The following is a 143,686-nucleotide window of genomic DNA, read 5'->3' as shown; positions in this document are numbered from 1 at the left end:
GGGTCTTTCAAAGAACAGAAGTTTTAAATCCTGGTAAGGTCATTTATTTTTATTTTGTGGTGTATGCATTCTTTTATTCTAAGGAATTTATTCTAGCTGAAGGTCACAAAGATTTTCTAGTGTGCTTGCTTCCAGAAGTTATATCATTTTAGCTCTTATATTTAGTTGTATCTTAAATTGGGTTAAGAAACTTAAATATACGCTTACCATGTATCTTGGCAATTCCACTATTCCATTATCAACTAAAGAAAAAAGAAATCACATGTCCACAAAAAGACTTACACTTGAATGTTCATATCGGCATTATTCCTAAGAGGCAAAAACTGGAAACAACCCAAATATCCATCAACAGGTGAAAGAAAAAACTGTAGTACTCCCATATAATGGAATGCTATTCATTGATGAAAAGAAACAAACCATTGATCCATGCAACAACATGGGTGCTGAGCTCAAAAACATGACGCTGAGCAAAAGAAGCCAGATGTAAAGGAGTTCATAGTGGATGACTCCGTTTGTATAAAATTCTAGAAATGATCCAGCTCATCTACAGTGACAGAAAGCAGATCCACAGTGGCGGGGGCCAGGGTGCATGGTGGGGCCAGTGGGGATGGGGGCAGGAAGTATGCAGGTGGTGAAGAAGGGGCAGGAGGAGATTTTAGGGGCTGAAGAATAATGTTCTATGTCCAGTGGCCATGGTGGTTGCACTATGCATGCAGTTATCAAAATGTATTGAACTGTACACTTGAAATGGGTGCGTTTTATTTTGTGGCAATCATACCCCAATACAGTGGATTTAAAAAAAAAAAAAGCAAAGTAGATACTGGTGAGGAATGGGTGCAGGTGGGGACAGAGAGGAGAGTTAGGGCCCCAGAATCATCCAGTGGGGGGATGATGGTGGCTCCTGCCAGGGAGGAGGGAGCAGGGGATAGAGGGATGATCATTGCTTTTGTCGTTTGCTGTCCATACTTTATATTGTCCTCCACTTAAGCCAGTGACAGGCTTTCATTTGTGGACGGATTGATCATCCACAGGATGCAGCCTCCTGCAGCTGAGTCACCCCTCAAGGTTATGGTGGGGAACCAAGGCTTTGACTTACACAGGATATCTCGGGAAGCTGAAGCACATGCTCAGGAAATCACCTCACTGGCCCTGGTGACTCAGAGAAACCACACCTGGGCTCCCAAACCATCTGCACTCCTCCTCTTACCCAAGCCTCCTTCCCAAACCTTCTCTTAGAACGTTTGGTCCTGTGCTGTGACAATGGCTGATAATCTCTGAGGGTGAGACACCTTTTTGTGGGACTATATTAGCTTTTTGAGTCACTGTAACAAAGTATCACGAATTGGGTAGCTTCTGGTGGCGCCTGTGGCTCAGTCGGTAAGGTGCTGGCCCCATATGCCGAGGGTGGTGGGTTCAAACCCGGCCCCAGCCAAACTGCAGCCAAAAAAATAGCCGGGCGTTATGATGGGCACCTGTAGTCCCAGCTACTCGGGAGGCTGAGGCAAGAGAATTGCTTAAGCCCAGGAGTTGGAGGTTGCTGTGAGCTGTGTGAGGCCACGGCACTCTACCGAGGGCCATAAAGTGAGACTCTGTCTCTACAAAAAAAAAACAAAAAAAAACAAATTGGGTAGCTTCAAACAACAGAAGTGTGTTTATTCTCTTTAAGTTCTGGAGTTTGGAAGTCAGAAATCAGAGTGTTGGCTGGGTTAGTTTCTTTTTTGAGGTGCTGAGGGAGTATCTGTTCCTTGCCCCTCTCCCGGGGTCGGGTGGTTGAGGGGTCCGGTGGTCACACATTCATAGGCATCTAGGTTAGGACTTGAACATATTTTTTTGAGGGACATAATTCAACTCAATACAGGAATGCTATTTTCCTCTGACATCCAAAAATTTAGTCCAAAAGGAAGCTCCAAGGGGCTGAACTGGGTGGAAAGGAGATAGGGAGAACGCTGGCCGGGAATTATGGAGATGCTGAGTTCAAAGCTTGCTTCTGCCACTAACTTGCTGTGGGATGCTGGTCAATCCATTACCTCTCTCTCTGGGGCTCAGTTTTATTAGTTAAATGAATTGTTTATTCTCTGGGTGGAATAACTAGACCCTTAGGCAATAATGGATATAATTAGCATTTATAGAGCACCTACAGTATACCAGGCTAAGCAATGTATACATATCATCTCATTTAAACTTCACAATGACATTAAGGGCATTTGTGTGAAAGACTTAACACAATTGAAGAAACTGAGGCTCAAATTAAGTAACTGGCATCACACACAAACACACACACAGTCAATTCCCTTAACATCTCCAGTTGTCCTCCCTCCTCTGCTCAATTTCCTAGTACAAGTCATCAACGTTCTTGGCCACAATTCAAGGCTATCAAAATGGCCATTATTCTTTCTCCTGCCCTAAATCTATCTCTTAAGCCAGAAAGACACTTTTATTTTTTACTGATGGAAATTATCTTTCATAAAATTCCTGAATGGCTCCCCACAATCCTCAAAGTAAAGTCTAAATTCCCCCAATAAGGCTAATCATGAGTTGAGCTCAGCCAGACTCCTTCCCCAGGACAACACTGAACTCATGGTTCAGAATTCAGCTTAAATGCCACTTCCTCCAGGAAGTCTTCCTTGCTTGCCCTCAGGTGTAAGTCAGGTCTCCCTCCTCAGTACTACCAGAGCACTCTTCTGTTATCCTAGCACTTGGCACAGTGTGCTTTGCTATGTGTTACTTTGCTTTTCTCCTTTAGATGGTAGTGGGTACGCACAGGGCTTCACTCACTGCATTTCACATTTGCTAAATGTCATGAGCTGCTTATCACAAGTGCACAGAGAAAGCCAGGATTGAAAGCCATTACTAGCTGACTCTAGGGACTGTGTTCTATCTACTTTCCCACATGGATGTTGGTGGAGGCACAAGAGTCTATTTGGACTAGCAGGCCCCAGAGAGGCGAGGCCCAAGGGTGCAGGGGTCTGGAATGATGCACAGATGTCCTCCTAACTTTCCACTCCCACATCCACAGCAGACATTACTAATGGATCAGCCCATTCCTTCTCTTGGATCCCATGCTCAGGACATGGCCCAAGCCAGTTTCTGTCCATCGATCTAAACTTGTGCCTAACATGAAGTCTATTTGTCCAAGTGGCAATGGCCCAGTGCCATTTTGTGGGCAAGAAAAATGAAGCTCAGGGGAAGCTCTGGCTTTCCCAATATCATGTGCAAGTTCATGTGAAAACAGGGACAGGAGCTCTTCTTCCCCAGTGTCATGCTATTCCTCTGCCCCTCCTGGCATCTGGAAACCAGCTCCTCATGTTGTGTGGTCAGTCTACCCTCTGGACGTCCAAGAAAAAAATATTCCTGTAAAACTGGGTCAGGTGACTCATGGAAGGCTGTGAGCACAAGAGCACCTTAAGATGGCTCAGGGGACTTCTTTTTCTTTACTTTTCTTAACTTCCCAAACACAGCTCTGGGCTTCTGTCTCTTTCCTCTGGGTCCAGACAGACACCTTCTAACTGTCACCATCATAAAACCCGGCACTTGGGTACATGGGCCACATCCCTGTGAGGAATGAGCAAAACTTCCAGACCAAGAAATGGGAGACAATGGCTCACTTCTCCGTTTTATTCTAAATATTTTTATTTCAAACTAAATTGACAGAAAAGTGCAAAGGCAGCAAAGCGTCCCTGCAAACCTTTTACCTAGTTTAGCTAAATGCTACCAACTTGCATTACCACCTTGGCCCAGTAGTCAAACTAAAAAACCAACCTGGGTACAAGACACTCCACTAAACTGCAGACTTCATTCAGATTTTGCCCATTTTTCTCTGCCAGGATTCCATCTGGGGTACCATGCTTCAGAAAGCACTTTCCCTTTTTGATAAATACAATCCCTGGGCCATGCTTGTAATCCTAATACTCTAGGAGGCTGAGGCGGGAAGATTGCCTGAACTCATGAGTTCAAGACCAGCCTGAGCCAGAGCAAGACCCCATCTCTAAAAATAACTAGGCCTTGTGGCAAGCACCTGTAGTCCCAGCTACTCGGGAGACGAAAGCAAGAGAATCGCTTGAGCCCAAGCCTTTGAGGTTGCTGTGAGCTATGACACCACGGCACTCTACCCAGGATGACAAAGTGAGACTCTGTCTCAAAAAATAAAAATAAAAAAAATACAATCCCTGGACGTCTCCCTTTCCCCTGGCGCAAATGTGCTCATTGTTTCTCTCTGCCCTGATTCATCCCCCAACCGTCATTATTGTGCAGATCATGGTTTAGGGAAAAGCTTCACCTGGTTATATTTAATATTATAGCGACCCTTGTTCACCACATTCATTTTTCCTCTTTCTGTTTTAAAGTCTCATTCACATCATCCAAATGGCCACTGGCACTTCCTGAAAAACTTGGCAATGCATTTTACTGTATTTCTTTAAAAAATAATAATAAAAAAGAAGTTCTGCTTTTTTTTTTTTCCACCCCCATCCCGAACTTCGTTTGTTCTTTTATGACTAAGGATATTTATCTCCTGCTCGCTTTAGAAGTTTATGAGCTGCTTTTCCTTTGAATTCCAGCCCAAGGTCAGTACTCTCTGGTCGTGATGTCACGGTGTGTTGCCTTGGTTACTGCTGTGACATCATCAGACTAACCTGGGGGTCTGCTGGGCACAGGAGAGAGAGGCTTTGAAATGTTCTCTTTCATCTTCCGCTTGTGACAGAACCGGTGTTGCCTTTTGAAAAAGTTTGAGAACTGTGAAAAACTAAAGGGAAGAGTTAATAAGATTTACAACCCCCCAAAACACCGCAGACCCCTAAAAGTCAGGCCACAATCAAAGGCTGCAGACTTCTGAAGGGGGGAAGGCTAAAGGAACAAATGCATTCCTAGAAACCAGAACCCTGCAGTTGTACAAAGACCACCAGTAAGCCACAGGAGACACACACACACACACACACACACACACACACACCACATTGACCCTATCAACCAAATTGCTTCTAGATGGAATGTATTTCACAAGGTGTCCCTGGGTCTTTAATCTAATCTAATCTGTCTCTCCCTCAGCATAAAAGCAAAAGTAAAGAAGAATTGCAAACCAGGAATGGTTGGTTTAAAAGGCTTTTTAATAAAAGGAGAAAGGAAAAAGAACAAAAGCAGAGTGAACACTCAGCGGACAGTTTTCATGCCGTTACAACAGCATCTTGAAAAATGTTAATCTTTTCTTTTTTTCCTTAGGGTCAGGGGAAGGGGAAAAAATGTGATTTTATTGTGAACATGTGTCAAGAGGACTCTATCCCATAAACTCGGTACCCACACTAAGTATATTTGTGTAGTAATTAACATGAGATCAGAGACACAAGTTTTGCCAAAAGTCCATTGTCAGTATGTGGTATATTATGCGAGTCGAGAATCCAGTTTTCCAAATGTGGTATACATTGCTCGTTGTAATTAAGCGTTTTGTCATCTAGCAAGCAAGAGTGACTCCCAGACGGGATCATACCTAAAACACAGTTTCCAAATGTTTCTTCTTGGCAAATCTTGTAAGGAAACTCTATGCAGAAGGAATGTCAAGACATCTGTAATTAGATTTGGGACAAAAGGGTGGAAGCAAGATTTCTGGGTGAGTCTTTATTTTGTCTTTCAGAGAGACCCCACCGTGATTCCATGTCCTGGCTGTCGAGAGTTTTATTTATCATGTGTCCGTGGGTCATCTGTCTTTGCATTTACTTTCTGCTAGGATCTCCAATAACACCCCCTCAATGCCAGTTCTTGGGGGGAGGTTAATTGCAGCCCTGTGGAGGCAGAAAGGGCAATATCCACACTGTCTTGGGCCAGCCAGACCCATGCTGGAACTCAGTAGATTTTGCTTCTGGGGTTTCTGCATGGTTACAGGCCTGTAGTCTGTGGACCCCAGGGCTGCGTGTTTCAGAAAACGTTTGTATTGCAAGAAAAACTGAAATGAGAAAAGGAAGTTAAAGGGGTCCCTCCGACCCCATTCATTTCAACGTTTCAGAGGTGCTGGGAGTGTTGCACATTAGGGGCACATATCCCCATCTGGGTCTGATGTTGGAAACGGGTTTGCATCTGTCTCCAGTTTTATATGTTAGCATGGGTCTGCTTGTGCACAAACATGGTCCCTGCATGCCTGTGGGTCTTTTGCGTGGGTTTGCGAACATGTGACGTCTCCTTGTGCATGGGGCCCCGAGGGTGCTGTCGCCTGGCACATCATTGTGTGTTTTCAAAGTCTCCTATGTGCTTGCCACACACTTGGGGGCATTTATAACTTTATGTATGTGCATGAAAGAGGGACTGGGAAATATATTGCGTTCATTATACTATATACTCTCTTTTCCAACCAACAGGCTATCTGCAGGCCTCTCAGCTCCTCATCACCCAAAATACCATTGTAGGATGTTCACAAAGCGAAACACGTCATAAATCTCAAGACTGGCTAGAACCTGGGGAGTTTTAGCAAGGCGGAGGAAAAGGGAGGGAAGGTGAGAAGCCGGAGGCCAGGACATAGTATTTCAAAGAAGAATCTCTATTCCTTAATGAAGAACGTCCCTGTGACTCCAACTTAGAGGCAATTTTCTCTCAGTAAAAGGTGGGGTCAGTCCTAGAATTTGGGGTTTTCTCTTCTTACTAGACCCCTTCCCTTTCCCCACACTAACAGTCAAGAGCAGATGTGCCCCACTTTATAAATGCTAACCAGCTGGGGAGGCTGCAGCAAGAAGCCATGGAGTTTTTTTCCTCAAATGCTGATGTCTAAGGAAGCCTCTGGGGTGAAGACTGAAGGTCTCTCAGGCACATCTTGGGACCTGCTTGCTTCCAGAACCTTCCTGAAGTTTTCCTGAAAGAGGATGTTAAAAATAAATTGGGAATGCCTGTAGTCCCAGCTACTTGGGAGGCAGAGGCAGGAGAATCACTTGAGCCCAGGAGTTGGAGGTTGCTGTGAGCTATGATGCAAAGGCACTCTACCCAGGGTGCCAGCTTGAGGCTCTGTCTCAAAAAAAAAAAATTTTGAGAATGTCCGTAACCTTTGCTCTGGGCATTGAAGGGACTGTACTGGTGTTCAAAAAGACCTATGATGCCAGAAGCCTGATAATCTGGAGTTTATTCCACTGAGATGTGGGGGGGCCAGTGTGAGTGATAGGGATTCAGGGATGACAAGTGAGGCCAACCTTTCTCTTTTCCTTTTTTTTTTTTTTGAAACAGAGTCTCACTTTGTCCCCCTCGGTAGAGTGTCCTGGCGTCATAGAAACCTCAAACCCATGGGCTCAAGTGATTCTCTTGCCTCAGCCTCCGGAGTAGGCTGGGACTACAGGCATCTACCACAACGCCTGGCTATTTTTAGAGACAGGGTCTCACTCTGGCTCAGGTTGTTCTGTAACCTGTGAGCTCAAGGCAATCCACCCACCTGGGCCTCCCAAAGGGCTGGGATTACAGGTGTGAGCCACCTCCGGCTGGCCTTTTTTTTTTTTTTTTTTTTTAACAGAGTCTCACTCTATTGTCTGGGCTAGAGTACCATAACCTCTACCTAGCTCACAGCAACCTCAAACTCCTGGACTCAAGTGATCCTCCTGCCTCAGCCTCCCAAGTAGCTAGGACTACAGGTATCTACCACAAAGCCCAGATAATTTTTCTATTTTTACTAGTGATGTGGTCTCCCTCTTGCTCAAACTTCTGAACTGAAGGGATCCTCCTGCCTAGGCCTCCCAGAGTGCTAGGATTCCAGGTGTGAGCCACCATGCCCCAACCAAGCTTTTCCTTTAAATGGCTGACCAGAGGCAAAGTTCTGATTATTTTTTCCCCTCCAGAAGACTAAAAGGGCCATTTGTTTTTAAAAGTCTCAACCTGGGCTCGGCACCTGTGGCTCAAGCAGCTAAGGCACCAGCCACATACACCTGAGCTGGCGGGTTCGAATCCAGCCCAGGCCTGCCAAACAACAATGACAGCTACAACCAAAAAATAGCTGGGTGTTGTGGCAGGCACCTATAGTCCCATCTACTTGGGAGAAGAATCGCTTGAGCCCAGGATTTGGAGGTTGCTGTGAGCTGTAATGCCACCATACTGTACCCAGGGTGACAACTTGAGGCTCTGTCTCAAAAAAAATAAAATAAGGGCGGCGCCTGTGACTCAGTCGGTAAGGCGCCGGCCCCATATACCGAGGGTGGCGGGTTCAAACCCAGCCCCGGCTGAACTGCAACCAAAAAATAGCTGGGCGTTGTGGCGGGCGCCTGTAGTCCCAGCTACTTGGGAGGCTGAGGCAAGAGAATCGCTTAAGCCCAGGAGTTGAAGGTTGCTGTGAGCTGTTTGACGCCACGGCACCCTACCAAGGGCGATAAAGTGAAACTCTGTCTCTACAAAAAAAAGAAAATAAATAAATAAAATAAAATAAAAAACTCTCAACCTGGCATATTGGTCCATTTCATGTGTCAATGTGTAATTCACTCCCCTCCATAGTCTGCTTGGGGGAAACACAAAGGCAGGAAATTCAATACAATACATGCCCCTTGACATCTCTGATTGGGGGATGTGTGTGTGTGAGAGAGAGAGAGTGTGTTTGCACAGGGGCTGACAGCATGTTCTCTTCAATCAGATCATTACTTAGAAGTAGTGTTCCTGCAGATTTAGAAACAGCTGGAAGACTCGAATAATAAAGTTTTAATAACTCTGCTCATAAACTGTCCGCCATAGAGTTTGGGAAGGAGATGAAATCAATAGCATTTGATTTTTTTTTTTTATGACAGTCTTTTCTGATTTTCTAAATGCCTCCGTTTAATAGGCGTATCCTTCCTCCACACACATACAACTTTTAATTCAGGTGTAATATTCATAGAGAAAGGCACACGTAACCATACCCAGCATTTGGATTCAAAAACAAACATCCCCAGCAGTCCCCGTAGTGTTCCCTTTCTAGTCATTCTCTACCTCCCACCCCAACAAGGGTAGCCTCTATCCTTCCATCTACAGCTAGATGGGTGGACCTGTTTTTTATACTTTTTTTTTATTAAATCATAGCTGTGTACATTAATGCGATCATGGGGCACCATACACTGGTTTTATAGACCGTTTGACACATTTTCATCATGCTGGTTAACATAGCCTTCCTGGCATTTTCTTAGTTATTGTGTTAAGACATTTACATTCTACATTTACTAAGTTTCACATGTACCCTTGTAAGATACACAGCAGGTGTAATCCCACAAATCACCCCCCTTCCACCCATCCTCCCCCCTCCCTTCCCTCCATCTCCCCCTTCCCCCTATTCTTAGGTTATAACTGGGTTATAGCTTTCATGTGAAAGCCATAAATTAGTTTCATAGTAGGGCTGAGTACATTGGATACTTTTTCTTCCATTCTTGAGATACTTTACTAAGAAGAATATGTGCAAATAGAATCATTCGACATCATGTTCAAGTAGCTGGTCTCTTTCTTCATTTTTTTTTTGTTTGTTTTTTTAAGAGATGGGGTCTCACTCTTGCTCAGGCTGCTCTGGAACTCCTCTGCTCAAAGGATCCTCTGGCCTCAGCCTCCCAGAGTGCTAACATTACAGGCCTTAAGCCACTGAGCCCAGCCGCTTTCATTCGAAATCAAGCACGTGAGATTCACTTGTGCTGTTCTATGCCTTTGCAGCTTAATGATTTTTTTTTTTTTTTTTTTGGTTTTTGGCCAGAGCTGGGTTTGAACTCGCCACCTCCGGCATATGGGACCGGCGCCCTACTCCTTGAGCCACAGGCGCTGCCAGCAGCTCAATGATTTTTCAACTGGGGTGACTGTGTGCCCTCAGAGAACTTTAGGCTAGTCTAGGGACATTTGTGATTGTCACAACTGGGGATGCATCTAATGGGTCCAGACCTGGGGTACTGTATGGCATCCTCCAGTGCAATGCACAGGGCAGCCACCCCACACGAGAAAGAATTACATGGCCCAAAATAACGGTCAAGAATGCCGATGCTGCAAACCCTAGATCAGTGGTTCTCCCAATTGTGCTTTGAGTACCCTGAAACACAATTTTTAATGCTTCCTGTGTACGGCATACAGCAGAGTTAGCCTAAACGAAAGTGCAAGTTCAAAGCTTCCATTCAGAGGCAAGTTTACTGAGTTTTATCATCCAAGTGGGGGTGGGGAGGGTGGGAAAGCAAGTGGGATTGGAGAGGAAGACAGATGGGAGCCTGCGAGGGTCATCCCTAATGATTTCTTAATCTTGCCTGGAGATGAATTTGACCTTAGGAGGTCTTCCCCAGCCACACATGCCTCTTTGGCAAGCAGGGGACGGAAATGACAGAAAAGTTCTTACAGAGCCACACTGACACACAGACATAAACAGACGACCGTGCAAGTCCAAACATACACCCCCCGCAGCTCTGGACACACACATACACTCGCACGCAAATACACACTCACTAGTCAACACTGGTGACAATGGCAGACCTAGTGGACACAGGCTTGGATAGAGGGAAGAAAAGCATGCCAAAGTTGTCCTTAAAGGGGCCCCCACCTCTCTAAATCCAGCTACTTAAAGATGACCAAATTCTAGGTAACCCAGCCAGGGTAATAAACACATCTGTCTGTTTACCACTCTTTCAAACTCAAGCTCAGCACCACCAATATTTCCAAGTGGGTAATTCTTTGTAGTACAGGAGGGGTTGTCCTGTGCATTGAGGGACATGTAGGAACATCTCTGGCCTCTACAACTAGATGCACCCCAAGTTGTGCCTAAATTGTCTCTAGTTATCACACAGTGCCCCCAGGGACATCACCCCTAATGAAGAACCACTGGCCTAGTCCAGTTCTAGGCTCATAGAAGCAGCCCCCAAATAAAATATTTGATGACTAAATCAGGAAGCCCTGCTCATTCTTTCCTGAAAATAATAGGCCCCAGAGGAGATTCAGCTAATCTCTCCTCTTCAGCATCCACAAACACCAAGAGTTAAAGACACACAGGAATGGAGCCCTGGGCTCATTTCTCTCCCAGGGTCCCAGTCTCTGGGGCTCAAACCTGTGCTGGGTTCTGTCTGGGTGGAGGCCATCGCTGACAGCACAGGAATAAGTGGCCCCCAGAGCGATGCCACCGTCACTCGCACTCTGTTGTTTGATTGAGGGACATGAATGCATTTTTCCAGACCCTGATTGGGTTTTAATTATGTTTAGAACCCCATGTGTGCTCAGCGCACTCCAGCTGAATTCACTACTGCATTTAGAATTATTTTCACCTTTCCCTGACTCTTTCCTCTGAGACTGCAGTTGGTGGGGGTGGGAAGGGTGCTTGGGACCAGAAAGCACATCTATGGAATTTTCCACACATTAGCCAAACAGGATCTGGAGCTTTCTTTTACATTTGAAACCTCCCAAGGACACATAAGTCTGTGGCCAGGGTGGGAAGTGGGGCTTGAGGAAGACTGAGCTGCAGGCCTAGGTGTCTACTGCTGACATGGGGAAGGTAGGTCTGAAGGTCATACATTCATTCAGCAAACATCCTTGGAATGTAAGTGCATACCAGGCACTGAGGTTACAGAGATAAAAGACCCGTTTTTTAACCTTCAAGTAGCAAGAGAAAGACAGATAGCAATAGCTCGTTCAAGCATTTACTAAATGTCAGGCACTTCTTTGTGCACTTTATAAATATTCATTCAATGAAAGCTAAAAATAATCCTTTAAGGTAGGTACTATTATTACTTCCAACTTAGAAGTGAGGAAATTGAGGCTCAATTAGGTAAAGTAACCTGACCCAGAGGACATGGTTCTTAAGTGGCAGAGACAGGAATTAAAATCAAGCAGAGATTAGCAGTGGTTCTCAGTTGGGGGCTATTTTGGCCTCCAGGGGACATTGGATTATGTCTGAGGACATTTCTGGGTATCACAACCCAGGAGGGGGAAGCAACTGGCATCTAGTGAGAAGAAGACAGGGATGCTCCGTCCAATGCACAGGAGAGCTCCCACCAAAAAAATTGTCCCTAAATGTCGGCCATGCCAAGGCGGAGAAACTTGGACTAAAGCGTTGGTGTCCCAGCCACTGTGCTACAGGACAGGGTTCTGTGCGGGGTGTCTAACCAGCCAATCAGAGGAAACTTCACAAGCTCTTGAACAGAGTTATGACCATGGTCTTTAAATGAGGACACCACCATTTCAATAGACAAGGGCACAGCCACACTGGCTTGAGTTTAAAATCTTCACTTTGCCCTTTTCAGTTTAGGTGACATTAGGTGAGTTACTTAACCTCAGTTTTCTCATCTGTTAGATGGGACTATTATTTTTAAAAGTTTTATTGAGGTGTAATTGACATGCAAAGCACTGTATATATTGATATGTTGTGTGTATAGAACGATGCATTTGGACATACCCATACACCGTGATACCATCATCACAATCGAGGGAATAGATATACCCAACACCTCCCAAATTTTCCTGGGGTCCTTTAGTTTGTTTATCATTTGTTTTGTGATACAAGCACAACATGATATATATCCTCTGTTTTTTTTATTTTATTTTGAGACGGAGTCTCACTATATTGCCCTCAGTAGAGTGCCATGATATCCAGCTTACAGCAACCTCAAATACTTGGGCTCAAGCGATTCTCTTGCCTCAGCCTCCCAAGCAGTTGAGACTACAGGTGCCCGCCACAACACCCGGCTATTTTGTTGTTGTTGTCATTGTTGTTTGTCAGGCACAGCCTGGGTTTGAACCCTTGAGCCCCAGTGTATGTGACTGGCACTGTAACCACTGAGCTACAGGAACTGAGCTAAGATCTAACCTCTAAACAAACATTGATGTGCACAAAACTGTTTTAACTATAGCAGATATCTAGAGCTTATTCATTTTGTGTGACTGAAACTTTATGCCTTCAAACGACAACACCTAATTTCCCCCATCCCTCAGCTCCTGGCAACCACTTTTTAATTTGCTTCTATGAGCTTCACTATTGTAGATACCTCACACATATAAGTAGGATCATGCAGTATTTGTTTTTCTGTAGCTGACTTATTTCATTTAACATAATGCCCTGTATGGGCAGCACCTGTGGCTCAGTGAGTAGGGCACCAGCCCCATATACTGAGGGTGGCAGATTTGAACCTGACCCCAGCCAAACTGCAACAACAAAAAAAGTAAATGGGCATTGTGGTGGGCACCTGTAGTCCCAGCTACTTGGGAGGCTGAGGCAAGAGAATCGCCAAAGCCCAAGAGCTGGAGGTTGATGTCAGTTGTGACGTCATAGCACTCTACCGAGGACGACAAAGTAAGACTCTGTCTCTAAAAAAAAAAAAAAACAAACATAATGTCCTCTAGGCTCTGTTGCAAATTTCTTTCCTTTTTAGTATTGAATAATATATCATTATATGCATATACCATGCTTTATTTATCCATGTGTATTAGATAGGAATATTAACTCTTTCTCTCATGGGAACCCTGTGCCTAACACATTGCAAGCACTCAATAGATACAAGCTATTAGTAGGCAGGAAAGGGGAATGAAATAAATCCCAGACAGGGAAAATAGATCTAATAGCTACTTCAAGTTAGGGAATCATCACACATAAATGTCCTTGGTAAACTATAGAGTTTCACGAACATATTAGTTTTTACTACCTTCAAAAATCCGGATTGGCTCCTTGATGCAATGCAGTTTATAAGAGGTCCTGCTTAAAGACAAAGGGTGAACTGGTTGACTTCTAAAAACCAGGATGACCGGGCGGCGCCTGTGGCTCAGTGAGTAGGGCGCCGGCCCCATATGCCAAGGGTGGCGGGTTCAAACCCAGCCCCGGCCAAACTGCAACAAAAAAATAGCCGGGCGTTGTGGCGGGCGCCTGTAGTCCCAGCCGCTCGGGAGGCTGAGGCAAGAGAATCGCGTAAGCCCAAGAGTTAGAGGTTGCTGTGAGCCGTGTGACGCCACGGCACTCTACCCAAGGGCGGTACAGTGAGACTCTGTCTCTACAAAAAAAAAAAAAAAAAACCAGGATGACCCCATTCTGGGAAAAATTATCAAATTTTTCTAATAATATTTACTTAGTTGATTTCATCATGGTCACTTGCTTGTTCAAGTCCAATAGCTCACAGCCTCCCCATAAAGTGTTAGATTCTCCCTCATTAAATCACTTGGACCACACTTGACCAGTTGTAAAGGTCATTGTTTCCTAATATAATACATATGATAATGATAATTGCAGACTTGGTTCTCTATTCCATAACTATAGGTTCAAATCCTGGCTCTACATCATACTTAGTGTGTTATCTCAGACTGATCGTCAAACCCTTCTGGCCTCACGTTTTTGTCTGCACAATAGACAGACAAAATATATAATATATCTCTACCTGTGGCAATTTAAAAACCTGTCCCCAAATTCTTTGATAAGCAGCTTATCTACATGGGGGTCTATGTTCCCCTCCTCCTGAATCCAGTGGACTTGTGACTGATTCAACAAATAGGCTATGGCAGAAATAAAAGGTGAAGTGGCTTCTGCCTTGTCTGCTGGAACTTGGCGTTGGAGCCTTGAGCCTCCCTGTAAGAATCGTAACTACACTGAGTCAGCCATGTTGTAAGGAAATACAGACCTCATGAAGAGGCCTCTACGGAGGTGCTTAACAATACAAATCTTCAAGTCATTCTAGTCTTTCAGATGAAGTTAAAGAGCCTTCATATAATCACAGTCCCCAGCCATCAAGTCACCGCCATCTTCCCAACTGAGTCCCAAGATCTCAGGGAGCAGAGATAAGCAATTTCCAGTGAGTCCTGGCCTAATCCCAGACTCATAGAATCTATGAGTTGTTTTAAGCTGCTAAATTTGGTAGAAATTTGTTACACAGCAGTAGTAAGTGGTACATTATCTCAAATGAGAGTTGTAAGGATTAAATTAGCTATTATATAACCAATGCTGACCTTCTGAGCTGTGGCACAGAATAGATTCTCAAAGAATGTTACATCTTTTCCTCCCCTTTTTTTTTTTTTTTTTTTTTTTTGTAGAGACAGAGTCTCACTTTATGGCCCTTGGTAGAGTGCCGTGGCCTCACACAGCTCACAGCAACCTCCAACTCCTGGGCTCAAGCGATTCTCTTGCCTCAGCCTCCCGAGTAGCTGGGACTACAGGCGCCCGCCACAACGCCCAGCTATTTTTTGGTTGCAGTTTGGCCGGGGCTGGGTTTGAACCCACCACCCTCGGTATATGGGGCCGGCGCCTTACCGACTGAGCCACAGGCGCCGCCCTTCCTCCCCTTTTTAATATTTTTTTCTTTATGATCAAAGTTGCTTTTTTCCAGTTTTATTTGACAAAGAGTGGAAGAATAAATTTCTCTAATTGTTTCCATTCTGTCTAGACTATGGAGTCATATTGGTAACAAAATCATGAAACAATCATAATGACTCCAGCTCTGGCTGCAAGCTGCAGATTCACAGCAGACCTGACCACAGACTCTCCACTCAGCTTTAGACCTCACCTTAATAGGACGATCTTTGGGGCTGCAGGGTGAAGGAAACTCTCCCAAGAGAAATAGAGCATACGTATAAAGGCATCCCATAATGTCTAGTCACAGCACAGTGTTTTCAAGGATGCAGGATCCTGATGCTACATAGCATCTCTTCTTGGGAAAAGTTTCCCAAATCAAGATTTAACTTCAGGTCACTGATGAAATGTTCCCTGGAAGAATTGTACTCAAGTCATTCTTTGCCAACACTGCATCTGTTAGACCTGTGCAATAGTAAGGGTTTTAAAAGATGCCCCTTTGCCCTCCTTTTATTTGGGCTAAATGTACATAAACCATGCCAGCCTCTCTGCTGGAGGCTGAGGACTCAGAGGAGGAATTCCTGGCCCCTACACTGTGGACCTAGCACAAAATCCATTTTCACATGAGTGAGAGCTTCCAATAAGCCAGCACTTCATGAACTAGGAAGCATCCTGCCAGCAGAGGCAAGAGTGGAGCAAGAAGCCAAGTCTAAGCATGAGGGACTCGGAATGCTGTGTGTCTCCCAAATCAAGAGAACAGACTGAAATAAGAAGAGTTGGGAGCTAAGACTGAAGATATAGGGTGTAGAAGACAGGTGAGACAGGAAGCCAGAGTAAGCGGGTGGGGGAAGTGCCCCAGAACACGAGAGCCATTGGTGAAAATGCTTTAGATGCTATGACTGAATCATTGGTTAGCTGATTCAACATCTATTCCTAACCGCCTTCTCCCCTCCTGCCTTCTACCATGGACTCTGAAAAATTGAAAGATTCACTGACCTAGAGCTGATCCTCTGGGCCAATAAAATGCAAGTAGAGGGCTAGTGGGAGGACGGAGAGAAGAGCCTTTCTTTCTTTCTTTCTTTCTCTCTTTCTCTCTCTCCTTCCTTCCTTCCTTTCTTTTTTCCTTCCTTCCTTTCCTTTTTTTTTTTTTTTGCCAGAGTCTCACTTTGTTACCCTTGGTAGAATACTGTGGCGTCACAGCTCACAGCAACCTCAAACTCTTGGGTTTAAGCGATTCTCTTGCCTCAGCCTCCCAAGTAGCTGGAAATCAAGGTGCCTGCCAGAATGCCTGGCTGTTTTTATTTATTTATTTATTTATTTATTTTAAGAGATACGGTCTTGCTATGTTGCCCAGGCTGGAGTACAGTGGCTATTTACAGGTACGATCCCACTACTGATCAGCATGGGAGCTTTGACCTGCTCCATTTCCAACCTAAGCCACTTCATCCCTCCTTAGGCAACCTGGTGGCCCCCAGCTCTCCGGAGGTCACCATATTGATGCTGAACTTAGTGCGGACACCCAATTGGCATAGTGCACTACAGCCCAGAACTCCTGGACTCAAGCAATTCTCCTGTCTCAGCCTCCCGAGTAGCTGGGACTGCAGGTACACACCACCACATCAGGCACACCTAGCTATTTTTAGAGACGAGGTCTCACTCTGGCTCAGGCTGGTCTCGAATATGTGAGCTCAGGCAATCCACCCACCTTTGCCTCCCAAGTGCTAGGATTACAGGTGTAAGCCACCCTGCCTGGCCCAAGAATTTGATTTCTTATAAAGGAAAAAGTCTCAAGAGAAAAGCCTTCTGGGGTCCCCCCTTTCACTGTCCTGTTTTAATGGCAGATGCAATATCTGGAGCTGAGGAAGCTATCTTTGAACAAGAAGGCAGACACAAAAATAAAAAGCCAAAACAACACCAGCAGCAATCTACCTCTGGACTACTAAGCCCCTGAGAAATGATGGTATGGAAACAAATTCATTAGCATGGAGAAGCCTATTCTATATTGTTTTAAAATTTATTTTATTTTATTTTTATTTTGGGGTGGAGTACCATGGCATCATAGCTCACAGCAACCTCCAACTCTTGGGCTCAAGCAATCCTCTTGCCTCAGTTTTTCTGTTTAATAGAGACGGGGTCTCACTTTTGCTCAGGCTGGTCTCAAACTCTTTATTTTTTTTGGTATCAAACTCTTGAGCTCACGCTATCCACCTGCCTCGGCCTCCAGGAGTGCTAGGATTATAGGCATGAGCTACCTCGCCTGGCCATTCCAAGATATTTAAAAGCAGATTATCAAACAATATGGAAAGAGATATGCAGAGAGGTATTCACTAGAAGGCAAGTGGTGTGTACAATTTGGGTTTTGTTGTTCTTGTTATTTTCTTTATAATTTATATGCATTACAATATATGTAAAATATATTATAGTATGATATTATATTTTTTATATATACAATCTTTGCCTGATAAAAACAGCCTTCAATAGCATATGCCATATGGTCTTTTTATTTAAAATGCATATATCATACACAGGAGGCTGGAAGATATATGGTAAACTGCAATGGTTAGTGATAGGATTACAGGTGATTTTCATTTGCTTCTTTTTCTTTATCTGCCTTTTATCCTTTTTCTATAATGAATATATATTACTTGTTTAATTTTTCAAGTGTTGTTGTTTAAAAACCACTCCTTTTACTGTGTTTGCCAAAGCCTCAAAACCTCCACTGGGAAATATATTAATCCAATCAAGATCTTCTTGTCTTGGCAACAAACTCCACAACTGGTCTACTGTGATTTTAAGTACCTAGGAGGATGTGAAATTAGGGGATGGTGGCGTCCTCATTTTCTGGTCATTGTCAACCTTATAAAGATGGCAGGCTGGGCGGCGCCTGTGGCTCAAGGAGTAGGGCGCCTGCTCCATATGTCGGAGGCGGCAGGTTCAAACCTCGCCCTGGCTAAGAAAAAAAAAAAATGGTGGCAGGCTAAAGAATTCCCTGAAATACTTAATCCAACCAGTCCATGTTGCCTTTAAACCCCAAAGCAAAAGAGAGGGTGATAAGTGGAAAATCCCACCTTCTGATACCAGTGATAAGAATCTGTCTTTCAGATGGAGACTTTACCTCTTTCATGTTTACATGGATGGTGCTGGAACATATTCTTCTTAGTAAAATATCTCAAGAATGGAAGAAAAAGTATCCAATGTACTCAGCCCTACTATGAAACTAATTTATGGCTTTCACATGAAAGCTATAACCCAGTTATAACCTAAGAACAGGGGGACGGGGGAGAGGGATGGGAGGGAGGGGGGAGAGGGGTGGAGGGAGGGTGATTGGTGGGATTACACCTGTGGTGCATCTTACAAGGGTATATGTGAAACTCAGTAAATGTAGAATGTAAATGTCTTAACACAATAACCAAGAAAATGCCAGGAAGGCTATGTTAACCAGTATGATGAAAATGTGTCAAACGGTCTGTAAAACCAGTGTATGGTGCCCCATGATCGCATTAATGTACACAGCTATGATTTAATGAAAAAAATAATAATAAATAATAAAAAAAAAAGAATCTCTCTTTCCCTATTCCTTTGAGATAATTTTCTAGGAATAACCCACTCCCCCTGGAGCCCCTCTTGGAAGAAGAGCCATAAAAATATTGCCAGGCAAAAGCATTTGTAAAAGGATGATGAGGTGACGTAATGACAGAAAAATACATGATCCATGTAGCAGACAGAGGTGGCCGTCAGTATGGGGGCCCTCCAGAGTTCAAGTATTCCCATAAAAGAACTCAACAACCCTATGACTCTCCCGGGACAAAGAGATCTCCCTTCAAATCCAGCCTGTCACCTAATGTTGGGGAGCAGAAATTTCCCAGGGGAGTGGAAATTGGTATGTCTGCATCTGAAAGAGCCAAGGATGAGGAGAGAAGGAAGAAGGAAGGGCAGAAGGGGCCTTCACCAATGATTTAGGGCTCTGGATCTTCCACAAGAAAAAAAAAAGTTCCACTGGTCTGGTGCCCTGAGGGTCTTGAAAAAGTCATCCCAGAGAGGCACAACCATGGAAAACAAAACTCTTGGGGCTTGGGGTGGGAGGGAATGTGGAGGCCCAGTTGCTGCTGTCTGGTAGAGCTAAGACACAAGTCCCAAACATGCGTGACCTCTGGTTCACATGAACAGTGCTGATCAAAAGGAAGCAGTTTGCTCCACCCGGCCCAGGCTTCCCCATCCGGGGAGGATTCAAAGCTACTGGCTTCATGGCTGGTGTGGCTTCCATTAACTCAGAGGTTGGTGTTACGGATTCGTGAAAAGTTGAGCATCAAATGTAATGAATCACAAGAAACCAATAGCGTGGGCCAGCCTAGTGACCTTTAGAGCAAGATAATATTATTTAAAACGAACTTAGTCATGGAACCATTAAGGTAAACAGACATCGGTCTTACCACCCTTCAATTCTGATGGTGGGCAGCAGTCTGAGGAGACTTGGAGATGCTGCTCTCCTCATCCTGGTTTTTGGTTTTTCTAGCCCCAACCTTGCTGGGCTGAGCATTCTCACCTAGATAAATAGCAATAATTATGTTACCCTGGGGGTGAGGGGGCCCATACAGACACTGCGATTCCTTAACAGAGCATCTTCCATAACAAGATCCTTATATGAAATGCCCACCTTGGTTTTCTGCCCTCTGCCAGGCACCCAATTAAACATCCATATCTCACCCTTGCCCCCATCTGGGCTCTCAAAGATCACAGACAATCCAACAGACAGCATGTATGTGCACGTGTGTGTACACGCATGTGTGTCTGCCCACATGCCGTCTTCTGTTATTTTTTTTTATATTCAGTTTCTGCTTTGCCCAAAGTTTTTGCATGCAAATAGACACGGGTATTTTGAGATTCAGACAGAACCCTCACTTCAAGAAATCAGATCAGTTTCAGGACGTGCTGGGGTTCAGCGAGAGGCCAACCTACCCAGAAACGTAAACCAGTTCCAGCCAGGGTTAGGTGAATACTCACTAGACAGACGTATTGGCCCCTTGTAGGTTCAGCTCAAACGCACACACTGGAGCACACACACGCACGCATGCATGCACACACTAATTTTGTGCTTAGCTGTCATAAAACTTACGACACTTATATGAGGGTGAAAGGTCAGGAGGGGGGAACATGATTTTCTGTTATTAATTACACCTTATCCACTCTACATGTGCTGCACTCGTCTTAGATAAAGTTACGGTTCTATTTTATTAGGAAGCCTCCAGCATCATGTAAAGGATTTTGGATGGAGACAAAGGAAATCGCAGGATGGGGAAAATGGGGGGAGAGGGGAGATTGGGGGCTCATTTGTTCTCCTGCTCAGAAGTCAAGCCAGGCTTCTTCTCTGCCATTTCCAGGACTGAATCTGCACATTCTTGAAATAGCTCACTCTGCAAATGCTAAATGAACCTGGTCCCCCAACCAACTCCATCCCAAGCTGGGCTTTGGGTTTCCAGAAGGAATGGAGAAGACTGTGAAGGGGGAATGGAGGGGAGTGAACCACCAGCCGGGCTGCTGCTAGGTTCAAAGACAAAAGAGAGGCCAGCCAAAGGTGGGGGGGCACATGAAAGTTCAAATTCAAGTTCAAATCTGTGTCACTTCTGCCTGCCCTTTCCTGCTGGGCAGGTGCCCATGGAGTTTCTTGCATCCATTGGAGCTCCCTTGAGTCAGAACAGGGTCTGGGTTGGGATATTAGGGGGTTGAGCAACGGGAGGCCCTTGAGGCCAGACAGGAGGGACCCACGACCCCGATGTTCCTTGGATGACAAGAAGAAAAAACTGTCTTTATGGGAAAAAGGGATCCAAGACTCCCCAGATCAAAGTGGTTACAAAATGTCAGAGTGGAAAGGGGACTGTCTCCGGGAAGAGACCTGAGAGCAGCCAGGAAAAAAAAATAAAAATAAAAAATCCAGGGCTACAAACCTAGGTTTGAACCATAACACAGACCTTTTCCTTAAGCAAGTCACTAGCTGGCTCTGAGCCTCAGTTTCCCCAATTGGGAAACTAGGAGAAATAATGTCAATAACAACATGGGTAACAACTATCACCACTGATAGCAATGATTACATTAAAAGGACTGTGACACACAGTAATGAGGGTTTTAAGCCCGCCCTGCGGTACTGTAAGATAACGTAATGAGAAGCACATCGGGACCCATAAATCACAGTGCAGATATAATTTATTGTTATTAATATGATCTGCCCTGTCCTTCCCCAGCCCCTCAGGCTGCCAGGAGAGTCTGTGCTCTGTCATCATGCACTTGAAGACAGGTTGTTTTGTCCCTTCTCTCTTCTTGTTTCTAATCACAATGTTCTAATTCTCCAGCTGAGGTTGAATTCAATTCTCGGCTGGAGCTCAGTGCCCTATATTACCCCCTGTCCAGGAGAGCAATCTGGCTTCTGTCTTGTAAGCACTCCAGAGCCGCTGTGTGCTGAGCGCTCACTACGTGCCAGGCACTGGGCTCAGCTTCCAGCTTTAGGGGTCCCATGTAAGTCCCCCGGCAATGCAGCCAGACATGCATTAGGATCACCACTATTTTACCCACAAGGAGACTCAGGTCCCGGGAATGAATGAGGCTTGCTTTCCTCCCAAAGCTGTATGTTCTCTCTGTATATCCCAAGCTGGTGCTCTCTGGTGATTCACTCCCCCCCACCCCCCCAGTGCACGCACATTGTTCCATCGGGTCTTCGGAGGGCCCCCGAACTGTTACGAGAATATTCATTCTTGCACACAGGGAAATAGACTGGAGAAGAGTATGACCCTCTTGTCTCTTAGTTCAATTAAGCATTCCACAGCCCTCTATGATTTAATTAAAAAAAAAAAAAAGTATAACACTAAAAAAATTAAAAATAAAAAAAAAAAGCACAGCCCTCAATTTTGATTTCAAGGAACACAGCAGAGGAGGAGGAGGAAGGGAGCAGACCTCCTGCACAGAGTGTCTCTATCTGCACATCAGCATGTTTCCTGGGGGGGTTCCGCTAGGGCTCCAGGCCTGTGGGAGTCCTGCCAATGACTCTGGGGCCCCAGTTCCCTTTGATCCTCACCACAGGCCATCTCTCCCCTGCTGTAATCTTGCTATGCAGCCCTGATATCTCACTGGTGATGTCCCAGTAGTGTCCCCAAGGGTGCCCAGCTAGTAGGGAGAGAAAAGGGAGCCAGCCTCCTGAGAATGGAGCAGCTCCCATCCACGACACTGCGTTTCAAGCGTCCCTGACTCTTGTCCACTTATTCCCTATTTCTCCTTATGTGGCTTCCATTTCTCTTTGCAGGAGCTGTCCGGTATTTCTGACCACTCCTTGGCTCTCCTATGCCATAGTTCTTTCTTTCTTTCTTTTCTTTTTCTTTATGTCTTTCTTTTTTTTTGAGAGACAGTCTCACTATGTTGCCCTGGGTAGCATGCTGTGGCGTCACAGCTCACAGCAACTCTTGGGCTTAAGAGATTCTCTTGCCTCAGCCTCCCAAGTAGCTGGGACTACAGGCGCCCGCCACAACACCCGGCTATTTTTTTTGTTGCAGATGTCATTGTTGTTTAGCTGGCCCGGGCCCAGTTCAAACCTACCAGCCTTGGTGTGTTGTTGGCGCTGTAACCACTGTGCTACAGGCGCTGAGCCTCTTATACCGTATTTTTATGTGTGAAACTGTCTTTCTAAACTCTGTCTTTCTGCCTCTTTGCTTTTTTCCTCACCTCTGTCCTCTTCTCCTTGTTCTTTTTCCTTTGTGTCTCTTTCTCTCTTTCTAAGGTTCTCTTCCTTGCACCCTTCTCTCTCCTTTTATTTGCTCAGATTTTCAGTCTGTCTTTTCCCTCTCCTCTTGTTCTCTCTCTCTCTGACTCTTCATTGCTGTCTTTCTCTCCCATGTCTGTGTCTGTGACGCGTCACATGGTCCCCACCCTCTCTCTCTCTCTGCATTCTTTCTCCCCATCATCTCCTCTGTCTCCCAGGGCACAGGGAAAGCCCCGACTCTCCACAGAATGACTTAGCAGCCACCACCATGGAAACAAGACTGAGGACCATGAGAGTTGCCCACCCAGGGTTTGGGAGAACCTGTTCAATACCTTGGTCACCTTTTCCATCACCAAGAACAAGTCTGGGATCCCAGAGGACCAAGGTCATTTCAAATATCTGAGCACGTTGTTGAGAAAGAAAACGCTGCTGACAAGGATTCCTCTGAGGTTTACTATGTCAAGGTGAACAGCCGTCATCCTCCCTGAGAACCTTGATGTGCTAATCAATTTCCACTTCACTATCAATTCCAACATGGCTGGAGCCTTCTAGGCCCACATTGGCAGACTGGCTCTAGATTTTCATGTTTTCCACCAAATATCACAGCCAAGTTTGTCTCTCTGGCTAAACTTTGGAGTTCATCTACATGCTGAAACTTTTTTAACCAAATGAATCCACACATGTGGAGGGCCAGGGTCTCTTTGCTGGAGTACCTTAACACACACACACACACACGTTTGTTAACCTTGCCTTAACACACACACACATACACACACACCTTTGTTAACCTTGCCTTAACACACACACACACACATATTTGTTTGTCAAGTGTCTGCCAAGCACCCACCATTTGCTAAGCCATTTATTTCACTAAACCGTCCCTTTTTTTGCTTAAACATCTCAATAGAAGTGAAGAATATTGAGTTTATTGTTATAAACCAGAAGACTAAGTCTCAGATGAAATACAGTGACTTTTCTAAGGTCGCACAACCAATGTGACTGATGGGAAACCTGCCAACCATTGCTCTTCATGGATAGGAAGACAGAGTAAGAAATTGACCTGCACTTTGATTGTTTTTCCCTCTTGAACCTCGTCTCAACAATATGTGTTAGAAGTGGGTTTTATTTCCTCACTTATTCTTTCCTTAGGCTTCCAGAACCCAGATCAGTTGCAGAGACAGAATTTCTCTTCTTCAGAAAAGAAGAAAAAAAAGAAGAAGAAGAAAGAAAACTGCTTTTTTGGCTTGGGAAATGCTGTTTTTCTCCTCCGTTTAGGGGCAGGAGGCATTCCGGAAATTTAACTTTTGGAAGGCCAATTTGGCATCGGGATTGTTTTCTGCTTTATTAAACTTTTCAGAAACTGAATCTCTTTTAAACAGCCTGTGGGGGCTCTCTCCACCCCCTCACCACCACACCAAATTCCCCCACTGTAGGACCCTCTCTATCAACCCACATGTTCCCTCATCCCATCTGTCAGAGGCTGAAGCCAAAACATGTCCCAGGAAAGCCGGGAGGAAGGGGGTGAGTCAGGGAGAGAGATGTCTAATCATCACAGAACCTTTGAAAAGTATCTTGAGCAAATCGAGTCTGTCTAAAACGCATCCAGCATTTAACATTTAATAGGAGCTGATCAACTTAATGCACCCCATGCGATGGGGAAATGGATCCTTCCCCTTTAAGGGCCTGTTGACGTTAGGTGAAAGAGAAAAACAGTTGTTATGATTCAGAAACTCAGGATGAACCCAATTAATCAATGCTGGGATGATTTGAATCATGTGGCAAATGCTTGGTCACCTCTCTGATATCCTATCCTCATCCCTCGGAAGATGCAGACGTGATTAATGTCACCTGTGACCACCACGTCTCCAGGCAAGAACCCCCCACCACCACAAAACCCAGCAGACAGAGAAACAAATTAGATCCAAAGGCACAGGATCAGTTTCAGAGGGGACAGGCCCCTGGCTGGGGCGAGGGGGTGGTCTCTGGGGGTGCCTGGCCTGGCCCGTCTGTCACAGGCAGGCAGAAGATAGAGGCCAGACCATATGGGGGTTGGGAGAGAAGAGACCCTTGGGGATGGGGTGATGAGGGTATCCGCTGAGTCTCAGAGCTCAAAGCACTCTTCCCCCTAGCCCTGAGCATGCCTGCATCTTTGAGAGTGAATTTTTGTGTGTGTGTGTGTGTGTGTGTAAAAATAATTGCTCAAGTTTTCCCTGCCTCTTAGGGTTACAGTCAGGCGTGTCTGCCCTGGGCCTTGGCTGGGAGGAAATGGGTTTGAGAGAGAAAAAGAGGGTTGGGAGAGTGTTAATCAGGGTTATTTTGATTGCTTTGGATGTCTCTGCCAGTTCCAGACACACACATTGTTTTTACCCCTATTTCTGGAGTTTATGAACTATACAATAGACCTCTTCTTTTTATCTCCTTATTCATTCTTTATTGCTCTTTCCTCTCTTTTATATCTTTTATCTCCCCTTCCTCTCCACCATCCTTCTTTCATTCATTCAACAAACATTTCTAGAGTGCTGGAGGCAGCTCCAGGGGCTTCCTGCAAGAGGAAGATAAGATTCTGGGAAAGATAAGTAGCCTGAGATAGCAAGGATTCCCCCATTTCCTCATTTTTCTCACCTACCTTGCCACTCGGTGATACTGCTTAAGGGTAAGTGCCCTAAACCCTTTTTTTCCATTTCCCACCTGGCAGTTTTGCAACCCCCTGCCTCCACCCCTCCTCTGCCCCTATGGATAATGGACTTTTCCTTAGAGAGTAACCTTGAGACTTGATGCAATCTTGGGCCACCCAGCATTGATCAAGCTCTGCCTCTTCTGAAGTCACTGGAAATATATGCCAAGACCTCCAGACTCCGATTTACCTTGTCCTTGCCATATCCCCAGCATCCAGCCCTTATCACAGTGCCTGGCACACGGTAGGTGCTGGAAATGTCTATTCTATAAGGGATGAAGAGTGCTGTATAAATTTGCAGTTCGATATGACCTTTATGACTTTATGATGTGCTCATTAAAAAAAAAAAAAGTGTACCTTGTTTCCTTGCAGAAAAGTGCTAAGATTGCTTACAAAGCAGATTCCTAGGTCCCAAGGAGTTGGATTCAATAGCTCAGGCACGTGTCCCTGGAATCTGTATTTCTGAAGGCATCCCAGGGGACTCTGCTGTACATACCCCTCAGAGAACCCTTTGAGAAACTCTACTGTGGACAATAGAGGGCCGCTGGAGGTTTGAGAGTAAGAGCATGACTTCATCGGGCTTGCTGGCTGCAGTCTAGGAGATGAAGTAGAGGACACAGGGGTGGGTGAGAGAGAAGATCTAGGTGACCATGTGAAGATAGTTTCAAAAGTATCTTGGGAGCTTAAAGGCAGAATCTTATTAAGAGAGGATTTAAGGGACTCACCCTGGTTTATTTGGGAGTATTTTAAAGAGAACTAATGGGGATTTCAGGGAGGCTAAAACCATCCTTTCCTAGGCTTCACCTCCTCATGGGAGAAGTACCATTAAAATGGAGAAACTGGCAAGTCACAAGGTTGTAATTTGTGTGGAGAAAGAATAAGTGAAAGAGAGGAAGGAAAATTACTTTCCTTCCTTTCTTTTATTTCCTCCTTCCTCCATTTCTGAAAGCCCTTAGTGGCCCCCAACCCTCCGATTCCAGCAGCACCCCCCCACCCCAAACCTGCAGGGTCTGCAGGGAACCAGACTTACCACTTCTACCCTCCCTGGGTGCTCACAGAGCATCTGGCCATGGACCCTGGGCTCTAGCCACGGCATCTGTTTGCAATGTTTGACTCAGTAGTTTTATTTCTGCTTGGCGGTATAATATAAACTATCTTGTTACACGGCAGGCAGGCTGGGCGCGGAGCCGGGTTGTTCTGCAACTCTGCTGCAAAACCAGAGCGAAGCTTAAATGAGCTAGTGGGCTTGGACACGGTCCCCTTCACAGTCAGAGGAAACGGCTGCTCTCCTGGAAATTTCTCCCCAGCTTGGGCCTCAGCTGTTTGAATCCCAGTGTAGCTCCTGGCCCCTGAAATCTATACCACCTATAGCACCCATTAATCTGCACACACACAAATCCATGTGCACACACACACCACCTCCCCCTATCTTGTCCATTTCTGAAGGCTACAGAGATAAATTAGAACTATTTGCTGCAAGGGTGAATGTGAGTTAAAAGCTTGATTTCTGAGGTCAACCTGCCTATCTGTGAATTCTTGCTCCAGGAAATGCCTTCATCTCCCTGGACCCCAGTTTCTACATCTGTAAAATGGGACTCATGGTAATTACTTCCATCTTGTAAAGCTGTTCTGAGCTTTCCATGAAGCTTCATGTGGTACCCTGCGTGTGGTGTGCACGCAAAAAAAATGTGAGCTGCTATTACAAACATTAGGATGTTTGAAATAAAACCCAAGAAAGAACAGCTCACATTGGCAGCAGCAATTGAGCACAATCATTACCCCACCCTGAAGGAAATTCACATCCTCCCAGGATGCTGGGGCAAGTACAAAAGGAAATCATATCCCTCACAGGGTCCGCTTTGGGGTAGAGGGACAGTTCCCAATTTGGGAGTAGGAGACAGATAGGCTCCGATGCCTCACTCCACAAAGAAACAGTTATAGGGACAGATCTGAGACTTGATGGAGGGTCAGGACCCACACACACAACCTCCAGTATAGAATCTATATTCTGGGAGGCTCCAATGTTGCCCTGAGCTCAGTGGCACTAGGTGGGTGTTCTCTGGTTAAAGTGGGAGGCCAGACTTCTAGCCCCTTCCCTGAGACAGGGTCTCTGGACATTCACAAAGACAGAGGGACAGTCCTCATGCTTGGGGTCCTGAGGGACAGTCCCTGTGGCCAGCATCCTGGCAACCTCCCTTCTCACTTTTTTTGTTTTTCTCTTTGTCTTTAATGCTCAGCCCAGCACTTTGACATGTGGTAGATGTTCAACAAAAATGGAACGTGTGTGTTCACAGGAGCACGCTGCAGTGATCAAAGCAAGCATTTGTGTGTGTGTTTGTGTACATTCCTGAGAGTGTGTGCACACACGTGTTTCAAGGATGTTTACATCTTGGGGAGGTCCTGTGGCCCTGCATCTGCACGTATGTGCACATACCCATGTCACCACAGCTGGGCGTGGATTCTCTGTGAGCTGGATGAATGTCAGCTGGAGGCCCTGCCTGGCTACCAACAGCCTTGGGAAGCCCATGCTCACATGTTCATTCCAGCCCTGGAAAGAGGGAATTCTAAAGCTGCAGAGCAGGTGGTATGCTGGGGTGAGTGGGGGCAGAGGGTCATTAAAAACCACTTAGGAAAGCTACTTTTTCTGGAAAGAAAACTAACTTCATTACAAAGTTGGCTGAAGACCCTTTAGCTGGAGCCTAATGTGCAGACGTCCCCTACCCAGGACCAGTTGGGACAGTCAAGGACCCACAGCACAGATGACCTCAGATCTCTGCTGCTGAAATGAATTTATAATATCTCAGTTTGGGGCTCAGAGCCTGTAGCTCAAGTGGCTAAGGCGCCAGCCACATACACCAGAGCTGGTGGGTTCGAATCCAGCCCAGGCCCGCCAAACGACAATGACAACTACAATCAAAAAAATAGCCAGATGTGGTGGCAGGCGCCTGTAGTCCCAGCTGCTTGGGAGGTTGAGGCAAGAGAATCGCTTAACCCAAGAGTTTGAGGTTGCTGTGAGCTGTGACACCATAGCACTCTACCAGGAGCAGCATAGTGAGACTATGTCTCAAAAAAAAAGAATAATCTCAGTTTAGTATCCTGCTCACTTTGGCTACAGATCGCATCGACTCTTTATCCCACATCACCCTGTCTCTGCTCTCTCTCTCTCTCTCTTTCTCCCTCACACAATCTTACAGTCTTTTTCTTTCTCCTTTCCCTCTGCTGGTTTATGCTGCCTTCTGTGTGTGTCTCTCTGTCTCTGACTCTTACCTCCGCCTGTCCCAGTCTCTCTGAGCACTTAACTATCCTGTCTTCTCCCTTCCTACCTATGAACCTGGCTCCATCTTTCTTTTCCGAGTTCATCTCTCACCACCTTGCCTTCTTTCCCTTGTGGGCTTCTCGCTGCATCTCCCTGTGCCCGCCCTAGCCTGCCCCGCCCTCCCCTGTGTGTCCTGCAGCCTGTGCAGCCCCACCCCCGCTGATCTGGGGATCATCACTCTGCAGCGGCCCTGCTAGATCCAACCGTGGGCCCCTTTGTTTGCAGCCCTCCTCCCATCACTCACCACCCCCATATCACTTGGGGTTGGGACCCTGCTTTCCCTCCTCCACAGGCCCTGGGAGCCATGATCTCTGCAGCCCATGATGTGGAAAAATGCTCGCCCACTCTCCCCATCCCTGTAACACTGGGGTGCAGAGGTGGAGTATGAGGGTCAGAGCTGGGGCACCCCCCATGCAACCCCCAACACCATTAAGGAGACACCCCATCTTCACTCCCTCTTATGCCTCAGTCCTTGCCTCCTGCTGCTTTAAGCCCTGCCGGGCAGCCCACAGGACAAGGGTAAGTTCACGTTGAGGTTGGAGGCCAGACACCACCCCTGACTCCAGAGAGGCTGTGGCCAAGTCAGTACCCCTCTCTGGGCCTGTAACTAATACCCAGGGCTTCATCTAACCCTAACTGGAGCATCACCACCCAGGTCACACTGTTGCCACCCTGGATGCTATCTCTCCTTAGCATCCTTTATCCCCACCACTTCCTAGAGCAGATGAAGAAAGCCTGAAATTTCTGTAGCGACAAAGTCAGTGCCTTCAGGAGTCACAAGGAATGGACATATCAGGATAAATCAACCCCAAAGTATTCATCAGCCCATTTCTGGAGCTATTCTTCCCAATATAAATGATACCAATAATTGCCGGAACAATTCATATTTCCTGGGATTTTGGCTTTGGGTACGTGTGGTCATGTCAAGAATGGTTCAGCTTAATGCCAGATCCAGGACAGGGAGACAAGGTGATATTTTTTTTTTTTAGAAGTTTATTTTTTATTAAGTCATAAACACATAGATCATGTATACATTAATGCATGAGACAAGGTGATATTGACTCTACAAGCTTCGTTCTTCCCCAATCTCTGCCTCTCTCTGACAATCTCTAACATGTCTTTCCTTCTCTCTCTGGTCCCTTACTGGCTGTGTGCCTTGGGCAACTGTATTCGTCTCTCTGAATCTCAGATGTTATGCTATAAAATTGTGACACACCTGGCTCAAAATAGGCACAGGAAAATGCAAAGTCCTTAAGGACCTAACAGTAATAAGAATGATGAGGATGAGAAGGGTGGGGCGGGTAAGGGTTTCCAATGGATCTACATATTTCTGTGTAGGCCTAAAATTCAGTGCTTACATAAGCTCCCCTGATTGGATATAGGCGCAGGCATTAGCATGCAAAGCTCTGGGGCTTAGAGACCTCCCCTAAGCCAACCCCCACCTTGTAGCCACAAGAAAAGGAAGCCGCATAGAAATCCCAGAGACATGGTTATAACCCACTTCTCACATGAAAAGCCCATATAGCCCATCCCTGGGCTGGGATCCAGGCATCTTTGGTGCCTGCCAAACAAAAAGTGCTTCTTCATGGGTGGTGCCTGTGGCTCAAGGAGAGGATGATGGCCCCATACACTGGGGCTGGCGGGTTCAAGCCCAGCCCAGGCCAAAACTGAAAAGAAAAAAAAAAAAGAGTGCTTCTTCAAAGATCCAATGAGCCTCTCATTGCCTCTATCCTCCAGAATATGAGGACCTTGATTTCACAGAACTCCAGAACCACAGAATCCACTTCTTGGCTATGGCCTCATGGCTTCTTAGAAGGCTATGATCACCAAGTTACTTTGCAGTTGGTTAATTTAATTTTCTGCACCACTGTGATTTTGCAGTTGGAGAAACTAAGGCCCAGATAGGTTGAAGGACTTGTACAAAGTCATGCAGCAAGTTTAGAACAAAAGGAAAACCCAGGTGTGTCTCAGGCCATTTCCCTGCTCCCACATTCAGAGCCCTGGGAAGTACACTGGTCTGGGAAGGGGGTAGTAAGCCTCAGACCACTTGGGTTCCACTCTTGTTTCCCCTCCTGACATGATGTGAGACCTCAGGTCATTCTCCACCTCTCACCAGGTCTCAATTTCCCCATCTACAGGGCTGAACCTACCACTGTGAGAACCTCTCCTAGTTTGCAGCTTGTACCAGAGAAAGTCAAAACTCACTTTCACCTATAAGCCAAATTCACATGAAGTTAGCTTCTACCGTGAGCATCCTCCCTACTAGGGCAGGATGCATGGCTCTGAACAAATGCCTCAACCTCTTAAAGGAAAGGATTAAAAGCCCCTACCAATGTGGTTGTTAACATAAGAAAAGAACTTAGCATCAGGCTTCCTTTATAGTAAGTACTCAATAAATAAATGTGGCTACTGTTAGTATTTTTATTCTTATTAGTATCACCTAATTCCTGTTCTATACCACCGCCACCCCTGCAATTTCAAGACCTCTCACCCCAGTCTGGCTCATCTCCTCCTCCAGGTCTGCCCTTGGACAAAGAGGAAATGGGATAGGAGATAGAGGGTAGATAGCTCTTAGCTTGCCAATTGATGTCCCTGGCTAACTGCTCAAAGCCAAGGCTATGTACCCTAGCAGAGGCCACCTTTGAAGTGACTGTCTTATGTAACCCTTTTTCCCCTCATCTTCCTGTTTGTCCCTAGAACGACCTCAAGGAGGAAAACTGCAGCCCAGGGCCAGTAAGTCTCTTTCACATGACTCAAGAGATAGCTGGGAAGACAGAGAAATGAACATTTGGTTAGGGGTGCCTCTGCCTGAATTTAAATCCTGCAACCTCTTCTTCCTAATTGTGTGATCTTGGGCAGGTTACTCAATTTCTCTGTGCCTCAATTTTCCTATCTGTCATATGGAAAATACCTAATGTATAAAGAAGTTGTGAGAAATAAATGAGTAGATAGGTTGGAACAGTGCCTGGCACATAGTAGATGCTTAATAAAGAGCAATAGATGCTTAATAAAGAGCAATTGTTACAGGTATTCAGCAGTGTTATATTAAGCCATAAGAAAGTTAATTACTAATATCAAGAGTATTTGCCCAAAAAGGATTTGAGGCCAGGAGCAGAGGCTCACACCTGTAATCCTAGCATTCTGGAAGGCTGAGGCAGGAGGAATGTTTGAGCTCAGGAGTTTGAGACCAGCCTGAGAAAGAGCAAGACCACATCTCTATTAAAAATAGAAAAATCATCCTCTTTAATGTAGTGGTGAGTATCAAAAAATAAAAAATAAATAGAAAAATTAGCTGAGCATCATGGTTCATGCCTCTAGTCCCACCTACTTGAGAAGCTAAGGCAAAAGGATTGCCTGAGCTCAGGAGCTTGAGGTTATTGTGAGCTAGGTTTATATTACTGTACTCTAGCCTGGGGCAAAAGAGTGACAAAGTATTCTTTTTTTTTTTTTTAAGTGTATTTGAATCCCAATAGGGTGCTTAAGAGACTGATATCATAGCTCAGCCTCAATTTCTCCCATCTGTGAAATGGGAACAACACCTTCAAAACAAACTAAAAATTAAACTAGACAATCTGGAAACAGTGCTGGACAGGTAGCACTGAAACTTATTTCAGAAGTTCCTTGCGTCTCCACCACCTTCTAATGCGATTTAGGGAATGTTTACACACACACACACCCCATAATCCTTGAGAAAATGGGTCATGGGGCAGTTACTCGGATGTTTCACCGCCCCTCCCCCATTCCATCCTCTCAAACAGTCCACAGGCAGCTGCTGAAAGCTCCAATCCACCGGAACTCTCTGGGGTAACCGCCTCCACCTCCCCTGGCGGTGTAGACCGAGACTCTCGAGGACGGGAGGGAGGAAGAATGTTTGCTCAGCCTTCAAACGACTTGGCAGGCAGCAAGAGGGAAAAGGCCGCTCGGGGAGAGTTCAAATTGAAATTACACGGAGGGAAGAACGTGCAGATCAGCTCTGAAGCTCATAAAAAAAAAAAAGCGAGGTGACTGGGAAGAACAAACACGCCTCCAGAAGGAAAATGGAAAAGTTCGTAAAACGCGCTCTTCAAAGCCTGACCAGGGGAATGCGGGGAGGGGGTGGGCAGTGGCCGCCCGACAAGGCCGCTGCCCCCTGGGCTGTTCTGAGTCAGAGTCTGGAAGGGGGAATTGGCCCAACCTCCACCTCCTCTGACCGGGAGACCGAGCGCCTCTCGCCCCTTCCTCCAACGTGCTTAGCCGGCAGAAAATGAGAGCGGGTGGGGGGACTGTGGCGGGAGTGGGGGGACAGTGGCGGGGAGCGAGACATTTCCGACAGGATATCGCAGTGCAAGACCTAGTAAAAGTTCTATAAGCAGGGGCTAGATCATTCATTCATTGGACTTCGGCAATGTTTGGGTTTTATACAAAAATAAAAACTCCTTGGAAAGCCTTAAAGTTATAGGCAGGGGAATGGACCGATGTGCTGGAACTAATCTGGAATGATCTGACTGGGCCCTTCAGAGTAGGATCCAGACCGTCCCCTTCCGAACTCCCTCCTCCCAAGTCTCCTTGCACCCCAACTTCCATCCACTTGGAGAGCGGTGAGATCCACTCTTAAAATCACGCCGTGCGTTCTGGAAAGCCGAGCGCACAGCTAGGTGCACCGGGAAGCGACCGCGTGAACCGGCTCCTGCGACCCTGGTCCAAGTCCCCGTCTTCAGCCTCCTTGTACAATTCATTAGGGTTACAAAAAACACCCGTTTTATTCGCTGGATAATTCCCGGACGCTTAAGAAAAAAGCCTGGGCATTAACCTCACAGCCCGCGCGCACTGTCCGGTGTCACCACAAGTGGAGGATTCTCGGAAAGAATCAACCGCACCAGCTCCCGAATCCCGGCAGCCCCTCGCCCGGGTGCGCCCGCGCCGATTTCTCTCACATTGCTCCGTCGACCCAGAAGAGAGAAATTTTCTGTAAACCCCCGACTGCAGCGGTGCCAGAAACTGGTCCTGACACGGGGATCTGTAGCTTCCAAGGTGCTTTAACAGCTTCTAACCCCTTTAGTGCCATGATCCCGCAAGACTGAGGAAACTGGGGCTTGGAAAGGTTAGGGTGCCCCAAAGGCAGGCCGCCAGGAAGCACCCGAGCGGCCCTGAGCCCGGGTTTGCAGATTTCAAAACAAACATTTTGAGATGCCTTTTCCCCAGATGAGTTCCAGCTCATCGGTCCGTCTGCCGAGAGGCCTCTGAGCCCAGATGCCCTACTGGGGAGAGAGCAGGGTATTGCCTGGAAGTCCTCCTCACTGGATTTAAGCCAGTTCCCTGCCCCAGTCCGCTCCTTTCCCCCTGCTCCCCGATTTAGCTTCCTGTGATCTGTTGGCAAAAGTCTCACAATATAAATGCAAAGGTGACTGAAACCTCCACTTAGTCACTCAAAAGCCTGCTCCCCTATCCACCGTGCGTTCTTGGACTTGAGCGACCATCAGGAGCACCTGGAGGAGGCCTTGCTCCAGGCCAGGTGTCTGGGCTCCCCCACGGGGTTCCTTATTCAGTTGTTCTGCCCTGAGACTTGAGAATTTGCATTTCTGACAGGTTTCCGGGTGTTGCGGCTGCTGCTAAACTCAGAATACATTTTGGGAAGGATTGCTCTGTATGTTGCCTTGATGTCCGCTAGGCTCCTCTATTCATAGAGTCTAAATATTACACGTACTGTAGACTAAAGTCTTTCTTTCTTTCTTTCTTTTTTGAGACAGAGTTTTACTTTGTCGCCCTCGGTAGAGTGTCTTGTTGTCCATAGCTTACAGAAACCTCAGACTCCTGGGTTCAAACGATTCTCTTGCCTCAGCCTTCCGAGTAGCTGGGACTACAGGCGCGGGCCACAACACAGCTATTTTTAGGGACCGTGTCTCTGGCTGGTCTGGAACTCATGAGCTGGGGCAATCCAGCCTCCCAGAGTGCAAGGATTACAGGCGTGAGCCACCTCTCCTGGCCAAACTAAAGTCTTAAAGGCAAGGATGTCGGTCTTTTCTGTATATCCCCAGTGCTTACTCAAGGCTGGAACACAATAGGTGCCTAATATATACGCATCTGGGCTTACTCGTGATAGTTAGAATGTCATTGCGCTGACCAGCCGGCCTGGGTGGCTAACGCCTGTAATCCTAGCACTCACTCTAAGGGGCTGAGACGGGAGAATTCCTTGAGCTCCCGGAGTTGCAGAAGCTGCCTGAGGATGAGTGAGATGCGGCCTCTACTAAAAATAGAAAAATCGGCCAGGTGTGGGGGTGAACGTCTATAGTGCCAGCTACTCGGGAGGCTGAGATGGGAGGATGAATTGCACAGTGCTCAGATGCCTGGCGCCTTTTTGGATGCAGTAGTACAGGGACGGTTCCTTAACACTAGCCACAGGCTTCTGAGTAAAGCCCCTCTTTTAACCCAGGTGGCTCAGAAGGAGCATCCAGGAAGCCGGAGAGGAGACTTGGGGAAGCGGGCCTGACCCCAGGTGCAAGGAAGCCTAGGTCTGTCCACAAAGCTCCGCAACCGCTGTCTCCAGCTCCATCCACCCGGGGCAAACGGGCTTAAAGGCACTGTTCCCGATCAATGGGCTCTCTAGCTGTAGATCTGGCGGAAAAGGTACTGAGCTGGGGAAGACCTGCGCCTCCAGAGTCTGGCACCACTCCTGAATGTGTGCGCTGCACCCCCTACCACCTGCCACTCTGGGCTTGGGTCAGCCAGTCCGCATGCCTGGAGCTGGGAGAGACCTGGAGCTTTCTGCACTAGCATTGCCCCCAACCTTTCCAAAGGCTCCAGAACCGCACTCCAGTGCTTCTGGAGAATTCCACAATTTAGGGTGAAGATGGGATGACCTATCCAAACAATGCTGTGGCCTGGAGGACCTTACCCTTGCAGGTTCAATCATGGTCTTATCTGGGAGAAAACTGTTAGCCAGGTCAGGAACTTGGGCCTGGTGTTTCAGGTAGAGGGAAGAAGGTGTCCCTGGAAGGCTGAGGAGTCCCCCATCTTACACTCCTCCCCCCACCAAGGTAATTGAGGCACCAGAGTGTCCTGTGTTTAGATCTACTTTAGTCGCTGAGTTCTGCAGGCAGCAGGGTGTTCCTGGCCACATCGTAAAAAGATTTACAAGACTATGTTAAACTGGCAGTAAAAACAATTAACTTTAATAGCACCACGGGTGGGTGGCTGGGTGGGTCCAAGAGAGCCCTGTGCTTCCTCCTCTGGGGACAGGAAAGCTAGGTGAGGAAGGGGACCTGCTGTCAGGCGCCTTGGGTTTCTTCTGTTTGTTCCTCCTGGGATTCTACACTGGCTTTGGAGTACAGAGGTTCAAGGTTAAAGTGAAAAGAAAGTGAGAGGAGAGTTCAAGTCCCAGTTGACCGTTCCCAGCTAAGTGATCCTGAACAAGCCTCTTAACCATTCAGAGACTCCGTACTTCCATCCATTTAATGGAAATTTGTAAAAAATAAAGATAAAAAAAATTTTTTTAATCCTCCTTTCTCAGAGTTGTGAGAATCACAAGTGATAGTAATTTGGTAGCACCTCCCACCATGCCTGGCATGTAGGTATGTGTATATAAAGCATTTTATTGTGTGTATGTGTGTATGTTTAATAATTGTTAGTTTCTTGGGTACTAAGGCTTCCCAGGTGTAAAATGAGATGGAAAGACCAGGATTTTGCAAAGGTCAGAGCCACCTTTTAGGATCCTGACTTAGCCAGCAGCACTTAAGTGTTGGTTTCCTGCTAAAATTGACCTGCTTGTCCAGCCAGTGACCCCAGATGCGACCCCATGCTCAGGCAGACAGCAGCCCCAGGCTTTGAAAGTGACCTGGATTTCTGGAGAGCTAGCAAGGAAATGAGAGTAGCCAGTGGGCAGGGTCTCTACCTCCCAGGTCTCCAGTCCAGTCCGGAAAGCCCTAATTCTGCAGGTCTCCCTGGCCTGGAGACAATTAACCATCCATTTCAGAGAGACCTCTGTCTGTCTGTGTCTGTGTGTGGCCCTCTTGGCCTCCCCCTTGGTGGAGGGTTCTCCCCCCTGCATCAGGACCGCCCATATAAGAACACGACCCATTGGCCTGTTGCTCTGATTTAGGAAATTGATGGGGAAATCAAACAGGATGAGTGTCATCATCTCTCCATCTTCCTCTCTCAGTGGGCCAGTTTTCCCCTCTCTGGGACCTCTTCAGGGCATATCCATGAGGCCTCTGGCTCTTCCCCTTTCTGGTCCACTTCTATCTGGGGGCACGTGACAAGATGCAATTAGGCCTGAAATGAAGCCACCTACCGTCAGGTTCAACACCAGACTGTGTACCCCACTTTCTTCATCCCTGAGTTTCCAGCAGCAGTCCAGTACCCTGTCCTATTTATTCTGTACCCCTCTGACCCCGGGCATGTTATTTCTCCCTGTTCATTTCAGTCAATTACAAAAATTTTTAAAGTTGAGATAATGATCCAGGGGAAAGGTTGATAGGCTAAACATGTTAGGAAAAGTCCAGTGATCCAACTTTGGGTGTATGAATTGTGGCTCTGCCACTAAGCCCTCGTAGGACCTTGGACTTACCACTTAACCTCTCTGGCCTTAAAAGGTGATCATCAGGGCCAGCCCTATGCTCAGTCACATCGAATTCCCTTTTCCTCTGCATGTGTTTTTCCTCTTTCCTATGTCTCTTTCCACTTCATTTCCAAATGAGACAAGTATAAATATAGTGTTCTCAAACAAGGGAAGTGGAGGCAGACTGCCCTGATTCAAATATGACTCTGCCACTTACTAGCCACACCACTTTGAATGGGTTACTTAGCTTCTCTGGGCTCCACCAAGGGCCAGTTTCCTCATCTATAAAATGGCATTATAATGATACCCATCTCATAGGATTGTTATGAACACCAAATAAGTTAATACATGCAAAGTGCTTACAACAGCCCCTGGCATAGTGGACCTTGGATAAGCATTACCTACAAAGGAAATGAACTTGTGTCCATGATGTCAGTAAAATTCTAGGTGGAAAGACTAGAAGTTATAGAACATTTTAGGGCTCTCCATACATAGATATTTCCTTGCAAACAATGTGATTGTCTACTCAAAGTTATTCTGTCCGTACCCTACTCCTCATTGCCATTCAAAGTTCTATTTTGTTCGGTTTTCTACTTTGTTCACATATGACTTGGGAATAAATCATTAATCTAAACCAATTATGGTGACATCTTTCCCCTTACCATTGATATCTCTAAGAAGCAGCTAGGATAGGAAGTCTTCTGGACAGGGCAGAGGAAGGGGTCAAAGGCAGGTTCTGAGGAAGGTGTCCTAACTATTAAAAAAATCAAACAAAAGGCCAGGTGCAATGGCTCACACCTGTAATCCTAGCACTCTGGGAGTGGGAAGGTGGATTGCCTGAGCTCACAGTTTCGAGACCAGTGTGAGCAAGAGCAAGACCCCATCTCTAAAAATAGCCCAGCATTGTGGCGAGCAGCTGTAGTCCCAGCTACTCAGGAGGCTGAGATAAGAGATTCACTTAAGCCCAGGAGTTCGAAGATGCTGTGAGCTATGATGCCACAGCACTGTACCAAGGGCAAGAGACTCTGTCACAAACAAACAAACAAAAAAAGTCAAACAAAAAAACTCTTTTTCTGTGCTAAATGTTGTATCTGGTTGTGATGCCTGGAACTTCAGCAGCCATTTTGTGACTGTGAGGTGAGGTGATCTAAGAACAGAACTGACAGGCTGTGGATGCAGAGACAAAAGACTGAAGGACCCTGTATTCTTGAGGACTTTTGAGCCATTGAATTAACTAACTTTCTTTACTTCTGGAGTTCTAGTTATGTGAAAAAATTATCTTTATAATTTGGGGTCAATGAGTTGGAATTTAGTCTTTCCAGAAAAAAGAAAAATTATATATAACTGATAATCCTTTGCCTCACAGAGTAATAATGATTGGAGCATCCAAGCTGTGTCCTCTTCAGCATGCATCCTTCACAGGGTTGGGCAGTAAGATGTTTTACCCAGGTTAGATTTTAGACATGTATTCTACTCTAGGAAGTGATGTTTCCTGGGTCTAAGCCCAGGTCAGAAAAGACCATTCAGCTTCCACATGTTTTTCTTAGATCACTTGTTCTCTTGTATTCAATCTTAAGACCTTCTTACTTGAACTCCAGTCACTATGATGTGAGGAATCACAGGTTGCATATGGAAGTACTCCAATCAAGTGTCCCAGCTGACCCCAACCTCTGAGTCATCCAGAGATGACTAGTTCCAGACATGAGAGTGAAAGAGCCTTTAGATGGTCCAGGCTGTCAGCTAATCACCCCCAACCATTCAAGTCTCCCCAGCTGAGGCCCAGACATCACGGAGCAGAAACAAGCCACTCCCATAGTTTCATGCCCAAATTTCTGACCCACAGAATTTGTGCACATTATAAAATTATTGTTTATAAGGCGACGCCTATGGCTCAGTGAGTAGGGCACCAACCCCATATACTGAGGGTGGCGGGTTCAAACCCGGCCCCAGCCAAACCACAACAGAAAAATAGCCAGACATTGTGGCAGGTGCCACAATGTAACTACTATAGTCCTAGTTACTCAGACTAGTTACTCAGGAGGCTGAGGCAAGAGAATCGCCTAAGCCTAAGAGCTGGAAATTGCTGTGAGCTGTGACACCACAGCACTCTACTGAGGGTGACAAAGTGAGACTCTGTCTCTCTAAAAAAAAAATATCGTTTATAGGCCACTAAGTTTGGGGGGCTTGTCACGAAACAGTAGATAACTAGTACAATGAATGAACTTCCCAATCTGAGCCTCCATATTCCCATCTGTAAAACTGGCATATAAGCACCTTCCAAAGCTAAGTATGGAAATAAATATATCTATACAAATAACAGGTGACCAAGGTCTTAGGCCCACAGTTTTCAAGGGATTAGACGCAATATACAGCTCAGACAAAGACTAGGAACAAACTCTAAGGACTCTGAGATTCTCCAAATGTTCTCCTCCCTCCAGCCACTACAAGAGAAACTCAGATCAATCCTTCATCCAGATCATACATCCAAAAGGAACCCCCTACTCCCCACACCCTACTGCCATCAATTTCCCTTTCCATTCCCATAAAAGAATTCATTTTCAGAGAGCAAGACCGCCAACAGCAGAAACAAATGACAACTGGGCAGGAGATGAACATTATCCAAAGTGAAACGATTTAGCAAAAATCTCTCCCCTTCCCCTCCACCCTTCTAAACCGATAACAATCCAATTACTTGGCCATCACTATAAATGACGAAGCAGCCACACTGCCATTCTTGGGCTAGGAAGGCAAAATCTTTGGAATAGAAAACGAAATCCAGCCAGGAAAAGACACTGAAAGGTGCAAAGAGGGGGCAAAGCAGGGAGATGCCCATCCCTGGGGATTGGGAAAGGAATAAGAGCAAGAATCTTGGTGGTCATCGGCGTAACACTTTGGTGACGTGATGCTATTACATCTATTATCGCATTTGCAAGAAAGCCTAAGACATTGGCTGAGAAAGTGCTATGCAGAAAAACATTAGATGTGATGAAACAAGCACCCCAATTTGGACTGAGAACTTCACTTGTTTATTTATGCCATGACTATTTTGAAAACCTGCAAAAACTCCCATTGTATGCTTGTATCAAAATATTCCGTGTACCCGTGTATATACAAATATCCATTTACATTCTTTAAATAAATTAAATATTTTTTAATTGCTCACGAAGACTACATTTAAATAAGAAGAGAAATGTAATCAAGTGTAAACATAATAAGGAAGGGTCTTCAATGGCTTGTTAAAAGGCAAGAATTTTTTTTTTTCTAAGGATAAGGTAATTTGGATAAGGTGGATAGCAAAGACCTCAATGAGAAGGGTCATATGAGCAAGGACCTGAAAGATAAGAAGGAATAAGGCATGCAGTAGCTTGAGGAAAGAACGCTGCTAGCAAAGGTCTTAGGTCAAAGGGCAGAGGTGGGAGTGTGCCTGCAGGTTCTAGGATCACCAAGGAGGTCAGAGTATCAGAAGTAGTTGGAGCAAGGCGAGAGAGAGACATAGACAGGAGGTCAAAGAGAAAATGAGGGAACCAGTCAGAACAATGTAAGGACCTCAATGTTTTCTCTAAATGAGATGGAAGCCATGAGAGAATTCAGAGCAAAGGAGGGCCATGATCTGATTCAAGCTCCCTCTGGCTATTGTTAAGGACAAGCTAAAGCAGGGAGGCTTGCTAAGAGGCTACTATAGCAAGGATGACAGTAGCTTAAACCTGAGTGCAAATGCAAATAGGGAGAAAAGTGACTGAACTCTGGATATATATATATAAATTTTTTTTTTTGTAGAGACAGAGTCTCACTTTACGGCCCTTGGTAGAGTGCCGTGGCATCACACGGCTCACAGCAACCTCCAGCTCTTGGGCTTACACGATTCTCTTGCCTCAGCCTCCCGAGTAGCTGGGACTACAGGCGCCCGCCACAACGCCCGGCTATTTTTTGGTTGCAGTTTGGCCGGGGCCGGGTTTGAACCCACCACCCTCGGTATATGGGGCTGGCGCCCTACCCACTGAGCCACAGGCGCTGCCCCTGAATATATTTTTGAAGATAGATAGCCCAGGATTGCTGTCTGCTGTATCCCAGCACCTAAAGCAGTACTTGGCGCCTGTAAGTATTTAATAAAATCATTGTGGAAGGAATAAATTGGGCAGTTAAAGAAGGTCTCTTCAAGGAAAGGAGTTCTAAAGCTCAGATTTAAAGGACAAATAACAGACAGCATCTGAGCTAGGAGCGTGGGCAGACGGAAATGTGTGTGTGTTGTAGCCACCTCCACGATGGCCTCAGTGGTCCTTGCTTTCTGGTGTTCATACCCACTTTAGTCTCCTCCCGTGTCAGATAGGGCCACCTGCCTAATAGGATATCGCAGAAGTCATGGAAGTGTGACTTCCAAGGTTACATCATAAAAGACATTGTAGCTTCTACTTTTCTCCTCCTTGAATATTTCATCCTATAGGAAGCCAGCCTCATGTCATGAAGACACTCACACAGCCCATGGAAAGATCTGTATGGGCAGAAACTGAGGCCACTGGCCAACAGTCAGGGCCTGTTTTTCACCTGTGTGAGTGAGCCATCTTACAATTAGATCTTCCAGCCCCAGTCAAGATGCAGATGATTCGTCCTAGAGAACATCATGACTACAACTTCAGGGACTTTAAGCCAGACCTGTCCAGCTAAGCCACTCCCAGCCTCCTGAGTCACAGAATTGTGTGAAATACTACAACCTTGTTGTTCTTTTGAGCCCTAAGTTTGGGATAATGTGTTACACAGCTATAGCGAACTAATACAATATATACGTGATCAAAGATTTTATTTTATTATTATTTCTTTTTTGTCACCCTTGGTAGAGTGTTGTGGCATTACAGCTCACAGCAACCTCAAACTCCTGGGCTTAAGCGATTCTCTTGCCTCAGCCTCCCAAGTAGCTGGGACTACAGGAGCCCACCACAACACATTGCTACTTTTTGGTTGTATTTATCATTGTTTGGCAGGCCCAGGCTGGGTTAGAACCCACCAGCTCCCGTGTATGTGCCTAGCACCCTAGCTGCTGAGCTACAGGGCGCTGAGCCAGATCAAAGATTAAAAAAAAAAAAAGGCTCAAACGGCTAAAGGTTTGAAGGTAAGAGAAGTAGGAAATAAGCACCAAAGAGTTTGCAAAGCCAAATCATGGAAAATCTTTCAGGCCATGTGATTTAAGAATGCAGAAGAGTAAGGGAAGTTGAAGAAATGGAACCAGCATGCCCAGAAAACTTGATTTAAAATATCAACCTGGAGGCCAGGCATGGTGGCTTATGCCTGTAATCCTAGTACTCTGGGAGGCCAAGGCGGTGGATTGCCTGAGCTTAGGAGTTTGAGACCAGACTGTGCAAGAGCAAGACCCTGTCTCTACCAAAAGTGTTGAAAACTAGCCAAGCATCATGGCGGGTGCCTATAGTCCTAGCTACTTAGAAGGCTGAGGCAGGAGGATCACTTAAGGCCAAGAGTTGAAGTGGCTGCGAGTTATGATGACACCATGGCACACTCTCCAGGGCAACAGAGTGAGACTCTGTCTCAAAAAAATAAAAATAAAAATAAACAGTAAGGACCAAGCACTGCTCTTAGCCATTAAAAAAAAAATATTAAAATAATCACCCAAAAGAGGAGCAAAAAAAGCAGAAGCTAGAAGGGAATGTGGGGAAAGGGGAAATAAACCTTATATTGTTTTGTTTCCTTTTACACTGGAGATATTTGAGTATGTTGTGCCACGTGAAAGAAGCCAGACTCAAAAAGCTACTGTATGTTTCTATGTATGACATTCTGAAAAAGGAAAAACTATACGGAAAGAAAACGGATCAGTAGTTGCCTCAGGCTGGCAGGGGTGGAGGGCTGCTGTGCAGAGGAGTTGACTCCACAGGGCTCAAGGGGAGTTTTTGGACTGATGGAAACTTTCTATTAATAGGTCTTGATCATGGCTGCAGTGATATGACTTGTATGCATTTATCAAAACGCATAGAACTGTACATAAGTTGTACTCCATTTTTTAAAAAATTGAACTGTTAAAACACATTTGCATTCCCAGAGAAATGTGGCAATAGAAAGGAAAAAATTAGTGATGCTTCAAAGAACTGCTCAAGAAAATGAGAAGCGAAAGCAATGATTGGGAGCCCATTCCACCAGTTACTAGGTAAGTGATCTTGAGCGAGTTCATCTCTGACCTTCAGCCTCCTCATCTCAACTCTAGGGTGTCATGATCCCTAGAGTTGATCGCAAAGATTGTGCCTCCCAGGGCGCCTGGCTTCTAGTAAGTGCTCTGCCAATCTCAACTCCTCCTTCTCCTTTCCATCTTGCAAAAATAAATTCCATCAGGTACTCCCAAACCATAGAATAAGGAGAGTCCTAGGAATGAACAGACTACAGAACAAACTTCCACTGCCACACTGGGTACCTTCTAAGTGCCCGGCACTGTGCCAACCTCTTTCCCTGCGCTATCTCATTCATCCTCCCGTCATGCTATGAGGCCAGTAATTACTATCACCAGGCCAGCCTCAAAGACTGTGCTCTCAAATTCCCATGATGTCATGTCACTAAGCAGGTCTCAGCTGTCACTTTTAGTCCCCTAGAAGAGGCCGCAGATATGCAGGTTGCCCAAGAGATTGTAAGAACTGCAGGAAATCCCCGTTTAAGGTACAGAATTCTGCCCCTTAGGTGCATACTGAAAGGGGAGAAACCTGCCGCTGTCCCAGTGACCTGTCGGAAATGGAGCTCGTTGTACCCTAAGTCTGATGTTTCCATCTGGGCTCATCAGTCATGCAAAAGGTCGTAACAGTGGTTAAAAACACAACATCTAGACCCCTTTGCTCCAGATTCAAAGGCCAGCTTTTTACTTACTAGCATGTATGTGACTCAAAAGGAGTTATATAATCTCTCGATGCCTCATTTTCCTTATTCCTGTTTTCTGGGGCTGTCCAAGTGATGACGTTATTTGTACATCTAAGGTCTTAGACCCTTGTAGCCACTGCTGTGCACATCTGCTCTTCCCACGACAAGATTCCCTGTGGAAAGTAAAAAATGTTTTCTTTATAAACGGACTATCTGGAGGTAGAAAAGTAGGAAGGAAATAACAAGAAAGTGACCTTCTGTGTGGAAACTCAGGTTGGATACACACTGTGCAAAAACCTGTACATGTGAGAATTCAGGAAAAGGACATCAATTTGCTTCCGGGAAGAATAGCAAGTGTGATATAGCAGGAAAGTTCCTGTTCTGCACCTGGGAGAAGTCCTCACTCATGTTCTTTCTTCCATAGGTGCCATTTTGCTTGCCAGCTTGTTGTCAGTGTCAACGTGGATGAAACAGCGCATGTGTAATTATGATACCATAACAACCCAGGTATTTGTCTGCCTTAGGGAACACAGGGCAGGTTTCAAATGAAGTTGCCATTTTTGTAAGAAAAACACTTGTTGAAAGAGTTTACTTTCAGCAATTTCATAAGGTTTGACTTCATATAATTTGGGAACTAAAAAAAGAATAGTAATTCCAAAGACATTTTTTATGAGCCTAAATATGACCCCCCCACACCTTTCAAATTTTATAATTTAAAGCCCTGATCTCTGGTCTCTCAGAATGTGGCTGTATTTGGAGACAGGACATTGAAAGAGATAATTAAGTAAAATGAGGTCTTTAGGGTGAGCTTTAATTCTTTCTTTTCTTTTTTATTATTTTAGAGACAGAGTCTTACCCCGTCGCCCTCAGTAGAGTGCGGTGGCATCACAGCTCATAGCAACCTCCAGCTTTTGGGCTTAGGTGAGTCTCTTGCCTCAGCCTCCTGAGTAGCTGGGACTACAGGCACCAGCCACAACACCTGGCCACCTTTTTGTTGCAGTTTGGCCGGGGCCAGTTCCGACCCGCCACCCTTGGTACATGGGGCCAGTGCCCCACTCACTGAGCCACAGGCACCGCCCATAGTATTTCAATCTAACCGGTACTCTTTTAAGAAGAGAATATGAGACCTAGCTAAGGTAAGGGTTTATGGCACGTGTCCTGGGGAAGGGGCACAACTACAACTTGGATTTTACCTAACAGATGCAAGCAATGTAACCTAATCATCTATACCCTCATATTAATCTGAAATAAAAATAAATAGAATCTTTATAAGGTAAAAGAAAGAAGGAGGAGAAGATGAAGAAGAAGAAGGAAATATGAGGACACATGGAGAGACACCAGGGGCACATGTGTACTCAGGGACAGCCATGAAAAAAGAGAGCCAGGGAACAGCTTTCTGCAAGCGGAGGAGAGAGGTTGTACCAGAAACCAGACACGTGGGCACTTTCACCTTGCACTTGTAGCCTCCTGAACTGTGAGAGACACATTTCTACCGTTAAAGCACCCAGTCTGCTGTATTTTATTATAGCAGCCCCTGCAAACTAATACTATGTTCTGTTTTGCTTTGTCTTTAAAGTAAACTCTTCTAAAAAGAAAGTTATAGGATCAAAGAGAAATTTCAACAACCATCTTCTCTCCCCAACACCCCCAGCTGAATTCACTCAAGTACTCACTCTGAACTTCTCTGCTTCTTTGTGGTTGCTCTTCAGGATTCCTTCCCACTCAGAGTAGCAATGTGGAGAACTGGCCTACCTCAAGTAGAGGAGAGGACATCAGACATTCATCTTTAGTCACACAGAACGTAAGGAACACGGCTTCCTGTTGGTGACTGCCTTCTCATAGGCATGTTCAAATCCAAAGAGCAGGGTCCCAATGTCCCTTGTCTTTGTTGACCTTGTCTCCTGGTCATACCATTTCCTACGTGGGTGGTCTTGGCCAAGTTAAAGTCTCTAAGCCTTATTTTCCCCATCCACATAGTGGACATGAAAATATCTACTTCCCATGGGTGGCCCCTGTGGCTCAGCGGGTAGGGCACCGGCCCCATATACCAAGGGTGGCGGGTTCAAACCTGGCCCTGGCCAAACTGTAACAGAAAAATAGCCGGGCGTTCTGGTGGGTTCCTGTAGTCCCAGCTACTCAGGAGGTTGAGGCAAGAGAATCGCCTAAGCCCAGGAGTTGCTGTGAGCTGTGACACCACGGCACTCTACCGAGCGCAATAAAGCGATACTCGGTCTCTAAAAAATAAATAAATAAATAAATAAATAAATGAAAATACTTACCTCCCAGGGCTGCCAAAGGTTAGAAACCACATACACCAAGGCCCACCACAGTGCATGGAAGATAGAATATACTCAGTGAATTAAACATTCTAGTGGTTTTATTTTGCCTTCATTAATTGACAGGGTCCATCTGAGAAGAGAAGAAAAAGGAGGGGGGAAATGCCATCAATTGCTGTCTGATTAATACATATCCAGTACTGTTCTGAGAGTCATAGACATGGACATTCTTTTTTTTTTTTTTTTTTAACATTTCAGTATATTTAGAGGGTACAAGTCCAGTTTAGTGACGTTGCATAGCAGTGAGGTCTGGGCTTTTTGTGTACCCATCACCCAAATAGTGTACAATTACACAGTACCAAACAGGTAATTCTTCAGCCCTTATCTCCTTGCACCCACTCTCCCAGATGTGGGAATTCCTAATTCTTACTATAATCGTCCATTTTACAGGTAAGAAAGGCGAGATCCACCGAGGTTATAGTACATCCCCAAGGTCACACAGCTAAGAAATAATAAAATCAACTAATTAAGCTAATAAACGTGCCCTTTAAAACATGACTTCCACTGAAAAGGGACTGGAGAGTGGCTGGGAGACACACGCTTCAAATTCTTCTCCAAGTGTGACAGAGGCTCAACTTGAGCCTATGGGGTGCTGACAGGTGGAGAGAGTGTCCATGCCAGGCTGGGGGTGCACACTACAGTTCTAGGAAAATCCCAGTGCATGTACTGAAATGCACCCAAGAGCCCACTTTCTTTGAGGAAAATAATCCCAAAGTCACTACATATGTTCCCAGTCAGAGGCTCAAAAAGGACAGAGGGACCAAGTCTGAGCCTCTTTTTTTTTTTTTTTTTCGAGATAGTCTCACTCCATCGCCCTCAGTAGAGTGCTGTAGCATCACAGCTCACAGCAACCTCAAACTCTTGGGCTCAAGGGGTTCTCTTGCCTCAGCCTCCTGAGTAGCTGGGACTATAGCACCCACCATGATGCCTGGCTTTTTTTTTTTAGAGATGGGGTCTCGAACCTGTGAGCTTAGGCAATCTACCCGCCTTGGCCTCCCAGAGTGAAGGTACAAGTCCAGTTTTGTTTACTCCCAGAGTGCCCAAGTCTGAGCCTCTTATGCTCCACCCCACCCCCACACCTAGATCCACACTCTGCTGGGGTGTCACCCCCTGCAGAGGCATCTTCCACTTCTGATTGGGTTCAGCTATGGGAGGCCCTGGCAGGGGATAGGAGAGATGTCACATTCAGGTGTTAGGACACAGGCTCTCACTGGGCAGCCCTGTCTCCTCAGTCCCAGCCTTCACCAGGCTCCAAATGGCCCACTCCACTCCCTTGCAGCCCTCAAGATGATACTGACCCCTCCCACTGTTGCTGGCCCTGGGGGACTCCAGCCTCCCTTGCTAATTCCCTCAGCCATGCCCACCTTCTTACATACAGTCCTGTATTGAACACTTCCTAGTTGAATCATCTGGGATAAATTCTACTCCCCACTAGGACTCTGATCAAAATAAAATCAGAAATAAAATGGAGGAGGGAATCCTGATTTCTAATTGTCTCTCCCCAAACCAGTTTCCGGTAAAGGTAAAGTAGATGTATACTGATCTTTGGTCTGAGTGTGAACCAATGAAAAGGGATTGAGCAATTGTATCCAGACAGACCTTAGTTCAGATCCTGACTCTGCCAAAGCTGTGAAGCTTTGGATTTGCCGGTAAAATTTCCTGAGCCTGAATTTTACCATCAGTACAATGGGAACAGTGCACACTTTATGGGATTATTTCCTGGAGGCCGTAGTGGAGGGAAAGCAGATCACTCAGCACCGAGCACTATTGCAGGTGCTCACTAGATTCTTGTTCCCTTCTCATCTTTCTTCTCCAACTTCCCTCTTCTTTTACCTCAGTTCCTGTCCTTAATCCAATAAGGATGGAGGCAAGAAAAAAAGAACATAACAATCATGACATCAACACATTAGGATTGCTTCACAGTTCACAAGGAACTTTCTTTCTCTCTCTCTCTCTCTTTTTTTTTTTTTTTTTTCTGAGACAGAGTCTCAAGCTGTCGCCCTGGGTAGAGTGCTGTGACATCACAGCTCACAGCAACCTCCAACTCCTGGGCTCAAGTGATTCTCCTGCCTCCACCTCCCAAGTAGCTGGGACTACAGGTGCCCGCCACACCACCCGGCTATTTTTCAGTTGCAGCTGTCATTGTTATTTAGCAGGCCTGGGCTGGATTTGAACCTGCCAGCTCAGGTGTGTGTGGCTGGCACCTTAGCCTCTTGAGCCCCAGGTGCCAAGCCAGACAAGGAACTTTCATAGCTATTACTTTCATTCCTTGAAGCAAGTTGAAATTCTTACAGGTGAAAGTCCGTCACTTAGGAGTACCTCCAGCCACCCAGATCAGGAACAGAAGGCATCATCTGTTAGCGCAAAAGTGAGAAAAATCAGAGAGGAAGAGAAAAGAAGGAAGAGGAGAGGAGAAAAAATGGAGATTTCCTGGAAACCAGAAAACTTTAATTATCCACTACATCAGTTACTGATTGCTCTGAAATAAACCACCCAAATACACTGGCTTCAAACAGCCATGATGTATTATTTCTGTTTAAAGGGTTGGCACTGAAGAGTTTAAGGATAAAGCTCCCCAAGATATACTCCCAGGTACATCTGGTGGTTGGTAGGGCTGTCTGAAGGCTGGGGCCAGTTTCTGCACACATGCTGTCATCATCCAGGAGTGTGGCTGAATCTTCTTTCCTCCAAAACAGCGGATGCCAGCATGAATGCAGCGAGAAAGAGCATGTGTACACTACTGGTGGGACTGCAATTTAGTACAACCTCTACGTAAAGGCAATACCTCAAAGAACCCAAAATACACCTGCCATTTGACCCAGCAACCCCACTATTGGGGTTTACCTAAAGGAAACAAAAGACATTTTATAAAAAAAGGCACGTGCTTTCAGATGTTATAGCAACGCAATTCACAATCAGAAAGATGTGGTATACGTACACCATGGAGTATTACTTGTGACAACCTGAATGGAACTGTAGACCATCCTCCTAAGCGAGGTATCACAAGAATAGAAAAACAAACACATGTCTGACCTAAATCCAGCCTCAACATCACACAGCTAACAAGGCATTTCTCCGTAATGCAGAGGGAGGTTAAATTCCCCAACAAAGGCATTCGTGAACCAGAAGCTAAACAGCCCATGATGCCTGGCTCTTTATCTTAAGTCAAACTGAAACTCAGAGGGGTTGAGTGGCGTCTCTCAGACTCGACAGATGCACAGGTAACAGAGGAACTGAGGCCTAATCTCTTTCTCGTCTTCTTTTTTTTTTTTTGCAGTTTTGGGGCAGGGCTGGTCTTGAACCCGCCACCTCCAGCCTATGGGGTCAGCACCCTACTCCTTTGAGCTGTACTTGGGAAATCACAATTCTAACTCTGCCTCCTTCTTCCATTTCTCCCAGCTGGATGGTGAAGCCAGAAATGTGCCTCAGTTTCTCCCAGCTGGCTGGCAAAATGAGTCATGGCCTCCTAGAACTTTCTCCCAGGTGTGCTGTGAGCATTAACGAGTTAACATGTCTACAAGTCTGCAGAACTTCACATGAGATGTAATTACAGAGAATTACCATCCTGAGCCTTCTGGGAAGGATTTTGTCAGAGTAGGTAAATAAATTATATCTTGTGGTTCTGTCTTTCCCATGGGCTAATTAACTCTTCCAGAGAATGCTCCCCAGTGACTAAGGTGATGGAGCCCCTTTGACAAGCCCCACCTCCCACAATTCAGGGCTCCCTCTGTCTCCAAAGACTCTCTGGGTTCCCACTCTAGAAACATATCTCTTTCATGGTCTGATATGGATCCGAACCCCCAATCCCCTTGCTGGAAGCCTGGGAGTGGGGGGGTCCCCCTCCAGCCTTAGCCCAGTCCCAGGTGAGCAGGGTTCTAAGAGTTAAATATCCTCTGCAGGAATCCTGGGTAAATACCATCCAGGCTGCCAGATTTATTGCCTTTTAATGCCTCTCTTGTCATTCCATTAGCCCTTCCTTCTGAGACCTCTATCTCTTCCATCTGACTTCTCTCCACCCATACTCTATAACCCCAGGTTAGGTATTTTTCCCATTAGCTTTTGCACTGAGGTCTGGACATTAAAAAATCATTGAGCTGCCCCCACCACTGGAATATTTAGTTAGACCCTCCTTATCTGTTCCTGAGCATCTTGCTGCTTCTCTCATTTTCTCCCATAAATTGCTAGTCTCTTCTCTCTCCTTTCTGAGAACTTCCCAACAGAGCCATTGGCTGCTTATAAAATTGACTTCTAAGTCAGTGGACTCATTCCTCCCAGGACCCCTTTCTTTTGTTTCAATTTAGCCAATGTGTGTCCTGATCTATTGTCCCAAATGCAGCTCCCCTGAGTTCTACAGCTGGCCACCTCAGTCCTCTGTGCAAAAAAGCCTTCCATGATTTGCCACTGCTCAGAACAACATCTTGACTGTGAAGCCCAGCATGCCACAGGTTTCCTGGCACCATCCTATGGCTGAGATGCATGATCTGGATCAACACTGTTGAGTTCAAATCTTCACACTCTTGCTTCCTCCGTGACCTTGGGTAAGTTACTTGACCTCACTGTGCTTTAGTTTGCTGATGTGTAAAATGGGTTGATAATAATGGGTTTATAACTCCAAACACCAATTTTCTTGGTGGTGGAGGTGGGTAAGACTAAGGTGAGATTCAGTATGTGTCAAGTGTTTAACACAGGGCGAGTGCTCAGAAAATATGAACCCTTATTATCTGCCAACTCAATCACCAGACAGACACTCTCACATCCTCAGCCTCTGTGGTTCACACCACCAAATGATCTGTCATCTTCTGAACACTTTCTGCCCCTTCCCATGTCTCTGTGTGCTATTTATTCCATCCTAAAAATCTCCCCTCCTCCAACACCACCTGTTGAAGTCAGCTCATCTATGTGGCTTCAAAAGTCCCCTTGTCCGTGAAGCATTCCTTGATGCCCTCCACTGTTACTTAGCAGCTATAGCTGCAGTTATAGCCCTTTTCACATCCTAACAACAGAATCTTCAAGGCTCAGCCCAAAGATCATTCAGTCTAGAAATCTTCCCAAGTGCTGCTTGGCAGACTCTAAGGGCCTGTCATGTTCCTAATGAATAATGAATGCCACTAACCCAACCTTATTTTCTTCTCTATGCTAAATCCTCCTCAACTTAGGCCCATTTGACTCTGTTGATAGGCTGCTGTGTAGAAATTTTTCATTTCTTGGCTTTATTCTCTCGTTCTCTATTGGTCTTGTAAGTTTAGGTCTTGTAAGTGGCTTATTTTAGACTTCAGAATATTTTAACCTGGAGAAATGGTGCTCATTCATTGATTCATTCGGGGGTGGGGGGGGGAGAGTGCATTGAGTACCTACTATGTGCCTGGCAAGTTTCTGTGCTAGCTACTGGGGACACAAATGTGAACCAAATAGAATGACCCTTTATGTGGATGGAGCTGGAACATATTCTTCTTAGTAAAGTATCTCAAGAATGGAAGAAAAAGTATCCAATGTACTCAGTCCTACTATGAAACTAATTTATGGCTTTCACATGAAAGCTATAACGCAGTTACAACCTAAGAATGGGGGAAGGGGAAAAGGGAAGGGAGGGAGGGGGGAGGATGGGCAGAGGAAGGGGGATTGGTGGGATTACACCTGCGGTGCATCTTACAAGGGTATATGTGAAACTTAGTAAATGTGGAATGTAAATGTCTTAGCACAATAACTAAGAAAATGCCAGGAAGGCTATGTTAAACAGTGCGATGAAAATGTGTCAAACAGTCTATGAAACTAGTGTATGGTGCCCCATGATCCCATTAATGTACACAGCTATGATTTAATAAAAAAAAAAAAAAATTAAACAAATAGAATGACCCTAAACTCTTAGAGCTTTAAGGAGCAAGACAGACAACAACTGAATGATCACATAAAGGCACAACCCCAATAAAAAGTTTGTGGTTATAAAAGGCATGTAATAGAGAGTTTACATCTGATGTAAATGCATGTAATAGAGAGTCTACATCTCATCTTTTCTCAGGAAAGGATTCTCAAGTGAAATGGACTTTGAGCCAAGGCCCAAAGGATGGACAGGAGTCACTCAAGGCATAAGGAGGCAGGGAAATCATGGCAAGGGAAATCAAGGCAGGGAAATCGTGGCAATGATGGGTGATGAAAAGAAAATCGGGTGTGTTATATCAGCCAGCTACAGCTGTGAAACAAACAACCATAAGTAATATCATGTCTGCCCAGGTTGGCTTGACCTTGGCAGGGCTCAGCAAGACTGTTCTTCTTCAAGCTGCAGGTCTAAGAGGTTGGCTCCTGGATGCAAGATGGGCTGCAGTCTGTGCCCACTGTGTGTTCACTCTGGGTGGGTTCCCAGGCTGAAGGGAAGCCCTTTTCTCACAGAGAGGTATGAGAGGACAGGCAAAACCATGCAATGCCTCCTAAAGCCTGGGGTCAGAATTGGCCCATTGTCATTTCTGCCCACTCTTGACTAGCCAAAGTAGGCCACATGACCAAGCATAAAGTCAAAGGTCAGAGAAGGTACTCTAACCTTAACTGAAAAAAACTGCCATGTCACAAGGCAAAGGGCATAGAGACAGATATGAAGTTTCAGAGTCAACAAATAAGTTGAGCATGTGACAAGAGTAGAAAAAATGACTGAGATCTTGAGGTGAATTGAGTTAGAGAAGAGGACCAGAGCTAGACAGCAGGGCCTTCCAGGCCTATTGGACATTGGTCTTTCTCTAGAGGGCAAGGGGAAGCGGTTAAAGATATACAGTGTTAGAGGGATGAATAATGATTTGGTGTGGATTCTAACATGGTCCTCTGGCTGCTGCTGTAGGGAACAGATTGGAGAAATGATTAAAATTCCACACATCTTATTGCTTCCAATTCTGCCTGTGTTTGTATGTGTATGAGTATGTGTGTGTTTCTACCTCCAAGTGTACATATCCATACTTCTTGGGAGAATATGGTGCCCTAAGATTTGTCTTTTCATGTATCTGCAGATCAGCTTATCTGTACATCAACTGGAACAATATCAATTCAATTGCTTCATCTCCTGAACTCCCTACGTACTGATTCACATTTTCCCAGCAAGGATAGCAAGACGTTTTCATTTGTTTTACAAATGTTATTAATTTCACTCCCCAAAAGTATTTCCCTTGTTGTCCTAATTACCATAATAGCAATAACAGCTTCCGAGCATTCGGAACTCCAACATTTGCCAAGGATTTTTATCCAAGGTCCCTGAGAAATAGAGCAGGAAGCTTGGGCCTCATTGCATGGGTCCTGAGCATTGGAGAGGTTGTCTGGTTGGCTCTGCTCATGATATCAGGAATAGAGGAGGGTGAAGTCAGTTATTTTCACTCAAAACCCATAGCTCACTTTTCTGCCAACTCTCCTGTCCAGCTTGATCGTGAAATTAAATTCTTTTTTTTTTTTTTTTGTAGAGACAGAGTCTCACTGTACCGCCCTTGGTAGAGTGCCGTGGCATCACACGGCTCACAGCAACCTCTAACTCCTGGGCTTACGCGATTCTCCTGCCTCAGCCTCCCGAGCAGCTGGGACTACAGGCGCCCGCCACAACGCCCGGCTATTTTTTTGTTGCAGTTTGGCCGGGGCTGGGTTTGAACCCGCCACCCTTGGCATATGGGGCTGGCGCCCTACTCACTGAGCCACAGGCACCGCCCTGATCGTGAAATTCTAATCAATAAATCCAGCTGATGCTGTATTCCCAGGGCCTTTTGAGTAGTGAGAGCAGTGACTATATCCTAAGAGGACATTTCAGAAACGAGTCCACAACCGAGTTCCCTGAGAACACAGCTGAACCTCCTTTGCCTGCAAACATTCCTGAGAGTCCCTGGTTTCTCTCAGTCGAGGGAAACATCCATCTTAAGGGGAATCAGCCAGAAAAACCTGTTTGCCAGCAAAATTTTACTGTTTTCACAGACACAGAAAGAAAGGGGCTATATGATTTGAATGGCTATCAGCCTAAAAAGCAAGGAATACAATCTGATCTTCACTTCACCACCATGGCACCCACACCTCAGATCCTCAGACTCCATGGCTCAGATCTGCACCTGGCCACCAAGGTGGGAGGGGCAGCAGGTGTATGAGGCCTGGTAACATGAGAAATAAGGCAGGCACAGCAGGACTACAGATTTGCAAGACTGGGGTGAAAACTCAAGCTGCTTCTCTTTTGTCAGCCTTTTTGAATGAAAGGAGAAGATTTATGGCTAGCATCAGCAGACAGCCTTTTTACAGCCATCACAAATGGATTTGAGACAGCAGGGTAGTAGGCTGAACTGACCACGAGGGATCATAGAAAGTTTATTTTTTAAGACTCATCCAACATCGTGGGCACAGTAAAGTGGCACTCCTTGCCAGAGAAGAGGAAGAAGGATTCAGATGGAAGCTTTGGAAGTCAATGCCATTAAATGTACAGCCAAACAGCTGAGGGTTTCAAGATGTAAATGTTTTCAGTATCACTTGCAGCCTGACAGTTTCAGTCCATTTAGCAAGATCTGCTTGCAGTGTAGGCAAAAGTCTTGAGGTCCAGTTGATGGTGTACCACATTTATTATTGATAAAGGTGGGGTGGGGGGAGATGGCTTATCTCTAGGTAACACCTGGCCCAACACTGTTACCATCTGTGTAGCAGATAGTTGGGTTTACCCAGAGCTGCTGTGTACTCATATTTCCCCACTGGGTCTGAGTCTCTTTTTTAATAAAGATGATTCCTTAAGTGTGGAATTAAACAATGTGAGCTATTAAAAGACATCCCATGGAAATAAATTCAGAATAAAAAGAAATCCTTGGGCGGCGCCTGTGGCTCAGTTGGTAAGGCACTGGCCCCATATACTGAGGGTGGCGGGTTCAACCCCGGCCCCGGCCAAACTGCAACCAAAAAATAGCTGGGCGTTGTGGCGGGCGCCTGTAGTCCCAGCTACTCGGGAGGCTGAGGCAAGAGAATAGCTTAAGCCCAGGAGTTGGAGGTTGCTGTGAGCTGGGTGAGGCCACGGCACTCTACCGAGGGCCATAAAGTGAGACTCTTGTCTCTACAAAAAAAAAAAAAAAAGAAAGAAATCCTTAAAAAAAATACATTCCCTGGCATAAAGAATACATTTCAAAAAATAAAAGAAAGTGATGCATTTTCTCTCATTGCTCCCCTAAGGGTTCACCCCTGTCCTACATTGCTCTGGAAGCCTGGACAAATGCAGGCTGAGCTGATCCGGGTGGCACAGAGAAGGGGCCTTTGCCTCAGTGGGAACCCACCTTCCAGCCACACTGTCTTCCTCCTCCTCCTGTTGTTGTTGTGTGCCCGTGTGTTTTCTTTCTCATCTATAAACAAGTGATTAATGCCTTGCACAGAGGTACAGACACGCCTTCCCCGCAGCAAGAAAACCCCTCCCAGATTCCCCAGCCTTAATTCTGCTGTTAACACTCCTCAGGCAGAGGGGAGAAAGTAAATCCTCTCCTTCACCAAGCAGACCTGCGGGCAATGTGGTTTGTTTAAAGTCTCTTGGCTGAGTGATGGACCTGCCTCCTGTTTGCTCTGAGGGAGTGAGTACTTTAAAAGTAAAAATGAAGAGAAAAAAAAATCTGCACAGTTCCCTGAAGCAGTTTCCGGTTCGTAAATATCACTGAATTGGATACCCCCAGATGCATGGAGTCTTTGGCAGGAGAATCTTCCTCTAACTTTTTCAAAATCGGTGGGGATTAGAGGGATGAACCCTTTCCACACACAGTTTCACAGGTCCCTTTTTCATTTGATTTGCAAGGGGAGTCCTGACTGGGTGTCTAGATTTAGGGAACCCGTAATGACAGGCCAATGGGTGCAGAGAGAACTTCTATGCATATTGTTTCTAAATGGTATCTAGCCTTTCTAATTTCCATTGCAGTGCAGTTTAGTGGATGTAATATGTTAAATCAACAGAAGAGGCATATAATTTAGAATTGCAAAAACACATAGGTATGGAACAGTGTCTATTCAAACCTTAGTTTTGAATGACGTGATGTCCTCTCAGGGAATCTGGGAGTATTCCACCTAGTAAATTAGAAGAAATGAAAGAAGTAAAATATCTCCATTTTCAAATCCCTTACTGAAATAATGGATCCATCCAAAAAATGACCACGAATGGCTGGTCATGGCTAGCTGCTAACAAACTAAGAAGGAAGAAAAGCGACATTGTGAGGTTCCCGGTAGAAGCATTCTTTAAAGTCTATGAAGGGGGCTTGCCCCAAGAAATAACAATGAGCCTCGTAAGTGTCTCTTTGAATTAATTAATTAATTAACTTATAATTATTATGAGTGCATAATAGTTGTAAGAACTCTTTCTTATTTGCTAGTTTGCAGCAAACACAAGGGACAGAGAAACAACAAATGACAGGGCAGGGTTACAAATGACAAAGAGCTAGAATAATTCCATTATTTCAATTTAAAATTTTTTCTTTTTTTTGCCGTTTTTGGCCTGGGCTGGGTTTGAACTTGCCACCTCCGGCATATGGGGCCAGCACCCTACCCCTTTGAACCATGGGTGCCACCCGATTTTAAATTTTTTCAACGGGAAAAAGAGACAAAGCTATCTGTGAGAGAGATATAATCAAACACAGTGTAGACACCTTGGCTGTGTTCTGACTGAAGCAAACCAACTGCAATAAAGTAATAATAGTAATAAATGAAGACCATCAGGGAACACTGAATATTACCTTGATAGTTCATAAGATCATGCAATCGTTGTGTCTTAGAGGACATTTAATTACACCATGGTGGTTGTGTTATTTACTTTTAAAGTTACTCTCATCTTTTGGAGATATAGACTGAAATATTTACAGATAGAATGAAATGATGTCTGGATTTGCATGAAAACAATCCACTTGGGTATAAATAAAAGAAAATGAGCCATGAGTTGTTAATTATTGATGCCAGTGGTGGGTTATGAGAATTCATTCTACCAGTTTCTCTACTATTTTACAGTGGAAATGTTGTATTAAAAAAAAAAACAGTTTGAGGGCGGCACCTGTGGCTCAGTTTGTAGGGCGTCGGCCCCATATACTGAGGGTGGTGGGTTCAAACCCGGCCCCTGCCAAACTGCAACAAAAAAATAGCTGGGTGTTGTGGCGGGCGCCTGTAGTCCCAGCTACTTAGGAGGCTGAGGCAAGAGAATCGTCTAAGCCCAGGAGCTGGAGGTTGCTGTGAGCTGTGACGCTACAGCACTCTACTGAGGGTGACAAAGTGAAACTCTGTTTCTTAAAAAAAAGTTTGAGCTGAGCCTGTAATCCTAGCACTCTGGGAGGCTGAGGTTGGAGTTCACAAGTTCGAAACCAGCCTGAAAAAGAGTAAGACCTTGTCTCTACTAAAAATAGAAAAACTAGCTGAGCGTCATGGTGGGCACCTGTAGTCCCAGCTACGCAGGAGGCTGAGGCAAGAGGGTCTCTTGAGCCCAAGAGTTTGAGGTTGCTGTGAGGTACTGCACCACAACACTCTACTCAGGGCAACAGAGTGAGACTCTGTCTCAAAAAAAAGTTTGGAGCCCACTAGCATTAATCTCCCCAAATCAGCAGACACTTCACCCCTTTTCTGAGCAGACTGGCTGGAGAGAAACGAAAAAGTCTAATATTTAGCAGGCACTGGCTCTGTGCCAAGCATTGGAATAAGTTAGCTTTTTGGTTTAGCAATTATGGTAGGTAGATTTTTTTCATAGATAAGGAAACCAAGGCCCAGAGGGGTAAAGCGACCTGCCATATGGTGCCAACACAGGAAAAGTTCAAGGTAGAGTGGGATGAGCCCTAAACTAAGACACTTAGTCACTATGATTTATTTTTTTCTTTGTGACTTTGGACAATTAATTTTCCTCTCTGAGCCTCAGTTTCCCCAGTTGTACAGCCAAGCTAAAGGGCCAGCTTCACCCTTTGCTCTCCCTCTGCCCCTGCTCCACCACCTTCCCTTTTCTTCCTTTCTTTGCTTTTCCAAGAAAAGAAGAAAAGTGTCAGAAAAAGTGTGGAAGAAAGAAAAATTGAACCTGAGGTTCAAATTCTAGTTTTGTTTCATGCGGTTTGAGTGACCTTGGGTAAGTCACCTCACCAACCTTCCCCAGCAATAGAATAGGAAAGAAAACAAGAACAGCCTGTTAGCTTTGCTGGGATGATTAAGACAATGGATAGAGCAGGTCCATCTCAGAGTCCAGAATACAGCAGGTGTTCAGGTACAGGTGGGTGTCTTGCATGACCCTCTCTCGTCTCCCCCATCCCTCAACTCCTTCATTGCCTTGGCTCAGCCCCCACCCCATCAGCGCTTAGCAAGGCCATTACTAACCACCATTTAAAAGTAAACCCCACTGGGGTGGCACCTGTGGCTCAAGGAGTAGGGTGCTGGCCCCATATACCAAAGGTGGCAGGTTCAAACCCAACCCTGGCCAAAACACTGCAAAAAAAAAAAAAAATTAAGCCCCACCATTCATGCTGTAATTCCCTTTCTTGCTTTATTTTTTCTGTTCCTTATCATAATCAAATGTATATTTTACCTGTTTCTTTTGCTTATCATCATTCTCTCCTTCAGTATAATGTTTCGGGGGGGGGGGTTTACAATAATTTTTGATGTGTTTGGTTCACTGCTCCATCCTGAACCCCAGACCCGTATTAGGCCCTCAGTAAACATTTGTTGAATGGAGGAATGAGTTCATGAATGAGGATCAGACCTTTGGATAAAGCAGGCAAAAAACATGGTGTAGGTCTTAGAGTAGCTGATCCAGAAATCCTTTTGTTCTTTTGTTTCTGGGACCCCACAATCCACTGAGATCATCCTTGTTCAACATTAAGCAACATCAGATTTACCTCTAGGCATTCTGACAGTTTCCAGCCTTCTTGTTTCTGGCTATCCTTTAAATCAGCCGGCAAATGCCTGTCCCAGTGGCTCAGAGTTCTTTAAGCTGAATTATACCAAAGAGAAGTGAGTGCTGTTGTCCTGGGGTCATTTGCAACTTCCCTTCCCTGAGCAGAGACGTGTTTCACTAAGTGTTCTGTTTAAAGGTGAAAAATGCTTCAGCTCCTGACTTAATCTTTGTGAAGGGATTATCCATGCTAAGGTAGGACTTGTCCACAGATCCTTCAGGGAGGAAGAGCTGCAAAGGTGTTTACAGGATGGTGTTGGGGGAGGAGGGAAGGAAGGGATCCTTTATCTAGGTGGGGAAAACAGACGGTTTAGAGCTGTGGTTCTCAACCTTCCTAATGCCACACCCCTTGCCTTGGCTCAGTTCCCACCCCATCAGTTTAATACAGTTCCTGTGGACCCACAGGTTGAGAATCGCTGTTTTAGGGATCCAGAATTGCTCAGAACTTTGTCCTAGAGTCGGCATGTGGGTGTGCTGGCATTGAGGTATCGGTGGGCACTCTTAGGAGAAATTTCCTTCCCCAGGCCCTGTCTCTGAGCCAGCAGCAGCCCAAGCCAGACCTTGCTCTCCCTACTTGGCCCACTGGAAAATATTCCTTGAAATATTTAGAGAGTGGCTTTCCTATTCCAAAAACCCATCTCTGTGCCCTAACTCACCATACCAGTTTGCACCGGCTTTCAAAACTGTGCTTTTTCCCTCCTATGAGAATGTTCCTCTGTCCCTACAGGGACAAAAAGACCAATCAGTCCCTTTATGATTCTGATGTTCTTATGCGAGTAAGTCTGTGATCTGTAAACTTGGATGGGAGAAAAAGGAGATCACACCTTTGCTGTCACTGAACTTGCAGAGAAACTAGTATTTCCTTCCCTATGAGCAGAGACCACAAACCACAGAGTGGTTAGCAGTGACGGAAACTCAGGCGTCAGTAGACATCGCAGGTATTTGTATGTTACATTATTTGTATGACTGACATCCCCAAACAGTGTTTTGTTCATCTCAACTTCAAAAGTAAATTATTTGGACCACTGCTGGATTTTGTTTAAAGTAATGCATTCAGTAAGAACGTATGTGCTACTCCATGCTTGGGGGCAGGTTTCTTTATGGTGTCGATACTGCTTTTATTTCAAATCCTGTGCCTTTTAAAATGATCACTTTGAGGAGGTATCCATAGGCATCACCAAACTGCCAACTGAAAGGTGGTGAGGTCCTCTCCTCCCTCGGAGAGAGAGACCGCAGCCCAAGACTTCAGCCAGGATTCTGAGACTGAGAGCAGCAGGCCCTCAAACACTGAAATTGAACTCTGGATCCATAATGGTATTAAAAATTCTAGGAACACACATTGACTTGTGCTCCTTCAAAATGTCAGAGGAGTGTGAGTAAGAAAGATGAACCTAGAGGAAAAAATGATACCCCTTTTAATTCTTTCTCTAGCCCAGACTCAGTAGGGTGCTAACCTGCCTTTAATGCCTTTCTAAAAGTTGCTCACCTCAGGCTCAGAGCCTTGCAACATTGTATGGTGCTTGTTGTTTTCTTTATTGTGGTTGTTACTGAGACAGAGTCTCACTCTGTCACCCTGGGTAGAGTGCCTTGGCATCATCACAGCTCACAGCAACCTCAAACTCTTGGGCTCAAGCAACCCTCTTGCCTCAGCCTCCTGAGTAGCTGGGACTACAGGTGCCCGCTGCAAGGCCTGACAATTTTTTAGAGATGGGGTCTCGCTCTGGCTCAGGCTGGTTTGGAAACTGTGAGCTCAGGCAATCCAGCTGCCTCAGCGTCCCTGAGTGCTGGGATTTATAGACGTGAGGCACCTTGCCCGGTCAAGAGATCCTCTTACCTCAGCCTCCCCAGTAGCTGGGACTACCAGCACCCACCATGACTCCCAGCTAGTTTTCCTATTTTTAGTAGAGACAGGGTCTTGCTCTTGCTCAAGCAATCCACTCTCCTCGGCCTCCCAGAGTGCCAGGATTACAGGTGCGAGCCACTGAGCCCGCCTGGCCTGTTGCTTATTGTTTTGGTACCTTCCTTCTACTTCTGACAAGCCAGACGAGTTCCATGTACAGCACCTACATAAGTTTTCATTTCCAGTAAATTAGGTGTTTTGAAAAAGTGAGCCAATTATTAAAGCATGTTTTAAGGACATAAAATGTCAACATAGTCTAAATCACAGTGCTCCCCGCCCCACAACCCATTTTACCAGTAAGGGGATGAAGGCCAGATACTTGCCCAGTGTGTTAATTCCTCTCTCTGTGGCTTTTCTGGCAGCCAGTGTGGCCTGTAATCTGGTCCCTCTCAGCCCTTCTAGACCTTTGCAGGGCCAGGGGTAGAAAGTCCAGGACTCAAAGTTCCCAGCATGGGTGTCAAACATCTCTTCTGAGTGCCCTGGCTCCAGGGTCCCCAGTCCTGAAGGACCCAGCTGAGTGGGGCTTTCATCAGCCTCTGCAAGGTGGCAACACATTTCAGGGCAGGGTGCCTGCCGCCTGCGGGCCCCTGCTTTGGCAGACTAGGCAGAGTGCTGGGAGGAGAAGCAAGATTCCAGACGCATCTGGATGTTATCAGTCACTCAACTGTCTGGCCAGTGGGGTGGAGTGGGGCCAGTGGCAGGGGGCAGAAACTGGCTGGAGGGCAGAGTAAGGAATCCCATACTGGATTCAGAGGCCAGACCCAGCTCCTGGGGGGAGCAGAGAGTAGGCAGTGGTGATCAGCTAGCTGCAAACTCTGCACTCTGCCCAGTCCTCCATGGGTGGCTCCAAAAGGCAATGATGACATTTGTCAGAGAAAATGGGGAGAGAGCATTGGTGGGCAGAGGGGGAGAAAAGCAGCCAGACTACCCCACTGGACAGCCCTTGAGGACTGCAGCAGGGAAGGCGGGGGTGGGCAAAGCCACTTGCCCTCTGGTCCACTTGAAGATTCCTGCTTCAAAACTAACCCTGATGGCTTCCAGACAAGTCGGCACCAAGGGTCATTTCTGGAGGCTGTAAGTGTTGCCGATAGTGGCTGTAGGGACAGGTGTAAATCTGTCCATGAATTCCTCCCTGCACCCCCTCCCAGCTTTCTGCACCTGAAGCAGGTTCCATTTATTACTGCAGCCTGCCACACACACACAGATGTGCATGCTCACAATTAACATTTGAAGTGCCCTGTGGGCACTTCTTTTCTTTTTTTTTTTTTTAGTGCTCCTTTAAAGCAAACTCTATCAGCTATTTGTTAAAGCAAAGCAAACATCCCAGAGGAAGGAAGGAAGGAAGAAGGGAAGGAAGGAAGGAAGGGAGGGAGAAAGGGAGAGAGGGAGGGAAGGAGGAAGGAAGGGAGGAAGGGAGGAAGGAGAAAAGAAATCCTTAATTTGCTATCATTAAAATTTCCCTTTTAAAATACCTTTCTTGGCAGACTTGGGAGATAAGGGAGGAGGCAGAGTAAGAGGGGAGAGGAGCTGGGTTTACTTGAACTAGTTAGAGAGATGAGCTGGGTGAGGGACTTCACCTGAACCGGGCTACCCTCTGACCTGCTCATTTTCCACCAGACCTCCCCCTTGAACAAAGTCCTGTTTTCCCAGCAGGGGGGCTGCACCTCCAGATCCTCACCCCCTCTCTCACTATAACAAGAATACCTAGGAAATTTGCAGCCCCTCTTCCTCTGGCTGAACACACTGTGGGCATTTGGAGGACCCTGGGGGACTTCTAACTAGGCCCTGCCTTCCAGACCCTCCAAGTGGGTTTGAGCTGTGGAGAGAGGATTCTATGCAAAGCCAATAGCAAAGAGAGAAATGCCATGTCCTTTTCCCCAAATCTCAGCCACACACTCTTCCCCACCCTCTACCCCAGAGGCCTTGGGGGTGTGGGGGCTGGAAACCTCTAATGAATGTTAATGTATCTCTTGCAAATTGCTGATATCTGCCGTTTGGTTTTGAAAACCGTATTCCCCCAGGACTGGAGGTTATTCAGGAATTGGTTGGTTTGAGTAGCTCATGATTTAGTGGAGATACTTATTCATTCGGTGCTACATAATCTTATAGTATGCTAAATTGTACTTCAGGAGGGGGGGCTCACTGGATATCCGTTTTTCATCACTGAAAGGATAGCCCATTCTTTTTCTCTGCCACTTCCTTATTCCCTCCGTTCTCTGCCTCCAGTTGCTTACCCTTTCCTTTGTTGTGTCCAGGGCATCTCACCATCTCTCTCTTCTCTTCTCCCCTTCTCTCTCTCCCTCTCCTCTCCTCTCTTTCCACTCTCTCTCCTTCTTCCTCCCCTTCCCCCCCCTCCTCTCCCCTCCATCCTTCTCCCTCTCTGCTCCCTTCCACACCTCTCCAGCTCTCTGGGCGCTGGTCTCTTTCCATCTCTCCAGCTCTCTGGGCGCTGGTCTCTTTCCATCTCTCCAGCTCTCTGGGCGCCGGTCTCTTTCCACCTCTCCAGCTCTCTGGGCGCTGGTCTCTTTCCATCTCTCGCTGTCTCTATCCCTCATTGTCCTCTTCTTCCTCCTTTCTCCCCAGGCGCTCTCTCCTCTCACTCTTCCTCCTCCTCTCCATTGTCATCATCTTTTCCCATCTTTCTCATCTCTCTCCTTCCTGTCACCTTCTTTACCCTTTTCCAAAAGGAGGTGTGACCACAGCTTTGCCCCTGTGGATTTGCCTGTTCTCCAGAGCACTGGGCAGGGGCAGTCACAGTCCGCTCCTGACCATGGGGGTGGCAGCTATATGCAGCTGCCCTGAGAGCTAGAACTCCCCAGGAGCAAGCCCTCCCTTCTGGCCCTGGTCATAGACAGCCCCTCCTAATGTCACTGGGGGGAAGAGGGTCTTCAGGGCTACCCCAAGCACCAACTAATGCTCCTTTATTCTGCACATATTCTTTTTCTTCATCTTAGGAGATGGAGAAAACCTGGGGCAGAATGGGGTGAGTGGGAAAGACTTGGATTGGATTCAAAGTCAGGACAGGTAGTCTCTGAGCCTGGACATTAAGAGCAGGTGGGTAAAAGAGAGATCTTTGTTGCCAAGACTCCTCACAGCTTTGAGATCCTGGGATTAGGAAAGGGGCCCACAAAGGCTGAGCCTTGAGCAGAAGTCTTGAGGAAAGATCTCACCATAGTATCAACTTGGGGAGAGGATAAGTAACAGGACTTCAGGCTGAGATGGAAATAGAACTTAGTAAGACAGTAATGAAAATAATAATAGAGGGCTTAATATATGGCTCAACATAGGCAATCTTCTGAAAGTATGTTTGTGCATTATGTAATATTACATATAGAAACTCTCTGTGCTTCACTTCCTGCAGAACCTCTATACTTGATCACCTCTCCACATTTACCACCTCCTTAAGTTGGCCTAATTTTTATAGACCGGCATGCACCACGTGTACATCTCAGTACAGTAGGCCTAGTTCCTTATGTTGACCACCTCTATATGTTGACCAGTTTGCTATAGTCCCTTGGGTGGTCAACTTACAGACATTTAGCTGTATATGAATATATATGTGCACACACACACATGTGTAGGAAGCACAGAGAGTTCAATGGGTCTAAATCAAACAGCTAATGATTAATGAGCACTTACTATGTGCCAAGGGCGGGACTGAGAGGTGTACAACATAAGGTCATTTACTCCTCTCAATGACCTTCTGGGGGAGGGCCTAGTGGCTCCATTTTTTTAAAGGAAGCAACTGAGGTCAATGGACTCAGACAAAGGTCCAGGCTCTAATATGCCATCTCCTAAGTTGCAAATGCTCAGGAGGTGGTCTGTCCCTACTTTGCTGGAATCCATGGAGTAGGACAGCAAATGGTACCAATGCCAGCAGCTATCACAATGGGCCAGGCAGGAACACAAGGAACCAGCCCTGCCCACACCTAGGTGTGCACCTGCTGGCAAAGACCTGGCGTGTCCTCACCTACATATGAAGCCAGGAACACCTGCTGCCAACTGAGTTCCCCACTTAGGGGACACTGGGGTCATGGAAGTATGTAGGCTCCATTTCCACTGTGGAAAGCAAGACATTCCCAGGGATTCGTCTCCTCTTCTGCCCAAGAAGGTGAAAAGTTTCAAAAGGGGGTGAACTGGCAAGTGACTACAAATCACACCCACCAACTACAGTCCTGCTACTAACCAAATCCATTTGCTGCCCCTCCTTCCCAGCCTCTTCTTACCTCGTGTCTCTGATCGGAAAGGAGCGGGAAACTGAGGCCCAAAGCAGTTGACTTTTTTTTTTTTTTTGTAGAGATAGAGTTTCACTTTATGGCCCGCGGTAGAGTGCCATGGCATTACACAGCTCACAGCAATCTCCAACTCCTGGGCTTAAGCAATTCTCTTGCCTCAGCCTCCCAAGTAGCTGGGACTACAGGCACCCACCACAGCGCCCGGCTATTTTTTTCTTGCAACTCGGCCAGGGCCGGGTTTGAACCCGCCGCCCTCCGTATATGAGGCCGGCACCTTACAGCAAAGCAGTTGACTTTAATCGCGTCCAGGAAGCTCGCCAGGCAGGCTTTTCCATGCACCAAGCAGGGATGTGGCCAGCGGAAACCATAGTTCCCAGCCTCCTGTGAACCATGAGGAGCAAAGCCAAGCATGGCGCACAGGCACTTCAGGGTCCCTGAGTAAATCCAAAATCAGTCAAGCCATCAAAAGAAGGGGAAAAATAAATCCTGCTGTTCTGAGCTGCTCTTCGGAGCTCAGGCGTCCTCCGGAATCATCCACTGGAATCTCTTCTTGGACCTCATGGGTGAGGCTTGGGGAGAGGCTGTGGGTTTGGAGGCAGGGAGGGCATGGAATCTGGTCTCCCTGCAGCAGCTCCGGTCCTGTGGACTGCAGATAGATGTCTACACAGCTCCAAATCTCGAGAGTGGGGCAACTATGTGGATAACGGGAAGAAAGAGGGGAGGAGGGATACTGACTTCAGCTTTTGAGTCTGAATTGACTTCAGCTTTTGAGTCTGAATTCCTTGTGCTTTCAGAGAAAAAGAAACAGAAAGGGGGGAGGGTGAGAGAGAAAGAAACCAATGCAGAAAGACGAGAGAAAAACAAGAGACCCAGAGAGATTCTGGCCTTAACACCATGCTGAAGGAGACCAGGCGATTCCAGTGAACTCTTCCTGTCTATAAACATTGGGTGCCAGGCCTGGCGGGCACATAATCTCCTAAGGTCCTCTTGGACCAAGGGGCTGGCATCAGATCCATGGATAGAGAAGGGAACCTCCAACTTGCCTCCCCTTTGCTGTGTGACTCCAGAAAAATGGTCCAGGTTCTCTGATCCCTGAGTTCCAACCCTTTAGATTAAGGGAAGGAAGAACGGGCAGCACGTTGAGCAAAAAAGATCTTGAAATAAGTGGGTTTATGACTTTCACCTTTCCTCTCGTTTCCGAACAAGAGCTACTTTTGACAGAAAACACCCAGATTTTCACTGCTTTGGTTGACACGGAGTGACTGAAGGAGGTTCTTTTTTTTGTTTGTTTGTTTTTTTGTAGAGACAGAGTTTCACTTTATGGCCCTCGGTAGAGTGCCGTGGCATCACACAGCTCACAGCAACCTCCAACTCCTGGGCTTAGGCTATTCTCTTGCCTCAGCCTCCCGAGTAGCTGGGACTACAGGCGCCCGCCACAACGCCCGGCTATTGAAGGAGGTTCTTAAGGAGAAATGTAAGGTGGGAACACAGTAAGTGCCCAATAATTGCTCATGTGTTGCGTTCTGCCTTAACTCTAAGTCTTCATGACTTGAGGTCATCAAGCCCTTTCAAAGTCCTGCATTGTCTCAGTGAGTTCTCCTAACTTCCTCCCGGTGACCCAGACGAAGGGTCAAATCCACCAACACACAGCAGGGCTCTGGGCTCCAAAGCCAATGCTCGCGTTCATTCTGTCTCCCCAAGTCAAGGATACAGATGTCCCCAACATGGCCTTTAAACTACTCAGCCCCAGATGCGGCCAAGCTGGTACTTTAGGGAGAGTGTTGGTGGGTAGGAAACCCAACAAAGTTCAGGGGTGGCAATGGTGGTGATGACGGAAGGAGGAAAAGAAGAGGAGAGACAAAGAGCGGGAAAGAGAAAGGGGAAGAGAAGAAGGAAGGGAAAGGGAGGGAGGAAAGGAGGAAGGGACTGAAGACGGCAGAGCTAGAGCCCGCAAGAGCGCGCGCACGTCGGCCGCTCCCCAGGCGCCGGACAACCGAGGCGTCCAAGCTAAGTTTCCCGCCGTGCCCCACCCGGCCTAAGGCGAGAGCCCCACCGACCAATTTGCCTTGCACAAAACCGCGCCCCAGGAGCCTTTGCCAGGCCGCTGGGGCTTGATTCATTTCTTGACTAATTAACTGGAAGCTCCAGCGCCCCTTCTTTCAGGGCCCAATTAATTCACCGCGGGCGGTGGGGCGAGGGCTCTACAGCCCAGGCGCCGCCTGGAGCCCCTTTGTGAAGGGCCATATTGATACACACACACACACACACACACAGAGGCACACACACACACGCACGCACGCACACGCACGCATACACTTTCCCCCTCTTTCTACCAAAAGAGGGGATAGTCATGAAATATCTGGATTTCCAGAATTTAAGGTTTTGTCAGACTCTCCCTCCCACCCACCACCCACCCATCCTACAATTGCATTTGCTTTGGGGAGGAAGAGACCAAAGAACCAGGACAGATTCCAGATCTACCTTGGAAATGGTTAAACAGAATTTATCCCCCTTCTGGGACAAAGAAGTGAGAAAATTGAAGGCTACTGTGTCCCTATCATGTGCATGTATATATGCTCCACTAGCACTGCCTTGCTGTTCAAAACCAGACAAGGAGTCAGACAAGTCCCAGGTTGAATTCCAGCTCCCCAAGAGACTGGCCACGCGGCCTCGCGCTCAGGTATCTCTCTGCCTGTCTCCTGTTCCTGTTGTGGAAAATGGAGATCGCTCAGAAAGCGCCTGCCTTCCCAGGTTGTAGATAAGCTGGTGGGTGCTAAATCTCTGAGAACAACATTATCATCCTCATATTTTGCAAATGTTCTGTTCAATAAACCTATTTTATAAGAAACTCATTTCGCAGTGGGTCAGGAGAGTGGACCTGCTTACCCACTGCGCAATGAGCCAGAAGTAGATTCCAAAGCGAGAAGTTAAAAAAAAAGAAATACGAAATCTACCAGAGAACTTCAAAGGCTTCACGACTGCGTGGTAAAGGCTACACGTGTGGGATGAGAGTGGGGAACCCATGGGCTCACTTGGATGGGGCTGGAGGCTTCTTCCCGCTCACGCATCCTTCACTTTCCCTCTCCAGTTCTGTAATAACAGCCGGGAGGGAGAAACCCTAAATCCGAAACCTTTGGGGTGCAACCCAGCTCGCAGCAACCGGGGAGATTTCTCCGTTTCCCGAGCAGCCGTCCAGGTCCACATCGATTGTATTGACCTCATGGTAGGCCAGCTTGTCTCCTTCATCGATCAACCAAACGAAGTCTAGGACAGAAATATAAACCAAAGGAAATCACAGGCGTCTTTGCAAAGCTGGTGGGAAGTGGTCCAGACGTTGCAGGAGGACGCTGGGGTGACCCAAGACGGTTCCACCCCCCACGCGGTGCGTTGGGAAAACGAGCTTCTCACTGCACTGCCCCCTTATTCGATTATTGGTTAATTTTTTAGTTCTGTTCCATTTTTAAAACAAAAACAAAAAAATTGAAACAAAATTAGTCAATCTACAAACATTTGATGAACACACCGCATGTGTCAGAGACCGCGCTGTGTTTTGGGGGTAATAATGGTGGGGAGCGATCTTCACAGAAGCATAAAGCCCTGGAGGGGGAGGAGGATAGACACCTCTTTTTAACAATGATACCTTGGGGGATTCTCTCTAACTCGCTATCCCACCGTTTCCTGTTTGTGAGGAGCAGCCACACTGCTTACTTTGTAAGCAAGGTGTGCCTGCGGAATGGAAGAATCCGATCCGACTGGAGGGTCTAGAGGTGAGCTTGGAGTTGGTGAGAGCAGATCTGGGAAAGTCCTTTGCGCGACTGTGACCGGGTGAAGACTCCCGCACCCGCCCACGCCTGACGCCCGCAGTCACATATATCACATTTATGTTTCCAAAGCTCCCAGTGGCTGCCTTCTCCCAGGAGCTAAAACCACCCAGCCCCACCTCCCTACGGTTCACAGAAGAGCTGAGGCCCATTGAGTTTGGCCTTTCTGTCCCCAGATCTTGTAAGCCCTCCCTTGCCCCACTATTCCTGGGCCTCACTTTACCTAATCTTCAAAATGTGAATAATCTATTTTTACAGCAGTAAACAAAACTCAGGACAGTAAGCATCACGTCAGCTGCAGAGGATCCATTTCTGGTTCACTCCCATGTCTTCAGCGCCTGGCAGAATGCCTGGCACCTAGAAGCCTCTCAATGAATATTTGCAGAATGACCCAAGTGGATGTTTCTACCTATGACACCAAATTTCTCTTCTCCCTACCATTTAAGAAGAGATCTGCTTTTAAGTATTCTGTTTTCACATGTCAGAATCCATCTGAGGAAGCAGCTAATCAGTTTGATACTTTTTTTTCCCTAATTCAGTTGAGAAGTGGTCATTTATTTTTTAAATGCAGGAATAATGTTCCTTGTAGGCTTACTCTCATTCTTTCTTCCTTGATTTTCATTCTTGTATTGGTCGAATATTTATTGAGCACCTAACAGTTACCAAGCACTGTAATCAGAGTTGGAGGTAATGAGGAGCCCCACCCCTCTTTGGGAGTTTGCAAAATAGGATACCCAATTTTAGACACTAAGCCCTTGTAGCTATTAACTTCCTTTGGTTATGGTTGAGAGTCTCCCCCACCCAGGCTCTTTTAAGTAACTTTTGACAAGATCATTAAGGAAGTGTGCCTGGTTGGATGTATTCTTTGTCATATTGTAGCCCACAATTCCTAGAACAGCCAGTATTTTTTTTTTAATTTTTACTCGACAATCTATAATATCTATTAGGAAGATAAAAAGCCTCCCTATTCAAGAGGCTTTGAGAATTACCAAAGTGTTTCAAGAAATATATATAAAAGTATATAGTAACAATGATGGCTACCACCGTGTTCATCATTTAATCAGGTCCTATGAGACATATTACTGGTGAGTCCTGCTTTGCTTTTGAGTCTCAAAGAAAGTTATTTGCTGAAGTCACAGAGTGTTCCATCTTTCTAATGCTTTCTACTCAAATGTGGAAGTTCTTAGGGAGGGTGGGTGTCCTAGGCACTGTGGGGTAGTCTAGTGTTTTATGCCAGAACAGTCAGTCTTAATCACTGTGACTGAGACATTTTTAAATGATCACCAAAGTCCCTCTGGTAATGAGTGGTGCCCCGTCCCCAAGGAGCCCTAGATGCCCATGAGATTGAACTGCATGCCAGCTCTGTGGTCCCCAGCTCCAGGTACCATTCAGATTGGTCCCTGAGTAAGGACAGCCACTCCAATTTCCACGAAGCAACCCCACTGGCAGCACCCAATCGGCCTTTGCCAAAAGGGGATTCTTGAAACCTTGTAGCCTTTGTATATCTCCACACTTGTCTGGCTGTCCTACACACACACACACACACACACACACACACACACGAACACACACTCCTTTCTTGGTAAACAGGCGCTAGTGCTGTGCAGGTGAAACCTCAGAAATGAGGTGCTAGTTTGCCCTGAGAACCTTCTTTCCCCACTGCCCGGCGCCCAGTCTCTCTCTTGCTCTGGCTTCCACATTTGGCAGACTCTAGGTGATTCTTTACTGCCCCGGCCTCCAGAAACGTCCTTGGCCTCCTCGTGAATCCTGAACTGCCACCACGGAGGCACAAAACTGACACCATGGAGGCTCAAAACTGAGGCCACACCCCAACACTGCGTGTGGACCGAGTTGGCTCACGCCTAGTGGGGCACGGAGGATTGCCTGCCAGCCACGACTCTTCTGAGCGCCATCCAGCGGCAAGGCCGCCGGGGTACCTTTCACAGACGGTCCTGGCTAGCTTCTTCCGAAGCCGGGCGCGGAGCTTTCTAAATGGGAAGTGGTCCCTTCCTCCACCCCACCCCATCTCCGAAATTAGGACGCCTCCATCTCCGCACTTCCTCCTCTACTCCCTGCTCTGCTTAAGACTGATTCAGGTTCACTTAGCGTTCAAGTCCCCTCTTTTATTTATGCACAACATGTGTACTGGACAATTTAGAAGTGGGGGGGCAGTGTTTTCGTCACCACTGCCTGGAAACTTTCCTGGGGCGGCTTGCGGTGGGGGGCGGGAGTGTGTTCAGCCTTGGCTGGGTGACACTTGCATTTCCCTGCGCTGCGGACATGTTAAGTCCTGCCTTCCTAATTCTACACCTACGACCTTATCCTGGCTGGAGTCAGGCGCCATGACTCCCCGCCCTTGCCTGCAACGCAGGCTGTTAAACTTCCTTCCCGAGGCCCCGTGGGTGTCAATCCCCTGGTAACGGGTCTTCAGAGCAGCAACATAGCGTGCACCGTGCACTGAATGCTAAATGCAAAGGAAGAGAAATGCCACTCTTCATGCACACGGAATGTTATCGTTAATTTTTTGGAAAAGTGCCTGTGTACACACATATTACATCTATTATTGAGTGGGTTAGAAGGAGACTAAAAACACGGAACAGCAGTTGGGGGGTTGGCATATTCTCCAATTCCGTGGTAATTTGTAACAGACAAACCGTATTGCTTCGAGAAAAAAAAAAAGAGTAACTGTGTAGCTGCAAAACAAATTTAACTCTGTCTATATTGATAAAATAGTAGTCTTCCCATGAAGTGGCATTGCAATGCATTTTTAAATCTGAGATTGAATTTTATATTCTTGGGCTACTTGGAATGTCTATATGTACAACACTTGTACCCATAAAGAACATTTTAAAAACACGTATACATATCCTCTCACATTTAAATAATGCAATGGGAAATAGGTTTAATGTTGGACTCATATATGTCTTGGTAAACTCTCTAAACATGAGGAAAATCTAAATCGAAGCTCTAGAAACATTGGTAGCTCTGATCTCCCTAGCAAGCCAGGCCCACCTCTCCTTTGGATTTGGTGTGTGGCAATCTTCTGATATTTCAAAGAGAATTTCCTTGGCATTTTACTTCTCCCTTATGGAGTCTCCCTCCCTAACTCAAAAACTTTTTAATTCAATTCAAATATCCCTATTATATAGAAATCCACCCTACTCCACTGAAAAAGAAAAAAATCACAAACGGCAGTCAAAAGGCCTTTCACTGACTGCAACAATTCTGGAATTCTAGATGCAGAAAGAAATAGAGAAGCCTGTCCCGTTTATTCATGACATTAATACACGGACATAAAAGTGAATGCTATATCATATTTTAACCTGTCTAATAGAAAAATCTTAACTCTGCGCTGTTCTTCCTTCTCCCGGATTTTCTCAAAAGAACTACAGTCGTAGGAAAGGGGAGGGGGCGGGAAATGAACTCGCTTAAGAAAAGGGGGAACCCAAGGCATTATTTACACCTGCAAACTTGGATGGTTGTATTCGGCCCCAATTGGCTTAATTGTAAATCTTTTCCGCATGGCCCCAACTCCTGGACTGAGCGTCTGGGTTTAATAATGAGCCTCGGCACCCTAGCAAGGGCCGGGCTGAAAAGAGAGAATCCCCAGCCCTACCCCCACCTAGCCCAGAGGTAATTAGAGTAGCCCCCACCCCCACCCTCATGCTTGAGGTACCAGAAGACCAGACTCCAGACATGTGGGGAACTCATATTTTACCGTCTGAAGACAAGAAGAGCCATTTCAAAAGCAAATGTACCCTCCAAGTCAGAAGTGGGAGGCTGCTTCCCCTCTCTTCCCCGCTGCTGGCCTTCTAGGGGGCAAGTGGGAGAGAGGGGCGTCTACTCTAGAAGCCAGAGACAGACTCCAACTCCCTCGGCTGGCAGCCGTGGGGTTGACCTGTTTATAAAACCTGCTACAAAGAAAACATGTAAAAACACACCCCAAAGGTGAAAGAGCAGAGCGCGTCCTCCAATCCACCCTCTCCGCTTTGCAAAAGATTCTCTCCGGCTCAGCTCGGCTCTCTTCCGAGTCTCGGTTTTTCTCCCAGGAGAAGGCTGTCCTTGCAATTGTTTTTTACCACTTTGAGAAAGAAAGTCCGATATTACTCTTTAGTTTTCGGTACTCCCCCCCCTCCGGTATTTACCACCCACCTCCCCTCCCCTCATCTGTCCTTTTCAAGGGGAGGGAGGGGAGAGGTGGAATCGGAGCTGCAGCGAAAGACAGAACGTTGCAGGGTAGGGTTTGGGGGGGGGAGGGTGGGGAGTAGGTGAGAGGCTTCTAACTGAATCCCAGCCATTTTGATCTTAGTTCCCAAAAAGAGAAAGACCTGTGCTTGGCTGCCTGAATCCGCCGAGCTCTCTTGGTTCCCACCGCGGAGCCCCGCCCCAGCGGCTGGAGAGGGTAGGCAGGTAACCAGCGCAGGTTACGTGCGCGCGGTTCGCTGGCTCCCGGCGTGTTGAGACCTTATCGCAACCGAGGGCTGGGGAAGGCCAAGCAGTCCAAGACCCTTTTGCTCTCTCAGAGGCCAGTGCGGCGTTTGGGGCAATATCTGAGCCTTGTCCCCATCCCTGCTACCCTCGGATGTGAGTGTAATCCGAGGCAGTGAGCCTCCGGTTCCGCTCGGCGAGGCCTGGATCCGCACAGACGCACTTCTAGCTTCCGCATTAGGGACCTGGGCAAGGGGGGTCTGTAGGTGAAGCCCCCCTGGGGTGGAACCAAAGATCAAAAGAACCTTCATGGACGTTCGGGGCTGTCACTCATTCCCAATTTATTCCTGGAGACCGAGGTCTCCCTTTCCCAAGAAAAAGGAGAAAAAGGCATTGCTGGGGAAGGAGAGGACAGCTTCCCAGTCTGGGAAGGCCAGTCCTTGCCGCCCGCAGAAGGATTTTTAGCATTTGGCTCGGAAATGAGATCAATCAAGGCCCGGCCTCCAGCAAAAGCAACTCAGAGGAAAAGTGCGCTCACAATTCCAAACATTTTCTCCTTCTATGTATGTATGTCAATGTCTCCCTCATTCTCCTTCCTGTAAAGGATAAATTAAATTTTTTTAAGAGGAAGAAAAGAGAAACTCCTCCCATCCTCATTATTCAACCCCCAAGCTAGAGACTTTTAGGGACTCCTGGGGTCTCTCAGGCCACGACCATCACCTAAGCCTTTACTCTGATTGGGAGAAAGAGAACCATCTGGCCAGTTGGCACTGATTACTCGCTGGATATTCTACCAGACTTATGACATTTCAAAACATGCAGGAATTGTTATGTATTATTTGGAGTCAGGGATGATTGCTTTGTAAGAGACACATCAGACTCAAATCAAGTCACCTTGCTGAGGCCTCCAGTTTCTTTTGTCCAGTTGGGGGAGGAGGCTATCCAGATGTCAGGTAATTCAGACACACTGAGGTGCAGCTATACCGCTGCCCAGTGATCTTGGTGGCCATGGTACTGGGTCAGGGATCACAGAAGGCTGGCACTGTTGAGAGACAGCTGTTTCCTAAGTGGCAAGATAGGCTGGGAATCAGAATCCTGAATCCAGGATCTACATCTTGACTTTGGCAGGTCCCTATCTGCCAGGCACCCCTGGAGAAACAATATTACCACCTTTGTGTCCTAGAACCTCAAAAGAATACCCGTATGGAAGATCAGATTTTCCATAGGGGTAGGCAAGGCAGGAGGGATGTTATCAGTTTTCAATGCCACAGTAAAACCTGGGACCCTTTAAGTGTTCACACTCCTCAAATTCCTGTGCCTACCTTTAATCCCTCCTGAAGCCTCAGTGCCCCTGGGATAGCTACATCTGGGTGGGCGGGGGGCTCACTGGGTCTGACAAGATCCAGGAGAATTTTATCACCTTCCCTCTCTCCTCATCCTCACTGGATTTGGGAGACATAGAATCATTACCTTTGGGGGCACAGGCAGGCTGGATGGCTGGCAAGGAGTGGAGGTGACACTACCAGAAGGAAATGGAAAAAAGAAAGAGAAAAAAACAACATGTGCAGGACTCTGTGCCCTCCTTATATTTTCACCCTGGTTGGAAATAGTTGAAGCACCAAGCACTGGTGAAGTTTCTGCTCTCATCCTCTTTAATTGAAACCCAGTATGGGAAATAGTAATGGATACTGTGTTCAAACTGAGAAAACGTGTCTGTGGCTCTGAGGGGACAGTTAGTTCAGCCGATCTTTCTTTGGCCTGTCAACCTTCCTGGCGGTAGCAGTCATTTAATTTGCCATGCTCTCTCACTTGTAGACCTCTCTGTGTCCTCCGTCCCATCAGCTCCCACTGCCCCTCACAACCCTGGCACCTGACAATGACACCAGGAACAAAGGAAAGAATCAAACAGAAGCAAGTCACAGAAGTAAATCTCCTGTCCAAATATCACCTTCAGTCTGCACATGGGGATTGGAGCGAGTGTGTTCTTATATTTTTTCCTCTACTCTCTTACTCTGTCCCTTAGCCACCCCCTCCACTAGCAAAATCCCTGGCACAAAGCCACTGAGAAGCCATTTAAACCCTGACTCATCTTGACTGAAAATCTGGAAAAAAGGATGCTGAAGAAAGAATAATGTTGGGTGGTAAGAAGTGCCCCAGGGCAAAAGTCAGCTCTGGCCTGTGTCTCCGTCATGATTCTGGATCAGATGAGAGGAAAAATTCCCAGTCCCTTCCTTGTGAATTCCTTCTGCTGAGCTAAGTAATGTCCATTGCACTATCTTTTTTTTTTTTTTTAAGTAATTGGGTAAAACACGCATACATACAAAGAAAGCGTTAAAGATATAGATTGGCTTAAACTTAGGAAACCAGTATTAGTTCCTTTTCCTGAGAGAGAGGAAGAAAACCTTTACAGATATATAAAAAACACCCTCCCTCATTTTCCTTCCAATTTCTCTAAATCACTAGCTGTGTACAGATTTGCCATTTTGCAGGCTGATCAGCTTTGATGCAAGGTAGGTGCTAATAAGAATAATACAGAGGGTGAAATCTTTTCATTTCACTTTTTCCAAAGCTGTATTTACATTAACAGGAGGTATAATAGGTATGGATTAAGTGTATAACAAATGATGCTCTAGAAACAACATAAACCAACTGGCGCCAAAGTGAGCCTCTGTACTAAAAATACTGCTCCCCCAAGCTAGACAACTTTCACAATCCTCTCTCTCACACACACATGCTACAGACACTCGCACTGAATTGCCCTGATCAATAATTTAGAGGGCTGTCAGAGGACAGGGAAATATGCCTTACAGAGAGCCTCTGTGCTGCTAGGGCAAGAAAGGAGCTGGGAGCTGGGGCTAGGAACTCAATGTGCAGCCCCCTCGCCCTGGGCTTCTGCCTTCAGAAAGGAAGGGACAGAGAGAGAAAAGATGTTCAGGATCTGAGTGCATAAGGACAGGGACGGGATCAACCTTAGGGAAAGGGGTGACTTGAGAAATACCAAGGGGAGAAGGTGAAACTTCCAGCCTAGACAAATGAGCCTAACCTTTTTCCATCTCCTAAGACATTTTATCTATCTCATCCAGGAAGTGAGGGCAAAGTGTTTGCTCCAGCCTCAGGAAGAGGGATCTCCAGCCTGTCACGGTTTCTGGATGATGAAGGGCAAGAGGGAAAATACAGAGGCACTGAGCCAGAAAGGAGAAAATTCAGAGAGAACCAAGACAGCCAGAGAAAACAGAGAGAAAGAAAGGAGAGAGAAGGTGGGAAAGGGAAAGAAAAGAGAACAACAGGAGAAGTTAAAGGCAGTTAAAGTCTTGGGGACAAAGACAGACAAGGAGAAACAGACCCCTAGAACAAGATAGATGCGAGGGAAAGAGGAGAAGGTAATGAAGAAGGGAAAAAAGTAAGAAAGCTCTCAGATCTACCTTCAAAGATTCCTGAATGAAGATGAACTGAGAGACAGTGAGACAAAAGAAAAAGGAGAGAAAAAGAGAAACGAAGAGAAACAAAAAGTAAATGCCCTGCCCAGTCTGGTCCAAACCCGAGGCTTGTTGTCTGCCCTGGAGGGAGAAAAGGTGGGGACGCTAACCTTCTCTCTCCAGGGACTAACCTGCAGCTTGTGGGCAGGACAGGAGCTCAGCAAACCTTAGGGATTTGGTTGGGGTGGTGCGGGTGAGGGTGGGGTGAGCGATGAGTTCCAGGCTCCAAGAAGAAGAGGCAGCCTCCACTGGGTTGAGCGCTGCAGGACTGAGAGTCAGGGTTAGAGGTGGCACCCAGGGCTGGGTGCGTGCACGCACAGACACAGGGGTGGAAGGTGCTAAGGTGATTTTCAGCAGGACCCTTGAATGGTAAACCTGGCACTCCGAGGAAGCTGCTTCCCTGGGATCCTTGATAAGAAAATCATTTCCCCACTTGGAAGAACTGAGCCCCAAAGAGGATGGGAACCCTACAGCCGACACCTAGTCTGTTTCAACGTTGGTTGAAACCAAAAGAGGCAGAGATCAGAGGATCCAATGCATCAGGGCGTCGGGTAGGAACCGGGAGCCATTTCTACACCGCCAGGCGTCCAGAAAGCCCCTCCCCAGTAAAAGTTTATATACTGACCAACTCCCTTAGAAAACTTCTTAATTAGGCCTCAGACCCCAGGAGAAAAACGGGCGCCTTACGTTAACAGAGTTTCCAATTTAGCGACACCTCGGATGAAACTGAAAAAAGCTCGGCGGCAAATCGGGGTGAAAGTTTAAGAGGGAATAAGCGTGTAATAGACCCTCACCAGACCTCACACACGCTGAAGGGAATATTTACAGCGAACTTGCCAAAATAAACGGACCCGCCTCTCCACCATCCTTTCCCCCTCCTTCTTCCTTTTTTGTAAACTTCAGATAAACACCATTCAATCACAGAAGGGTCGGTTTGTCCCCGTGGTAGTTTGAGGCAGGCAGTAACATAGGAAAATATGGGACAACATTGAGGCTACCAGGCCTTTCCTGTGAAAGGCCAGGGAAAGCTTCTCTGCTGCATAGGTGGCCTGGGCTGATGGTCCATTTGTTTGCACCCCCCAAAAAAAACTTTATTTTCTGGGTCCTCTTCTCCCCACCCCTCCCAAAGGTCAAAGAACTCACTTACACTCATACACATTACTCTATCCCCTTAAGAGCTGCAGACACATTACAAATATGGATAGGATTTTAGAAATTAATTTATATACGTATTTTAATTCTAGGTGTACAGATGCGTGAAAAACTTCTTTTGCAATTCGGAGATGCCAGAAGATCCCTGGGTTCTTTCTGGAATTTGTTCTCCCTTCTCCCACCCTTAAAGTATTCTTTCCCTGGACTCCGATGAGGGCCAGGTTCATTCGACGTCTCCCCTGTGTCTTTTGTTGAGCCTGAGACCCAAGGAGAGAAGATTCCCGGGTTATTCAAGAAAAAAAAAAAAAAAAAGACCGTGGAGAGCAGGCGGCTGGAGCCCGAAGCTGGGCCCGAGGCGCGCTAGCCTGGTGGGTCCTCCCAGAGGCCAGGGCCCGCACTAGTCTTCCGAACAAGCTGGCCAATGTTTAACCCGAACGCAGTGGCCACCGGGCTGCTTTTGTTTGTTCGCAAATTAATCACCCAGCGCACTGCCGGCGCCAGAGTGGGTTTATCACCCACCGGGAGGGGGGCGCGGCGGGCACGCAGAGACAAAGAGGAGTTCGCACCTTCCAGCTTTTGATCCCAGAATTACGGCGGCCTCCCTGCATAATACGAGCCTCCTGGGGCTGAGTCTGGGAGGTCAGTCATAATTGGCGGAAGTTTGCAGGCCATTAGCAAGACGTGGACATTTTCGATTCAGAACCCCGCAAAATTTCCTCTCCCTCTCTCCTTGGCGTGCTGGAGAGGTGGGACAGGTGGGGGTCAGAAGTAGCAAACTGGGGTTTCCTCAAGGTTAATTTAAAGCTTCGGGCAAAAATAGACAATTGAAGGAGGGGGCCTGTGTGAGGGGCAGAACTTGCTCTGGGTCCACGCGAAGCCAGAAGCAAGTCGAGATATTTACAAGTACAAGAGGCAAGCTCCCCTCCCATTTCCAAAACGGACAGGAGGCCAGGACGCGGAGGATCGGGTAGAAACGTCTCTCTGCCCTCCTGTGGATGTTTGTGGGCACCGAATGCGTGAAGAGGGGGGTCACATTGTCATTGCAGAACTCCTTACCTTCCACTAAGAGCGGCGGCGAGAGATTGGCCTCCAAGTACAAGCCAAACCAGATTTTGGAGACTTGGGGACGCTCTTGAAGGGGCAGCAAGCGACCTGGCCCCGGAGGCAAGCAACGTGGGGGAGGGGTGCTTGTTGTCTCTTGAGACTCAGGAAACCCTGCAGTGACCTCCGTGGTCAGCAGAAGGAGGGGGGGAGTCCTGGCCTCTAGTACCCTTCATGATGGGGCTGGGGCGAGAGGACGTGGGGAGGGGTCTTGGCGAGCCACTTCTTTGGGCCCCTACCACTTCTTTTCTCTTTCTCTTCTCTTAACTACGGGCAGAGAGACGTAGAGGACAGCAGAGAAAAATCCAAAGGTAAAGAAAGGGGCTAGATGGCCATACAGACGCGGTTTGCAGAACTACTCTATTCTCTCTGGTGACTTCAGGGAATTCTCAACACTGGTGCCAAGCTCTCTTAACCATGTGCGTCAAAAATGCCAGGCTGGAAAAGCTTGTTGTATTAAAAGTTCCTCCCCTATCTTGGGGCAGTTGGCCACAGTGGCACTGCACATTCACCCTTCATTTGCTGCCACTTAGAATCTGGGAGCTGGAGCTGGGGCTGTGGGGTGGGGGACGGTTATGGGGTGCATGGGGAAAATGTGAGCGAGGCCTGTGCTAGCCTACACAGACACACATCAGACACCGCCGGTTTCTTAACCCCCTAGGCCCCAAAATCAGCCTTTCTCTGCTCCCTTTCCATCCATCAATCTCCGGGTAAGAAAAATAACATTGTCCTCAAGAGTTCCCTCCATGTAAGAAAGGATGGGCCACCTACCCGCCACCCCCACCTCCCAGTGGAGAACTGTGGGTTTGGGGATCCTCTGACCCGGCCTACGGAGCTGGGTGACAGGGTTACCACCAATGCCTCGGATACCCAAGTTCCTGCTGTCTCCCTTCCTGGCTGAGGCCCCCACCCTACCTACTGAAATCAGTCACCTTGCTTCTGGGTGGGGGCGTTTTACTGTTTGTTTTACAAATTCTCCCCCTATTTCTGGTGAGATAAGTCCCTGGTGTAGAGAAAAATACTGACTGAGGCACCAGGAGATAAGTACAGATGCCTAAAGAAGATATCAGGCTGGCCCGCTTCTCCCAACCTGCTCGCCCATCCCCTTACCCGCAGCTCCACACCCAGCCGACCCCAGAGGTGAGGACAGCAGCTTGGAGGGGACAGGCCCAGAAGCTAGATCTTTGCTCTGCTCACTTTGTCCAGATCCTCCATTTTCTCCTCTACATCCATACACACATCCAGGTAGAATATGAGGGTCTGCATCCAAATGGAAAACAAGATCAAAAAGGGTTGCTAAATGTTATTGCATAAAAATTAGAGTCCATCTCCCCTGGAGAAAGCAGACGGAAGCAGTCGTGCAGGCGTGGAAGTGTTTGTGTGTAGGTGTTTTTCAGTGCTAGTGTGTTGGGGCGTGTTAGAGTACAGACACACTGGGGGTGTTTGGGTCTCCGCACAGGGCCGCGGTGGAGAGGGAGCCCACACATGCGTGTGCTGATATGTCGCTGCATCCGTGTTCTCCTATGTCCGCATGCCCAGGCGCAAGGCAGACCAGCACCAAGACACCCGAAGTCGAGAGCATTTAGCGGTGGCCAGGCGGAGCTTGGCTCCACGTGGGGCTGGAGAGCGCGCAAGCCTGAAGTCTTGGCGCTAGCCTCTCAGCTGCTGCCGGCTTTTGTTGCGCCAAGCGGCCGAATGGCAGCTCTCAGGAGGTTCAGGCGTCCGCCCGGCTCGAATGGGGAGAGAGGAAGAGTCGGAGAAAGAACCAGCTGCGGCTGTCGGAGAAGCGAGCCGAGCGCGCAAGAGGCGAGCGCCCCTGCCCGGCGCCCGGGCGCGCTCTCCGCCTTCCCCGCCCGGCTCGTTCGCTCGCTCCCTCCCACTCTCCCACCCCCTTCCTCTCTGGGCCTGCCTCCTCCCTCGATCCCCGGCTGGATGACTGAGGCATTTCAGACGTGGGCTGAACGAGAGCGAGCTAGCTCCGCGGCCGCAGCGATCTCTCAATAAGCCACCTAGAGGCGGCTCTGAGCGCGCGCTCCCCAGTGGCTCCCGCCCTCCCTCTGATCATGTTGACATATTCACCGGACAGGCAGTAGTACCGATGCGGCGCTGCGACGTTACAGTTTCCGACACCTTCTTTTTATAACTCGGCTCTATCCCCCAGCACTGGACTTGTGAAAACCACGCCTATGCAGCAACACAATTGGTCCGAAAGCGTCAAAGAGCCAATCAAGAGGCCTCCGGCTCCCCGCAGCCCACAGCGCAGCCCGACCTTCTAGAGCCGCCGAGCAGACGCCCGGGGAATTCTAGAGGCGGAGGAGGGTGGCGAGGAGCTCTCGCTTTCTCTCGCTCCCTCCCTTACTTCCTCCCTCTCTTATTCGGTCTCTCTCTCTCTCCTTTCCATTTCCCCCCTCTAAATCCTCCCTACCTTGCGCGCCTGGACGCAGATTTAGGAAGCGAATTCGCTCGCGTTTTAGGACAAGGAAGAGAGGCACGGGAGAAGAGCACTGCGAGACTCGGATTGAAACCGAGACACCCTCCGGAGGCTGGGAGCGGAGGAAGGAGGAGGAGGGCGAACGGAAGCCAGTTTGCAGTTCAAGTTTTGATAGCGCCGGTAGTAGGGGATTTTAATCAGGTTTTTTTCTTTTTTCTTTCTTTCTTTTTTTTTTTTTTTTTAAAGAGAGAGACTTTTCCACCCTCTCGCTCCCTGTGAAAGTCGGGTCTAGCACAGCTGCAGACGCCTCCAGCGAGAAAGACAGAGAGGAAGAGAGATAGGGAGGCGGGGGAAGAAGAAAAAGCAAAGGTAAAAAGTCCAGGAGAACCATTCGCATTTGCAACAAAGAATCTAGGGACTGGGGAAAGACTCCCCGGACGAAGGGCTGGAGTGTCTATTTCGAGCTAAGCGGCCGGGCTCAGGCTCCAGTGGAGACCCCACTATCTCCTCTCGCTTCTGAAACCGACTTTCAGGAGCGGCTTTTTGAAAACGCCAGGCACAAGAACGGTCACCCGAGCGACTATGTCTCCTGATTTTTCGCCTTGCCCTCTTTAAAACCGGGATTTCTTCTCCCCTTTCCCCTTCCTTTTGAAGTACTTTAGTAGTGCTTTCTTCCCTCCCTCCCCCCTTTTTTCTTTTGAACTATGTGCTGCTGATAAACAAACAAACAAAAACCAAAAAGAAAAAACAACAACAAAATCAGCAGCGGTGGACTTGTCCCCGGCTGGAGCTCAGCGGCCCGCCTGAAGTGGATGAGCCTCTCCATGAGAGATCCGGTCATTCCTGGGACAAGCATGGCCTACCATCCGTTCCTACCTCACCGGGCGCCGGACTTCGCCATGAGCGCGGTGCTGGGTCACCAGCCGCCCTTCTTCCCTGCGCTCACGCTGCCTCCCAACGGCGCAGCGGCGCTCTCGCTGCCCGGCGCCCTGGCCAAGCCGATCATGGATCAATTAGTGGGGGCGGCGGAAACTGGCATCCCGTTCTCGTCCCTGGGGCCCCAGGCACATCTGAGGCCTCTAAAGACCATGGAGCCCGAAGAAGAAGTGGAGGATGACCCCAAGGTGCACCTGGAGGCTAAAGAACTTTGGGATCAGTTTCACAAGCGGGGTACCGAGATGGTCATCACCAAGTCCGGAAGGTAAGCAAGGGATTGGGGCCTCCTTCTCCCAACTATTGGAAAGGTTTTCCTCCCTGTATGTCTCTCTTCCCAGAAAAGTTATCGGCTGGTTCTTAGGGCTAGAACGAAAACTTAGTTTCCCTAGCAATGTGTAGAGACTCTCTCAGGCCCTGCCCCAGTGGCAGAAAATTTCAGCTTACCTGGGCGTCTGCATAAGCCTTCCATAGGACCGCGTCCTGGGTTCCCTATGGAACAGACAGAATTTTTCAGAGGAGCACAGACATCCCTGCAGGAAGCAAGGAGTTCGCTCTTCAGACCTTTCTAGAACATCCTCATTTCTTGGTTGATGTTGTGGTTTTGTCTGTTTTATTTTGTACTCAGAAAAAGTTAAAGCTCTTTTCTCCTGCGATCGTGGTGGGAGGCCTTTTCTGCCCTTCAGCCTAGCCTCTGGGTCTGAAGTGGGCCTGAACTTAAGGCTGGCAGGGGACAGAGAGAAACCCAAGGACATTTTGGTTTGTTTGCCCACACCACTTCACGTGTGTCTGTAACCCGAGGAAGAGTTCAGCAGGCAATTTTGGATAATTAAGATTATGTTTGCAGAACTCAGGAGGTGGTGTGGACACATAACAACACAGCTATTTTGTTTTTAATGTGTGAATATTATAAACCATGTTTTACATAATGACTAAAGGTGCTTGCCTGACCAAAATCTGTCTGGAAGAGAGGACCCTGTAGCAAAATCACTGATTTAAAAAAAAGAAAGAAAGAAAAATAGCTCTGAAGTCTATAAAGGCATAAAGTTAAACGATAAAAATAAAACCCTCCCTCTTGATGTCTTCAGCTTTCTCTCTCCTTCCAAGCTAAATGGGGCCAAAGTTTGGCATAAAATCCTGCTCCAACCCACAAGACGTTTAGTTAGTTTCCCAGTGAAGTGTTTGCTTTTAAGTCAAGAGTACAGAATGCCAACACTTCTGTGAAATTAAGAGCAATTTGGCGGCACAATCTTGCAGTTTTGGATTGGCCTAAAGTAGGGGAATGTGGCTAGCTGCTCCACAGGCAGATAGGTTATCAGGCCTGGTAGTCCACCCCAATCTGCAAAATTCATTCTGAGAACTCCCCGAAGTCCAGTTTCATTTCACTAACTGAGGGATTGCTGTTCTGCAGCAGGGAGGGCTTGCACGCAACTTGATATTAATTTCCTTGATAAGTTTAACATTTTCTCATCAATGGGTGGTGGAAAATTCTAGTTTCCACCAACAGCACTTTACTACAATCGTACCCCAAGTTATTTAGAACTAGATAGCCACAGGAAAAGACATGAGCATGGATTTTCTATAAAGAGAGTAATCTGTAGAGTGATAGAGAGGAAAACAATTTTTTTTAACGATATGATTAGACAAGTGCCACAATTTATTTGTTTTGACTCTTGGGGCATCTAAACATAGAGAAACCGAGCATATATAATACCTTAGTTGTGGAAGAAAATTTTGCAACCAGTTGCTCCTCTGAAAAACATAAGCTTGTCAGTCACAATAGAAAGTCTTCGACTTGATTTATTTTGTGATAAATAGGAAATCGAACCCAAGCTTCTGAGTGATTTATCTTTCTTTTTTCTTTTCTATTCTTCCTTATTGTAGGCGAATGTTTCCTCCATTTAAAGTGAGATGTTCTGGGCTGGATAAAAAAGCCAAATATATTTTATTGATGGACATTATAGCTGCTGATGACTGTCGATATAAGTTTCACAATTCTCGGTGGATGGTAGCAGGTAAAGCTGACCCTGAAATGCCAAAGAGAATGTACATTCACCCAGACAGCCCCGCTACTGGGGAACAGTGGATGTCCAAAGTCGTCACGTTCCACAAACTGAAACTCACCAACAACATTTCGGATAAACATGGATTTGTAAGTTTCCGCTTCTTTCAAGTAAAATTTTCTCCTCTTGCTATCAAAAGCAGTAATTTCTCATTTCTCCAGTTTTGGCCCAGACCTCTCCCTTCCTTCACCCTAAGCATAGCAAACTTATCTGAACTACAAGAGAGCCGGAGAAAGGAGAGAATTCCAGGGTGTTTCTCTCAGAATAATGGAAGGCCTGGCAATTCTAAAAGAAATAGGGGTTGGAAAACTTACGGCTCATGTTCTCTAGCAATTCCAGCTCCTTGATAGATTCCTGACCTGACAGTGAAATAAATAAAGATCTAAAATCAATTTCAAAGCTGTGTGTTCATAAAGGATTTGTTTTGGTTTAAAATATCACACTTCTATTTTGCTATTTTGAAATCAGCCATATTATTTCCTGGGAGAGTTTAAGATTCTTGGAGCTTTGTGTTGGTTAAACGGTGTGAATACATTTCTTTAAATTTTTTTTTTTTTTTTTTTACTAAAGAATTGATTTGGTTTAGGTGATAGTCAGGTTTAGTAGAAATGATCTCCAGTTAATAAATAATATGTGTATGTATATGTGTGTGTGTGTGGGGGGGAGTGTGTATATGGATTTAGGGAGTGAGGGCTTAGAAACTTTTAGAAGATTTGAATTACTTGTACAAGTCAGGCAAGGGACCTTTTGCCCCTTTCTCTACCCCTCCCCAACATTTCGATAAAATAAACAGCGATAAGCGAGGAATAAGCAGAAAGATTAGGCCCAGGAAGACATGAATAGCAAGGAAACATCTTCAGCTGGCAGGAATTGCATTTGAAGCCCTTGATTTGATTAAGGCATAAATATTCCTCTCTAGAGTTCAGCCTTTCAGGGCTTTAAGTGGATTGGGCTCAGCAATTAGTGGGCGCTTAAAGTACTGAATCATTTTGTAAATTAAAATGCATGTTTTTCTCTATCTTTTAAGACTTTGGCCTTCCCAAGTGATCACGCAACGTGGCAGGGGAATTATAGTTTTGGTACTCAGGTAGGCTAGGGTTCAAGGTACGAATGATCTTTAGATGGTGAGGGTGGGGGGAACCCTTTGGAAATTGAGGAGCAATTTGGATTCTCCAGAAGATAACATCTGTGGAGCAAAATGTACCCAGGAGGTACTCCCAGGAGGTGGGCTCGGTAAAAGTGGTACAAGCGTGGTACCCTGCGGTGGGGAAGATGTCAGCTTGGCAGGGGTCCTAAGATCCCATTTGTCCTGCTAAATCCTCTTTTTTTCTTTTCTTTTCTTTCTTTTTTTTTTTTTTTTTTTTTATGTGTCTCCTCTCCCCTGCCCCTGCAGACTATATTGAACTCCATGCACAAATACCAGCCGCGGTTCCACATTGTAAGGGCCAATGACATCTTGAAACTCCCTTACAGTACATTTCGGACATACTTATTCCCTGAAACTGAATTCATCGCTGTGACTGCATACCAGAATGATAAGGTAACCAAGGGGGCTTTTCTTTTTAATGGTGATATTTCCCCTCCCCTTTAAGCTGCTTTGGGTCAGGGTGGGAAAGTTACTGGAAAATTGGGATAAGAGTCTTGAATTTTCTTTTGTGATTTGTGGAGCATTGGAGTGGAGGTAAAGAGCACCAGCACCTTGAGGAGGCAAGAAAAAAACCTGTCAACCAGCAAGGACTTCAATGCTAAGTTAAAAAAAAAAAAAAAAAAAAAAGCCAAACTAATTTTGTCACCAAAAAGCTCCTATAACTGCTGTTGCTGATGGTAAACACTCTCCACTCCCCAGCTTGCTTTTCTCTGTTTGTTTAAGGTTCATCCTCTTCCCCCTTGGGAAGAAGGATCAAGAAATCAGGTTTAAAAGGAACCAGCTAAAAATTTAAGGCAAAAGCCATTCGGGATCATGGGAGGAGAATCCTAGTGGAGACCGGCTTTTCACCCCTAGCCAGAAATCCTGAGTAGCTGGTCTGGTTTTTATTACCTTTTATGCTGCTGTGTTTTTTATGATGTGTGTGTGTTTGTGTGTGTGTGCATGCGCATGTATGTGGTTGGAAAAACCTACCCTGATCACAGGGTCATACTGATGGAGTTGTCTGAGGCTTTTGAGTTAAAGTGGCCGAAGTCACCACTACATTTGAAAATGTTTTTTCTCTTGGGCCTGAAGCTGAGTATTAGAAAGACCCCCAAATAGGGAAGTACCTGAAGTCTAGAGTTAGGTGGCCTGAAGGTCATGGGCACAGAAAGTGACCCTTGCTGCTGATTCACCAGTTCCCAGATTGGCTGTTAGCAGGCAGTTCTGGAAGTGGGAGAGGGACTGGTACCTGCCCTTCAACTTCTGAATCCTGGATGCAATGGGAGTCCAGTTCACCTGATGACACCCAGCATTTTCAACTCACGGTCACTGTCTGTGGGTCCTCTGTGGACCTATGATAGGATGTTCCAGATAGATTTCTTTATTCTGGGGACTAAGATATCAGGACCTCCTCTCCCTGCCGAATATGAAACCGGAGTCTTGCTACAGCAATTTATTCCAAGAACAAGATTTCAACTGAGGGGCCCTTTTGTCACCTCTGAGTAATTCTGTATATATACATTTTTCCCCCAAGGGGATGGAATTTGAAAGATTACATACTATGGCATTTTTCTTCAGTGTGCAAAATGCATGTTCCCTCTTGACCCAGAAACCCTTGAAACAAAGCTGTTAATGTAATAATAAAATGTAGCATTTTTGATCAGACAAAGAAGCCATGGGCCTTTTCCTAATGGCGGTGGCAGAGCATGTAAATGAAAACAAATGTTTCCAGTGGTCATTCAGTCCTTTTACATCTGTAATTGTCAGTATTGTAATTCCTCAAACCACCCCTTCCAGTAAAAAAAAATCAAACTCACTCCAACACAAGGGTAGCAAGGCCCCATAAATCATTTATTAGATTCATGGAAAAGGTTGGTGCGTGTGCTCTGTGCATGTGTGTGTGTATTTGGAGGCAGGGGAGTATGCCCTAACATATTTTATGATTAATTGCATTGTGTAAAAAAAATCAAAATAAAAGAATAATTTTAAGATCTACAGGTTGCTCTGCCTGACAACTTTGACAACATTTCTATTTCTAAACCCAGCTGTTGGCTGCCCTAAGAAAAGAATTTCCTTGGGTGATTTCAGCCTGGAATCCCTGGTTTGGCTTCCTATGGGAGATGCAAGCTCTATGCCTTTGATTTCTCTCCCCATTTTCTCCCAATCTGTGCCATTATCTCCTTTCCCTGGCATAGCCATAGGGCTTCTGTTGCCAGTCACATTTCTAGGAGACTATTAATAAAGTTGGGAAAAACACTCCCAAAACACTCTGGAAAATGAAGCCAAAGTCTCTGTCTTGTTTGTATCTCCTCTTATAGATAACTCAGTTAAAAATAGACAACAACCCTTTTGCAAAAGGTTTCAGAGACACTGGAAATGGCAGGAGAGAAAAACGGTGAGTTGAAGCAATTATTTCTCAGATAATTTAGAAAAATCACTTGTTTGTCCTCCAACTCTGCAAGTGATAGAAGTGGGATGCAGGCACTTATACTGAAAAGAGTGGGTGGAAATAATTTGCTTCCCCAACTCCTTCTTACATACACTAGACTTTTTCTACCTCCTACTTGTTACCTTTAAGGAAATTAACTAGGCTACAACTATAGTTGTCTCTGTAAGTAAAAGATTGTGGAACACAGATTATATAAGAATGCCTGTTAATTACTAATTTTAAGTTTCTCCTAGACAGGTCCCAGGAAGGGACAAAATCATTCACACAATGCTTTGGAATTTTTGCAATCTTGTCTTTCAGATACCTTTAGACAGAGCTGGGCCCCCTTGAGAGATCTAAGACTTATCCCCTTCCTAGGGTTGTGTATCATTTTGCATTAAGTAGACAGCTAACGAGTATATGAAAGAACTCCCCTCCCCCACCCCTTTCCAAAGAATTTCTAAAATCCAGAAAATCACCCCAAATTTTTAACCTATATTCCCTTGGGGTGACCCTTAAGAAAATAATCTCTAACATCCAAATAGAATTTTATTCCAATTAATGTGTTGATGAAACGATTACAGTAAAGTGCACCATGAAATAACTATTTCCTCCCAATGTAGCAACCTTCCAGGAGTTTGGTAGGCTGGGGACAGACCACATTGTGTTTGCAGGGTTGGGCACCCAGATCTCCCTCTGTAAGGCCACCAGTTCAGCTGTCTGTGGCTGGCTCCACCCTCTCCTCTTTCTTTGAAATAAGATTTCACAGCCTAAGCAAATGCCTTTTTCTAATGAAACTCCCATACTGAATAAATGCAACTGAAGCCTTCTTCCTTCCTCCCTTCCCCCATGCCACACTCTTCAGCTCAGTTAGAGGGTCAGAACAAAGCTTAGGTCTGTGTGACTGCCCTGGGGCAAGCAGGTTTCAGAGAATTAAGGTTGTCCGTGGGTGGCAGTCGGGTGAGGTATGTATATGCCCCTTTGGAAATAGTTAAGGAAAACAAAGAGGGGAAATGTACGTTGCATTCAATAATGCTGGGTGTGGGCTTCTGCCACAGAAAACAGCTCACCCTGCAGTCCATGAGAGTGTTTGATGAAAGACACAAAAAGGAGAATGGGACCTCGGATGAGTCCTCCAGCGAACAGGCAGCTTTCAACTGCTTTGCTCAGGCTTCTTCTCCAGCAGTCTCTACTGTAGGGACATCGAACCTCAAAGGTAGGGCTGGTCACCTGTGATGACTGGACTAAAGCTCTTAGTGACCTGGAAGTGTTAGGAGAATGGGTACTTACCCTTTAAAAGTTGCAGACCCTTCTAGATGAGAGCCAAAGTTCAAACAGGGCCATCAGGTGTGTCCCCACCACCACCACTTCCCTAAGGTAGTATAAGCAGAGCTCAGAACCCCCTTTTCAGCAAACATCCCTTATTTGGCAGGGAACTGTCTTTGGTATATTACCTCTGGGCTGTAGCAACTTCGAAAATGTGCCTGAAGCACTTCCCTTTCTCCTCTCTGCCTCTATATCTCTCCAATCAAGAAAGCCTCCAATTGATAACTTTTCACCGTCTTTGAACTTTAGGTTAAACTGTTTGGGGCTGGGGAAAGCAAGGGATTCTGCTACCTGTAACAGAAGGTGGCTGAGAAAACATCCACCTATGGAGAAAACAATTGAGATGGAGCATTGGGGATCTGTCCTACAGGTGGAGTTTGGGGGTGGGAGGAGTGGACAAGATGGTTCAAATCCCCAGTCAGCTCCCTGTATTTCAAGAACAAGCCCTAATTTATTTGGAAAGACACACGGTCACTCACGAAGGGAAGAAACCTAGTTTTTGTGAAATAAAATGAAAGTCCTTTATGTCTTCCATCCATTTAAGCTCAAAACATAAAATAGGATCCCTTTTTCTTTCTTTTCCTTTTTTTTTTTTCCTTCTTTTTAGTAGTAGGACACCTACAGAGGGCGTGGTGAAAGCAAAAATGAATCTAGAATTGTCCCCAGGCTGTGAGCATGCTGCCCAGCACCCATCTCTGTCTGCAGAGACTGGGGAAGGCTTAATTGTAGTGTGGATATTGAGAGAGGAGTATCCCATTATGCCCTTACCAATTCAGATGCCAGGGCTCTTTCCAAACAAATCCTTCCAAAACAGTTCACAAATTTATGGAAGGTCCTGACCTCTGTCACTCACTGAACAGACTCTAGTAGTAATTGGAATGTTCCACTAGTGACTTTTTTTTAGTGATTCTTAAAAAAAAAAAAAGCTAATTTGCAATGGAAAGGAAAATGCATTGTCAAGGCTTTGTCTGACACAACAGGTGGTCAACGGTGCTTGAAAAAATAAGCAAAATAAATTATGAGCTACTGATTTGGGGGTGTATCCTTCTGAGGGGGGAGTTAAACTCTATCTAAATACTTTAAGTTCACAACAGCTTGTTGAATCTCCCAGCCAGTCATCCCCATCTTGCGGATGAGAGCTGCAGAGAGGTGAAGGGGTTTGCCCCGGATTACGCAGTCAGTAAACGACAAGCTGGAATTCAGACTTGGGAATTGGAATTCTACGGGCCGGATGGAGGCTAACGCCCTTCTGTCTCGCTGTTTTTCTTCTCCTATGATCAGATTTATGTCCCAGCGAGGGTGAGAGCGACGCTGAAGCCGAGAGCAAAGAGGAGCACGGCCCGGAGGCCTGTGACGCGGCCAAGATCTCCACCACCACGTCGGAGGAGCCTTGTCGTGACAAGAGCAGCCCGGCAGTCAAGGGGCACCTCTTCGCTGCAGACCCAGGTGGCCGGCCTCGAGACACTGGGCGGCTGGACAAGGCGTCGCCGGACTCGCGCCACAGCCCGGCCACCATCTCGTCCAGCACCCGCGGCCTGGGCGCGGAGGAGCGCAGGAGCCCCGGCCGCGAGGGCGCCGCGACGTCCAAGGTGGAGGAGGCACGCGCGCTGCCTGGCAAGGAGGCCTTCGCGCCGCTCACGGTGCAGACAGACGCGGCAGCCGCGCACCTGGCCCAGGGGCCCCTGCCCGGCCTCGGCTTCGCCCCGGGCCTGGCGGGCCAGCAGTTCTTCAACGGGCACCCTCTCTTCCTGCACCCCGGTCAGTTCGCCATGGGGGGTGCCTTCTCCAGCATGGCAGCTGGCATGGGGCCCCTGCTGGCCACTGTGTCCGGGGCCTCCACCGGTGTCTCGGGCCTGGATTCCACCGTTATGGCCTCTGCCGCCGCGGCGCAGGGACTGTCTGGGGCATCTGCGGCCACCCTGCCCTTCCACCTGCAGCAGCACGTCCTGGCCTCTCAGGTATTTATATTGCCTCCTCCCAGTCCCTCCCTGTTCCCTCTAGTTTCTCTGCTCCTTGATACCAGATCCTCACCCAGCCCCTTGGCTAGAAGCTTTAACTAGTAGAGATAAAGCCATTATTAGGTTCAAGGCTTATCTCACTGAGTGATCATGACCAACCCCCCCCCCAAAAAAAAAACCCTTAAAAATATTTTTCTAAGTTGAGGGATGTTTCTAGCAGATTAGGTAGGTAGGTAGAGTCACTAAGCTATGCACAGCACTTAACTTTGTACCAGGCCCTCTTCTAAGTGCTTGATCTTCTCTGATTCGTTTGATCTAACCTTTTAGTGGCACGATTATGATTATCACTTCCACTTTACAAATGAAGTGGAAGAGGCCCAGAGATGTTGAGTAACTTGTCCAAGATCACACAGCGTTTACTCCATAGAGCTGGGGCTCTGTCTGTCCCAGGCTGACTGACTCCAGGGCCTCTTGGAAGGTTATTGAGTTTAGCTTCAGAGTATCTTCTTAAGTATCTCATAGCCAACCCTCCCCCCAGGAATTGGACCAGAGAGAAACCAAGGCCTGGGAAGGGGAAGTGACTTTTTGAGTTCAGTCTTGAGTCTCCCAACCTTTTCTCCTCATCCCCCACTTTGGAGCAGGCCAGCCTATTCCTCACAGGGTAAATGGTTTGTGCGCACATGGGAAATGTCAGAGGAGTGGGATCAGGCCTGGTGGTCTGTGTATGGTTCAGACAGCATAGGGTGGCTGGGGAGAAGTCTCAGGCTGCTCAAAATACTCTGAACCCAGTGGAAAGGTTCTATGATGTTTTCTGCATGCTGTTGCCTTTTGTTTTGTCTAAGCACATTCGTCTCCCTTCTCTGAGCCAAGAGGCAGGATTGCCCTCCCCCTCTCCGGGAAAGAGGGAGCTGAGAAAAAGACTTCTGGCAATTCTCAATCCCTCTCAGCTCTTCGGCTGGCTTCTCCTGGAGATGGTGTCATAGGTGGGCAGGTGATAGGTGGGCCAGGGGCTGCCTGAGCCAACAAACACTAATAGTACCTCAAGACGTGGTACAGAGAGAAGTGGTCCAATCCAAGGTCCCCACATTTTCAATTCTGTTTTTGTCTGTACCTAGCTCAGTGAATTCCTGAACTCCTGGGGCCTACCTCAGCTTCCCACCTATAAATCCATGATTTCTTTGTCTCCATTTATAAAAAAGGCCCTTTTATTTCCCTCCCCTCACTTTGATTTCCTTTTGCTTAAGATCTTCCCTGAGGGGGTTTTCATTTGAGTAATTTCTAAGATGGGTGTGGGAGGATTTGAGGAGGGGGGACAAGAATGGCAAAAAAAAAATGCCTAATAATTTATGCCCTTTTGTTCTCCCTCAGCCAACTTGTGGGGGAGACTGAATCTGTAGCCCCATTTAGCAGGTGCAACAACTAACCCTTGGAGGGATTGCTACAGTCTATATGTGCATAGTGATTCATTTCATATCCAACAAGTTCCCAAAAGGCATATGAATTCTTACACTTCTTTTTTTGTTGTTGTTTGTTTGTTTGTTTTTCATATAAAGAATCTGAGGTACAGGTAGTTAAGTCCCTCTGCCTAGGGTGACACTACAAGATTTGAACCTGGAGAAGCCCCAGTGTTGTCCCCACCCCACCCCCACTCCCCAAAGGAAAAGGATTAATGACTTGCCCTTGGTAGAGGGAGGAGATGGAAGAGGTTGGCAGCTCCTCACTCTGCGGCCCCTACTCGACTGACTGTGCATTTCTTTTCCTTCCCCAGGGCCTGGCCATGTCCCCTTTCGGAAGCCTGTTCCCTTACCCCTATACGTACATGGCGGCTGCAGCGGCCGCCTCCTCCGCAGCGGCCTCCAGCTCGGTGCACCGCCACCCCTTCCTCAATCTGAACACCATGCGCCCGCGCCTGCGTTACAGCCCCTACTCCATCCCGGTGCCCGTCCCCGACAGCAGCAGCTTGCTCACCACCGCCCTGCCTTCCATGGCAGCGGCCGCGGGGCCCCTGGACGGCAAAGCCGCTGCCCTGGCGGCGAGCCCCGCCTCGGTGGCTGTGGACTCGGGCTCGGAACTCAACAGCCGCTCCTCCACGCTCTCCTCTAGCTCCGTGTCCTTGTCGCCCAAACTCTGCTCTGAGAAAGAGGCGGCCACCAGCGAACTTCAGAGTATCCAGCGGTTGGTCAGCGGCTTGGAAGCCAAGCCGGACAGATCCCGCAGCACGTCCCCATAAACCCCTCCCAGAAAGTCTTCATTCCAGTCCAGTCAAGTCTGCAGTGCACTTTGTAGGATGTAAAATAAACCACGGGCCTGCCGTGGGGTTAGCCCTTTCCTTTGCAGTCCTGTCCAGGAAGGGGTGCTGGACTCCCTTGAGAGAATGTACTAGAGACAGGCCCTGTCTTCTTGGCGTGGTTTATATATCCGGGATCTGGCTCTGATTCCAGGGGCCCTGATTCCGATTGTTGCATTGAGCTATTGGGGGTGGAAGTTAAAACAGTATGTGGAGAACAACTTCCAGCCAGGCTGGTCTGGGAGCTGTGGCTGAAGACAAAGGTAGCCAAGCCCACCAGGAGGGGAGGTGTTCAAAGGCACCACCTCAGTGTGGATTTATATATATATATATATATTTTTTTTTTTCCTTCACTGTGTCAAGTGGAAACAAAAACAAATAAAGTTCAAAAAAATTGGGACAAATGCATACATTAACTTGATTCTGTTTGTGAAGATTAAAAACTTTATAGTGACTTGCATTATCAGTTCTCAATAAATTACTGAGCAGCATTGTTTGGGTAGGGAAGCCCTGCCATCCTTGTTTAGTCTCTATTAAGAATTAAATCTGTGTCTTTTTAATATTCTCGTGATGTTTTAAGAGCCACTGTAGGTCTCTTTTTGCATGTTCCACAGTAATGTATTTGTGGGTTTTATTTTGAACGCTTGCTTTTAGAAAGAAAAGAACATACCCCGTGCCCCTCTCCCAGTCCTGTGTCCTCAAATTGGCAACCCCAAGGGGGAAGGGGATTTAGAGGGAAGAGGGTGGAAAAACACACAAAATGAATTTATTTTATCTAAGCTGTGTAGCAGGATTCATGTCTCTCTTTGGCAGTTCTCTTTCCTGTATATGCAATAGCAAGGTTTTAAAAAAATAATAAAGAAGAAGCGAGACTATTAGACAAAGTATTTATGTAATTATTTGATAACTCTTGTAAATAGGTGGAATATGAATGCTCAGAAAATTAAACTTTAATTTATTGACATTGTATATAGCTCTATGTAAATAGGATTGGCAACTGTCAGATTTTTTGTTCGTGTTTTCCTTTAGTTGATTTTATTTCCAGGTCACACACGTTCTGCACCAACACCAACACACTTTCAAAAGAGTTGTTTGCAATTTTTCTTGATGTCTCAAAGTGGGTGAAAGTGCTATTTCCTATGTTAGCCAAATTTGGGGAGGGGGGTGCCACTTTCCAGTCTAGTTTAAATTCTTTAAAACACAGCTGAGATTGCTGTGGAAGGAGGGCAGAGGCCCGTGGTTTGATTTTTTACTTTTTCTTTTATATTTGTATTTGCTAGTCTCTAATTTCCCACAAAGTGGAATTAATTTACTACTGTGTTCAATATTGATGGTGTTTTGAATTGGTGCCCATAGGGATATACTTACAGTTACAAAGGCAGGTGCTGAGAGATCGTTTAAAGACAAAAATTCATGAAGGTATATTTTTGTGTTATAGTTGTTGATGAGTTCTTTGGTTTTCTGTATTATTTTCCCCCTCTCTTTAAAACGTCACTGAAATTTCAATAAATTTTTATTGAAATGCCTTTGGACCTCGTGTTAAATGCTTTCGTTAGTAACCTTTGCTGAAGGTGGAGGGTCAGGAAAGGATTCAGCCCCTTTCTCGTCTACTCCCTTCCATTCGCCTTTAAATAATTAAGACCGCCCCCAGCGAACCAAAATAAGTCACTCAAGTTACAAAGCTAAAAACAAAAGTCCCTTACTCGAGCGAAGGGAGCTGCTCAGAAATCTGAAATTACTTTTCCTTTAAATTAGGAAGCAAAACGGAAGGCGGAAAGGGGCCTGATTAGAATTCGGGAAGAATAGTAATTTTAGGATACTTAAGTTTTAATGGAAAAAGACAGCCTTGCTCTCTAAGTCAGCTTTTCCCACACGGATCAGACCAAAAATCAGTTCGAGCACTACGAATGTTTTTTGTTTTTAGCTCGTTCTCCCCCTTGACAGAGACCTGGGGAATCCAAGTCAAAAAATGCCTTCTTGCACCCGTCTATTTGGCGCGGGGAAAGACTAGCAGAATCCCCTTTCCACCACACTGGGCTTGGCAAGGCAGCAACTCTCCAGGTTAAAGAAGGTAGGACTGAACGCCTCCCCCAGCCAGGCGCACACTCCCGCCTGTCCTAGTGCCTCAAATTGAACCAGGCTGGTCCAAGGCGCCCCTACGAGGCGCCCCTACGCCCTCATCTATCCCGAGTTGTGCGTGCGAAGCACGGCCAGCTCCGCGCAGACTTAGCTGTGTCACGCAAGGGAGGAGGGAAGTTTTCCTTGCAAAGGAAAGGTAAACCCAGAGCGCATATTTAACCTCCTCCAAGGGAAAAGTCACCCTGGAGGTTGACATCCTCTCCTGCAACCAGGCTCCAGGCAGTTTGGGGAGTTGCCTTTTGAAGTTCAATTTATCTTTGAAACTTTCAATAAAAAACGGTGAGGCGGTGTCAGTCTTTTGGTCCCCCCACCCCCAGGCTCGCCTCCGAGGTCTGTGTATGTCTAGGGGAGGGGGCGGCCTGGGAAGGTTCTTCGGGGTTAGTCCTTGGGCCTTTTCTTGCCCTGGGGGCCTTGACGTGAAGACCACGCCGGAGCCTGCCTGGCGGCTGCCTACCCCCAGCCCCCAGCCCCTGGAGCCCGCCTGTCCGGCCCCACGTTCCTGTCACCTTCGGGGCTGTTGAATGGCCGGCTAGGAGAACGCCTCCTCCCCGCCTTCATCCTGTACTTGGAAGGGGACCCAGGTCGAAACCTTTTGGAGAGGGAGGCAAAGTCCTTTCCATCTCCAGTCGGCACTTGGGGACCCCTACAGCCTCCCCTGCGCTGTCTCCTAGGGTGGGAGGGAAGACAGCCCGGAGGAGGGTGAATTCGGAGGCCGGGGGACCTCGGGCGGTAGCTCCCCGAAGGCCAGGAGATCTCCAGGGCCCGCGTCTCACGCACAGCCGCTGCTGCCGAAAAGGGGCCGATTTTCGGCCCAAAGATAACTCGCGCTGCTGCGCCCTTGAGAAAGTGGTAGCTGGCTGGTTGCGCCTGGGGAGAAAAATAACTCAGCCTCAAAGAGGCAAGAAATCGTTTTTTTCTCAGTTCAGATGTGCTCACCTCTTACCCAGCCCGCCCCATCCCCTAGATTCGGGGACAGTGCTCAGGCGCTTGTCCAGCCTGTCCTACAAGCTTGGCTTTTTTCTTTTAATCTCCTGTGCATCTTATTTGTATACAGTGACGTTAATGAGTAACTCTTGTGGCGCTGATGGACTGGGGGTGAACCGCTCGCAATCTCCCTGGATTTCGCTGCCTATTACTCACCTGGCGCCGGTCGCAATCTCGCCGCGGGCTTTATGGTGGCGGCGGCGGCCGCCGCGGAGGCCACTCCGGGCCGGCGCCTTCGCCCTTTTCCCGGGCTTCGAGTGCCACCTATCTGTCTGGCCTACGAATGAGCCCTGGGCACCGCCGCTCTCTCAGAACCCCAGCGCCTCCCTGGTTCCAGAACTTGGGCTTTTCACCTTTACCCCTCCAGACGCCGTCCTTCGGCCCCCAGCCCGCACTCCCCTCCCCTTCCATCTTCACTGCTATCCTAGATGTCGGGAGAAGCTGAGGACCTCTTTTTATTGGGTATCACTTTCATTCCTGTTTGCGCCTCAGAGGAGAAAAATAGTCCTTCCCTCCTTTGGATTTTCAAAGAACGTTGGAAATTCAGCAAGAGAACCCTCATGCATAGCTCTCTCGCCAAATACCTTACTGTTCCACGTAGAAATCTCCTATAGACCCCTGTTGTAGACCCTCCCAGCAAGGAATAACCTGAATTCATGATGGGTAGAGAAAGGATACTCCTTTTCCTAACATACACACCTCTAACTCTACCCTGGGTACAACTTCCCTTGCCTGGATGATCTCTTGCCTACTTTACAACACTGGAAGTTTTCGTTTTTTAACCTACAGGGACAAAGGCCACGGCTCGTGGGAGCAGCAAACTATACGGTCCCTGGCTGGGGTCAGCTACTGCAGCCTGCAGGGCCCAGCGACTTCATGATTTGTAGATTTAAGGTGACAAATGCGAGTGCCTGCTGGAGGCCTCCGGCCCCTGCCTGTCGGGAGAGTCGGCTCCAAGCCTGGCTGCGCCCTGGCGTCTGAGACCTGCGGAGGGGCGGGGGTGGGGTCGCCTTTTGCTGTGCTTTGAGCCGCGGGTAAAGGCGTCCGGGTTCCTGCTGACCTCCCGGCGCTAATTGCAGGGGCCGAAGGGCGCGCTCGGGCAGAGGCAGGGGTCACGACCCAGCACTCCCTCCTCCTGAGGTCTGGGCATCCCCGAAGGAGCAGGGTGTGTGCAGGCGGGTGTGTGTGCGCGCCTAAGGCCTCTCTCTGATCTGCGCTGTCCTGGGACCCACCCTTTCTTTGTGAGGACAGTTCTCGACCTGTAGGCCCTCTAAAAATTTCCATCCATGAGGGAAAACCCGGGTTCTGAACTTTCCCTTAAGCCAGTAGACGGCTGCAAGAGGCTTGAAATGCTTCATGTCTGCGTGCTTTCTGTCCGGCTGATTTCCAAATTTGACCTCACCACAACAGACCAAGAGAGTGGCTGTCCCGGTGTAGCTACCGGGCTTGGAGAGGCTACCTGGGGTCTTATATATGCGGCCATATATGTTCATACCTATGGGTAGCTCTTTGGGGTGTTTGCACTCTGGGGCCAGGAGCTGCAGGTGTTAGAAGGTATGTGTGTGTGCTTGTGTGGACTTCTGGTGCTCCATCTGTAGACGTCTCTTCCATGTCTCTTCATGTCCAAGACAGTTCCTGATGTAGATGCATCTGGTTGTTTTATAATCAAGATGTGTATAATCAAGAAGTATATGTTGCAGATGTCCATGTTCAAAGTACATGTAGCAACAACAATAAAAATAGCTGGCTTGTCAGGGCCAGGAGCACGTGCCAGGTCCGTTAAGCAGGCCACAGAAGTGACCTACTTTAGCCCTCACAATTAACCCTTTCAGTTGTTTATAATTTTTATGTTTTACAAAGGAAAAAACCAAGGTATGAAACAGTTACTTACCTTAGTCCCCACCCCCTGGAAAATTATGGAGCCAGAAGTTTGAATAGAAGGGGGTTCCAGAATCTATTTTTATTCCCCTTCCTGATTCAGGTGGAGGTGCGAGTATCTGGGATGAATTTCTTCTGGAGCTAGAGGAATCTATGAGTCTGTTGTGGAATTGGGAGTATGTCTCCCACGGTTTTCATTGGAGAACATTTTAGTTTTTGTATGAATCTGTCTTGTAATGTCTCTGTTCTCTGTGTCTGAAACGCTCATGGGAGCTAAGACTGAGAGTGTGGGACATTTCTCCCCAGGCAAATGAAGAGAGAGATTGGCTGGGGACAGAAACCCAATTTCAAAATGTCTGGGGAAGGGGCACTGAACCAAATACAGGGTTCTCCATACCTAAGCAGGAAGGGAAGCCCAGCACAAAAGAGGGAATTGCCAAGGCCAGCAGGGGCAGGGTGACCACTCCAAGGTTTCTCTTTCCTCTAGGGTTGGGGAACGAGACTCTAGCTGGGTGTCTCAGACTTCCCTCCACTGGCCTCAGATCCTCCCCTGGCGTTCCCAGCATTTGCTGTGCTCTATCTACCACTGGGCCACACAGTCTGGGGGCTGCAGGAAGGGAGTCCATGGGCACAAAGTTCATTTGCTTTTCCTAGTTCCACATTGCCTAGATTCCAGGAACCTCCTCAAATTTAGCTTTTTTTCCTGCTCTCTAATCTCTAACCTTTTGGCCCCAGCTGACTCCGAGGGCTCAGCTAATGGAAGGATTCATTCTAATGAGAAGTCGGCAAAGAGGTGCTAAGGGCCCCTCGAAGGAAGAGCAGTGCCAGATTATGGGGCAGGGCAGCCCAGGTCCCCACAGCCTGGGCAACTGTAGGCCCCAGGCACCTGGAGAGTTAGGGCCTGAGTTTGGCTGCATACTGGGCAGGGGTAAAGAGAAGTGCCTTGCACCCCCAAAACAAGGTGCTTTCTGCTGAGAGTTAGGATGAAGACTGGGGGGCCTTTGCATCCTGCACCTCACAGCTCTGTGCAGTCTGGGAAATGAGGGGCAAAAGTGAGGTGGGTGGGGCGGGAAGTGCAACCATTCGGAGGAACCTGGATGGGCACTGTCCAAGCCTATCCACACTGTAAGCCCAAAGCTCCCAGTCCACCAGTCTATTGGAGCTTTTGAAATGCGATCCCAGGGAGCCACTTCGGTTTCCAGCTAATGACTCCAGCTCTGGTTTCGGGCTGGGAAATTGCTTCCCCTGGCCAGTACAGCCTAGACACCCGTCCAGGAAGGTGAGCCCCTTGCTCCTCCTCCCCCAGGTTCTCAAAGAGTCAAGGCCACCACAGGCATGAAACTGACACTGGGGCAAGAAACTTTTTCCTGCCACTTTTGCCCGTTGTCGTCCACCCCAGTCCCCAGCACATGCAACTATGACGTAACTTTTTGTTTTGTTTTGTTTTGTTTTTTGCAGGGACCGGGAGTCCCTTCTCTAATGCTGTAGTGCCAGTTGTCCCTAAGGTGTTACTTTAGTCACCCTTGCTCCTTCCAACCCAGGTACAGAGCTGCAATGTGAGCTTGTTGGAAGGATCAGCACTAACAGTGTGTCTGTCAAATGATGCACCCATGACCGCGACCAGCACCCGGCCTTCCTCTGGTGCCCACACTCCAAAGACTGGCATTATTTATCAGACAGGGCATTCCCAAGTTTCCTCACAGGGCTTATGATTTTCAGTGAGTCCCCAGAAATTGTATACAAATGTTTGTTATTGTGCATATTTTTTTAGGGGACCCTACAGTTGTCCCAGGTTCTCAGAGATGTGTGAGCCCAGCCAAATTAACACCCACTGACTGCTCTGGGGACTATAAGAAATGCGGATGGAGGGCGGCGCCTGTGGCTCAGTCAGTAAGGTGCCGGCCCCATATACCGAGGGTGGCGGGTTCAAACCCAGCCCCGGCTGAACTGCAACCAAAAAAATAGCAGGGCGTTGTGGCGGGCGCCTGTAGTCCCAGCTACTCGGGAGGCTGAGGCAAGAGAATCACTTAAGCCCAGGAGTTGGAGGTTGCTGTGAGCTGTGTGAGGCCACGGCACTCTACTGAGGGCCATAAAGTGAGACTCTGTCTCTACAAAAAAAAAAAAAAAAAAGAAATGCGGATGGAGAAACATTTGGGTGGCCCTGGGGGATTCTTTTGGCTAGGTAGCATTTAACTTTAGTAACTTTGCCTCACCCCCTTCAGGGAGGAACACTGTTTGCTTTTATTTATTTATTTATGTATTTATTTATTTTTTTAGACAGAGCCTCAAGCTGTTTCCCTGGGTAGAGTGCTGTGCCATCACAGCTCACAGCAACCTCCAACTCTTGGGCTTAAGAGATGCACTTGCCTCAGCCTCCCAAGTAGCTGGGACTACAGGCACCCACCACAGCGCCTGGCTAGTTTTTGGTTGTAGTTGTCATTGTTGTTTGGCAGGCCCGGGCTGGATGCAAACCCACCAGCTCTGGTGTATGTGGCTGATGCTTTAGTTGCTTGAGCTACAGGCACCGAGCCTTGTTTGCTTATTTTTCAGCTAAGCCTACAGACCTTCCACGGGCCTCAGGCATTGTATAATTTGTTGATTAATTGATGATATTCACTTATCAATTCAATGATTATGAACAGTCGTTATTACCTCCAATGGATTCTGTGCCAGTTTTCTATTGCTTATGGTCACCCTCGTTCTATCACAGATAAAAAAAGAAAACTCTTTTCGGAAATCAAAATGACTTTGTTTCTAGATGTCTCCCACCTCAGGATCAAGGATAAAAAGATCTGCAGGGGGCTCCTCTTCCTGGAGAGACTATTGGGGTCCATGTTGAGGGTTCTCTAACCTCTACACCGCTCACCTTTCACCTCCAAATCCATCATAGGGATGTGATGATACAAGCAGGTTTCATCTTTGTTTGGATTTTTAGAAAGACTTTGTTCTTTCCTTAAAGCCATACCTGGTGAAACAGGGGCTTGCACTTTGTAAGACAGGTGTGTGTGGGTTAGGGGGGAATAGGTTGAGGCCTAAGGATCACCTGAGCCTTTTCCTGAAAGCAAGCCTTAACAAGGGAAAGGCCAGGACCTCTTTCAGTGCAGAGAAGTCCCTTTATTTCCTGACAAAGCCTAGAACAAAGTAGGCACCTACCCAAAACACATGTGTAGGGGAGTCTAAACATGCCCAAGGATCCCACTAATTTGGAAGGCAGAGGTTATAGTGGTTACAGTGGATATAGTTTCTCCCTGTCATTTTCCCCTCCTGAGTCTCTTTCTCTTTTGATTCAGGCAAATATGCCAACAGCACATGAAAATTCACAAACATGAAAGAACATTATGAATGGTGCAGAAAGGTCAAGGCAAAAGGGAGTGGATCCCAGGGAAGCCCCTCATCACCTTTAGGCCCTGTCTAAATAAATCCCTCCGGATCACACTTGGCCATTTAGGATGGGCTTGTTCCTGGCATCAATGCAAGATTGATTTCAGACGAGATGACATTGTGAGCTGAGGGTACCTACATGTCTCCAATGCCCCCATTCTGCCCCCCAACACTCCATTTCAGCCACCACCAACAAATTCCCCATCAACCTCTACTTCATTACAAACTCCCAACCCCCTCCAAAAAGCCTTTCTAGGAGACAAAACCCAAAACAAGTACAGATGTCTAAGCCAGTGTTGGGTGACAGCCCTGTGTCTGCCTCCCTGGGAACTGGGGACATGGTGCCTTTTTTCTCTATTTGTTGATAAACAGGCCATTTCTGCACTGGTTCTTATTTGACATGAAAGTTGTCCTGGTGTTATTTCCCCAATATCTTGAAACATCCTGGTCTCTGAGGTAGGGCAGAGAGGTCAAAATAGGAAGGGGGAACTGAAGTCACTCAGCATATTTTCCCCTAGGAAGAACTTTTTCCCAGGGGAAAGATTCAAGCTACCTGTTTTGCAAGCTGGAGGAAGGGAGGATACATTAAATAAATGAACTTCCACTGGTGGCCCCTGCTTTGGGTAGGCCGTTCATTTGCCGCCATCTGCTGGTTCCACGGGGAAGTGCATGAGGCGCTTCCAACCCTTCTGGAAGGTTGAGTCATGCAAATCATGGCTGAGGCTTGGTCTCTGTTCTCCTGGAACTTGCATTCCAGTGAAGCAAGCCTTATGGACATTTCCTGAAAGTAAGGTACAGAGGGATATGGTGGCAAGGGAAAGAACTGGAATTTGGAGGCAAAAAAATGGGACTGAGCCCAGCTCAGGTGGCTTATACCTGTAAATCCTAGATCTTTGAGAGGCTGAGGCAGAAGGATCACTTGAGCTTAGGAGTTCAAGGCAAGCTTGGGCAACATAGCAAGTCAACCCCTACCCCTTATCTCTCTAAAAAATAACAAAAAAATAGCCAGGCATAGTGTCACATACCTGTAGTCCCAGCTTCTTGGGATTTTAAGGCAGGAAGATGACTTAAGCCCACGTGTTACAGGCTGCAGTAAGCTAGGATTGCACTCCAGGCTGGGCAGTAGATCATGACCCTGTTTCCAAAAAAGGAAAAGGGGGCCACATGCGGGGGCTCAAGCCTGTAATGCTAGCACTGTGAGAGGCTGAGGCAGGAGGATCCCTGCTCAGGAATTCAAGACCAGTCTGAGCAAGAGCAAGACCCTGTCTCCACTAAAAATAGAAAAATTAGCCAGGCATAGTAGTGGGTGCCTATAGTCCCAGCTGCTGGGGAAGCTGAAGCAGGAGGATTGCTTGAGCCTAGGAGTTTGAGATTGCTGTGAGTGAGGCTGATGCCAGGAGCACTCTAGCCTCGGCAACAGAAGGAAACTCTGTCAAAAAAAAGAGAGAGAGAGAGAGAGAGAGAGAAAGGAAAGAAGGAAGGAAGGAAGGAAGGAAGGAAGGAAGGAAGGAAGGAAGGAAGGAAGGAAGGAAGGAAGGAAGGAAGGAAGGAAGGAAGGAAGGAAGGAAGGAAGGAAGGAAGGAAGGAAGGAAGGAAGGAAGGAAGGAAGGAAGGAAGGAAAGAAAGAAAGAAAGAAAGAAAGAAAGAAAGAAAGAAAGAAAGAAAGAAAGAAAGAAAGAAAGAAAGAGAAAACCGGACCGGTAGGAAGGAAGGAAGGAGGGAGGGAGGGAGGAAGGAAGGAAGGAAGGAAGGAAGGAAGGAAGGAAGGAAGGAAGGAAGGAAGGAAGGAGAAAACCGGACCGGTGTCCTGGCTTTGCCATCTACTTGCTAAGTGTCCCTTAGGTAGCCAAATGGCTTGCTTTTCTAGGTCTCAATTCCTCATACAATACTAGTATAATAATGATTCTTCCATACCTACAGGCAGGTGTGCTGGGAAGAGCAAAGGACAAACCACCTGCTGTATCAAGAGTTCCTATTCCTTTCCCTGTTTGGACTTATGTGCCTAAATTAAAACTCAGGCAGTTCATTTAGGGAGCTTTTCTTTCCTCTTGAGTATTCTGGAAAATTGCTTCCTCATTTGCCCCAATGGTATGGATCTCCAGCAATTTAATTTAACCAATATTTATTCAGCAGGGATTCTGGGTAAAGGTTACTCCAAAATGAATGAGACCAGGTTAGCCTTCCGGCCAGCTAGCTGCCCTCTTTTATGAGTCGTCTTCCTCACCACATACTTGCTGAGAGCAGTCTCAAATGATTATGTCAACGGCAGATGCTGCTGCTCTCTTACTCACCTGTGGTCATCCTGGTTTAAAGGGGCTCCCCAAGTCCCCTCCTGCCTCCCCTCAAATCCAGTGGTCATGCAGCTGAGAACTAACCCTCATCAGCTTCACCTCTCAGTTACTCCGGTGGCCCACAGAGGCCCATCAAGCCTCACCCTCTCCAGCCTCTAGAACACGTCTGATCTAGTCCTCCATTTCTCTCTCCAAACTCCTTTGCCAAATCACCGTATTTCTTCTCTCCACCTCAGCATCTTTGCCTAGGCTGTTCCCTCAGCTCAGGGTTTTTCAAACCAGATAATTCTCTGTTGTGTGGGGACTGTCCTGGGCATTGTAGGGTCTTAGCAGGGCCTCTGGCCCCCACCTACTAGATTGTAGCAGCATCCTGTCCTCTAGAGGTGACAATAAGGAATGTCTCCAGGCATTGCCAAGTATCCTGAGGACTAACAGGTAGGGAAAACATCGCCCCTGGTTGAAAACCACTGCCTTAGTCTGATCCCTTCCTCACCTTTTTCTCTTTGGGTTCACTTCCGCATGGACATCAATGCTGTGTTTTCCCTAGATCCTTTTCTAACCTCCCAGATCAATCCCCTAACACCTTCCACTGAGCAGATAGTAATTTTAATTAGGCAACAGATGGTGTAATGAAATACTTAGTGTATGTTCCCCCTAAGGGAGAGGAAGCAACCAGAGGGCAGGGGCTTGGACTTTGTGAGTCTTATTCACTGTAGTGTTATCCAGAGGCCTTGTAAATGACAGTTAATGAAGCTTATTGCACAATTGTGTGCTAGTGATCAAGGTTGCCCTCAAGGTCTAATTAACTGAGTTTCCTCTGTTTAAAGATCTTAGGTCATCTGGAACTTTTCACTCCAGCTATCCTGAGGCCTGGATGCTGAAGGAAGGCATCGCATCACCAAATGGTGGCCTGGAGGCCAAGCACAGCCTGTCACCTGTTTTCAGAGGGCCTGTGAAACAAGAAAGGTTTTTACTTTTTTGAATGGTTGGGCATAAAAGCAAAACATCAAAAAAAGAATAATAGGCTCAGTGCCCATAGTTCACTGGTTAGGGTGCCGGCAACATACACTGGGGTTGGCAGGTCCGAACGCGGCCCAGGCCTGCCAAACAATAATGACAACTACAACAGCAACAAAAAATAGCCAGGTGTTGTGGCGGGCGCCTGTAGACCCAGCTACTTGGGAGGCTGAGGCAAGAGAATCTCTTGAGCCCAAGAGTTTGAGGTTGCTGTGAGCTGTGACACCACAGCACTCTACCGAGGGTGACAAAGTGAGACTCTGTCTCAAACAAAAAAGAAGAAAAAGAAGAATACTTAATAATGTGTGAAAATTACATGATATGCAAATTTTAGCTTTTTCATAAATAAAGCTTTCTTGGATCCCAGCCATGCTCGCTTATTTATTAATACATATGGTCTTGTTTCAACAGGGACTGCATTACTCAAAAACTTGTATGTACTTACTGTCCTTTTGCAGAAAAAGAATGCCCACCCCTGAACAAAAGGACAGGTTAGTTATTATACCTGTTTCTCAAAACAGAAAACTACAACAAAACACAAAAATACCTGGAGCCAGTTACTCTTACAATGTGAGGGAATTCCTCCTCCCCCAAAAAATGCAGACTAGAGGCCCAGTTGCCTGAAGACTAGGTTCCCAAGGTGCTGAATGAGATTAAGAATAAGAATTTAAAAGTTGGGGCTTGGTGCCTATAGCTCAGCGGCTAGGGCACCAGCCACATACACCAGAGCTGGCGGGTTCAAACCCAGCCTGGGCCTGCCAAACAATGACAACTACAACAACAAAAAAAAAAAACAGCTGGGCATTGTGGCAGGTGCCTGTAGTCCCAGCTACTTGGGGGGCTGAGGCAAGAGAATCACTTAAGCCCAAGAGTTGGAGGTGCTGTGAGCTGTGATGCCATAGCACTCTACCGAGGGCGACATAGTGAGGCTCTGTCTCAAAAAAAAAACAAAGAAAAGAATTTAAAAGTTGGCCGGGAGTGGTGGTTCACTCCTATAATTCTAGCACTTTGGGAGGCCCGAAGCTGAAGAATCCATTGAGCCCAGGACTTTGAGGCCAGCCTGGGCAACAGAGTGAGACCCTGTTTCTACAAAAATAAGAAAATTTAAGGTCAGGTGCAGTGGCTCACACCTGTAATTCTAGCACTCTGGGAGGCCAAGGTATGTGGATTGCCTGAGCTCACAGGTTAGAGACCAGCCTGAGCCAAGGAGAGAACTCCTCTCCCTAAAAGAAGAAAATGGGTGCCTGTAGTCCCAGCTGCTTGGGAGGCTGAGGCAAGAGAATTGCTTGAGCCCAAGAATTTGAGGTTGCTGTGAGCTATGACACCATGGCACTCTACCCAGGGTGACATAGTGAGACTCTGTCTTAAAAAAAAAAAGAAAAGAAAATTTAGCTAGGTATGGTGGTGTTCACCTGTAGTCCCAGCTACTCAGGAGGCTGAGGCAGGAGGATTCCCTAAGCCCAGGAGTTTGGGATTGCAGCAAGCTACGATCAGACCATTGGGCAACAGGATGAGACCTTGTCTCTAAAATAAAGTAAAATAAGAATCTGAAATTTGCTTTGAAATGAAAAAGACAGTGGATATGACACCCAGCACTTAGTAAGTTCTCAATAAAAAGCCTGTATAGTCACAAAAGGTCTCTGCAGCCCCAGGGCAGGGAACACTGGATCTTGGAGAAAAGGCACTGGTTGCTCAATGTCTAGGTTTTAAAATGACTGGGCCAAAGGTTAAAAATAACAGATTGTGGGAATCAAAAGAAAGTGAATGGTGGTGGTTGCTGTAGGCTCAAGGTGAAATCAGCTTTGTTTTAGATTCCACTTACAGTGAAGTAAAAGCACAATGACTGAAGCTGAAAGACAAAAGCAGAGGCTCCCATGAATGGCTTCTTCTGCAATTTGTTTTCCTTTAAGGCTGAATGGAGGAGACATAAGTTCACGTTGACTCCTCTCTAATGTTTGTAGCAATTCGGTGCACACAAAAGAAGCTATAATAATTTTCTCTCCTCTCTCTCTCTCTTTCCCTTTCCTTTCTCCCTTCTTTCATCTTTTCCAATTCCAGATAACGGCTTTCACCCTGAGGGTCAGCTCTGAAACTGAGGCTTGGGAGAATGTAAGTGATTTGCCTCAGGTTGCCCTTCCAATGCAGGACTTGATCACAAAATTTGAGCCTCCCCTTCTGAACCCCTCCTACACCTATGTCCTAGTGCCCAGCTTCCCTCCCCGCTTTGGCCTAAATGACAATCTTGTTATTTTTCATTTTGAAGTCCCAGGATTTGCAGAACCCTAATCCAAGCTGAAAATGGACGCAATTACCCAGATAATTTAGGTAAACGTTGGGGTTGTGTTGTGAGTGTTTTAACATCCAAGTCTGAATTATTGGAGTAATTGGCTTCTCATTGTGTTGTTGAAGAGGCCAATTCTCCCCGACAGACCCTGTTTGTTTTGTCCCTGTCGAACAAGGCCTGGTAGCTAAGGAGAGCGGGCAGGAACAAAACCCCAGGGAGAGAGAGGCAGTCTGGGCCGGCTCTAGGGGCAGCCAATTTGTGTTTGAGGTCAGTAACCTTTATAAAAATACACCCAACACACAAATACCAAGGTAGCAATGGGGGTGTGTGTGTGTGCTCAGAAATAAAATTAACCCCCCAAAGCACATACTTTTGGGAAAGAACCCCCCCAAAATTCTTTTACAATTTCTTAAAAAAAAGAGAGGAGATTTTGGAGGCAGATTGTTCTGTCCCAGGCACCCCATTCACCCAGTGCTTCCAATTTACTTAGGAACTGTGTAACCCAGAAAGCGCTGAAGCTCTTGGAGCCATCACTTCCCTCCTCTTAAAACAGAGCTGATAATGATTCTTGCTTTAAAGGGTTGTTGGGGGATAATGCAGGTAAAATGTTGAGCCTGGGGACTCAACAGTAAGTTCAATGCTTGCCTGTTATTATTATTATTATTATTATTATTTATGGGGTCTGAAATCCCATCTGCTAAAGTGAACACAAGCACATGCCTATCCAGAAACAAGGCAACTACCCCCAGACCTCCCAGCCAGCTTCTTTCCTGGTCGGCACACCATGTCGTAACAGGAAGGCTGGTGCCCCCATGGACACCTGAACAATGGGAAATCCATGCATTAAAATTTTATAGACTGTGGCAGCCCAGTTCAAAAGAAACAGACTTTAAAGAAAAACAAACCTGTGTCCAATGACATCAGGTAGAACCAGGAGCCCCAAAGTACATAGCTTCTTGTCTCTGCTTTTATTTATTTATTGCTGGTGCTTGCACCAGTTCAAGGCGGCAGGAGGCTGGCAGACTAACTCATGGGCACGGACGAGGAAATGGAGCCACAGAAGGGTTAAGCCCTGATCTCGGGGCTCAATGCCATCCCAAGGACAGAGAACTCCACGTTTCATAAACACAAGGTCAACCCAGTAAACAAAAAGGAGGATGAAAATTTTGACTGTGAATCAAAACACATGCAGTGATGCTAAAAATCAAACAGGTGTACTGTCTCCGACTGCCATCCCGTGTCCATGGCAACCTTTCATTTGGAACTGGCATGCTTAACCAGACTGCATGTTAGACTCACCTGGGAAGCCTGAAAATGTCCCCCGAGTCAGTGCTACACCTCTGACTGGCTGAATTAGAGTTTGAGGCCTAACTTAGTATTTTTAAAAATCTCCCAAAGGGATTCCAAACAGCATCTACAACATTTGCAGATACTGGTAGTCCCCACAGGCTATTTATAATGCTGTTCGTATGTCATTTTAAGGAGGAAAAAAGAAAACTAATATTTTCTACTTTTTTAGTCAAAAGAGGTTTTAAAAAGAGTAAAAAAGAAGAAATTGGAACTCCTGGCCTAAAATTTGGGTGATTAGATTTCTTAATTGGACTCTCCAGCTTTAGTAGACACATGGTCCTCTGAAATTTTACATAGTTTGCTGATGATGTGCAGATGTGCATTTGTCTGAAGAGATGGCCCATGGTTTTCATCACATTTTCAAAGTACCTGAGTGGCTGTGCCTCTCCCCTAAAAAATGTCAAAGTTGTGGCTTGTTGCCCGTAGCTCAGTGAGTAAGGCACTGACCACATACACTGAGGCAGGAGGGTTTGAGCCTGGACTGGGCCTGTTAAATGACAATGACAACTGCAACAACAAAAAATATCTGGGCATTGTGATGGGTGCCTGTAGTCCCAGCTACTCGGGAGGCTGAAGCAAGAGAATCACTTGAGCCCAAGATTTGGAGGTTGCTGTGAGCTGTGACACCACAGCACCCCACCAAGGGTGATGTAGTGAGACTCTGTCTAAAAAAAAAAAAAAATCAAAGTTGCTGCTCCAAGATCAAATCCAATTAAGTATATTCCAAGAGATCATAGGGAGCTGAGGATAAATTTCTTATTAGTATATCTATTGCTGTGGTGTCCAACAGTAGGCTGAAATTGCACAAGATCATGGCCTCATCTTCTTGGATTCTCCAGGCCTCTGTTGGTGGTGTTGATCACGTGCTCTTGAAACTGCTTTCTTTCCCATGTTCCCTCTGTTTCTCTACCTACATCTCTGGCCACCTCCCTACTCAATGCACTTGTAGGTTTTCTCTTATTTCGCTCATCCTTAAATCCACACCATTTCTGAGCCCCCCTTTCTTCTAAGTATACATGTTCCCCACATACCATATCTCCTTCATAATCAAATTATTGGCTTTACCATTGGTCCCTATTTGGGCAGACCCTTCTATGGAGCTCCAGCCTGCAGACCTACTAGGTGTCTCTACTTAGACATATCACTCATGCCTTTGAAGGCAGTGTTCTCCACCTGAATCCATCATTCCTTCTCCATATGCCCCTTCTACATTCCCTGGATCATTAACTGATATCCATCCACCTACCCACCCAGCCATTCATCCAGCACCTGTCTACTGAAACCCTCCCTCCCTGTGCCGAGCATTATGCTAAATTTAATTTTTGAGACTTCAACCTGTTTGATAGAAAAACAGAGATGCCCTGAAAACATACATTTCTGCCTTGATGGGGTTTCTAGTCTGTAAACAAAGATAGTCCTTAAGCAAGAAACCATATACATATTGGGAGAACTTCTCTCAAAGGAAAGACTGACATTCCAGGTAAAAAAAAACTCAGACTCATTCACCATCTCACTGGAGCCTGATGTAGCCATGAGAATTTAAAGACTAGCCTGGGTATTTGGATGGTCTGGGAAGGTGGCCTTGAAGAGGTGTCATTAGAGCTGAGACATGGATGACAACTTGGAGTTTACCAGGTACCAGTAGAGGGATGTTTTAGGGATTAAGCATAAGTGTTCAGCCAAACGTCAGGAAAGATAAAGCAGCAGTCTCTCCTTCTCTGTCATCAGTGCATCTTGGAGGAAAGCACATTGATTACAGAAGAAACTTGAGAAATGTTTGCCTGGCCCAAGATGGAGAGGGAGAATAAGTACATGACATTCCGATAACTACAGAAAGATTGGGCTGAGTTCATTTATTTATTCCATAAGTGTCTACTGTAAGTCTTGCTTTGTTTACTGATGTGTGTGTAAACCCCACACTCATAGAGTTCATTGCTTTTTAGTTTCTGTGTGAGGTAGTGGTTCTCAACCTTCCTAATGCCGTAACCCTTTAATACAGTTCCTGTGGGTTGCGACCCACAGGTTGAGAACCACTGGTTTAAGGGAAGAAATGTTCATTTAATCTTGGAGCTACTTAAAATTTTTTGAGCCTTCAACCTGTTTGATAGTGTTTTTTTGTTTTGTTTTGAGACAGAGTCTCACTTTGTCACCCTTGGTAGAGTGCCATGGCGTCACAGCTCACAGCAACCTTAAACTCCAGGGCTTAAGCAATTCTCTTGCCTCAGCCTCCTGAGTAACTGGGACTACAGGCACCTACCAGAACATCCAGCTATTTTTTAGAGATGAGGTCTAGCTCTGATCTTGAACCCTAAAGTCTATGGACCCCTTTTCAGATAAATTTTTATTTTTAAGACAGAGTCTTGCTCTGTTGCTTGGGTGCAATGTGGTGGCATCATCACAGCTCACTGCAACCTCAAACTCCTGGGCTTAAGCCTGTCTTAGCCTCCCAAGTAGCTTGGACTAAAGTGTCCACCACCAAGCCCAACTAAATTTAAAAAAAAAATTTTGTAGCAGTTCAGTCTCACTGTGTTGTCCAGACTGGTCTTAAGGCAGTCTCTTGGTCTCTTGGTCTCTTGGTCTCTTGGTCTCAAGTGGTCCTTCTGCCTTAAACACCCAAAGTGATGAGATTATAGGCACAAACCACTGCACTAGGCCAGAGGAATGTTTTTAAATGAATAAAATAAAATAAGGTTTCAAAGGAAGCCAATTATATTTAAATACACTTCTTAGGAACTTTTTCTTGGACTTAAGGCCATCTCCAAGTGAAGATGATGATTCAAGTTATCATTCAGAAACCATGGCTCTTTTAAACACCCACTCCAATCCTTGGCCTGAGTGTGTGGTTACTGGATAACTTCAGCTTGCTAAATGGATTCTACTTCCCCATTATGTTTTTCTAAAGAAGAAGATTCCTTGGTCAGGGGACTCATGAAACTGCCTTTGCAGTTGTAGGATTCCTCCTGGATTCATAAATTAGATTTCTGATGGATACATCTGACTCCTGTGGGATTGTGAAACAGTCCCTTCTAAATAGGAAAGTTGCCCAGTAAAAGCCTTAATTCCGGACCTCAATGCAAAGCTCCTAAATCAGAATTTCTTCATAGAGATCTTGAAGATATGCAGTTTGAATTAGTGCCTGTGGTGATTCTCTAAAGTAGGGGTCTGTAGACATTCTGCAAAAGGCCAGATAGTCAGTATTTTAGGCTTTGAGGGGCTGTGTAGTCTGACATGGCTACTTATCACAGCAAAACAACCGTAGATTAAAGCATAAACTAATGGCTGTGACTGTATTGAAATAGAAATTTACTTACAGACTCGGACTGTTAAATTTCATGTAATTTTTACATTTCATGAAATACTATTCTTCTTTTGATTTGTTTCCAACAATTTAAAAAAATGTGAAAACTATTCTCAGCTCACAGGCCATAGAAAAGGAGGCAGCAGGCCAGCTTGGGCCAACTGGACAGTTTGCCAGCTCTTGCTCTGGAAGGATCCCCCCTCTTGAGGATGGAATTAGCTCATTTCGGATAATGTTTCAGAAGGGTGATTACACTTTGGAAAGACAGCTTTCTGTTAATGTGATTTGGGGGTGTCTCAAGGATAATTTAAATGTAGGTATTTCTAGAGCCGGATTGTGTCTTCACAAAATTCATATGGTGAAATTGTAAACCCTGGTACCTCACACTATGAAAGTATTGAGAGACAAGGCCTTCGAAAAGGTTATTATGTTAACCTTAACAATTAATTTGGCAAATAATATCATTCTTTTTTTTTTTAAGTGGACAGGAAGTATGATTTATTCTTTTATTCTGAATTTTATCTATTCAGCACAGTGGAAGTCCTCATAAGTGCAGGGCTCACCACTTATCCAGGAGGCCACAATTAGGGATGTATTTGACCTCACAGCCATCAGGGATAAGCCACTTCTCAGCCACCATGTCTTCAAATTCATCTGCATTAAACTTGGTAAAGCTCCACTTCTTGAAGATGTGAACTTGAACTTGGCTCTGCGTTGGACCTCAGTCACTTCTTCCTTCTTCTGTAGTTTGGTGCAGATGGACTTGATGACTTGATTCAATGTGAATCTGGCCACAGTGCCCGGGCTTTCCAAAGGCACCACACATATCTGTCTGGAGCCTAGATTGGGGACAGCACAAGGTCTAACTCATGAACATGTATCAGAAAAGAATGTCTCCAAAGTCACTTGGAGCAACTTGTACAAGCAACAGATCGCATGCACTACCAAGCAACTGCTGTGTGTAGCCGTACAATATCTTTCTTAATCTTCCCAATGACCCCAGGAGGTAGGTGACCCTCCTTCCTAGGTGGGAAGACACGAAATTTGAAGAGCTAGATTAATTGTCCAAACTCACACAGTTCCTAGGTGGATTTAAATTCCAGAACTGTTACTCTATTCTATATCCCTGTCTACCACCACAGAACAGAATCCTCTCTTCTTATAGAAAATGTGAAATGCAATGAGAAGCTTTGAGCAGAAGAAACTTGTTGTGGGAGCAGGTGTTGTGCCTTAGAAGCCAGAATATATCACGTGTAGGGCTGTGGAAGCTTCGAGGAGGTTCCTTTCTTTCCCTGGGTCTTTGGTTTTCACAACTGTGAAATGGGCACATTGAATCAGTGAAATTCCCAAGGCTCTTGGCAATAGAATCACAGTAAGACTCAAGGCCAAGGGCCTCACCCACTTCAGTTAGCTTCTCTTTCTGGAAGAGTCCCATGTTTAGCACTAAACTCTTGAAATACAATGTTTAATTGGCTGAAACCTGTGAGATCTCCAAAAGAAGAGAAAAAAAAAAAGGCACATATTTATAGCCAAGGAATGCCATAACCATCATCTGTCTTTCCTCTGTACTTCAAAACACACCCGAGTTCCATTTCCTTTCCATGGCAGGATTCATTTTACGAGCTCAGAAGGGACTACAAGTGTCCCCTTCCCTCATCAGAAATGCCAGGATTCACTTTCTTATTGAATAACAGGATCGGCGCCCACAGGGATGGGGGGTCTTTGGCAGGAGATTTAATGAATTTTTCCGTCTCCAGGGTAGTGGGTGATTCCACACCCTCCTTCTCCCAGGCTTGGACCATGCATGTGCTCTGCTGCCCGACAGCCTGGGAGAACAATCGGTCCTTTCTGGAACTGACATCAGTTAATGGGAGTGGGGAGGAAGTGCCCAAGAGTGGGGGCTGGAGCCGGGGGAGCAGATCCTGCCAACACTGGGGAGACCACAAAAGCTGGCAGTACAATGTCAGGGCCCTTCAATAAGAAGCTTGTTGTCGGTTCCCTTTTCTGAGGGTCAGAAAAGAGCCCTGGCTGGGCAGAAACCAGGTAAAGAATTCAGGACCATTGTCCCGTGCTGGGGAGGCTCAAGTAGGCCCCTGCCAGGCCCTAGAGGAAGCTCTTGACGACCACTTCAGACAGACCCCTGAGTCTTCAGGGATTAATTAAGGGCCAGTGGGAAGTGGGGGGCAGCATACACCAGCTCCCAGCTCCCAGCTCCCAAGGGGGTAGGGCTTGAGGTTTTGACTGAGAATCAAGAAGAATCAACACTGTTTACTCTTTTTAAAAAACATCCTCTTTGTTTTGGAAGGCAACCCCTCCTGTCCACACTTGATAATCTGAAGACATGAGGCGTTGCAGTCAAGGAGACAGAATCGGAAATGACGAAAGGCTGGCATTAGGGACAAATTCAATTTTCTAAACAGAAACATTCAGTACTTTATTCTAGATGGCACCTTTACATAGCCACAGACATCCCCTCACCCCAAGCTATCCGGAGCAAAGGGAGCAGAGAGGATGCATTCTCAACAGGCATGAAAATTGATTCTTGGAGAGGGTAGTGCCAAAAATCACACTCTTCGTCTACAAAGCACAGATGTGCACAGACGTACGTGAAGTACACAGACATGTGCAGTGTGTCTGTGATATTCAAACTTCAGGAGGTCGGGCCTTTAGGAAAAAAAGGTCTAAAAAGGCTCCTTCAAGGCTATAATAATGAAAAGGTTCAGAGATTCCGTCCCAGAGTATATAAATTCTGGTTCATTCAAAACCCAGCCACTTTGAGGTCAGGCACAGTGGCTCACACCTGTCATCCCTGCACTTGGGAGGTGGAGGCAGGTGGATTGCCTGAGCTCACAGGTTCGAGAACAGCTTGAGCCAGAGGGAGACCCTGTCTCTAAAAAATAGTGGGGCATTGTATCAGGCGCCTGTAGTCCCAACTGCTTGGGAGGCTGAGGCTGGAGAGGATCACTTGAACCCAAGAGTTTGAAGTTGCTGTGAGCTAAGACACCATGGCATTCTACCAAGGGTAACCTGTCTCCCCCCAAAAACAAACAAACAAACAGCTTTGGCTGGGCACAGTGGCTCACACCTGTAATCCTTGCACTCTGGGAAGCTGAGGTGGTAGATCATTTGAGACCAGGAGTTCAAGACCAGCCTGAACAAGAGCAAGACCTCATCTCTAATAAAAATAGAAAAATTAGACACGTGTGGTGGTGGGCACCTGTAGTCCCAGCTACTCGAGAGACTGAGGCAGGAGAATTCCTTGAGCCCAGGAATTTGAGGTTGTTGTGAGCTATGTTGACACCATAGTACTCTAGCCTGGGAAACAGAGTGAGACTCTGTTTCGAAAAGAAAAGAAAAAAGAAAGAAAGAAAATGGGTTTGGAGAAGTTATGTGACATCTCCATGGCCACAGCTAGTCACAGCAAGTGAGATGCATTCCCTTATTTCCAAAACTCCCTGTAAAATTTGGTCTTCAAAAGACAGCTTCCAACTTAAATAAAGTAATGAAAATAACCAACCTTTATTGACTATAGGGATCTACTGTCGTATAGCACCAATAAGCATTATTGTATTTAATTATCACAGCAACTCTTTTATTCCCATTTTTCAGATAGGGAAAACGAAGCTCAGACAAAAGCTCAAGTCAATTGCCTATGATCACACAACAGGGAAATGGGAAAGATGGAGTTTGAGTCCAGGCCCACACCTGAGTGAGTGTATGCTTCTGACCACTTTGCTGTGTCCCTCTCATTCATTCATTCATTTTTTTATTCAAGGACATCTGAAATGAGGATTTAATAGACTGTGACTGCTGAGTTCTCATCCCACGGCTCTTTCTCCAAGGATTTACCGTCTTGACTTCTCTTTGCTTGTCTTCCTTCCCCCAAACTCCTAAGTACGGTCAGAGAGTGAACCTAAAGGGAGAATTAGATTAGACAGAGGTTGTCGAAATGCTGTTCCTCCCTCCTTCTGTCTGAGTTTCAGTTTTCTCATCAGTTAAAACAGGGATAATAATACTGGTCCCAAAGTATTGTTGTGAAGGCAAAAGAATATCATTTGAACAAACACCCAGGAGAAAATTTTTTTTTTTTTTTTTTGCCATTTTTGGTCGGGGCTGGGTTTGAACCCACCACCTCCGGCATATGGGGCCGGTGCCCTACTCCATTGAGCCACAAGTGCCACCCAAGAAAATTGTTATAATATTTCAAAGGCCCCTTCCTGGGAACTGAGATCCAGTCTCATCTACACGGCTGAGACCTTGAGCAGGGTCAGCGGTCTGAGTGACAAGGCTGGGCTTTGTGGCTAGACTTCCAGGAAATCCATTTATCTGTCACATTCTGTCTCTAACTCAGTCATTCATATTCATTCATTTATTTATTCTATAATATTTAATAAACAGCTCTTCATCATACAACACCTTTCACATGGTTGCTCAGGACTTGGAGTCATGAACACAGGTGGTCAAGGTTACTGTTTGAACTGTAGGGGACAGGTGCAGGAAGAGTAAAAATCAAGTCCAAAATGCACAGGAGAAATACAGATTATGATGATAAGTGCTAGGCAGAAAGTAAGAAAATAAAAGGCTGAGAGACAGTGCCAGGAAGGGACAAATTTGGATAGAAGGGGCCAGGAAAGGGATCTAGAAAATGACGTTGGAGGAGAATTCTGAAAGAAGTAGACAGCCAGGGGAAGGGACAGGGGAGGGGGCGTTGGAGGGATACCCCAAATCAAAACTCTCTGATCCCCTTCCCAATTAGCTTTGCTGCTGATGGCATTAAAATGTAATTAGAAAAAAAAAGACACAACTAGGGCTCATTTTTTTTTTAAATTGAAAAGAAATGAATTTTAAATAAAATAATGTACAAAAAAGTGTTTAGTACAGGGCTGGTATATTTTATTTTTAATGTAAATGTTATTATTTTGTAACTGAATTATTTCTTCATAATATTAGGGACATCTTCTTTTCACGCCCATGCCTTCACATCCTTAAAACTAAGTCTGGCAAAATATTGCACCATGACGTTCATTCAGATACTTAGTTCGCTGGCAACTGAGTTGCCAAATGTGTGCTCTTTAAAACCCTGTCCATTCACCTCAGTCCTCCCCTCTTATGGATTCCCTCAGGAGGAATTCCAAGAGATAGAGACCCAGGAGGCATTTTTAAGGTTGATAGTACATTTCACCAGACTGACCTTCACAGATTCACCCACCCTGGAGGGGAATGTCCAAAGAGACCTTTCTACTCGCCTTCCCTTTTTCCTACTAAGGAAGAAAGAAGGAATGAAGCCTTGCCTAAGCATCCCAGGCAGCCTGCAGGGGAGGACTTAATTAGGGCTAATGATTCTCGTCTTTGTGAGGACAGCTAGACGCCACTGGGTCGGGGAATCCCAGCCTGGGGATTGAGAATCTCTGTCGACATTGAAATGCAACCACCACTTTTTGAAAACAGGAGGGATGGCTTTTCATCCAACTGGGGACAACAGCACCAGAGTCTTAGAAAAACAAAGGCAGGAGCCAGCCCCAGCTTCTGGAACCAGCTCTGCCAGAGAAGGGCTAATTTATTCATTTACTGCCTCGTGCCTTAAGGAATTTTAAAAGAGGAGAAAACAAACATTTGTTTACTCATTCCTGTCTTGTCTCCAAAGGGCTCAAGCCACCTCCAGATCTAGCGATCTAAGGAATGGATTCAATGGAATTCTGCAAGCTCCACTTAAGCCAAAGGTGTATTAGAGGGATGAATTAGTGAAGAAATGAAATTTGGATGGGGGTGTGAGGGTCTTTAAACACATTATGTCTTGAAAGATCAGAAATGTGTCCAAATACAATGAACCCCACGCCCATTCCGTCATTCAGTTTCAATATTTATCTTAAGATTTTCTTAAGATCTTGTGGGTCCCAAACATTCTGATTTTGGGGGGCCCTTCACCCACATCTTAAAATTCACTCACATTATATAATAAATTAAATTTTATGTAGCTAGAAGAGTTGAGCTGTTGGTCACTTGACAGAAAGTTACATTTTGTTGACCTTTAAACAGCCATTAATTTTAATTTTGGCAAGCACCCTCCGGAGTCATCAGAGGAAAGGTGAGACTAGCCTTTGTTTTACAAATGCAAAATCACACCTAAGTCAATAAAAAGAGCCATTCACTAGTTGCAAACTTCAATAGGGTTTTAGGTCCAGGGGAATCAGGGAAAGCCAAAGATTCAGCCCACACTTTTCCCTTCTAATGAAAAAAGATGAAAGAAGTGAGATTAATTTCCTCCTGTATTTTTGCTATCCCAACGCGGGTGCTCGCTCTGTGCCGTGGACCGACCGCGCTAATGTTCATGCCACGGACATTTTACAAAGCGGGATGACGGTTTAGCCACATCACTGAGCCATTGGAACACGAGGTCCCTGCCGATTGCACAGAGCCACAGAAACGCACCCTAGTGGTGGCAGCTCGTATTCCTTCCCCTGCTGTTCCTGCTCCGTTTATTATCAAACCCACATTATTCCTGCTGCTGATTTTCAGAGGGAAATGCAGGCTCAGAGAGTTAAAGTAGTTTTTCTAAGATCACACAGCACCCACCAGAGACTCTGGTCTTGTCCACCAGACGATACGTTCCTGTGACCTCTGCCCTCAGAGATTCTGGGTTCAGAATTTTGCCTTTATCGCTCTCAGATAATCCCACCTTCTCTGAGGTTTCCTGGCCCCTTTTGTCAAACCATTATACTGTTAGCTAATGGTAATTATAAGGGAGGTATCCGTTTACACAGCAGGCTTCTTTCAAGCAGTGCGTAAAATCCTTTAGAATCAGCAACGTCTCCCCTGGTTGTTAGTTATTTTCCTATCCTTATTGCTAGTTTCACAAAGGAAAGCCAGAAACAGATTAAGAGGAGGAGTAAGCTGGGATCCCACAGTATGTTGGTGTTAGCAGGTGACCTGTTAACACCTCACTATTACACCCTCAGCACTTGGTACACTGTGTGTCTAGCACACAGGAGGCGATCAGTAAATATTTACAGAAAGAAAGACAAGAAAAAAGAGGGAAGGAGAGAAAGAAAGGAAAGAGAAAGGGGGGCAAGAGGGAAGGAGGGAGGTGGGAAAGAGAGGGAGAGAAAAGGATTCTTCTTTTTTTTTACTTTTTATTTTTTATTTTTGAGAGAGTCTCACTCTGTCACCCTGGGTAGAGTGCTGTGGCGTCACATAGTTCAGAGCAACCTCAAACTCCTGGGCTTGAGCAATCTTGTTGCTTCAGCTTCCCAAGTAGCTGGGACTGGAGAAGTCAGCCGCCATGCCTGGATAATTTTTCTATTTTTTTTTTTTTTTTTAGTAGAGATAAGAGTTTGTCTCAGGCTGGTCATGCAGGTGGGCCTCCCAGAGTGCTAGAATTACAGGGACACACTGCCTAGATATATTGTTAAATGAAATAATGAATTCCTAACTTGTAGATCCCAGGGGATATATGGAACCCCTCCCTCAGGTCTAGGAATTCCAGATAGTGAAAGGCCCTCTACCTTCTGGGTGCAATAGGGGAGAAACTAGCTTTCCTATCACACCCTATTCAACTACTCTTAAATATTTGTATATAGTATACATACATTTTATTTCTTCTTCTTCTTCTTTTTTTTTTTTGAGACAGAACCTCAAGCTGTCACCCTGGGTAGAGCACTGTGGCATCACTGCTCACAGCAACCTTCAACTCCTGGGCTCAAGCGATTCTCCTGCCTCCACCTCCCAAGTAGCTGGGACTACAGGCACCCGCCACAACACCCAGCTATTTTTTTGGTTGCAGCCATCATTGTTGTTTGGTGGCCCCGGACTGGATTGGAACCCGCCAGCTCAGGCGTATGTGGCTGGCACCTTAGCTACTTGACCCACAGGTGCAGAGCCTTTTTTTTTCTTTTTTAAATAGTGTCTTACTTTGTCACCCTTGGTAGAGTGCTGTGACATCATAGCTCACAGCAACCTCAAACTCCTGGGCTTAAGTGATCCTCTTGTCTCAGCCTCCCAAGTAGCTGGGACTACAGGCACCTGCCACAACGCTGGGCTATTTTTAGAGACCAGGTGCCACTCTGGCTCAGATTAGTCTCAAACCTGTGAGCTCAGGCAATCCACCTGTCTCAGCCTCCCAAGTGCTGGGATTACAGGTGTGAGCCATGCACTCAGCCCTTACATTTTATGTCTTGCAAAAACAATTTTACAATGGCCACGAAAGACATCGGACCCAGCACAATTTCACCAATAATTTGGGGTTTACTTTTCCATTTTTTCCTTCTGTTCTTGTATCCAGGAATTTAAATAGAGTCATCGTCCTAGAGAGGATAGTATTTTTAAGTTCATTTATTGTTTTTATTGTTGTTACTCAACATAATGTGTTTCCTGTGTCACTAGATAGATCTTATCTCCATCATTTAATCGTCATATAATAGTTCACTACTCCCTTATCAAAAATAACCTATTTAATACATAAGTGGCTGTGAGCCTTCAGTTAGTGTCACAAACTTGGAATAGTGTTTGGCACATAGTAAGTGCTCAATAAATGTTAATACTACTTTCATTTTCGCTTCACCACAGGTTCATAGGGTAGGTATTATAATTACACCCATTTTATAGATGAGGAAGCAAAGGCACAGAAAGATTAGGTGACTTGTTCTGGATCACACAGATAGGAGTGAAGCCCAAGAAATCAGTGATTTCTGAATTCCTGCATCTTTCACCAGGCCCACCTCCCACCTTAGGGCAGGATTACCTACAGTACAAAGAGCCCAGCCTTTGATGTGTGCCGCCCACTTGTTTACACAGAGATCAGAGAAGGATACCTAGATTTATTTCATGTAGTTCCTGACTCCAAAAGCCCTCCTTAGGCCTTTTGAGATTAGATAGATTAGCTACTTAATTTCATTGTTAGATTCTTGTTCCCAAGGTCAAAACTTCCTTACTCTTAATGATTTTATGGCCCGAGGCAACATCTTTAAACATTTTGCTTAAATGTCAGTTTCTTCCTCTCTAAAATGGGTACTCTATTTCCACAATAATAAAAACATTTTAGAGATGGGAATAGAGCAGGTTGCACTGGCATCACCAGGATGCAATCTGCCCAACCTTTGCCTCCTGACCCTCCCAGGTCTAAATTTATATCACAGAAACTCTATTCCAAACTCCCTCTCTTTTCCTTTCTATCCCTCCCCTGTTTAATAATGTACAATGATTACCCCTAATCCCCAAGTGCTAATACACTTCCCTCATCTATAAAATGAGATGCAGTCAGAAGTTTTGATGATTAAATGATAAAATAAATTTAAAATACAGTGTATTCCACATCTTGAGTTTAGTTACTACTCAGAATGAAGGTATCGATACTCTACTTTTGTTTGTTGTTAGAAAATAAGTAACATGCGGTGGTGCCTGTAGCTCAAGGAGTAGGGCGCCAGTCCCATATGCCAGAGGTGGCGGGTTCAAACCCAGCCCTGGCCAATAACCACAAAAAAAAAAAAAAGAAAGAAAGAAAATAAGTAACATGGCTAACTAGTTAGAGAACTAGCATTAACTCAATCAGTTTGCTAGGTGTTACAATTTGGCAACTCTCTTATTCTTTGTTTTTTGTTTTTTTTTTTTGAGACAGAGATTCACTTTGCCCCCCCTTGGTTGAGCGCTATGGCATCATTGCTCACAGCAACCTCAAACTGTTGGGCTCAAGTGATTCTCTTGCCTCAGCCTACTACCCGCCACAACACCTGGCTAACAACTCTCTTCTTTTTTTTTTAATTATTTTTTTTATTAAATCATAGCTGTGTACATTGATATGATCATGGGGCATCATACACTAGTTTCATAGACCGTTTGACACATTATTATCACCATGGTTAACATAGCCTTCCTGGCATTTTCTTAATTACTGTGCTAAGACATTTACATTCCACATTTGACAATTTTGAAAATACCTATGACCCACACAACAATAATTACAACAACTTTCATTTCATTTGGGGAAGAACACTCTTTGGGAAAGAAAAAGGGAAGCTGAGCAGACCACCAAAAAGTCAAATACTCAAGTAACGGGGTCGGACGCTATGGTTCATACCTGGAATCTTGGCACTTTGAGAACCTGAGGTGGGAGGGTCGCATGAGCCTAGGAGTTGGAGACCAGCTTGGGCAACATAATAAGACCATATCTCAACAAAAATAATTTTAAAATTAGCTGAGCATGTGGTAAGCATTGGTAGTCCTAGCTGCTTGGGAGGCTAAGACAGAAGTAGGGCTTAAACTCAGGAATTCAAGGCTGTAGTGAGCTATGATGACACCACTGCACTCCATCCAGGCAGCAGATACTTTGACTTTTTTTTTTTTTTGTTAGCGACAGAGTCTCATTTTGTCGCCCTAGGTAGAGTGCTATGATATCACAGCTCACAGCAACCTCCAACTCCTGAGCTTAGGCGATTGTCTTGCCTCAGCCTCCCGAGTAGTTGGGACTACAGGCACCCGCCACACCGCCCAACTATTTTTTTGTTGTTGCAGTGTGGTCAGGGCTGGATTCAAACCCGCCACCCTTGGTATATGGGACCTGCACCCTACCCACTGAGCCACAGGTGCCACCCGATATCTTGACTCTTAATAATATTAATAATAAAAAGTAACCACAAATGGTTCTTTTGGGAGGCTTGGTTTTAGCTTTGGCTAAAATCTCAGCATTACTTCATCAACATCTTTCTGTCCCTAAGCAAAGACATCCTAGGCTCAGTGCCCGTAGCACAGTGGTTAGGGCACCGGCCATATACACTGAGGCTGGAGGGTTGAAGCCCGGCCTGGGCCTGCTAAAACAATGATGACAACTGCAACAACAAAAAAACAGCTGGGAATTGTGGCAGGCACCTATAGTCCCAGCTACTTGGGAGGCTGAGGTAGGAGAATCACTTAAGCCCAAGAGTTTGAGGTTGCTGTGACCTATGATGCCACGGCACTCTACTGAGGGTGACATAGTGAGACTCTGTCTCAAAAAAAGAAAGAAAAATGAATACCCTAAGCCCCTCAAGCCTCCAGCCCTCTGGAGGATGAGTCTCTTGGAAACTGTCACTCACTTTCTTTTCTTGTCTGAGTTTGTCCCAGGGCACACATTTCGTGGGTGCTGACACCAACTATCTGGTTGGGGTTGTACTCTGGGTTCGCAGCGTGTGCATACACAGAGGTGTCCTGACAGGTAATCTTACTCCTGACCATTCCTTTCAAAGACAGCACCAAGACAGAATCCAGGAATCTGTATTCGTCTCAAGCCTCGAATGCCGGTTAACTGTGCTAGTGAAGACACCTCAGCGGTCTCTATTTTGCATGTTTCCAGCATTCCGGTTGATAAGACGCTCACCTCCAAGAAGCCTGAACTGCCTGCCCAGGAGGCAGAGTGGGGGAAAGTTTTAGGACACAGTCTGGGCACACTGAAGGTGTAGCCGTGACCTCCCTCGTATACCATACTGGCCATTTTCCAGAGCTCTTCTGCTTCCCCTTGTCTATAGTGACCTTGACGGCAGCCTGACAGGCAATGGGTCATTTGGAACAGAGGAAGATACTGAAGTTGAGAAAGGTTAAGTAGCAAATCTAGAACTTTTCCACATGCCAAGGAGTTCCATCTCCTTGTCCTGAGCCCTCTGCCTGACACCAGCCCCCGCAACCCGCAGAACTGTCCTATATTTAAAATGTGCTGTGGAAAGCCAGGACTTTCTGGAAAGACCTGTTTACCTGTTGCTGGTTCTGAAGTAAACAGGTCTGGAGCTGTTCGTGGATGACAATGAGTTCAGGATGTCAGGGCTTTCACTGGGCCTCCTGGGCATTGGCACATACTCAGAGATTCTGGAGAGATTGGGATGGTTGGACAGGTGAGGTCCTGGCGGTTCATATGTGCTGATGATTGGCTTGCATTGGACAAATACAGTCACAGAACCACCGGAAGCGGTTTATTTTGGAATAGCTCACAGCAACCTCAAACTCCTGGACTCAAGTGATCCTCCCACCTCAGCCTCCCCGTAGTTAACTGTGCTAGTGAAGACACCTGCTAGTGTGCACCTGCTAGTGTGCACATCTGCTAGTTGGGACTACAGATGTGCATCCTCATGCCCGGCACATTTTTTTAGTTTTCATAGAGATGGAATCTCATATTTTGCCCAGGCCAGCCTCAAATGTCTGGCCTCAAATGATCTTCTCCCTCCAGCCTCCCGCAATTCTGGGATTACAAGCACAAGCCACTGTGCCCACTCAAGATTTTTTCTTAAACAGAGATCAACATTGTCATGACCAAAACTCGTGAGGGTAAGCCATGGACTCAGTGCCCGGTAAGAGGAAAAACCACAGGAGAGCAGCTTCATATTTTTCTTGGAAATTTAGTTTGGAGCATTCATAAAAGCTAATGTCTCTCTAAAAGAATTTTTTTTTCTTTTTTTTTGTAGAGACAGAGTCTCACTTTATTGCCCTTGGTAGAGTGCTGTGGCGTCACAGCTCACAGCAACCTCCAGTTCCTGGGCTTAGGCGATTCTCTTGCCTCAGCCTCCTGAGCAGCTGGGACTACAGGCGCCCACCACAACACCCGGCCATTTATTTGTTGCAGTTTTGGCCAGGGCTGGGTTCGAACCTGCTACCCTTGGTATATGGGGCCAGCGCCCTACCACTGAGCCACAGGCACTGCCCTCTCTAAAAGAATTTTTAAAAATAAGAATCTTTAGTGATTATTTTATTTTTCATTTGTAATGTATTCTATTTTTATTTTGTTCTTCCCTGTAAAGATTTTCCCCATAATTGGCCATTTTTCAAATGATATACTATTAAAAAATTAGGCTGTAAGTAGTACAAATTATATACTTTAATTCTAAAAGTTATACATGGCTTATTGTTAAAATATAATAAAGATTCTCACTTCTTCTCACTACTAGTTCCCATATTCCAGCTCCCTAGGGTTGACAGTTGTATGTGTGTTTAAAGAAATTGTTTTTAGGTTCAGCGCTTATAGCTCAGTGGGGTTAGGGCACCAGCCACATACACTGGGGCTGGTGGGTTCCAACCTGGTCAGGGCCTGCTAAACAACAATGACATATGAAACAAAAAATAGCCAGGCATTGTGGCAGGCGCCTGTAGTCCCAGCTACTTGGGAGACTGAGGCAAGAGAATCACTTGAACCCAGGAGTTTAAGGTTGCTGTGAGCTGTGACACCACAACACTCTACAGAGGGTGACATAGTGAGATTCTGTCTCAAAATAAAAAAGAAAGAAATTGTTTTTAATCAAATGAATGACTTGAACTTCCATTTTTTTTTTTTTTTTTTTGTAGAGACAGAGTCTCACTTTATGGCCCTCGGTAGAGTGCCATGGCCTCACACAGCTCACAGCAACCTCCAACTCCTGGGCTTAAGCGATTCTCTTGCCTCAGCCTCCCGAGTAGCTGGGACTACAGGTGCCCGCCACAACGCCCGGCTATTTTTTGGTTGCAGTTTGGCCGGGGCTGGGTTTGAACCTGCCACCCTCGGTATATGGGGCCGGCGCCCTACCAACTGAGCCACAGGCGCCGCCCCTGAACTTCCATTTTTCAAAAGTTCAAAAACACCTCCAAGACCCCAGCCTGCAAAGAGAACAGAAATCTGGAGTCTTCTCCAGGGAACTCAAGGACACTGTCTTTACCTCTGCTGTCTCTCCATAATTTTCCACCTTTTTTTTTTTTTTTGAGACAGATCTCAAGCTGTTGCCCTGGGTAAAGTGCCGTGTTGTCACTGTCACAGCTCACAGCAACCTCAAACTCTTGGACTTAAGAGATTCTCTTGCCTCAGCCTTCCTAGTAGCTGGGACTACAGGTGCCTGCCACATGCCCGGCTATTTTTTGGTGTAGTTGTCATTGTTGTTTGGCAGGCCTGGGCTGGATTTGAACCTGCCAGCTCCTGTGTACATGGCTGGCACCCTTGCTGCTGAGCTACAGGCACTGAGCCAATTTCCAGTTTTTATAAAACCTCTAACATTTATCTACTATGTGCCAGGCTCTGTGTAGGTGCTTCTTTGTTTAATTTATACTTCTCACAAACCAGTGAAGTAGGTACTACTATTATATCTTCCCATTCTACAGGGAAGAAAACTGAGGCTTAGAGAGGATGCTTATTTTCCCATGATGCTTAGCTAGGAAGTGACTTATCTAGGATCTCATCCCAGAGATCCTCTCCTCTTGAGGTGCCTTCAAGAGCTCCTCACCTGCTAGCTTACCTGTCTAGGCCAAGGTTTTTCAGTCTGGGTTAAAATGTCAGCATTTTGTACCAGATAATTCTATGCTGTGGGACCTGACCTGTGCAATGTTAGCAGCTATCCTGGGCTCTACCGTGATAACAAAAAATGTCTCCAGACATTGCCAAATATTTGCCTCCCCAACCCCAGATGAGCACCATGGCTCTGTGTTTACTTCTCACTCCCAGGCTGCAGGGTAGGACCCAACTGTACTCTGCTGGAGTGTAGGAGTAATTGATTTAATCTTGACTTAGTTAATGAATTTCTTTTTCATTCCTGTCAAAACCTTACTTAACCTTTTTTTACCTTTTCCCAGAATCTCTGGATCTCTGGTTCCCTCCTCCCTACAAGACAGCAAAGCATGTGAGTTTTGTTTTATCTTTTTCATCTCTCTGGGTATAAGGTCATTTTGTGGCCTTGTCAAAGTTGAAACCCTCCCTCCCTTGGCTAGGCTGAGGAAAGGTCCTAGAGGCTAGGGCTTTGCCTTTTTAATCCTTCTTATCCATCTTTGATTCCAAAGCCAAGCCCAGGGCCTGGCACAAAAGAGGTGTAAATACCTGTTTGGCAAATTGAAAGAAAAGGTGCAGGCTGAGTACCCAGGGAAGACATTTAGGCAGAAGGACCAAAAGTCAGTTTTCTCTTTCACCTGCATATATTTGTGTATTCTTTGAATTGGAAACAAACAAAAGCAACCAATAAAAATGAGCTTCTCTTGTAACATTAACAAAATGCATAATATTCAGTAAAGCTGAATACACAGTATGCTTCCAAATGAATTTTTTTTAATTCTGAGAGCTACACAGTGACACTGGAGAAAATACAGTGAAACATCAACAGGGGTCGGCCCTGGGGAGGGTTAATTTTTCTTTTATGGCTCTCAGAAGTTCTCAGGCCGTGAATTAGTGGGGTCTGCTCCTGTTCTGAAATGGGAGCAACCCAGTGTCATAACCGGCGCCATTGCTCACTAGCCTGGGACCTTGGCAAGCAAAGTCGTCTCCTGAGCTCCTCATTTTCACCTGCGAAATGAGATGATACCAGCAGGGACTTCCTCATCAGGATTTGGAAATGATTAAAAGAGATAAAGAATGTAAAACAAAGCACTAAATAGGGGCTTGAGAGATGCCAGCCATGTACCATGTTGTTTTCATCCAATAGGTATTCTTTTCCTTTTTAACATGAAAAGAAGATCAGAGCTAATAAATTTGTTATTTAAAAAAGAAATTCCAGGTGGGAGGGTTGTCAGAACACATGCACATTTACCTCTTGTCCTCATGCTCAGTCCCCAGCAATGAGGATGGCTGGGTTGTAGAGTGCGCCAGGGAGGACCTGAGAGCTGAGGGGCCAGTGCAGGAGGCTCGTGTGGCTCCCAGTTCAGAGTCGACTCTAATAAACCTGGAGACTTCATAAGAACACCACCCCCTGAAAAAAAATAGCCCTGCAGAGAGTCCCCAAGTAGCCCAAAATCTCAAATAAATCTATTTCTTATCTTTGAGATTGACTTGATGATATTTCGTTTTCCTTATTATGGGGCTCAGGCTGACGGGAAATCTGCTGTTCCCTGGGTGGATGCAGAAGCAGCCAGGGATTGCAGACGTTTAGAGCAAATGGAACAAATATCAGAGGTCCCCTTCGTCAAGTGCTAATGGCTTTGTTTAACCTTCACAGCAACCTCCCAGAGATCTTATACTAGTTAGCCCATTTCACAGGTGAGAAAATTGGGGCTGAATGTGATAATTACACTTAACCAAGGCTGAGAACTGATAAATGATGCAGCCAAGATATGAATTGAATTGGATCTTACTATGCCTGCCATGTTCAGGACACCTGCAGGGTAGTTAGATCTATAGCCTGGCCTGATGTCATGTAGAACCCTGCTGCTACTCAAAGGACTGTCTGTGAACCAGCAGTGGAGCCTCACTTGGGAGTCCGTAAATGCATAGTCTCAACCTGTCCTTCCTGCTGAGTCAGAATTACCTTCAGAGCTGGTATTGTTTCCTGTTCTCTGCATCCCCAGCCTCTGTGTCTCCTTCCAAGGCCTTAGATCAGGCCACCAGCTTCTCTCCTCTGAGTCACCCCCAATAGCCTGTAACTGCTCCCTCTTGCTCCTTCTAAACTTTCCCTGACTCTAAGTCTTTAAGTGGTTCCCTGTTGACCTTGTATTCACTTCCTCACACGGCTTCCAGGGCACTTCCTATTCTGGACGCCACTCCTATGGTCTTGCCTGTCATCTCAGCCCTTCAAACAGCCCACCCTCCATGGTCTGGTCTCACCAAATGCCCTTCCCAGCACGCACACCTGGCCCTGGGACTTTGCACGTTCTATTCTCACCATCTGAAACCTGCTCCATTTTCTCTGTCTCTGAATTAATCTTGCCCTTTTCTTCTCAATGAGGCAAGTTCCAGAACTTTGAACTTGTCCCATCACATAGGAATTGCGACAGGTGACATTGTGACACCTGCCTGATGACTTGTCTCCCCTCTAGATTTTAAACTCTTTGAGGACAGAAATTGTATCTTACTCACCATTGGAGTTTTAGCGCTTAGCGCCAGGCTGGGACACACACAGGGCATCACTCACACAGTAATCATTCATTGAATTCACTTTAAAGTCCTCTTTCTGTCTCTCAGATCTGGGCAGTGGTGAGAAAGCCCAGGTGTTAAAGACTCTTTTAAGGGATCAATGGGCACTTGGGCTTTTTCCATGACTTAACAATTATGAATTGGGCTGTAATAAACATTCTGGTACGAATATCTTTGTTATAAAAATGTGTCAAACTGTTTATAAAACCAGTGTACGGTGCCCCATGATCACATTGATGTACACAGCTATGATTTAGTATTAATAAAAAAAAAAGACTCTTCTGATGGTGCTGCAGGAAGCATTATCCACATGATACTTAAGCCCTTTTAGTTTGTAAGACATTTTTATTTTTGTTTTGTGATACAAATGCAGTTTAACCAATATTTACATAGCGAACATCAGTGTTAACACGGAGAACAGCAAGCCCCCAAATTCCTTTCCTCTTCCTCACAAGGAACAACTACCCTGGCTTTTCTTTAGTTTTAACCCCATGTAAGAAAATGGTAGGGTTTAATTTGGCCTCTTTTGCTTTTGAACTTGGCATAAACGCAGTCACGCTCTCTGTGTATGGGGGTTCAGTTTCTTCCCCTCAACATTCCACTTGTCACATTTATCTGATTGCCCTCTGTTTTCATTTCTGAGTCTATTTCATGGTGTGGCTATGCCACTGTTTTCCATTCCAGCCGTGATGTGCCTTGAGCTGTTTCTTGTTTGGAGCTATCATGCAAATGATGTGTGAACAACATTCTTGGCTCTATCTCTGTTTTTCTGGAGCACGTGCACCTGAGTTTCTCTAGGGAATAAAGCTGGGGGTGGAGCTGCCGGGTCATAGGGTTTGCCTGTGTACAACTTTAGTCCACAGGGGCCCACTGTATTCCAAAGTGGTCCTGCCTTTACTCTTGGGTGAGGTTTGGAGGTACTGGGAGCTTTCTCCTACAGCCCATCCCAATCTCCCTAAAAAGGCACATTAGAAAGAAAAAAAAGGAGAAAGAGAAATGAGACTTCTAGTCCATAATCTCCAATTGCCCCGGGGCTTTTCCTTTGACCTGCAAGGCTGGAGGGAGCAGAGATACAAGGAGAGATGGGGCAGTCCCCGGCTTTGCGGCCTCTCTGAGTGAGGGGGGTGGCAGTTGGACTTCTCCAGTCCAAAACCAGGAAGAATCTTCCCAGTTGAGATCTTTTGCCTGCTCCCCCCAACAGAGGTGCAGCTCTTATGGGCAGTGATAGGGATGCAGGGCACAGGCCATTGCCTGGTGGTCACCTTTTGACTCACACTTTTTTCTTTTTTGAGACAGAGGCTCACTTTGTCACCCTCAGTACAGTGTCATGGCGTCATAGCTGACAGCAATCTCAAACTCCTGGGCTCAATCGATTCTCTTGCCTCAGCCTCCCAAGTAGCTGGGACTACAGGCATCTGCCACAATGCCTGGCTATTTTTTTTTTTTAGAGATGAGATTTTGCTCTGGCTCAGGCTGGTCTCAGGCCTGCGAGCTCAGGCAATCCACCCGCCTCAGCCTCCCAGAGTGCTAGGATTACAGGCATGAGCCACCAAGCCTGGCCTGATTCACATTTTTTTCAATAGTGGAGAATGTACTAAGTATCTAAGTTGTATTTTATGATTTTCCTCAAATGGAAATAACTGTACGGTCCTTTCTAATCGTGAAGATGATGTTCATATCGCCAGGAGGAAAAAGAATCGTGGACTTCTGAAAAGTATAAAAAAGTATCTCAAAAGTATTGAAAAGTATCTTAAGGGTATAAAAGAAAAAGAAAAATTTTATTTTTTAAAAAATAAAAATTATGTGTATATAGTGTATACATATATGTGTGCATATGTATATAGAGATATATTATTGGTGACATTTGCATGCATATTAGATACTAGAAATAACTGTGCTGTGATTACATCAGAGAATGTACTTGCTCTTAGGAAATGCAGAACTAAGGAGTAAAGCATCTTGATGTTTGCAACTTACTTTCACATGATTCTACAAAGACAACAGTCATAACATGTATACAGATAGCTTTGGTAAGTACAGGGGTAGGTACAGATACAATAAATGTAGCAAAATGTTGTCAATACTAAATCTGGCTGAAGAAGGTATAAAAGTTCATCATACTATACCTGCAACTTCTCTTTCAAATTTGAATTTTTTTTTCTTTTCAGCAAAAGTATCTCTCGGTGCCTGGGTTAAGCTCCATGGCATCATTCTAGCTCCCACCATCTCAAACTCCTGGGCTCAAGCAATCTTCCTGTCTCAGTCTCCTGAGTAGCTGAGACTACAGGTACCTGCCACAACTCCCGATTCATTTTTTTCTATTTTTAGTAGAGACAGGGTCGTGCTCTTGCTCAGGTTGGTCTTGAACTCCTGAACTCAAGCAATTCACCAGCCTTGGCCTCCCAGAGTGCTAGGATTACAGGTATGAGCCACTACACCTGGCCCAATGTGAGTCTTCTTCTTTTTAACAGAAGAAGCTAAATGTGATCTCCAAATCCCACTACTCAAAGGTTTGGCTGGTTTTGCCCTATTGTTGGACTTTCCATTTTTTTCTGATTTTTCAATTATTATTATATAAACAACACCACAGTGAACATCGTGTGGTGCATAAACTTTTGCTCACATCTTTCAATGAGTTCTTTAGTATAAACACGTACTGTTTTCTTAAGTTTTAAAACGTCTTAGTGAAAATTTTCATTGTGTATTTAAATGTTTTTAATGACTATTTTTCTTTTTTGGATCCTTACTCTTTGTCTACAGGGCTTTACTATACACGATCCCATTTCATTTTTTTACAGCAACACTACAGCGTAGGTACTGTCATTATCCACATTTTATTTTTTTTTTTGTTTTTATTCTGTAAACATCATTTATTTATTTATTTTTTTATTAAATCATAACTGTATACAATGATATGATAATGGGGCATCATACACTCACTTCATAAACCATTTGACACATTTTTATCACAGTGGTTAACATAGCCTTTCCGGCGTTATCTCAGTTACTGTGCCAAAACATTTACATTCTACATTTACCAAGTTTCGCAAATACCCCTGTAATATGCACCACAGGTGTGATCCCACATTTTAAAGACGAAGAGACTAAAGCTTAGAAAGATGAATGACTTATTCAAAGTCACACAGCCAGCAATCTCTAATTCCAGAAGTCTAGGGTTCTTAAACATTTGACTTTGCTTAAAACAAGAGGCGCCTGCAATTTCCTTCCAAGATCAAACCATACGAAGGCACGTCTGATTAGATTATTGAGGTCCCCAAAGGGGCATGACCAGAATTAGTGGTGAGACCGTCAGATTCTGCTGGAGCTCTGCTGCCCCCTGGTGGCTATGCTCTCTTATTGTTTGGATGGTGGGCAAGGGCGGTTGAAAATTCACACCCTTTAGTTAACAAGAACACAAGCAATGTAACAGTTATTATCTAAATATTTTAAAAACCTTCCACTGAGAGTTGCATACACTATCAACCCAAGCCTTGGCTACACGACAATAATCCCCATGCCATAGAGAAGGCCAAGCTTATGTGGCTTATTAGTGACAAAGCTAGAGTTCAATGCCAGTTCTCAATGCTTAAGTGAAGCTTCTTACTTCCTCTCACTGACTTGGCACAAAGCAACATTGACGAAATCCTTTGGTGAATTTGATATAAGACCAAGGCAGTACAATATAGAAACTTGGGGTGTGGATTCCAGGGTTTGACAGTCCTAAATCCTAATCCTCCTCCTGCCACTTTCCAGTTCTGTGACCTTGAGGAAGCTTCTTGACCTCGCAGAGGCTCATGTGAGGACAGGGACGAGATGGGTAAGGCAAGAAAAGGGCTCCGTCCAGGAGCTGGCATTTAAGATGCAGTCAAAAAGCTAGAAGTTCATATCAAAATTGTCGGGAGAGGCTGGGAAAATCAGGGTCGTGGACGGGGGTCTTGGCACTGACCTTGGCAAGACGTGAGCAGAGCAGACCCCTGTGCTCCGTGGAGGTCTTTCCTCCCCTGTCAAAGGAACTCTTTCAAAAGCTGCTGATGGAGTCACAACTACTGCTCTTGGCCCTGAAGCAAATGCTGAGCCTCTCAGTCTCCTCATCTCTACAATGGGAACAAAAATATATACGATTAGTCACAGCGTTCTTAGGAGGCAGCAAGCAAGATGATTCTACACCAGGGGCTGTTTTGTTGGTGATGGAGGGATGTGAGCCCCGCTCTTGCTAGTCAAGGAGGTTGAGACCTCCTGAGGGAGTGAAAAGAGGTGGACTGATTGACCAACATTTGGTGGACATTTAATATTTGCCAAACACTTTCCGAACGCTCCCAAAGAGCAACTCATTTCAAGCTCATTGGCACTTTACGGGAGAGGAAATTTGATTGGTCCTGTATGGGGACATGTGACCCAGGCTTGGCCAATCACAGCTTCTCAAGCCTAGGCTCAGTGGGCTCCGTGAGCGCCAGAAAAGCCCCTGAGCCTAACAATTCAGATCGTCTCCCCACGCTGAGTATCTGGAGGGTGATGGGAAAAGATGTTTTTTGTTTTGTTTTGTTTTTATTTTTCTCTTAGCTTTTGGGAGCTGTGTGATTGGGGTCATCCCGAAGCTGACTGGGACCATGCTGTACTCGCGAAAAGCCCAGCTAAACTGCTTTGCCGTGAGGATAATGCAGAAGAGAGTTGAGGAGATTTGATATGAGATCTGCCAATACTGTTTGAATCTCTGTATCCACTTTTTCTCTTCCTATGTACATGAACCAGTGGATCTCAGGGTTTTTTTGTAAGCTAGCTTGAGTTGGGATTCTATCACTTAACAACCATTGGTCTTCACCAATCCTCATACGCAAATAGTATTAATAATTACGGTCTTTTATATGGTTGGCATTTGACATGGTCTTCAAGACTCAAACATCATTCCCTCATGTGAGCCCTCGCTGGATGGACTCTTTCTGCGAGAAGGGAGTCAATTAATGATGAATGCGTTTTACATCATCATTGTCGTGTTTTCTGTTCTACAGAATTGTAAAGTCAGATCTTTCCTTCCCATCTGTAGGGAATCCATTTTTCAATTATAAAGAGCACCAGCTTCAGAGTCAGACAAACTGGGTTCACACTCCACCTCTTCTACTGACTAGCTCTTCCAGCTGGATCAAATCACTTAACATCTCTGAGCCTCAGGTTTCTCATCCACAAAATGGGTACACCAATGGAACATGATACACAAGATTGATGGGATTTAATTAAACTCTGGTATTTGGTAAGTTCTCAATAATGATTGGATTCTTTAATAACCTTGTATCTTGGGACAGGCTGTTTGTTGGTGGTGCTTGGGACTGTAGTCAGGGTTCAAAAGAGGGGGGTGTGTTGGAGGAAATGTTTCTGTTTGGATTTTCCCATCCCAAACCTCAATTTAGGTTAATCAGCATGTATATCAGGGTCTCAGCATAAGTTACCATTTATCCCCAGAGAGAGAAGAATTCCCATAAAACCTTAGACTTCCAAACAAACATCTTCCCACACTCAACACATCCCATTCCCACAATCTTGGGTCTCTCCAAGGAATAAGGAAGGCAGGGCATGAGTGAGTCCCAATGTGAAGGGACACTTTGAAAAATGCTCCATAATAGACTCTTAATTAGGAAAATAAGTCTTAATGAAGTGAAATGTCCAAGTGTGTGCAATCCATTTGGGGACTCACCTTTGAGTATCATGGTTCTGATGGATACTAAATAATTTTGATTCCTCTGAGCTTCATCTTGCAGAGGTGTTACTCATCAAAAGCATGTGGGTTCTGTAACCAGAGAGACCCGCGTAGGAATTCAGGCATTTCCACTTACTTGTAACGTGATGCTAGTCCTTTAATTCCTACTTCTATGTCTATAAAACAGAAATACTCACCTTACGTTGCTGCTGTTTCTAAAACTAAATTAAATGATATCTTTGCCCAGTATTTTGACATCTGTGTTCCAGATATGTTTAGCATTGTGGCAAACCACCTTAAAAATTAGTGACTTAAAGAAAAATGAGAGACTTAAAGCAGCAATAACATTCATTTTATTCAAAGATATGCTCTGGGCAAGGCTTGAGAAAGACAGCTCTTCTTCCTTTGGTGTTAGCCAGAGTGGCTTAAAGGTTGGGGTCAGGCATCACCAGAGGACTCACTTATTCTCCAGTGGTTGATGCTGTTTGTTGGCTGGTGCCTCATTCAAGATTATTGGCCAGAACACCTACCTGTGGCCTCTTCATGGAGCTTGGGTTGTCTTCCAACATGGCAACTGGGTTTCAATGGTGAAAGTCCTACGTGAAAGAAAGCCCAAGTCTAGGTCATTAATGACTTAGAAGTCACAGAGAATTCCTCCGTACCATTCAATTCATTGAGTTAGTCTCAAGAGCCTTCCCAGGTTCAAGGAAAGGAAAGTATCTCCATCTCCTGAGGGGAAAGTTTCAAGGTTTTAGAAGAGAATATGGCACCAGAAATATTGCTATGGTCATTTTTTTTTTTTTATTTGTGAAAACCAAGTGTCATTTATTCCTGGAACTGATGGTCATCTAGTTCAACCACCACCAGGTGCCTGATCAATTATTATGGTCATTTTTGAAAAAATACAAATTGCCTCTTTCAGTAAGGGCTAAAAAAGGAGCAAGTCTTAAGATCCCTCACTCTCTCTGAAATATATGTATATATATATATGAGACATATTTATTTTCTTACCTGTGATATAGGCATAAATAATACCCACCTTGTGAAGAAGTTGGAGAAACTACAAACAGCATATGAAAAGTTCCTGGTGTGTCGTAGGTGCTTAATAGATGAGTGATTATAACAGTAACAGTTCTGAGCACTTCATTGTGTTTTGTTTTATTTTATCCTCACAAGAACACTGTAACATAGGTTGTGTTATTATGATTTTACAGATAAGGAATTGTGGCTCAGAGAGGTTAAGCAGCATGCTTGCAGTGTGGTTCTAGCATGAATGCTTTCAAACACACCACCGCACTGCCTCTTAATAACGGATGAAGTTGTATTCTCAGTGTAAGAGTTTACAGGGGGACCCAGTGGCAGGTACCAAGTTCACAGAGCCAGGAGATAGAAGCAAATGTCGAAAAGGCAATTAAAGGCTGAAGCTTGATGAGCACCTGGTAGCAGGCAAAGGCTGAGGTTGGTTTGTCTCATACAGCCCCACTCAGTTTAGGTCATGAATAACACCTTGACCTTCCTTTCAACTGTTGGTTGAGCAGGTAGACAGAGGGGCTCCTGGTCACCTCTCAGATGAGCCCAGCTATGCTTAAAGTCACCTTTTCCTAATATCTGCTCAGCCACCACCTTGATTTTCTTACATATATAATTCGGCCTTGGTTTTATGATGAAAATGATATGGCCCCATCACAAAAATGCAGAGTATATACAGAAGAAAGTAAAAATATTCTCTTGTCCTTCCCCCACAATCTCACACCCCAGAGGAAATCACAGCTACTCAGTTTAGTGAGTAGCTTTCCTTATCTTTATGTTTTTCTTTTTTTAAATAGAAAACATTGAATAATGCTAATCCTGTTTTCTTGCAACTTGCTCTTTTTTCATGTAACTGTGTATTGTGGACATCTTTCCACAGCAGTGCATGTAAACCCCTTCCAAGTGGTCCATACCGTGTCTCTGCCTTGGCTTACTTTGCAAAGCCCCAGTTCACGGGCTTTGAAGTTGTTTACTTTCTTGTCGGTCATAAACAAATGCTGCAACAATTATGTCATTGTGTGCTGGTGTATTTCTGAAGGACAAATTATTGGAAATAAAGGATGTATACTGTCTCTGTACATTTCTCTATACATTTTTTGGCCGTGCACTAGATCCTTGGATTCTCTCGGGCTGTCCTTTGATTACAATGTTAGTAGCAGACACTGTTGGTGCCTCAACCGTGTCCCCTCAGCACTCCCCGGCCTGTGCTCGCTAAAGACTTTCTGTGGTAAAGACTTTCCATCCCAAGGCTTTCTCTGACCTGCTTAGGCCCTGCGTGTGGCAAGCCTCAAGTGCCAGAGAGTTGGGCGTCCTGAGAGCAGCCTCCAGCCAGTGACAGTACCCCCAGCTCCCTCCCTACGTGGGTGGCCAACTCTGGCCACCATCTCCTAGCAATTTCTGCCAAGATTCAACCTCAAATGCCCCAAAGGAGCACGTGCTCTCTAACGCAGCTGGTGCAGGTTCTTTCCCTTCCCTGCTCCCCTGCTGTGCCACCTGCAGTAGGACACAGGCGAGGCGGGGACGCCTACTCTGACACACCTCGTGTTTCATCTTGAGCCCTCCCCAATGCCGATGCTGGCAGTGACCTGCCACACAAGGACGATGGCTCTCGAGGCCTCCAGAGTGTCATAGCAGAGAGAGGATTGAAGACTCTGTGTCTAGATTCCATTCTTGCTATTTCACCGTCAGCCAGTTGGTCCCGAGAAGGCTGCTCATTTCCTCTGAGCCTCACTCCCCGCACCTACATAAAGCCTTCTCTTATTGGAGGTTTAAAATGAGATCACCTAAAGCTGCATTTTTATTTAAAACTAAACATAGTGAAACATTCAGTGTTCCAGTCTCCCTGGCCACGTTGGGCAACTCAGTTACAGAATGTTTCTGTTGCACGGTGGGTGCTGGTGGAAAATGGTGACCTTTTGAGGGTCATAGGACACCTAGAGAACTTAGGGACCTTCTCCTTAGAGACAATTTTTCCTTCTCTTTTTCCATCCATGTCTATACAGCTTTATACACAGTTCCAAGAGGTTTATGGGTAATCTAAAGCCCATTAAGATCTCTTAAAATGGTACAAATCAGAAGTACTCTATAAATGTAAAACAAGGTACTCTGAGAAAAAAAATAGTTTTACAAAAAAAACTCTCACAGTAGTCCTCGAAGTCTGTCTTTATCCTCCTTGTATAGATGAGGAAACAGACTCAGAGAGCCCCAGTGACTAGCCCTTGATCACAGGATTCCTAAGGGGAAGAGATGGGCTTGAAGCGGGGTCTGTCTGCTTCATAGGAGCGTGTCTGCCTGTAGTCCCGGCACTTTGGGAGGCTGCAGTGGGGAGGACTGAGGCCAGGAGTTTGAGGTTATAATGAGCTATACTGATGCCACTGCACTGCAGCCTGGGCAACAGAGAGAGACCTTGCCACCAAAAGAAATAAATAAACAAATAAATAAAGGAAAAAAAAAAATCCCAGGCCTTTATAGTCCGTTGCCATGGCAGGGCAAGTAATGAGGGTACCCGTCTGACCACTGAGAGGGCTGTGAGTGCACAGCTCCAGGAACCCAACCGAGACATCTCTGGAGGAGGGCTCGCCAACCCCAAAACCTGTCCTCCAGTTGCCCCATCGTTCCTTCCTGGGAAGTGAGGCAGGGAGCTCATTACCACCCCCACCTCACCAGGCCCAGGGTGGGTGACAGTGAGTACGGTAGCATCAGGAGCTCCCACCCACATCCCACAGCTCAGGAGGTTTTCGGAGGCAAACACATGCTTTGGCCTTCATGCATTTGCCATTTCCCTTTGCTCCATTTGATGCCCGAGATGCCTTTTCTAATTTTTTTTTTTTTATTCAGGATATCAATCAGGCTACAGTGCAGTGATGTCATCATAGCTCACTACACCTTCAAACTCTTGAGCTCAAGTGATCCATCCTCTTGCCTTGGCCTCCGTAGCAGCTGGAACTACAGTTGTACACTGCCACACCGGGCTAATTTTAAAAAATTTCTTGTAGAGACAGGGATCTTGCTATGTTGCCCAGGTTGGTCTTGAACACCTGGCCTTAAGCAATCCTCCCATCTCAGCCTGCCAGAGTGCTAGAGTTACAGGCATGAGCCACCATGCCCGGCTCCTGAAATGCCTTTTTTTAAAGGCCTCCACTGGATTCTTACTTTTTATTTTATTTCTCTCAGCTTAATTGATTGTTCATTATATTTAGAAGTCTAGGGGACCAAAAAAATTTCTAGAAGACGTATTAAATGTGAAAATTTCAAAGAAATTTACAACTAGAGAGAAGAGTAGTTTTATGAACCTCCATGTACTCATTGCCCATAAATTGATTACTGACACAGGCCCTATCTTGGGATTGTCTACAACTTCATCAAGATTAACCCCCATCCAGATCATTTTGAAGCAATGATCAGACATTGGGTATCACTACTCCTAACACTAATAGTGGAGGCTTTTCTCCTAGTGGCTGGCAGAGAAGGGGAAAAGCTAGAGCCATGTCAATTGCTGCTCCTGAGATGTCCAAAAGCGTGAGAGAAGAATAGAATGGTCTCTTGGGACAGGAGGTCACGCCCAGAGCTTCCAAGTTCCCAAGTCAAACAAGAGATAGATCTCATGTGACCTATGACCTTGAGGTGAATAAAAATTACTGGCCACTGAGGTTTTTGGTGTCCCTATCATCTCTTTTCCCACCTAAGGCTTTGGTGTGACAGGCTGGGATAGTTGCTTGCCATAAATCTCAAAAACTGGGAGCTTCAGTCTCAACAGCTTTGGGACTCTCCCCTGCCCTCTGTGCCCTGCAATGGTGAAATTCGTTGCATTGCTTCATGCTCCAGCCGTGGGTGTAATTATCAACAGGGGACCAGCAATTAACCTTCCACAGAGTGACCAGTGACTCTGGCTGAGTGTCCTGTGGCAGGAGGAGACAGCTTGTCCCATCCCAACGGAAGTGCCTGGGATGTCTGCTCCTGGGGAGAGGATGACAGGCAGAGGACATGGGGCCAAGAAAGGGTCAGTATTTCCCATTGGTGTCATCAGCAATGGAGCATGAGGCTATCATTAAAACTTACGGGAGAGAATACTGTTTCCATTTCTGTTTTGGAGATGCTGAGCTTACCTGGAAACACCCCTTTCCTGATTACCTCTCAGAAACTCCTTTATTTACAAATAGTTCCTCTCACATAGTAAAGGCACATTTCTTTTTTCAATTTTTTTTTTTTTTTTTGAGACAGAGTCTCACTCTGTTGCCCAGGCTATAGTACCATGGTCTCAGCCTAGCTCACAGCAACCTCAAACTCCTGAGCTCAAGTGATCCTCCTACCTCAGCTCCTGACTATCTGGGACTATAGATGCCTGCCACAATGCCTGGCTGATTTTTCTATTTTCGTAGAGATGGGGGTTTCTTGCTCAGGCTGGTCTCAAACTCATGAGTTTAAGGATCTTCCTATCTGAGCTTCCCAGACTGCTTAGGATTGCAGGCATGAGCCACCATGCGCAGCTCATTTTTAATTTTTAGTGGAAGTATAACTTACATATAAAAAAGTGAACAAATATGGCATGCAGTTGGCTTTCTTCACTGCGTGTGTATACCTGTGTGACTACCATCAAGGTCTGCACCCCAGTAGTCTGCCACATATATCCTCCTGGGAATCTCTCCTCACAAAGACACTCTCTATTCTGACTGCTATCATAGAGTATTTTGCTATGTTTGAACTTCATGTAAACAGAACCACACAGTGTGATCCCTTTTATATCTGGTTCCTTTCGGTCACCTTATGCCTGTGAATTTACCCAGACTGTTGTATGTGGCTGTAGTTTGTCCTTTTTCATGGCTGTATAGCATTCCATTTCATGACTGAATCACATTTTTTTATCCATTCTATTTTCAATGGACATGTGATTTGTTTCTAATTTGGGGATATAGCAGGTAAATTTGTTCTAAATATTATTTTTTATTTTTCAAAATTTGTTATGCATGTCTTTTGGTGTTACATAGCACTTATTTTGGGGGGAAGAATGCATTTAGGAGTGGAATTTCTGGGTCATAGGAGCATCCATAGGTTCAATTTTATTAGATACTGCCAAGCAGTTTTCCTAAGTGATAGTAGCAAATTACGTTCTCAACAGCAGCAGGAGAGAGTCCCAGTTGCTCAACAGCCTCACCAGTTGTTAGTCTCGACAGTTTTGTTGTTTTTATCCATTCTGGCGAGAGGCCATGTGACCTAAAAATTAGAACTAGTGTATAACAGAGAGTGACAAAGAAAAATTTTTGAATGCATTGCATTTGCAACCTCCAAGGACGTTTTTGGTTCGGGCTTTCTTCCTCTCCCCACTTGTGCAATTCAGATTTTGACAAATTTAAGGGAGTTTTAAAGCTGCAGGTAGGGAGAAAATAGGAAGATTTACACTACTAAAAAAAGATGAAGATGAGAAGAGAGGCCAAGTATTTGAAATCAGCCTCCCAGTAGCTCCCACTCACTGGCTAACCCTCTCCTCGGAGGCCATATACAACAAAAGTCCAAGCCTTTCCACATCACCTGCAAGGCCTCTTGTAACCTGTATAAGGTCCGGCAGCCCTTTGGTCCAGTCCTGTACTGAGCTGCACTCAAGGCAACAGCAATCTAGAAGACATGTCATCTTCTGTGTGGTCACTCTGAACTGAGGCATCTGCTGTGGTGAGAAGTGTGTCTGTGTGTTCTAGAGACAAGAGCAACCTCTCTGTGCATCAGCGGCCCATGGCCTCGATCCAGGCAATAGCTCCAAAACACTGGCCAGCATAAATCTCCACATGCATGCTCACAATATCTTATAAATTCAGTTCGGAATAGGTAGGTATTCTGGAAATATTTATTATTTTGGTTTCATATGAATCTATCCTTAAATCTCCCCAAATTCTGCTTCCTTCACATTTCACTGGTCAGAAACCATGAATACTTAATCTGGCCTACGCCACATCAGATATTCCAAATTCTTTAAAAATGTTTGTTTTTTTTTAAATTAGTAATATTATTTTGAGAAAAAATTTGCAACAAACTGGAGAATCTAAAGTGTGAAATGGTAATTTATAACAGTTCTAACAGAACTGTCAGGGAGTCACTGAAGAGGAGACACTTAAAGAAGAATAATTTACTCTTATACGAGGAAGAAATTGAGATGGAGTCTCACTTTGTCACCCTCTGTAGAGTGCTGTTACATCATAGCTCACAGCAACCTCTTGGACTTAAGTTATGCTCTTGCCTCAGCCTCCCAAGTTACTGGGACTACAGGCGCCCACCACAACCCCCAACTATTGTTTTTGTTTATTTAGCAGGACCAGGCTGGGTTGGAACCCACCAGCCCTTGGTGTATGTGGCTGGTGCCCTAACTGCTGAGCTATGGGCCCCCAGCCTGTACTTAGTTTTTGATCTAATACATATATATGCATGATTGCATACATCATACATACATATATTTACATACACATACATACACGCAATGTATTTAGTTCGAGGCCTTATATATGTATGTGTGTGTCTCATTTACATTAATTTATATGTATAAGTATGTATATATACACGTATGTGCAATTATGTAATCGCCAGACTATTTATATTGTAAACCTCACAACAGCCTTACAGACTATATATTATTATTGTTTATGGGTAAGAACCTCAAGAGAGTCAAGGAAGTGGCCTAAAGTCACACAGCTAGTATTTGGGACCAGGAATGTCTGCTGCCCCAGACCATGTCGTTCCCATGGCGTCCACATCACACCAGCAAAAGTCTGTGCATTCCCAGCACATGTCCCTTCCTACCCCTTCCCTTCTTCTGTTTGGTTCCTTTGTAATTGGTTTTTTTGTGGCGACACCTGGCAGTCATGTGTTGATTAAAAGGAGAGGTTAACACTCTCTGTGGGAAGTCTAGGATGTCCCAGGGACCTAAGACCAGAACTACCGCCTTTCTCATGGCCCAAGGAAGCATAGTTGAAAGAGGCTGTGCAAAGCGCCAAGCTCTGACAGACCAGGGGTGGGTCCTGCTCCCCACTAGCTGTGAGGTGATGAGAATCTGAGCTTCTGCTCTCCCTCCTTTTTTTTTTTTTCTAAATAAAATAAGAATAGAAATGCCATCCTCTCGGGGGTTTTGTGAGCATCAATCAGGATGTTAGTTACGTGGAAGGCACTGAGTCCAGGGCTTGACGCACACAAGCCTGTGACGAGCGAGCGTCAACTGCGGTCATCACGATTCCCATGTGGATGGAGCTGTTTCTCTAGTTCCGGCTGCCGAACCGAGTGCCTTTCAGGTGGGGCGTCTCGAGCCCTAGCAGTGGAAGGGAAGACAGGGCAACCAGGCTCTAGAGAACCGGCCCAGGGATACCAGGGGCCCTCGCATCCAGTCT

General features: G+C 46.1%; 1 protein-coding gene, 1 long non-coding RNA gene and 1 pseudogene across 4 annotated transcripts; 1 reads left to right on the top strand and 2 right to left on the bottom strand.

Moving 5' to 3' along the window:
- Nucleotides 1–78,577: 78,577 nt before the first annotated feature.
- LOC128583957 (uncharacterized) lies at nt 78,578–81,771 on the bottom strand. Of its 2 annotated transcripts, XR_008379602.1 has the most exons (4): nt 81,700–81,771; nt 80,731–80,880; nt 79,086–79,257; nt 78,578–78,776 (listed from the first exon to the last, which is right to left on the bottom strand). It is a non-coding gene; the product is annotated as an uncharacterized LOC128583957 (long non-coding RNA). The 2 variants fall into 2 exon arrangements; XR_008379601.1 differs by lacking the exon at nt 79,086–79,257 and having other exon boundaries at nt 78,581–78,776.
- Nucleotides 81,664–95,055, top strand: TBX3 (T-box transcription factor 3). Of its 2 annotated transcripts, XM_053588661.1 has the most exons (8): nt 81,664–83,252; nt 84,869–85,136; nt 86,075–86,134; nt 86,441–86,587; nt 88,495–88,571; nt 89,663–89,820; nt 91,212–91,888; nt 93,657–95,055. In XM_053588661.1, the coding sequence occupies exons 1-8, from the start codon at nt 82,864–82,866 to the stop codon at nt 94,116–94,118; spliced, it is 2,238 nt and encodes a 745-aa protein (XP_053444636.1). In that variant the 5' UTR covers nt 81,664–82,863; the 3' UTR covers nt 94,119–95,055. The 2 variants fall into 2 exon arrangements, with proteins under 2 accessions (XP_053444636.1, XP_053444637.1); XM_053588662.1 differs by lacking the exon at nt 86,075–86,134.
- An 18,630-nt stretch (nt 95,056–113,685) lies between these two features.
- On the bottom strand, nt 113,686–113,783 carry LOC128585218 (uncharacterized; annotated as a pseudogene).
- Nucleotides 113,784–143,686: the final 29,903 nt, after the last annotated feature.

Source organism: Nycticebus coucang, chromosome 4 (genome assembly GCF_027406575.1).
Source record: "Nycticebus coucang isolate mNycCou1 chromosome 4, mNycCou1.pri, whole genome shotgun sequence".
Classification (NCBI taxonomy): domain Eukaryota; kingdom Metazoa; phylum Chordata; class Mammalia; order Primates; family Lorisidae; genus Nycticebus; species Nycticebus coucang.
The sequence above is the reverse complement of the archived record's forward strand: the minus strand, read 5'-3'. Positions and strand labels throughout refer to the sequence as shown.

Excerpts from the sequence above, each read along its gene's own strand:
- TBX3 (XM_053588661.1), top strand. The coding sequence starts at position 82,864 with ATGAGCCTCTCCATGAGAGATCCGGTCATTCCTGGGACAAGCATGGCC. Across the intron at positions 85,137-86,074 it reads TTTCGGATAAACATGGATTT|ACTTTGGCCTTCCCAAGTGA; the intron begins GTAAGTTTCCGC and ends CTATCTTTTAAG. Across the intron at positions 91,889-93,656 it reads AGCACGTCCTGGCCTCTCAG|GGCCTGGCCATGTCCCCTTT; the intron begins GTATTTATATTG and ends TTCCTTCCCCAG.